Source organism: Astyanax mexicanus, chromosome 1 (assembly GCF_023375975.1).
Source record: "Astyanax mexicanus isolate ESR-SI-001 chromosome 1, AstMex3_surface, whole genome shotgun sequence".
Classification (NCBI taxonomy): domain Eukaryota; kingdom Metazoa; phylum Chordata; class Actinopteri; order Characiformes; family Acestrorhamphidae; genus Astyanax; species Astyanax mexicanus.
Genome location: NC_064408.1, coordinates 18,301,470 through 18,423,365, shown reverse-complemented (window position 1 = coordinate 18,423,365; position 121,896 = coordinate 18,301,470). Strand labels below are relative to the sequence as shown.

Here is a 121,896-nt window from a genome sequence, read left to right as displayed (position 1 = left end):
GGAGGGCCGCTCTGTTTAGGAACCAGTGAGATCTTGTGTCAGTGACAACTGTAAGCCTTCTCCCAACCGGAGTGGCCAGACAAGTATAGACCAAGCAGGCTGGAATGTTTTTGAAAGTGCCTCCCGTGATAGTGTCTATGTAGGCTGGAGTCAGGAAGGCTCTAGTTGCTCAAAGGATACAATTACTTTCACATTTAGAGCAACAAAACCAGCAACCGGTTGACCTTAACAAGGCAATGAATGACATGTGGACAGAACTGAGAGATTGGAGGGAAAGAACATTAGCCCCTGCTCTGCAAATGCATCAGAGAACCAAGACGACAGCAGTTTAAGCAAAGGTAAGAACATGCTTCTGTTGACCCACCTGAGTTAGGTTAGAGATAGTTGTCATCATGAAATTTTATTCCTTCTAAAAAAAAAAAACTTAAACTTTTAATTTATCTAACTTAGAGCCTAACTTCTGATAAGAAGACAAATGAGGCTTTAGTATAATGTATTCTGCTAAATTGAGACAATGACAGTATTCTCCTCAGTTTCTACTCTTTAGTTTAAATACAAATCTGAAAAAAGTCTTACATTTTGCTCAGATTTGGCAAAAAAAATACACGGCACTAATTTACTAAAGTCACGAATCTCAATATGAACTAGGAATCCATAAAAAATATTTAGGCAAAAACATAAAAAAAACCACTTCTGGTTTTCAGATAGTGACTAAGACCAATGATTAAAACTGAACAATAACAATTTTATTTTAAGTCATATTGTTTTCTGTTAGGAATTCTGCTAATATATATTTAAGATGTTCAGTGTTTAATTAATATTTTAAGATTGTATTTTAGTGATTGTTTTTTTGAAAAATAATAGTCTTTTAAAATAAGTAAAAAATATTTTAGGCTAAAAAAACGGTATTCGCCCTGATCTTTAGCATTAGGGTAAATTTTTCATTTTGTTCAGTTCCGATTTTGGCTTCAGGCAAAAATTTTCATTTCAGTTCTGCACCCATAATATAAAATTAACCTTTACAATTTAATTGGGTTTGTATCTGTAACAGAGACAGAAAAGCATACTAACAATATTTCTAATGCAAAAAATCATGTAAAAAATGTAAATACACTTTTAATACAAGACATTTAAAATGTATTGAGCCATAATAGTAATTTGATTGTTGTCAGACAAAAACCTTAAAAATCTCAGTTAATAGAAATGCTGCAAAATTACTTCAAGATTTAAGTTAAAGTTTACAAGTTTTTCTTATCCTGTAAAGTTGATATTTTGGAGATGCGTGACAGTGACAACGTTACAAATATATTTAACAAAATATGGATTATTAACAATTAGCTTGTTTTAGTACCTAGTTGTTTTGTTCTATTAACAAAAATATGTTGTGATATTTTGGAATATACTACATGATATATTTTTCAACACATTTCAATATATTACTATTTCTTGTGTGGGCTGTTCAAAAGATGTCCTGGTTCTTGCAAAAGAGGCAAAAAGGATGAGCATATTTCACAAACACCTGAACCAAAACGATCTTTTATCACGGTATGTACTATCCAGGAAATGAGCAGGGTCAAACATGGAGAGGAGACTGAGGACACTGACGTTTATGGAAAACCGCTCATCAGCTGAGCCATATGGGAATTTATCTAACTTAAGAGCTTTAAGAGTTCCAGTTATAGCAGAAAGTCACACGGCCAAAGTGGGCGTCTGGATCACTGCTGCTGTTTGTGAAAGAACATGAACCTGTTAAACAGCTGTCTGTCCATTGTTTTCTGTAGAGATTAATAAAGCACCTGACAGGGATCTAACTGGAAAGAGCAATGGTTTACAGTTGCAGGAGGTCATGAGATAATGTTTACCTCTGGTTTAGATCCACAGGTTGGAACAGGAGAGATATCCAAGAGAAGAAGGCTTGAGTTCAGTGATCAGGAGGATGAGATCAAAGCAGGTCAGAATTAGATATTACTACAAGCGGGAAGGGGACAAGTGGGAAGGCAAAAGCTAATGCTGCAAAACTGTAAAATCGATATTAAGGAATACATATTAAAATACTGTATACTTTGATATTTAGTTTGAGGCTTAAGTAAAGGATTGTTCTACATAAACGGACATATCATTAGGGTCACGCAAAAACCAAACCATTTCTTTTGGTCCGTTCATCATTGGTCCATCATATATTATATGTTAAATTATATGAAAAGGGGATATAATATATATAATATATATTTTTGTGTGACAGCAACTATATGCTGTATTAATACACTTGGCAAAAAAGAATAATACAATTTATAGAACCTCAAGTGTACTGCATTAGTATGTATATCAGGTCAACACTGACATAATTTTGTAGCTTTTAATTTTTGGTAAATTGCTCAAAATAGTGTATATAATAATTGTATAGAGGAGAAGTCATCATACATAATTCCAATGCTGATTCAAAGTAAAATGCATAAGCTGTTGTTTGATGCATAAATTGTAAGTATGTGACTCTGATTTGGTTAAAAAAACGAAGAGAGTCTTAAATGCTTAATGTACTAAAACAATGAGCTAATCATCTTCATACTCTAAACTACTGTATGGACAAACCTGTACTCCAGTAGAAAGTAATAGATATTAGGTTAAGCTTTTTTCCTCCTGTTAAAACCTATTATAGAGAAAAAGCTTAATGTGGCTTAATGTACTAAAAAATGTACTTTTTCCTTATAATAAATTTCATTGAGAGGACGCTTAAAAATATTTATTACTTTTAAGTTAATCCTTATATCAGTAGATTGTATAGTTGAAGAGTAATAAATCAGTGAAGTTTGGTGTTCATAGCTCCTTATTTTAGTACATTAGAACATTTATGATAAGCTGTTTTCACTAGAGTTTTGTTACAAGCCTATTTACAGCCCTGTTATTTTACCTCAGAATGCTTGTGTGAAAATTTTTAGAATAAGTTCTACCTTTATTACCTAACCTAGCTTGTACTAGTACAACCAACATAGTATAGCATGGTTTGAACACTTTAACACAAAAACACTGTAATTATTTCCAAGTCTAGTTAGCTTTTAGCCTTGCCTCCACTCCCTTCCCCTTGTTTGACTTTTTTAGATTTTACCCAGATAGCAAGGTGATAATTATATGTTACTGATTTTTATATCAGAATTATCATTTTGGTTGAGGTTCAAATGTTGATATTAGTACTATGTTGGATTAAAGGTTAAGGCTGTTATAGCTGATATAGCTGAGCACACGTTTGTGTGACAATCAGACAGTCTCTGAGGTAAAGATAAAATGCCTTTCATAGGTTAGCTAAGTAGAGTAAAAATGTTTGATTTCTGAGTAACTACTGGTAATATATTGAGTCTAATTGAATGTTAATTTATTTAAAGGGTTAACTAAATTAGCTTAACATTACTGTGGCAAAAATCTGGACATGACTGAAATTTACAGCTACATAGGACTAACAACATAGCTAAGCTAACTAACCTAACTAAACAATGTACTTAAAAAGTTTTTTCTGCTAGCTAGCATAGCTACACCTAATGTCACCAGTTTTGAAGAGTTTGCATTACAATCTCATTTTAAAAACGTAAAAGATACACAAAGTCTTTATTAACTGATTAATGCAAATATATTTTTTGTTCAGATATTCGTTTTGTTTTTTAAATTTGTACAAAAAAAAAAACATATTTCAAAAACGAAAAAATGAGACCACTTAAAATGATTAGTTTCTTTGATTTTACCAAATTGAAAACCTCTGGAATATAATCAAGAGGTCTTAAAACTTGTGTCCTTTACATTATTTGAGGTCTGAAAGCTATGCATTTTTTGTGATTTCAGCCTTTTCTCATTTATTGCAAATAAATGCTCTAATTGACAATATTTCTATTTAGAATTGCTGCCCCTAGTTTATAATACTTATAAATAGTAAAATCAACTGATTCAGAGACTAAAGTGGTCTCTTAATTTTTTTTCAGAGCTGTATTTTCCTTATTTTGTTTTTCATAAAAAATTATTCTTGTTGTACATAAAGCAGAGTTGATTTAACACATTTTACTGCAGTCATAGACACTGCTGAAGTAGTGTTGATTTTCTGTTGATTGTGTTGGTTGTTCGGTATATATTAAAGCTGCAAAGTTGATTCATTAAAGTTAATGTTGACAGTTTAATACTGATTTAACATTCAGTGAAATTTTGCTATATGGGTAATTGCTAACTCGAGTTGGAAAGTCTGAGGTAGTCCAGTTTGTTTTCAACAGAACAGAAGATGGTAAAATGACATGCTAAAATATTTGCATTAGCTTTTAGCTTAGCCTGGATTTTCATTTGCATCTGTGGAATTTGCTTTGTCATGTATGGGCTCCCATTCTGCGCAAACTAGTACTGGAAAAGCTGTTGGGATGTTGGCATATGTAACTCTTTCCCATAACTAGCAGAGTTGGGTGGTGATATACTCCTCTCCAGTACCAACAACATCAAATGTTACAGAACATAATATGATGTCACAAACTTCAATGGCAAAAAAAATGACAGTATAAAATTTGGCATTATATTATTGGTAAATTGCTTAAAATAAAAGTATTGTATCTATAGATCTGGAGCAACTTTTGAAAGGACAAATGACATGACTAAGCTGTTATGTAACAGTTTTTTCAAGTGTAAATCGGCTCATTTGCCAGCTATGTTTCAGTTATGCCACATTTCTTAATAAGGAGACATCAGAGTTTTTGGTTTATGCACCGTACTTCCATATACCAAACTCTCCTTAGTATGCCAAGGAAATGTTTCAACACTCTATGGCACCTTAAAGAATTAAACAAGGCAAAAACTAATACTAATAACACATTTATAATGTCCCAAAACTCATTCAAATATTTTTTTTATTTTTGCAGCTGAAGCTGATGTGAGAGAGACCCATACAACTTCAACGCATCCTCTCTATTGCACTGATGTAATCACATCCCCACCACACCCTCACAAGTTACCTGAAAAGGAGGACAGGGAGTCTACTGATGTGTTCCATTTGTTTGACCCACAGACTGAAATCCAGAACATGATCACAGATATCTTGGCTTCAGAAAATCCGGCAGCAAAAACACCCAAAATGAAAGGACCTCCACCACCTGTTCGAAAGAAGCCCAAGAATCCTTTTCGGAATGATGTTGCTGCTGAAAATCCAGATGGTGTAGAGAAGCCTAGACAATATTCTGAGCTTCTTCTGCAAAACATCAAAGTTGCCAGAAGAGATGCAGCATTAGAGTCCCCTACTGAAGACTTTCACAAGCTCTCACCAAATCTCGACATGCTGGATTTCTGTACAGGAAAACCAGTTTCACCGACCTGCATGTGCATATTGAGAGGATACGATCCAGAAGCACTTCCGCCAAGATATCCAGATTCATATGGTGAAAAGGTATCACCTGACCTGGACTTTTGGACTAAAATGGTTGACATTCCCTGTGAAAAAGAACCTGATACATTGGACACATCTAAGATGAGAAAAATGTTACAAAAAAAAGCAAAAAGAAAGGGCCCTCCACCACCTGTCCCAAAGAAGCCTGCAGCTCCATTCACTCCAACAGAGATTGAGAAGGTTCTGCCAATCACAGATACTATCTATCCAGAAGATGTAGTGTCTGATTTAAAATCCGAAAAAGTATATTACAAACCATATTTAGGAAAAAATATGGCTGAGGATGAATTTGAGCAGCCGCTAGTCTCGAACAGAGATGTTCTAGCTGTTGATGATGCTTTGAGCAGTGAGTTGTGTGATGTGGATGGAAATGGCTTCTCCAGGTATAGACCTGTCTCTGAACTCATTAGAGAAACCAACCAGTTGCGAGAAAAAAGGACACACCAAAGCAGCAGAACAAATCCAACAGAATCAATGACAGCAGCTAGAAGACAGCCCATTAAATTACTGCAAAAGACACAAACTGCTGATGACAAAAAACCCTCACCTTCTGACGAGGAAAAGAGACAGTCACAAAAGAAAGGTAAGTTTCATGTTAAATAAGTGATTTAATTCCTAATATTTGACATGATCTGTATTTCCTGATATTGGATGCAGAGAAAGTAGAGAAGTGGGTGTGCTTTAGCTGTGTACTAGGCAAACAGCTAACCATAGAAGACCCTACTAAAATCTTTTCAGCTAGGTAGCTGCACACCATGCCAACTAGACACAGTCAGGACCTAGAAAGGACAGCAACACTATCTGGTGAGACTTGAAATTCATTACAAAAGATGATAAAATGTTCTTCTTACTATGTTAAAAGCTCAGCTAGGCTATGCTGTTCAAGGCTACAGAACAAAAAAATAAATACCAGAAAACCAAAAACATTTATTTCGTATTTTGTAAAGCAGTGAGTATGTAATGTATTTCTTTCTGAAATCAGTAGTGAAAACATCCCTGGGTGCAGCACAAACCCAGGACCTCAGAGGAGTCTGGATCTTAAGCCTTTAGCAGCTCTCTCAGATCTGTAGATAATCTATATCTTTTAGCTGGCATTGACAACAAAGAAAATATATATACTGCAGTTTGTGGGCTGTTTTAGACTTTCATTTATTGACAGGATATATAAAAACATGTATAAAAAAATACTTTGCGTATCTGCTATTGACCGACTAGTTTGTCCAAGCTGTTCATACTGGTGGTCATATGTGCGAAGGCTGGTCATGCTGGTCAACCAGTTTAGAACCTCCACATTAAACAGCTTGTACATGTTATTCAGCCAGCCTGGTCATGATGTTCAAACAGATTGGATCTGTTAGTCAACCAGCTTGGACATGTTGCATGGTCACTTTTGTCAGTGAGCCTGGTCATACTACCCTGCTTAAAAATCTAGCTTGGTCTTTCTGTTGATGCTGGTATTCTGGTGATACAGCTTGGTGATACTGGCAATAATACTTGAAATTGACAACTTGAAATATTCCCATGTCATCAGGAAAGAAAAATCTATGTGGTGGTTCACTATATTCACATAAAGTTGCTGAACCTAAACCTGACCAACTGCAGCAACCCTAGATCATAGCACTGTCCGCACAGACTTGTACAGGTGGCACTAGTCATGATGGGTGCATCAATTCAGCGATGTGCCCACCACTACAGAACAGGATAAATCTAGACTAATTAGACCACATTACCTTCTTCTATTGAGTTGGTTTGTCTTTGGATGACATAAGTACAAACATATACCATTCCAACACCCTATTGGTTTAAACTTGATCCATTGCACTTGCACAGTCATGCCATGGACATCACCCTAGTAATGATGTGGAGAGAGAGAGCACCATCTACTCACCCACAAAGAAAGCAATGGCAGTTGTACTCTCTCATTGCTCTGGCAGCTTATGGCAGGCTGCATGAACGAGATTTGACCCCTCCTTTAAGCATTTACTTGAAAGTAAAAAGCTTCAGTTGATACTTCAACTTCTACATGAGTATTTTTAAATCCTTGTATCTATATATATTACTTCTACTTATAGATGAATATAAATAGTTTTTTGTGTGTGTGTGTGAATACTGTTAAGGTGACCAAAGCATCCATGACCAAAACATGCTTGATGTAAATCAGCTAAACCATCTGCTTGATAGCTAGCTTGAGGGCACCAGGCAGTTTGTTTGTTTGTTTTCTTCAGCAGGGTTAATAAAATAAATTCAGCCTGCATAAAACACAGCTAAAATCAGCAGATTCTGCAAGAAAAGCCCAAAATCCTGAAGATTTGGACATTGTCCAGTCACAGGGTGTAATCCCTACATTATTTGAGTGAACAGGGGGAGGGGAGGGAGATGAGGGAGAAGAGGGCTGGGCTGGAGAAAGGGCGTTGCTGTTGTCGTTCATTCACATAAAGGAAAGGAGGGAAGCTTTTGTGGCTAACAGCAATCGGAGGGGATTTGCTTGGGCCGGAGAAATTAATGCTTTGAGATTCACGCTTCTGGATTAAGTAACATCGCTGGGAAAGGTAGGAGACGTGGTTGGGGTCGGTGCTGGGGTTTGGGTGCTCTGTGTGTGTCTGCAGGAGAGGCTTCTGATGCGGGGCTAGTTCATTTGGACGCTAGCTGGATGAACGTAGCTGTCATGAATGATTCACAGGGATGCGAGAGGGAATAGCATCGCTTACAGGTGAAGGATAGGTTCCCAGGCGTTTCTGTGGATTTCTGCAGTTATGGGCAGAGATATGATTACATAAATCCGGTTTTAGCTGAAAGTTGTGTCTAACGGCCACTTGTGCCGGTGTGGGCAGGTATTAGCTAACCTCGGTTAACAGCCCGGTCTGCTAGCAACCAGCCTTGTGTTAAATCAGTGCAGATTTGTGTGGTTTTGGGTAAAGACTGGTTGTAGAAATTTAATTTAAAGGGTTTACTATAAAAAATATACAAATCTCGCCATATAAACCTATGCATCCATTCATTTGCTCTCCTAACCCACGGCTAGCCGGTTAGCTAGCTAACCTAACCTAACCATCTAACGTTGCTCCCATTTTCCCACAACGGACATCAGTATCAGTTGCGGTCCTCTGGATATTTTACACGTAGCTCAGCTGCACAGCTATATTTTGCAACATTACCTCGGCTATCCTCTATTAAACACCTTAAACACATTCCCACCCATCTCCCATGCGTGTATTCGCCGTGGTTCCCCCAAAATATGCGGTTAAAACCGGATTTCTCTCCCCTTTTTTGAACGGGATGCGCGTCACCGCGTATAGGAGCCATCATGAAGAAAACCAGCTGCAAGCAGCATCTGCTGGTTCACATCACATCCAAACACATCCGTGCCATAATTGACCCATTTCCAGGCTTTATTCGTGCAGAAAAACCGCGATAGGATGGTGGTCAGTGTGGGGGAAGCCGAAATGGACTCAACTAGCTAATAAAAATCTTCAGAAAGCCACACTAGTGGGCCTGTACAGCATGTTCTCTAGCTAACACAGACCAGGCTGCAAGGCTCAAATTGCTACTCAACATGCTGCAGTGTCCAGACTGCAATGCATCTGGTAATACTATGGCAGCATCTGTACTTACATTTCACTGCTATAGGATGCACACACTGCTGTACATTTTGTGATGTGTGCAGGTGTAATATTGGTACACTCTTGAATTAAAGCTGTTTTAAGAATTGGAAGAACATGGATCCTCCATTGAGTTGATTCAGTTCTGCATAAATCTGCATTTGGTAGGTGGGTTAATGGGAACTCTCAAGATGAAGATGGTTCTCTTTAAAAGAGAACATCATACAGCTGAACATATAAAGTAACCATATTGGAAAACCATTTCAATATTATTATAATTTATAAAATAAATTGCAATGCTCCCAGGTAAGGAAAACTGCATGCCTCCTTCGATACACCTGAAGTGAGCCACTGCCTTCTTTCAAGCTGCAGCCAACGTGCTTGGAGGAAAGTGCTACATCCCCAGCTCTAATACATCAGCTAGCAGATGCCTTTGTATGTCCTAGCATCACAATGGAGTTGATGAGGAAAGAGAGACCCATCCATGACCCTAGAGATAGCATGGCTCTTGGCTGTTCACAACAAGGCAGTCAACTTTAACAATTTAAAATACATAATGCACCGGTGAAATGATGAGTTGTGCTACCCTGTCAAACCGTGCTACCCTAGTGTATATTTAAATGTGAAAATGCCAGAAAAAGCAACATATTTGAAAATGCTCCTGGCAGAAGTCTTGGTAGAATATTTTTAAAGAATCAGTATATCAGGGTACAGGCAATTTTTGTATTTTTTTCATTTGTTTGTTTCTTTTATTATTAGATGACTGCCATTTACACATTTGTAAAACTCATATAAAAGACATATATTTACAGGGGGCTCCGGTTGTTTAATGCACCAAAGTAAATCAAAAGTGTTAGGAAGCACATATCAATGGGTAGCACAACCTGACAGAACACTGGCATTGAATATCAAGGAAAACATACTTCGTGGGGATGAAAAGAACCTCATAATATTTTTTTTTCCAAATGAAGAACACTTGGGGAGCTAAGCATATTACAGTTAAAGACTTCAAATAAGTGATGTGTTTTTAAATGTAAAATATTTACATTTAAATTTACTTCAATTTAACATTTGGTAGCACAAGGCCTATCACAATAAGAACTTTGTGTGGACGGTATGTCATCCCCTAAATGTTTGCAATAAAGAACATTGTTGTCATTTTAAGACATCTAAATGCCACTGAAATAACAATAATATAATATCAAAACAAAGCAATTATATTGCCATTTTAAAGACAACAGAAATTACAGATTTAAGTTTGGGAAATTTGCAGTATACTTTTTCTCACCTTTATCACCTACTGCAGTCCAAACTGAGTATGTATAGAGTCACAGTTATTGAAGCCTTTGTCATTGCATGACTGGCTAAAATGCTGTTCACCCTTATGTGTGAACAACTAAACACAACAGATAATTTCAAAATTGCCAAAAGTTGTGTCCAGAGATTGAAGCAATATTAATTTGACTATTGAGAAGGAAAGTATGAGTTTATGATCTTAATAATCTGCTCTCATCTGTCAAACGTAATGGAGCCACTGTTATGGAATGTGTATGAATTACTTCCAACTGAACCAACAATGTTTCCTGATTTAGTGACTTTACAGATGGATAATGGTGCAAAAATACAGCACAAGCAATCCAAGAGCTTCCTAAAGCAAAATAATGTAATGTTCTTAAATGGCTAAATCAGTGACCTGACCTTAGCCCAGTTGAACATCTTATCAATTACAGAAGATAAAACCAAAGGTAGTAAAGCCCAAATACGAGCAACAGCTGAAGACGGCTGAAGATTCCGACCGACGGTTACTGCACATGCAAATCACTTACTGAGTTATTGCAGAGGGAGCAGGCCATATTTGTGCAGGTGTTGCTGCACAGTAAAGTAGTGCACCATCCTTTAAGTGTCTGCTGAATGAAACATACATCTTTAATAAAGAAAAAGTGGCACAAGTGGGTCAAAAGTATCCATATGAAACAGCTCGGCTGAAGTTTGCAGATGAGGCCTTCTGCAGGAAATTGTTTAGGTTAGTTAAGACAATAAGTTGTTTGTATACAATAATCAAAGTTGAGATATTCAACAACAAAAAAACACTAGTGCAACTATTAAGCGTGTTGGTGGTGGTAGCAACAGCCTCTGTAGATTTTGAAACTGGTACTGTCCAGTCAGCTAGACTGAAAATATGCATATACAATTCCAACAAGTTGATGACCCCAAACACACATCAAATATGAGTTGTTCTTAGATGGGTCTGTGGCAGCAAATTTAATTGAAGTCTTAATTTTAGTGGCAGCTTGTTGGTAATTAGATGTGGTCAAAGTGCAAAGATGCGAAGATATTAAATCATATTTTTTGGCAAATATTTGTGTTAATTTCAGAAAATCAAAATAGATGGTCATATATATACAATATTGAACAAATATTAGATAGCTACCTCCATCATCACAGTTGTATCTGATGAAGTGAACCTGGCTAAATACTATTTGCTGGCAAATAATATATTTATCAAATTAAAGCAGCAGGAAGTGTTAAATATGTTTTGTACATATATGACAGTAGAGTAGAGTGATTAGAGCTGATTTTAGGAGTTTTGTGATTTGTTAGATTGGATGGTAGGGGAAAATTTATTTTATTAATCATCAGGCATGGTGGTCCAAAAAGACCTATTCTATTAGCAATACTTTTTCGCAGAAATATACTAGAGAACTTTTAATACAATATTTTAATTTTGGAAAATCAAACAGCATAGACTTATATTGAGTTAATTTTCTGTTTGGGAGTTTGGCACACAGTGTCAGGCTGTGATTTGTTCTTCCAGACTATTTATGAACCAGTATCTAAGCTCACACCAGCATTTTAGGACTATACCACAGGTGTAAATGACGCACTTGCAACAAAACACTGCCGACAGTGTTCTGTTTCAGCCCACGACTGCTTATCAGCCTGCCAATCAGTCTCCCCAGCATTTCTCTTACTGGAGGATTCACACATCAGTTCACAGATGAGAAATACATGCAGACATTTTCATAATATGTGAAAAAGACAAGTGACCAATTAAAACAAAGCTGTGGATAAAAAGGTGGATTATAATATAATAGCAATAAGGCTTGCAGACAGCTAGTATTGCTGGAGCAATGACTCAAGCAATGCAGGAAATCTGTTCACAGATCTGTGGAAGCATAATATAATATGGTTGCAGTGCTCCAACCCATCATTAGAAAAACAAGTGTATGTTGATGAGATGAGTAGTCATTAGTGTATGTCAGAAAAGAAATGGCATTGGCAAAGACCTAGCTGTACGTTATGAATTATGATACATGTGTTTTTATTTAATATCTTGTAATGCTTTAAGATTATTTTTCCATATGTATAAAGCTGTATATGTATAGAACAAAAAGGAAGCACTGTCAACCCTTATTCTTTTATTAATTAACACTGTGTTTGAGAGCCAATACAGTATTGTAATATTATACATATTAAAATCTTTCTTACACCGCTAGAGTATTATCAATAAACATATATGCTGCATTTCATTCTGCTCATGTTTGTTCTTGCTGTTCATTCTGGTCTACTAGCTTGATTCTTCATGCTGCATGAACTGTCAAAAGTGTATGAAGAACACCAAAATATCAGTAATAGGGATGTGCAATATCATATTATTGTATATCAGAGATATCATATTATATATACCAGTATGTGGTGGACCACAAAAAAAAAAAATCTGTTTTTGAAAATTAAGTGTAATGGGATGTGGGATTAAGTGTAATGTACAGACTAGTAGCTCTCCAGCCCAGAGGGTTGTTGAACCCAATTGCAGAACAGTTGAATTCAAAGCAGGTAAAACCCCTGTCATATACAATAATAATAAAATTATGATAATAGCGATATCCATAAAAGTAGGTTGTTTAAGGGTATTTTTTGTATATTTATTTTTGCAGTTTATGTGCATGCACTAAATATACTGCACTTTAGTGTTGTATATATTATCACATTTATATTTATGTAAGATCTTGGTTTGAAACATCTTGGCTAATGCTAAATAAAAATTTACTGTTTTTTTTTTCTTCTTTCTACTCACTTGAAACTTATGTTAAACAGAACTTCCCAATTATTTAGTTTCAGTGATATGTTCCTATTTCAGTGTTTTGTCATATTGCTGAGAATATCACTATTGGCCTATATAGTCATCCGGTTTCCGGTGACTGTTTTGCTGTGGGGGGCATTTTGCAGCCACGGTTTGAGTCCACTTCAGGGAAGGTGTTGTTGCAAATCAATTGTTCTGACTGAGAAAGTTTATCCTGCTGCCATAGGTTCAAATATTATATATCACTGCATCCCACCAATTAAGCCAGGTCATGCCTCTCTCTGGAATCTAGGCATGGTCAGGTTTCAAATCCACCATCTCTCCCACTTTATTTTAAAACTTAAGATTGAGAGCTTCTATTAAACCATTTTTTTTATAAGTTTTTTTTTGTGAGTTTTTTTTTTTTCAGTACAGCTTTAAGGATGGATCTAGCTTTTCAGAGCTGGATATTCTTATGTTATTTTTAACAAATTTTGAAGAGATAATTAAACTGACTGTATTCATGTTGTATAATCTATCAATGACACTACAGCTGGGAGGTGGGAGGAGTAGGGAGCATGATGTGATCCTGCTGAAGTGGGTTGTTGATAGTTGCTGGTTGTTGATGGATTCCTTTTGTTTCTGTTTCTATTTTTCTTTCAGAGATGATCAGACGAGTGGTCCGGCAGAGCAAATTCCGTCATGTATTTGGCCAGGCAGTGAAGAACGATCAGTGCTACGATGACATCAGGGTCTCGCGGGTCACTTGGGACAGCGCATTCTGCGCCGTCAACCCCAAATTTGTCGCCATTATTGTTGAGGCCAGTGGAGGTGGAGCCTTCCTCGTTCTGCCTCTACAAAAGGTAACTAGTCTCACCTAACATCTAAAGTAAACAACAAGGGAAACTCACTGTGTCACATTGTTTTGTAATTACCATATTTTTCACACTATAAGGCGCACCGTATTATTAGGCACACCATCAGTGAACATCTATTTTCAAACACAAGGCACACTGGATTTTAAGACACATTTTAAGAGAGACTATAAGGAACTTCTAATTCAGCTGGTATCACTGCTGGGTGGGGGGGGTGCGATGTGGTAGCTAGCAAAATTAAGTAAAGCTAAGCTAAGTAAACAAAACTGTAATAAAAGTCTTTTAAAGTCAAACGAGGGCTGGATGTTTATCTACACAGATTTCTTTTCTGAAAACTGTTTATATGGGTGAGTAAAACTTTTCCGTTTATTTATACTAAGCTTGGGTTCCCGAATTTCTCCAGCACCAAGACAGACAGTGCTACACTGAGAAACCCTGAGGATTGTTCCGGTAAACCAGGACGATATTAGCTAGCGGTTCGTCCCATGTAGCTTGTTTTAACACGGCAAACACGCAGACTACAGTCCAATATGAATGGTGAAAGTTAGCGGGTAATGCTAATGCTGCTCCAGCAGTGCTAGCGGGGGTTAGGAGCAGGCTACAGGCTTATAATACTCAACTCTGGACAGTAAAATAGCGGGTAATGCTAATACTACTCCAGGCTCGGTTCTGGAGAACAAAACTGAAACCCCTGTATAGCGCTGCACTTCAGCAGAGTGGCTTTACTGCTCCCTACAACCTGACTGGTAAAATTCACTGACGCACTGACGATTTTGGGGAGAGCACCTTATAGTGTGAAAAACACAGTAGAATGTGCTGAGCTCAGCGGTATTGATCCAGTACTGGACACAATAACTGGATTGAGAATTGAATAAAAAAAAAAAGTATAATCTGATATGATCCATTAGCCAGCCTACACTATCATGTAAATGTTCAGCCCCAAGAATGCAAATCTGGTGACAGGCAAGGCCTGAAGAACACTGAACTCTTTGTTGTCTTGTGAATAAAACCAGTTTGAGATAACATGCTGGAAATAGCTCTTAGGTAGAAGATGGGCAAATTGTGGCCTGAAGGGACGCACATGGTCAGTAACAATACTGTGACACTGGAACAAGTCTGTGGCACTAAAGCAACAATTGATTGGTTTTAACAGGCCTAAAGTGTGCCATGAAAGCAATCCACACACCAACCTACACTGTTCACACAAGACAGGTTGGGTGTAAGGCAGCAACAATTGTTCAAAATAATACACAACGAGGTTCATATGATGATAATGTGTGATGGAGCGCACTACACCCCGATATGGAGAACTGAGTGGGAGGGGTAATAGACTCACTGCTTATCAGCTCCTTACACATTAAACATATTCTCAGCGTTTAAATCCCACATTTAGTGGCTACAGCTCCACCACAGACAGTTACTGAGAGCGGGGTTGCCAGATCCAGTAAAAATATCCAGCCCAAAGTCTGTATATTTAAGGTTGCCACAGATAACACGGTACATTTTCATTTTGAATGCACACCATGACCTTTAAATTTTCACCTGTGGCTATATTTTCAGTTTCAGGAGATTGACAGTTGTAAAAATAATAAAATATTTAAATCAGCCCATCTGGCACCAGTTAACATGTCATGCTCAATACCAGAGACTTTTATTCTACATTCTACAAGGTTAGCTTATTATGTTTTAAGGTATAAGATGTTTTTTTGCTAAGATATGTCTAAATATAGCATTGTAAATTCTGTAAGTATTTTAATTAGTTAACTACTGTAAATAAAACTTTTGTTTTGCATATAAAATGCACAAATTTTGTCTAAATGTGATTTTTGCAGACTGGCCGCATCGATAAGGCATACCCTACTGTTTGTGGTCACACGGGCCCAGTACTGGACATTGACTGGTGCCCACACAATGATCACGTCATTGCTAGCGGGTCTGAAGACTGCACTGTAATGGTAGGAGCAGCTATATATATATTCATGATTTACTTGAGTCGAGTACACAGACATGCATCCCCATTGTCACAACCAATGTGGCCTGGATTGTAAGCGTATCTCTTACTGTTTTAGGTTTGGCAGATCCCTGAGAATGGCCTAGTCTCTGCTCTCTCTGAGCCGGTTGTGGTGTTGGAAGGCCACTCTAAGCGGGTGGGCATTGTGACGTGGCACCCAACAGCCCGTAATGTTCTCCTCAGTGCGGGTAGGTACAACCATGTGGACAGTCTTTTTGTTTTATATAGATAGATCCCTGTAGCTTTTCACTCTGCTATACTTTTATATTCTATGACCTGATAAAAAAAAATAATAATCCAAATATATTTTCACACATTATTTTAGTTGCTTTAAATGCTTTGCCCTGTGCTCCTTTCTTACATTGTTCAGGATGTGATAATATGATCATGATCTGGAATGTTGGCACTGGTGAGCCGTTGATCACTCTAGACGACATGCACCCAGACGTCATCTTCAGTGTTTCCTGGAACCGCAATGGTAGCCTCATCTGCACTGCCTGCAAGGACAAGAAAGTGCGCGTTATCGACCCGCGTAAGGGCAAGATTACTGCAGTAAGTAGAGATTTTACAAGACTAGTAAGACTGGACAATTAAATCATTATAAATAACTATAAACACGGATGAAATATGCATCTTGGTTCTTTAATGTCCATTTTAATATATTAGAATAAAATGAATATTGTCATAGTAGTGCTGTATTTCCCACCCCTACTATCAAGAATTTTAGATTCTTTTTTGAAGCTCTCGTTTTTCCAAGCTTCTGACCAATCCATATTTTTCAATATGAATGTGTATTGGTAAAGAGGTGGTAGTTCAATAAGTAGTTTAGTGTAGTCGATAACATCCCTGTGGTAGACCAGGATTTGAGTCCCTGGTTAGGCTAACATGCCACACCACACTTCTACTATTAACTCTAACCCTACCTTCTCCTACCCATGTAACATGATTTAAATGTAGGTCTCTCTGGATAAGAAGAGCATTAGCCAAATGCTGTAAATATAAATGTTAAAATTCTGTATCTGTTTCAGGAAAAGGATAAGGCCCATGAAGGTGCTCGGCCTATGAGAGCCATCTTCCTCGCAGATGGCAATGTCTTTACCACTGGTTTTAGCCGCATGAGTGAGAGACAGCTGGCCTTATGGAACCCGGTAAGTCTCAGTGAGATAGCTTGTGCTCCACATTTTAAGAATTAATTTGTCCCACACCTCTTCCCTGAGAAGTATGACTGATTTCTGATCTTGTACAAGTATTACAAATATGATTTGTAATAGTTAAAATGCTGTATGAAGACATTGTTAAAGTTTTGAAAGGTAATATGAAGTTTCCAGTCCATAAAGACAAGTTAAAGAAAACCTAAGCTTTTAAATTATGGTTGCTGCCATACATATAAATATTTACACTGAAGTAATAACTTCTGAATTGGGATTTATTACTTGCACCTTTCTTTCCAAACATAGTAGCTTGTTTTGTACATTGTAGCCCAGCAGACCATTCAGATTAATTCTGCAAAATTCTCTTTGCTAATTCTAAAAATAGTAATGTATTAAAAAAATATTAAGAATAATACATAATGCAATTAAGCAATACATTAAAGAAGTAAAAAACGAATACAGTAACACTAAATAAGAGGCAACCTTCCTCTGTGAAATATTGTAAAACTTAAATTTATCTTCTCATTCTCAGAAAAGTATGGATGAGCCGATCTCCGTGCATGAGATGGACACCAGCAATGGAGTGCTGCTTCCCTTTTATGACCCTGACACTAATGTTGTCTACCTGTGTGGAAAGGTAAGCATAATATTGGTTTGTTTGTGTATGTTTTTAGACTGCTTATGTATTTTAAAGAACAGAGTGGAAAGCTTTTTTCTTCTGAAGAAGAACTAAGGAGTATTGATTGAAGGTTTTGTGGGTGTACGTTTTCCTCCAGCCAGTTTAGTGAAAGCTGTGTGGGTGTGAATTTGTTTTTATTGTTTTAGTGTCACTGCCACTCTGAACCATGACATACACTCCAGTGCATCCGTATATGCACAGGTAATACAACTATATTAATCGTTTAATGTGCTAAAAACATAGATGAAATGTGGCCTACCCATTAACCTATCTGTGCAGTATACACAAGTGCACACGGTGATATAGTGAGCACACATGCCTGGAGTGGTGGGCAGCCACTAGTGCAGTGCCTGGGCTATGCTCCAGGCCAGAAGGCCCAGTTTAAGTGGCAGACACATACAATGTATGTGTATATACAGCTCTGGAGAAAATTTAAGAGACCACTTTAGTTTCTGAATGAGTTTTTCTGATTTTGCTATTTATAGGTGAAGTTTGAGTAAAATGAACATTGTTGTTTTATTCTATGAACATTTCTCCCAAATTCAAAATAAAATTGTAATTTAGAGCATTTATTTGCAGAAAATGAGAAATGGCTAAAATAACAAAAAAGATGCAGAGCTTTCAGACCTCAAATGATGCAACGTTCATAATTATAAAGTTTTAAAAGTTCAGAAATCAATATTAGGTGGAATAACCCTGTTTGTTAATTACAGTTTTCATTAATCTTGGCATGTTCTTCTCCACCAGTCTTACACACTGCTTTTGGGTAACTTTATGCCACTTCTGGTGCAAAAATTCAAGCAGTTCAGTTTGGTTTGATGGCTTGTGATCATCCATCTTCCTCTTGATTATATTCCAGAGGTTTTCAATTTGGTAAAATCAAGGACTCATAGTTTTTAAGTGGTCTCTTATTTTTTTTCCAGAGCTGTATATATACTCAAAGTATTTAATATATGCAGAGGAGGAGGGCAGTTAAATTCTATTTATGGTTCTATTGTCTAGAACTCTGTTATGATGACTCTCAGTATGATGTAAACCACATTTTTTTCACCTTTCTTCCTTTCTTATTTTACTCAGGGCGACAGCAGCATCCGGTACTTTGAAATCACGGATGAGGCTCCCTACGTCCATTACTTGAATACGTTCTCTAGCAAAGAGCCACAGAGGGGCATGGGCTACATGCCCAAACGGGGCCTGGATGTTAATAAATGTGAGATAGCAAGGTAGGTGTGACTGTGGGCGTTTTCTCGTTTCCCAAGAGCACAAGCACAGGCCCAGCTCTCTCTGGGTGGGCAGATGGTGTCTCTGCTCATCCCTCCTAGTTTGATGTTGGTCAGCACAGGCAACTGTTAGCTGATGTATTAGAGCTGGGCATCTGGCACTTTCCTCTGAGTGTGCTGGATACCCAGTGATGTGCCATCAGCTGCAGTTTGGCGTTTTAAAAAAGGTGGAGTCTGACTTCACATGTATCAAAAGAGGCATGTGCTACTTCACCATCCTAGTGTTGGGGGCATTACTGGTATAGGGGGAGTGATAGGGGGAGTTAATGTAAACAGGGAATAGGTAATTGGCCTATCAATCTGAGAAGAAAATGAGTAGAATTGGAAGCAAAAAAAGAAACTTAGTAAAGTAATTTAATCAGGAAATGTTCTAAATAAAATGTTTTCATATTTAATGTTTTCTATATTAGTATATATTTTAATAACTAGTCTATTCCAAATAGACTAAACATGCAAGGTAATCTTGCATTACTAGGGGGCACTACAGCATTGAGTGCAATGTTTGCCTGCTTGTGAAAAACAGCTTAGAAAAGCAGACCTCCTCTTATTGCTATATGTATTTTAGTTTTTTTAATTATTGTATGTGTTTTGATTAGAAATGAACTTCTGTATTCACAGGTTTTATAAACTTCACGAGAGGAAGTGTGAGCCAATTGTTATGACTGTTCCAAGAAAGGTACTTCTGAAATGATTTACATTATACTGTTATAGTAGCAAGCTTTACATATAATTTAATTATTTTCACTATTATCATTCACTGTAAATTATTATCATATTGATCTGGTCAGCAGTAGAGCTGTATTGTATTCTCTTATGAACAGACATTTGACGTTATATTTACATGGTTTCTGCTCTCGCTCCCTCTCTCTCTCTCTCTCTCTCGATTACAGTCAGACTTGTTCCAGGATGATCTTTATCCAGACACGGCAGGTCCAGACTGCGCTTTGGAAGCAGAGGATTGGTTCGATGGAAAGAATGGCGATCCCATTCTAATCTCCCTCAAACACGGCTATGTGCCAGGCAAGAACCGTGACCTCAAAGTAGTCAAGAAGAATGTTCTGGACAACAAGTCGCCTAAGAAAGTGGAGGAAACAACAACTGTTCAGAAGCCGGCCTCTCCGCAGCACACTAGAGTAAGAACGGTCACACAATATTATGAGGTTTATCATTTCACAATCAAGTTGTACTAAAATTCAAATGTACAGAGGTTTAAGATGAAATGCATTTAGTCCAACCTTGCTACTGTTATTGCATATAATGACTAAACTCAAGTTTAATGTACATGCTGAGAGTTGCCACCAGCATTTTGGACTCCTTTCTGCCTGAATACCAACAAATGGAATTATCTAAAAAAAATATCTATGTTCTTTTCAGTTTATACAGTATAAGTAAACTGTAAAATGAAATTATATTACATTACGTTTCATTTACTACTTACCAGTGGTGTGCAGTGAGGCCCTTCTAACCCTTCAGAGAAGGGGTGACAATAAATGCATGTAAATAATTACATATTTTTTAATCAGAAAATATATATCATAGCTATTGTAAGTGTAAGAATTTATTTTATAAATTAACTAAAATAAAAAACAGCAACTAATTCAAAGCATTAGACTGTGTTTTTTAGTTGGTACAGGACTCTTATCTGACGGACAGCGGTTTTAACCAATCAAAGCTTTTTAAAATGGATTCTGCCCCCACGTGACTGCGTGGCCCTTCTACTGATTTTGAGAAGGATGTAGTAATGAGTCTATTAGCAAAGTCGCAGGACAATCTAACCAATCAGATTCATGATTTTCACTCCAGGGGCAGGGCCATGGCTGTCTAACCCCTTCTCAGCGCTGTGTTGAAGGTGTTCTGTGTTGCTTAGTCATAAACGGCACTCATGCTGGATTAGTTCAATAGTTAGCGAACTGTCATGGAATTGTATGGTATGGGTGGGTGGTTGCAGAAGGGGTACCCACTATATTCACAGCAAGCCACTGCTACTTACAATATTTTTTTTTGAAAGTTTAGAATCTGTGATTTTGACCATTTATATTGTTGACACTTGTAGCAACCAACAGCATAGCAACCACCTAGTAAGAACAGTTGCATTCAGTTGGGCACATACAGTAAAAGCCTAGCAAAAGATTAGAATCAAACAGTTCTATGCACCCATGCTTTTCTTTCCAGTTTTCTGATTTTTTTTCTTTTTTTTTTTTTCTTTTTGCAGAAAAATGAAGTCAAGTTGGAGGAATTGCTTCGAGAGGTCAAATCACTTAGAGACCTCGTGACACTTCAGGACAGACGAATCGCCAAACTGGAAGAGCAGGTGGCCAAAGTGGCTATCTGAGATGCTGCTGGTAGTCCAAGTCGCCATGTCAGTATAGAGTGAAATGTTCAGCCGGGCAGGGGGCCAGTCACTGCCAAAATTGTGCAGTTTGACTTAACCAACCATTCTGCTTGGTTTTTCTTGCAAGGATGACTTCAGGCAACATTCCATGATGAACATCTGCTTTTTTTTTTTTTTGTTCCCCTTCCTTCTTTCATCTTGCCTCCCCTTTGTGCATTCACTAGCAGAAGGAAAAGAGACTGATTTGCTTTGTCCCATGTGTTTTTATCTTTTGGTGGCGTGAACAGACGGACTTTGAATTGATCTGATGACTATTTTAGAATTTTGCCATTTTTTTCTTACTTTTGTTGTTGTATAATTGTGACCATTTTGAATTCTCACTGACTGCCAAGTTACCTAGTGTTTTTATATGTATGCATAAGTATTGCTCTACTTCATTTCTTTGTGATGCCAAATGTGAGGTGACACACACAAACACCTTGCTGTATATCCTTTGAGCTCTTAAGCTTTTATTTTGTATGTCATTTTTTCCATTTTTTTCCTGACTGTACATACAACCATTACTGGAACAATTATGGGCTTTACACTTTGTCAGTTTATTTGAGGCTGAATTAGCCAACTTTGCTGTATATCTTGAGTGTGCCAAGGTTATATGGGTGACTGTGTGACTTTGTGTCTACAATGTTCCACTGACACAGATGCTGATCACAAAAAAGGGTATGCTTTAAAAATGGAGTATGAACCAATGAACTGTCTAGCAGCTACTGACATAAGCAGTATTGAACAAAATTGTTGGGGTGCCTAATACAAGAATTGCAGTAATGCGATTAAAGCAGCCAATTCTACTGTTTTTAATCTACACACGGTTTAGTAGCAGGGTTTACTAGCTATGACCAATGCACTAAAGTGTGGTCATTTTATACATGCGTCACATTTTCCAAAAAGCAATAAAATCAATGAGATTTTTGAAGGAGATTTCAGTCCAGGAGTTTCCTACTGCACAGAATAAGCCAATCTTTACATTTGGTCAGTGATTGCTTGTTAATGCTAAGAAAAAGCCACAACAACTCTCAGAAGAAAATTAAGACTTGAATCATTAAAAAAAATCTATCTGGATCACAATTCACTAGCTTGTTCATAGACTGGCTGACAGTTTTGTTGAGCTGAAATGTAAGTACATAGTAAAAACAAAGCGTGTCGTATGTCCATGTGTTAAACGCCTCTTTTGCATTATTCTAGTCACATTGCAGCAAAGGTTTTGCATCATTTCAAACAGATTCCTCCCATTTAAACTGAGTTGGCATTTGAACTTGGTCTCCAAGTGGCTACCTGCTGTCCCCTCACTGGTGTAAATGTATTAGTGCCTCTTTGTGTATTTACTGGTTTTAGTCTGGCCCCTTCAGCTCAGTCCAGCTGGAGCTTGGGCCGACATGAGGCTGAACACTTACCTGTGTCTTGTGCATGCATTACAGGTTTCACCTAAACAAAAAAAAGTCTAGCCCACAATAAACTCTGTTCATATTTCGTTATGAAATCAGAGGTTGTGTGTTTATTTATTAACTGATTGATTGATTACTGATTGATTGATTGATTGGATGTTCATCCACCTTTTATCTTTTAACAGCACTGTGGATGTAATTTGCTGTAATTTCATCAAGCCCCCTCCTTTCATCATCGTAAAACGGAAACAATCTGTTTAATATGGCAATGAACCAAATATGTGGCAACAGAAAATATTCGCCTGAAAACGGCATCACCGAAAAACATTAGTTCAAAGATAATCCTGCCATACAACTAAAAGAGCAGCATGCTGCTTACATTGTGAGTGGAGGTGGGTCAGTGTGTCAGTGTGCTATTCAGGAAGCCCCATCGATTAGAAAAAACGGCAGTTTTCAGTTCATTTTTACATTCTACTCGCATAAATTAGAATAAAAAGTGTTCAGAATGTATTAGGCTTGATATCAATTCATTACATTTGTTTTTACAGCACAAAGCTGCACAGGGCTAGGACAATAATGCTGCTCTAACTCATCCTTAGTTTCTGTTTGTTTTCCAAAAAAGACTGACAGCCTTTCACTGTGTACATTTTACACAAATATGATTTCAGTAGCACTACTGAGGTACATTTATGAATAACAATGTGCTGCTTACGTACATGCATTGTGCTTTGTTGGTATGTCTGTTGAGATATTAAACCTGTTTCATAAATATTTTAAAACTATAGTTTAATCTACTGAGGTGGATTCAAGAGTAAAGTTGCACTGATAGCTAGCAGCACAGGTTATTTTAATGTATATTTTCCTCAGAAACTGTTGAATTGTTGTACAAAACCAAAGGTAAGGCTTTTTGCTTGGGCTCAAAGAACAAGAAAAGAGCCAAAGCCCAGGAGAAGGCAGGACTGGGGGAGTCAATACCACTGGAGGGAGACAATACTACAGGTGCACATGAAAAAAATAAATTAGCATTCAGCTGCTTAAAGCAGCACTTCTGGATTTCCTTGATTTTTGATCTTTTTAAAGAAGTAAAATTACAGCTTGAAACTCACTGCAGCGCTGCATTGAGGTGTTATAGGAGGAATAGCGGTGCTCTCGTGTCTGTGCCGGAGCTCCTCTGAGCTCAAACCAGACTCTGTAAGTTTTCCGAAGCGGCCTCGACCAACGCTCGCGAGAACTGCAACCTGCTTTCAGACCTTTAGTTCTAATTAAACATTTATTACACTCTGCAACTGTAGGGGGAGCCCACGAGCACAAAATCTCAATCCTACCTAGTGGAGCTTTAAAATTGTACCTACTGCTGACACAAAAGTACAAATGCACAAAATACACAGCTTTTCAAGCATCTGTTTAAAAAATCTGGATAGAATAGGACTGTTTGTAGCTCTCTTTGCACCACGCCTAATGCCAGGCATGTTGAAAAAGGGGTATAAAAACCCCCAGCATTGAGCTGTGGAGCAGTGGTGGTCATTCAATTTCCTGACCTTAATGAAAGGACACAGCAATGCTCCAGAATCTAGCAGAAAGTATTTCTGTACAATGGAGACAGTTACTCCAACAAAAGCAGTATAAACTTTTTAACTCTTTTTAATACTCATGATTTTAGAAGAAAACAAATAAATTAGCAGGTGTTCCAATATTGTTATATATTTGACAGATGTATACATTTATAGTCTGTAAATGGGTGGTCAAATCCTTATGCATTAAATACCACTAAATTAAAAGAATTTTATCTGATTTTACTCAGTTCCAATTTATTTAACTAATTTAGTTTATAAATGTTTTTTGTATTTTCTCTCTTTTACTTTGACTGTTTTAATGTAGACTGTAATGGCCTAAAAAAGAGAAGCATAAAGTTCCTATAATGAGAGACACTGTGCTGAGATGTGTTTGGACCCGATGTTAATGCTTCACTACAATACAGTAAACGTTACACAATAACATTAAATTAATCATAACACAAATATAATCACTGACGTTGTACACTTAACAGTAAAGGCAAACAAACCGCAGCCCTGTATACTGCTCGACTGTTTCCCAGCCCACACTGTTTACTTTACCAGGAATCTTACCCAGCCCGGTCCTGCTCATGTTAACATTTTTCTCATAACTATCACTCAGAATGACCTTAATTGGTAGTCTAACACATTTCTTATTTGCGTTATTTCACATTTCTCATCATTCTTATTGACTTTAACCAGTGCTTGAAGTGAATAGCAGAAATGTTTTTATAAACGTGGAAATGAGAGCTAAAATGGGAGGTCTTGGAGCTCAGCATGGTGTCCTGAACAAAAAGAGCCAATCAGCTTGCCAATCAACGAATGGCCAACAATTAAAGCTGCATCCCTGTGCCGCCTAAAATTTCTTAACATTTCCAAAACAGTTAGTTTACCACTTTAGTCACCATGACTGGTTTGATGCATATTTTAGTGTTTTATGGCAAATCTTACCAAATATATACCACTTCTTGTGTCCCAGGTTCAGACAAAAACTAAGCCCTACAAAAACTAAGGCTACATTTAGAGTATAAGCCACATTTTGTTATTTTTTGCTTAAATTGGATTTGGCTAGCTTGATGGTTCACATTCACAAATGTAAGTGACCTGTATTTGTGTGTAATGTGAACCAATCTGTCCCTAAAACACAGGGGTAAAGATATCTGCAGGTTAGGGATAGCACTTTAAAATAACAGATTATACGGAATGTTACGTTAAAAAAATGTTTAACAGTACTGTGTACGACTAATTTAGCAATACACAAATAGATATACATGCTAATAAACTGCAATACTGATGCTGTGATACTACTGTTGATATATACGGGGCAGCCATCTTGGAGTCTGGAATCTGGGTCGGTGAGGTTCTCCCAACTTTCCTAGTAGAAAAACTGACTTGTGGGGCAGTTCAAATTAAAATGTCTTTATATGGAAAGTTAAAATGAAATGCAGTATATAACAGCATATGTCCTTATTGGCAAGAACGAAATACTATAAACTTGCTGATAAAAAAAGAATAAAAACCTCATGAACAGTTTGGTTCAATAATGCAAAAAAAACAATTTTTACAGCTTGATATGGATATACTGCGCTTGCGAAGATTAGATTCAGATTGGTTTTTTTCCCTTTTAGCTCACTATAGCAAGCATAAGGACCTTTCTATTGGTCTATTCAAAGAACTGCTTTCAAAATGAGTTCTTGGTGATTAATATGCTCACATTATTCATTCTTTACTTGACAATTTGCTCATGTTTTGTGATAATTTTTTTGCTTAAATGTTTTGTCTTTCTGTGTTTCTCCCTATAGGCTGATTTTCCTGCTACTGTTACCCACAGCAGAACTCACTAGGGGCTTGGACTTGCTGGATTTCAGCAAAGCTACTTTGCTAGCAGTACGTAGTTGAAGTATGTGTGCCATCATTTTTCTTTAGCTTGGCTTTAAAAAAAGATGATTACTATCTTTCCTCAAAATAGGCAAAAAAGCAGTAATTTAAATTCAAAGTATGGATTGTTGTATTTGGAGCCATCCCAATTGTCTACTAATTACTAATATTAACTAGTTTTTTATAATATGAAGTATGTACCCTAGATAAAAGTGACAAAGTTGAGTTTAGCCAAAATTTTATGATATTTGAAATTTTATCTCAATAATTATGGATCACGATGCAAGTGCAGAAAGGACAAAGCTGGAGAACTGCAGTGATGTATGTTTGCAAATACCATTATATACTATATATTTTATACAGGGTATCTGAAGATATTTAAACCTTCTTAAAATGTCTTACATTTGTTTATCTAAAAAGGCCTACATTTGCTTTTGTCTTAAATCAATCTCACAACTGTCTTAAAAATGGCACAGACTGTAATTGCATGTTGCCTTTCACAATTTCCAGATTTGATATACAAGTTAGCTTACTGATGTAATGCAAACTGCTCTGATCAGACTATCCATGTTTTTAGCGGGAGGAGACGATACTGTGGGCATAAGAAAAATGTATGCACTGGGATTGGATAACCCCAAGTTTTGCATTGGACCCTATTTTCAAAGTATGAGCCAAATTTTATGTGTGCAAAACTAGTTTAAAATTGGTTTAAAATACTGATTTGTTGGTAACTGGAATGCAGTCTGTCTTCAGAATTATTTTATTAGAACTTTATATATCAACTCTGCAAGAATGTACTCTTTTTGCAACTTCTCCACTGCTGCGCTTTGTTCCTGGTGGCCCTCAGTCCTCCTGCAAAAGTGGAAGCCCCCAGCCCCACCACCACCCCAACACACACACACACACAACCTCCCTTACACCTCTCAGAGAGCTTAACCAAAACAATCTGTCTGTAACTGGCTCAGGCCCACTGTCGGCAGCGAAAGAGAAGGAGGAGGAGGAGGGGAGGATGGGTTTTCAAAGTTTTCCCCCCACTACACACTAGTCCAGCCATTCTTCAACTTGCAGTCTGTGCAGAGGAACCTACTACAACGTGGAGGAGTGGGAAGACACCTTAGAACAGATTCTCTAATCCGTGTGAATCCTTGTAAAACTGGCTTTATTCTGCTGTTTTTAGACATTCGATCCAAACCCATCTGGAGTCAATCAAGTGCCAACAATTCTCATATGTGACTCTTCATGTTGGAAGGTAGGTTACACAGACTTACACTTTTTTTCCCGTTTCAGGTCACGAGTGGAAAGAATACGCAGTTGAGTAGAAAACCAGACACTGGAAAAGTGTATCAGCTCCTCAAAGGTTTAAGCAACAAACCAAGGAGAAACTTCCAGCTTGCTCAGTTCTGAAGATACATTCCTCGCTGGTCAAGAGTTTACTTTGGCTTTAAAGCATGATCATTTGCAAGAAAGGAAATCTCCATGCTGTGAAGTGTTCTTGCCTAAATTTGGGAATGCTTTGATGCATGCTGAACTTGATGCATGGAACAGAAGATGATTACTCTTTCTTTCCTCCACCTTTCTTCTCTTCACATCGCAGTTCCTCCATCCCTCTTTTTTCTTTGAGTTGGAATGGAAGTCTGTGCTCAGTGTCTGGATCCTGTCTACAGAATGAACCTCCAGCTCAGCAATGATTGCAATGTCTAGGTTGTGAACAGTTGGCAGAAAGCTGACGATGGACTTCAGCTCAGGAAACTCAAACCATAATAGGTCACATACAGTTTGTCTGAAGGATTCCAATGAGTCATCTCAGCAGCTGCACGCTCCTGTATTAACCCATAGGACCCTGTGGTGACAAACGTGTCACAAACCCTTTAAAAAGACATGAAAGTTTTTTTTTAGCGCTTTGTCCTTCACTTTAACTCATGATGTTCCTTCTGCCAGGTTCACCCTACTTTCAGCGTCATCAGATGGTTGTACGCTTTACACCACCCAACTTGATTTCATGTAATTGGTACTCTTGTAAGTGTTTGTGGTTTGAAAACTACATGGCTGATCAATTATACAGGGTCATGGAATTATTGTTGTGTGTTACACAGTGTGTAGCATTAGGTTTTTAACCTTACGACTTTTACAAAAGAAGCCATGCGACGTCTTTATCACAATAAGAAAAAAAGCATTAATAAGTTGCTCAACTAATTTAAGTTATTCAATTATTTTGAATATATTTAATACTGGGTTTTGCTCTTATGGTTTAAGGCACCAAGAGAAAGCTAAAATAACATAAATCCAGATGCAATAGCACATTGCTCCTGATTCATTAACATCTTTCTTAGATTTTTCTCAAATTATTTTTCATAGATTTGCATCAAGATAGCATTCTTTCCATCAGTTTTGTTAAATCTTGGAAACACATTCAGATTATTTTCATGTAAATTTGTAAGTATGCACTATATATATATGGTGATCAATGGGTGGTGATGTGTGGTGTGTTAAGTTACTGGTCATGGGGCACCCTAGGGGCATCCTGCGGCCATCCTGGTCACGGGGCACTATAGCTAAAGCTCTAACATTGGGAACCATTGTTTTGAACAAGCAGGTCATTCCTATTTATATAGGCTGCTTCACCTCAATTCAGTTTTACCAAATGTCATTCTTTCTTGAATGCAGGTATCCAGTTGGAGGATGGATCACTCAGTGCTTTGTTGCGTTCTCACCTGGGCTGTTATTCTACAGCAGAATGGAGCCATCTATGCCACCCATATCTTCCCCAATCTATCCATGGAGGGTAGTGGGGACTGGGATGAAGATAAATCTGAACTGATGCCCAGCCCTAGTGTCATCTCTGACACTCCAGAAATTCTCGAGCCTACAGTTTTCATCACTGAAGGAGAAGTTACCCATATGGAGCAATTTCTCTTGACCAGGATGTCGGACTTCTTGAGAGAAAATCTGTTTCTGATCCTGGTCGTGACCTGCCTGATTGTTCTTGTTGTTTTTATTGTTTGCTCTGCAGTTGTGCTGAGCAACAGACGGAAGGTCAGTGCCTACTATCCTTGCTCTTTTCCCTCCAAAATGTATGTTGATGAGACAGATAAAACCGGTGGTGAGCCAGTCTTCACCAGTGTTCCTGAGAAAGTGACCAGCAGCTCTGTTGAAGAACCTGCCAACTCAGTCAAGCAGCTTCATGAAGACATTATGTTAGCTGCCAGAAATCTTCGGAGCCCCACTAAAACGCCATGGAGGGAGGAGAAGGATGAAAAGAAACCTGCTGAAGCAGAAAGCCAACCTCAAAATAATGAGGAGAGCGAAGAAACACCTCGTTCATGTGAGGACAGTAACACACAGGAGGCTGTAAGTGATGAGGCTCAGGAAGAAATTCAGAATTCCAGCATGTCCCAGGACGCAGAGCCTGTTTGCCACATGGAAAAGACTGACCCAGCCAGCCCTGACCTCCCTCCAGAGAGTGAACATCCATCTGGCTCAGACGGCTTGGAGGCACGAGAGGAAACAGACAAACAGGAAGTTACTGCTTCGCCGTCATACATCAGCGAAGAGATGACAGCATTTTAAGCTTTTAAATATTTTTTTATATTTGTATATAATTAAAGAGCAAAGTGCATATTTCTAGATATGCGATATTGGTACGTGTCTTGAAAAGCCTTATAAGTATTATTTTGGGGTGTAAAAGCATATTTATAATTCATATCTACAATATGGATACATAAAAAGGCCTTAAAGAAACATTATATAGCATTTTTACCTCAAATATACAGCTTCATCCTAACCATTAGGATGCTTCCATGACTTGTTATATAGAGAATAGCGGCTCTATCGCTGTTACTCCAGGCTTAGCTTAGCATGCTGCTAACTGCACTGTGCAACTTTGGAGACATGGGGAGGAAAACGCTTGCAGAAATTGTATAACTCTGTGTAATCGAAGTCATATTTTTGTAAAATCTTGTAATATTACTCTACAGCTTCAGTCCATTTGTTTATTTCATATTAAGTAATTGTTCTGTATCTTTTAGCTTGTACAGAAATGCATGTAGGAAGCAGGTCTTTCTAGAGAAGTGGCTCAAAGCACTAATGCTCTCAGAGCATTAACTCCGATGTCTGAGAATCTAAGATGGCTGCACCACAAATCAACAGTTGTAAAAGTAGTAATTTTACACAGTACTGCCCAACTTCTATCTTTAGACAGGTTTCCCTCTGTTTAAACGTGTACAGTATTGTAAAAAGCATTGTAATCAGCTGGTATCGCTAACAGTTCTTACGTGGGACATAAAAAAAGCATATTTTGATTGGATTCACTTTTAAACACAAGTATTTGTATTGTAAAAAAACAGCTGTGATAAACTTCAACTCCAACAATTTATTTGTAAATACTCTAAATGTAAAGTGTAAAATTATCTGTGTATTTAACTGAAACACCATCAAATCGAACACCAACCATCATTCCTAGCTCTGGAGGTAAAAGAAACATAGCACAATTCCTCTTCCTGACTGTAGTGGGACTCCAGTAGCAAGACATGCCCTCTCTCGCATAAAGCAGCTTTAAAATACTTCAGCATACAATAAAAAGACTGAAAAAAGCTGAAGTTGACTTCTTATTTAGCAGCTTCAAAAACCCACTAAACTCCAGGTCAGCTAAGCAATACTTGTTTACATAAATACACCCCCACCTTTGCTTTTGGCAGACCCCCCAGTTTGAATGACACATCTGAAGATACCACAGCCTGCTAGCTCATTTGTGGCCTTCAGAAAGCATTCTGTAATCCATGTCTTGGTTAAGGCTTGTGGGTATTGGTTAGTTTTAATTGTTAGGTCTTTAGAGAGTTGCTTAGATTTGCTCATGGTTACTGAGTGTTAACAGAGTTAACAAGGCCACAATGTAAGAAAAGGAAAGTAACTGTTTACTGTTGTGATAATATATACACTCATGCCTGAAAGTATTAGCACCCCAAAAAGTGTTTTGCTATGCAACAAAAAAGCAGGGAAAAATCTAGAGCTTTTTGGTACAGTACTAAAATGTTTACTAAAAATGGGATAAGGCCTGTTCTGCTGCCTTTGGCACTGGGTGCCTTTACAATGTGCAAGGCATCATGAAATCTGCAGATTACCAAAGTTTTTCTGGTCACAATGTTGGGCCCATTGTCAGTTTTTTGTGTTGTTCCAGTACACACAAAGGAAATAAACACGTGTATTACAAAATGTGTAATTTTACAATAATAATTAATTTTCTGGTATAATTTTAGGGGTGCTAATACTTGCTTTCAGCCATGACTGTATGTCCAGCAAATCATCCAGACTTTTTTTACTTGATCTGGTTTGTGACAACAGCTAAATCTACAATCCAGCTAAAGTTGAGGAACGTTGATATGTAAATACATATGTTATTATGCAAATTTGAGAAGCTGTGGAATTTGATATGTAACAACTGTAGGACTGAATTAGGTGCTTGGAGGGAATTGGTACTTGCTGTGAGTCAGTCAGAACATACAGAGGCAGGATGTAAAGTTAACAGCTGTACTGGAACTCCTCTTCACTACAGCATAGCCACACATAGCATTAGTTGGAATAAGGAATGCACCAATATGAGAACTCTGGGCTTATACCAATATCTAAAAATACATGGGTACCTATCTGCTGGTGCTGATGTCAGTGATGATATACACATTTATAACTTACAGAGAGATGAGACACCCAAGAAACGTTATAACTTTAAAACTCATAAAAAAAAATAAAAATCAACTTAAATCAATACATTTTAAAATAGCACGGCCAGCGCTGACCAATTGAAGTAGTGCGGCCAGTGTTGCTTGGTCCTTTTTGGATATAATATATAGGTCAGTAAATAAAGGTTTAAAATACTGGCCATATTGATGATACTAAAAAAGCAATTATCAATAATTCCCATATCTTTGTGCATCCCTAGTTTGAGTGTGTGGCTAATACACAAAGGGGGAAATAGACTATGTATAAAAATTCAAGGCTGATAAACAATTCACAAATTGTGAAAAAAAACCAAAACATAAACAAGTAGATATAAATCTAGGCAAAACAGCAGCAATAATCCCAACAAACAGAGAGTCAGTAGCACACTAGCATTAAATTAAGGCTTTATGTAGCTGTGCTAATCTGGCTAACAACACAGAGTACTTTTATTTAAGGCTAATAAGAGAATAATAACAGTGTTTTACTTATCCTAAAGGTTATATTAATAGTATAAAGAAAGAAGCTGAGAACTCTTGTGAAGATATGAACTTACTTTACTCTCATGAACACAGCCAAAGCAGGTTTTCACTGCTTTGTTCTCTCTGTGATTAGTACTGGCTAACGCTAGCTAACTGCCCTCAGAAATACAGCACGACTGAGCTCTCTAGTGGTCATTCTAACAATTACACAAATATGAGTAAGAGGTCAAGCCTGAGGCCTAAATTGTGTTTAGAGAGCAGTCTCAAGGATCAGAAACAAAGCCAATTTCAATCCAGTTTAAACCATTCACTGCTATGTTTAATCACTAACTTTTAAAATGCTTGGATGCTTGTGTAAAGAGTAAATTCCACAGCCCAGAAACAAGGTATATCAATTGTTGCATACTGCTGTTTTAATGCCTTTGTTTTAAGACTTGTTGGCAAAGTCTTGTGTTATGATTGCTAGAGTTCTACATATGTTTGTGTTATTTTTATATATGGTTCTGTGTTCTGTACTTTGACTATGGATCTGTCTGTATTACAGTATATCCTGCTTACCTGTGTTTTGACCCCCTCTTGCTATGATTATAAATATTGTATTGCCCAAAATAAAGGTATTCAGCACATCACAGCAGCCTCACTCACACTCACAAATAAATATGCATTCACATTCACACTGTTTTTTTACTTATTTACACTTCTATGTAGGGCTGGACAATATAGACTATATTATTATTTCACAATATACTGATACAATATAATTCTGCACATGAATATAACAGTATAAAAACAGCTGATAGCTGGCAATATGGTAAAATATTACATTACAATATGCAAAGATATTTTCATAATACACAGTGCTTATCGCAGTGTTTTGATTTTCGAAAAAGGCATCAGTAGTGGCAGATTTTTATGAACTGCACAATGCAGGTTAACTGTATTTAATTACATTATCTGTGTGTCAGGGTTCTTTAAGCGCCGATGATATCCCTGATATGCTCATTAAAGCATATTGTAATATTACACATTTTACCAAGAACATTTGACATACATATGCATAAAACTGTAAATAACTGAGTTTGCTTTTCACAGTTATAATAATATATATATATTATAATAATATATATTATAATCAAAATAGGGATTACAATGTGTTGTTACAAAATGACTCAAAATGTTTCCAGTACAGCCAGCAGGTGGCGCAGCTCTGCAGTTTCCCTCCCTATGGTACAGTGTGTGATTTCTGTACGCTGGCTGGAGTTGCCAGGTTTGTGATTTCCACACTTTTTTTCGCTCAACCATGAGTGTATTTTGACCCTGATTTGAACATCTGGGAATCCAAGGACAAACAGGCCAGAACAGTAGACCAGTTGTTCCCATCCCTGTTCCTGGAGGATCAACCTGCCCCGCACCTTTTAGTGTTTACCCTGCTTCTTGATGAGTGTTAGTGTGAAGGTGAGTGCATACCCAGCTGAAAAAAAACATCCTGGTTGTTACTGTTGCAGGAGCTACCACTATGTTCTTACATGCTGACCAGTATGACCAGTTTTATGATACTAATTGACCAACATGACTACCAGTATGATCACCAAATAACAAAATTAGCCAATCAATTTGACCAGCTTGTCGATCAGCTTAGTCAATTTAGTCATGTTTACAGTCCAGCCAGTCCATCAAACTTAAATGAAAGGTACATCATCACTGTCCATTGAAAAACAAGTATCTCCAAAGTGGCTACTTTACAGAAGAAAGATAAAACCTACTTAAATTTCAATGGAAGTCAATGTAAAAATAGCTTATTTCAGGTCATTTTGGAGAATTTCTATTGATCCATTCAAATTCAGAAATGTTGACACGGTGTAAGGGACAGTGTGTGTGTTCAAATTATGTAGTAAACTAGAAATCCACAAAAATGGAGGTATAGGGTATGTTTCAGGTTAAATTACCATCTTTTTAACCAACTTTACAATCAAGGACCAGGTGAAACAAGCTCCAGCAAAAGCAGGGCATACATTATTTCACTGGTGTAAAGTCGAGCAACTAATGTAATCACGAGTAATGTAATTTATGAGTAAATTACTAAAACAAACAGAACCTGTGTGAATAAGTGATTAGTTGAGGAGAGTGAGAGAGAAAGGTAAACTCAAGGTGAAGTTAATGTTAAGTCTATTGGCACTTTTTTCCACTGTGTGGTCCCTGCAGTATTTGACTCTATGACCTGCTTTTTGCTACCTGGTACCCCCGAAATCTCACAATTTAGCTGCTGACATTGCAAAACATTCACTATGTTACCTTTAGAGCAACAACACAGCAACAACAAAGGAACTGCTAAAAGGATTGTGTTTCCAAAGCCTGCAATGTGAGTGGCCAGTCAGAACTTTAAATGTTTCAGTATTACATTTACATCTCTAAAGTAGTGCAAGTACCATGCAGTGGAAAAGCACCATAAAAAAGTGTCATAGGCACAAAATACATTAACTTTGCATCACTGCAAGTTCTCCAGATGCCATTTCTTCTGCACATACTGTATATCCTCGGCCACAATTTGTCTAATATTTGTGACCTTAATAGTGTAAAACATTGTCCATCAAAACCACCCTCAAATATGTATAGTAACTGGTAAAAGTTTGGACACACCTCTTCTTGTCCAATGTGTTTTCTTTCATTTTATATGATTTTTTCTTTGTAAATTTAATATTAAAGACTATATTAAAGCTATATAGGAGCACATACTGAATTATTCTGTACACAAAAAGTGTTAAACAAACCAGAATATGTTTTATACTTTACATTCTTCTAAGATTCTTTTTTTTTCATTCAGTGTATTTTCTTTCCTTTTTATTATTTTTTTTTACATTGTAAATTTAATATTGAATACAATATTAAAGCTTTACAGGAACACATGTGGAATTATTTTGTAAAGAAAAAGTGTTAAATAAATACATGTAAAAAACGAATAATATTTATTTATATGTGCGTTATTTTATTTATACTCATTTTATTTGGGTGGGTTTTTAACTGCTCTTTAGGAGTGGTGGATATTTGTACCGGACCTGGCAACCCTGCCGCTGCTGCGTGTGTTTAACCGACCTCAGATCAGCTTCTCCGGGGAGGGAGGTAGACGCGCTTCCTCTCTGCCCTGCGATGAGCTGTTGTTCTTAAAATGGCGCCGTTAGACTTGGACAAGTATGTTGAAATTGCGAGACAGTGTAAATATCTTCCAGAGAATGACTTAAAGGTAAGTGTCCGCCTGTTATTTGGGGTTTAATTTAAGCTGTAGAGGTGTGGAAGCGCTCCTCGGCCTCGGTTAGAGGTGAAGAGGACTGCTAAGCTAAATGCTAAAGTTGCTAGCGGGGGTTATTTAGGCTAGGCTAGGCTAAGCTAGTTCAGTATTAGAGCTCAGGAAGCTCAACTAGCTTCAGTTAGCTTGATAGTTAGTAACTCTAAAATGTGTTTAACCATCTGTATTTGCTCGGTATCATTACTATTGTATATAGTTAGCTGGTCAAACTCATTTAGACAGCTAAACGACTAACCTGCTAGCTTACATAGGCTAGCTAACATTTACCACGACGTTGCTAGCTAGCTTAGCTTAGCTAACTGTTGGTGCCAAAATAACCAGGTTTAGCGAACCAAACCCAGCAACGATTTCTAACGTTATTCAGTCTCTTTCCACGCCAGCGTATTTGCACTGCAAATGTAGAATCTCTTCACCTTCATAACTCTATGGTCTCATTTTTATTAAGTGTTATTAGCCAGCCTGCAGTCAGGATCGAGCTGCGCTGCTGCTGCTGTTAAACTGCAGTGTAATGAAAACCGAATTAAGCTACAGTTAACCTAGGTTGGCTAGTTGACGGTTTCTGACACACCTTCTTTGGTCGTTTGTCTCATCAAATGGGGATGCAAACTGCAGCAGTCTCTTACTAAACATACAGCTACAGTTTTATTTTACGCCTTTATTTTATCTCTGTCTCCTGTTGATAATATCGCTCATAGACATTAGAGCTAAGTAAATAAGACATTCAGGAGTCCAGCCCTTCCAGTTCTTATGAAGATGCTAAAGTGTCAAATAATGCGGAGTGAGCACTTAATCAATTTACTGTTTTCAACTAATGTGATTTTCAACATTTGCTAATCGAGATTATAGATCTTTACATATAGAACCTGCAAGCGGGAATCTCGGTAGATAGGCCTATGCTTCTGTTAAGAAACATGTAGCTTAATATACATGTATACATTTTTATATACATCTCTTACGTTACCAGTAACTTAATTTTCATTTATTTAATTCATGTTTTCTTTAACTGAAATATTAGAAAGTTGGGTGTAAACCTTGTGTAATATAAAAGCTGTTTTTAAGTTTGCAGGGAGCTGCTTGCTATTCTTAACAAAAATGACTTCCCTTAACATGCATGTTTGCTAATTTCATATAAAGCTCTAAATGCTGCTGTTTGTTTCTCTTTTCTCACATATGTAAAATATTTAATATATTTAATATTTTATATATTTAAGATTTTATTTTACTTTATATTTATTTATTTTTTACAATATCACAGAAAATCTAAATTTTATTTGTTTATCTTTACAATATCTCTCAGCCCTAGTATCAAGGTAGAGAAATACATTTTAGGGTCATAAACAATTTCCCCAGTTCAATAAGTAATTGAATAAATGCACTCATGTTAATAGGTTAAATCTTTCAGCTATTTTAGTAGAACCTTTTAGTAGAAACAGTTCTAATAAAAAAAAATCTATTTTACAGTCCTGTCTCTCATTTTAGTAATTACCTCAATTTAGAGTCTATACTTTACTTACATTAAAAAGTGATTATGATTTATGAAATCAACAAGCAATGTATTACATTAAGGTGAAATTGCTCCACAATGTTAGGGGGAATATATACATTGAATCATATAAAAAATAATAATTATCTTGTCAGTATATCAATAATGTATTACATCTTAGCAATAAATGATATTGAGCAGATACAATCTATATTTGGGAGAGGTTGTGGAAAATGAGATCTGCGAAAAATGTTCCTCTTGCATAAAACAGTTAAACAGTAACTTGCATAAAATTACTCGGCCTGCGATTGTTAATATTACACATGCTTATATTGTGATGACAAATCTGCAGCAATGTTTTGTGCAGCCCTATTTGGGAATGATTTAATAAATGGAGGAAATATTTTAATTCTCAAAACATTTCTCTTCTGTCTTTATACTTTTGCTTTATACTGTACTGTTAGGCTTGCACCTGTTTGTAGCTGTGATGTCTATCTTAATTTATTTAATATTAGTTTGTTTTCTTGTTTGTTTTATATGTGATTTCATGGCGACCTGCCTGAAATACCATAGCAGTCAACATGCCACAATATAGCAGTGTTTACTTAGCAACTCCTTAGCAACCATCAGGGACATCTTAGAAACCACCTGAAATACCATTGTAATAAAATATAAACAGCCTTGCAGAAAGTGAGGAAAAGTATAAGCTGTTGAGGAATTTTGCTTTTCTTTCAGGAAATGCACTTTTCTAGTTAAAGTTTGTACTGCTGCTCTGTCACAGAGACAGGTGCATTAGCATCATGCCTTACAGTGTTTTTCATTATAATTGCAATTATTTGTCACTACTCATTTAACTTATCATAAGAAAAATGTTTTGCTAAAAAGACTGTGACTCCTGAACAGTTTGTAACATTTATCTTTGTTTGCTTTGGCAGAGATTGTGTGACTATGTATGTGACCTGCTACTAGAGGAATCAAATGTACAGCCAGTATCCACTCCAGTCACCGTTTGTGGGGACATACATGGACAGGTAGGTTCTGTTAAGAAACTGTAATAACAGTGTTTTTTGGATTGTCCAGTTTTATAATGTTGTTTTGAGTGCATTCTTAAACACAGTCTTGTTTTCTCTGTTTTATTTTTCTTAGTTTTATGACTTATGTGAACTCTTCAGAACTGGAGGACAAGTTCCAGACACAAACTACATTTTCATGGTATGTTTACATTGGAAATGACGGCAATGATTTGCTTTCAGTTATTTTTTTGGAACCTGAAATAAACTGCAAATAACAAAATTGCTGTTTTAATTGATTTGCATTTTTATTTATTTTTTTATTTTTTTACTCTGCATGTTTTGTAGTGCTACTAGTTTTAGTTTAGCTTTGGAAAAGTACCTTGTACCTATTTTGAAGTTCTTTTTATTTATTTGTATTGATTTTTCCTTGCCCAGGGTGACTTTGTGGACAGAGGTTATTACAGCTTAGAGACGTTCACATACTTGCTTGCACTTAAAGCTAAGTGGCCGGACCGCATCACACTGTTGCGTGGGAATCACGAGAGCAGACAGATCACACAAGTGTATGGCTTTTATGGTAAGTATTACAAAATAAGAAATTAAGTTTTGGTTCAAATTTATTTTAGTATGGCATTAAAAGCTATTTCCTTTTCCTCCTCTTTTCTGTAGATGAGTGCCAAACTAAGTATGGAAATGCCAATGCTTGGCGATACTGCACAAAAGTGTTCGACATGTTGACTGTTGCTGCCGTAAGTCCAAATATACACTTTTACAGCTTAATGTTAGAAATATGGACAGTGTTTATTAAGCTACTGAGCTACTCATTGCTTGGATTTTTGAGATTTTAAGAGAGAAACATTTAGAGTTTTAGTCATGGTAACAAGTGAAAGCACGTCTAGCATATCTTATAAAATTGCAGTCAGAGTTATTGTATAAATAGTATCAACATTTTGCATTTACCTGGCATACCAGATACTAAATGTCTATTGGTGGAAATAAAAGGTTTGGGCGCACCAAAAACTGGAGCTTAAATATTTTAACAAAGATTTTGAATTCTGCAAACATCAAAGCTTGATCTATCAGATGCCACTAATCTTGTCACAACAGTTATCAGCCATGGACTCCTAGTTGGCTGACACCAGGTTGTCTTAAAAAAAATGTGTAATCTGAAGGTCCTGCCATGATTTCCCTTGTTGTGGCATACAAGAATATCCAAGCTTTGAATTTTAGACCAGTTTCTTTTTGGTCATATTGGAACCCTAAAGGATGAAAATAGAAAGCCACCGTTCTTTAAACGTTTAAGCAATGCTTACATTTTTAGAAATCAGTAATTTTCAACTTGTTTAGCTAGTCACAGAAAGCATTTTTTAGCAGCATTGCTATTTATAAGGTCTACATCAGCATCACCAGCTTGCTGTGTTTTTGCCTGCAGATATACTGCCAGGCCTGTGCTGCAGCCTCCTCTTGGTCCTTCTTCTTTTTTTACCAAGTTTTATTTTTAGTAACAGCATAGAAAATGCCCTGAGAGTTACTGTCTTGACTAGTTCCCTTTTGACTCTAAATGACTCTCTTTGTTGGCAAAGCGATGTGCTGCTTCAGGTTTTGGCTTGCTGTGTGATTATTTCTGTCTAGAAATTAGATTTTAAGAAATATGCCTGACTTATTCTATGATTATATTTAGCACATAGAGTACAGTGTTTTTATTTTTATTATTTAAAAATGTTCTGCATTGTAGATTAATACAAAGGTCTTCCAAACTATATATAAAAACAAAACATGGAATCATTAAGTGAAAAATAAAGTGTTTAACCAGAATATGTTTTATATTTTAGATTCTTCAAAGTAGGCACCTCCTACTTTAAATGACAGCGTTGCATGTCTTGGCTTTTTTATAGCCTGCATAATGATTTCTTTTTTGAGGTGTGTGTATAAATTACATTTATTAATGCTGCATATATATTAATACTCATGTACTGCTTTCTCCACAGTTGATAGATGAGCAGATCCTGTGTGTGCATGGTGGCCTTTCACCTGATATCAAAACCCTAGACCAGATCCGCACCATTGAACGTAACCAGGAAATTCCCCACAAAGGGGCATTCTGTGACCTTGTCTGGTCTGATCCAGAGGATGTTGACACCTGGGCTATCAGCCCAAGAGGTGCTGGCTGGCTGTTTGGTGCCAAAGTCACCAATGAGGTAACAATTTTCAGCTTACTTGGCAGTATATCCAGTTAAAAATATTTATGTAAAGATTGATTAGAGTACTTTGATTAGAGCCTTTGCTAAGTATGGGGAGATGCTCAGTGTACTGATACTCCAGTACCAGCCATGTGAAGCCATAATTAAAATTCTAGGACTATAATTGTAAAGCACTAATTTATAGTATACAGTCTGTTGGGATTAAATTAATTTCATAGTACTGTTACGTTTGTACACTGGTGTGCCAAAAAGTATGCGTCAGAAAGTAGTATGTCAAAATTATGCATCAGGAAATAGTATGTACGGTGGAAGTATAGGATCACTGCGCTGACTGGCAGGATTTGCATCTTGAGGCCATATCCACTTGCATTAATATAGGCGTGATTTGGGTTGCTTGTCTCTGTTCCCACAAGCAATTCTAGCCAAACACCATCAGTAATGATCATTGCCGTCCATTGTGGGTGGTAATGCTTTCTATGACATCTTCCTGGTACACACATCACTGTGGATTGAGTAATGTTATTAAGTGGTACGCAATGGCTCCTGCTATCAGGCCTCATCCAAATTTCAGTCTTTTATGTTGTCTTGCTTCACTCACAAGATAACAGCTTATTTTAATGTACAAGCTGCCTCCTGATGTAACACTTTGAGTAATTAACATAAGGCTATTGCATGACTGTTGGCACATCAGTGTATATGACCCTTTTTAACATGTTCTAGTTTCATTTGTTTTTCTGACAGAAAAACAAATGAACTGAAAATTAGACTATGAATATTAATATTGTGTTCTTTCACAATCCATTTTTAAAAATTAGTAGATTTTTTTTGTTTTCGTTCAAATGTTGAAATTTGGCATCGAGTAAATGAATTTGTGATGTTTAAACTCTGACCACTAGATAGCAGTGTTGTATTGTTAAAGTAAACTTTTCTTTTTTTAAAACTTGAGTTGACAATATTTTCTATACTATGAAAGGTTTTTCCTAAGATTTTATTAAAACAATTGCAGTATATCCTTTTTTTTTTTTTAACTCTGTTACAATATAATGATATTTTGAATTGTAACCCCTGTGTTGTGATGCATATCATATGGATAAGTTCTTGCCAATACACAGCTCTAGTTCAAAAAGGTTCTAAAATGTGCATTGTGTGGGGCAGCTTGGGAACCTTTTAAATAAACACAGCAATATAGAAATTATTTAGATACAGTATAAATGGGCATGTGTTGAAATTCACTTGAGGCAACCAAATATAACATGTATAAAGGTAATTTTTTTTTGTTTCTTGTAGTTTGTCCACATCAACAACCTGAGGCTGATCTGTCGCGCACATCAACTGGTTCACGAGGGCTACAAGTTCATGTTTGATGACAGGCTGGTGACCGTGTGGTCAGCCCCTAACTACTGTTACCGCTGTGGCAACATCGCCTCCATCATGGTCTTCAAAGATGTGAACACGAGGGAGCCTAAGCTGTTCCGGGCTGTGCCTGATTCGGAGAGGGTTATACCCCCTAGAACGACAACACCCTACTTCCTCTGAGTCTGCAGTCTTCAGTGCCCACTGTGTCCACCCTCCCCTCTTTCCCATTTTGGTCAAACTCTGTTTTTTTTCTTTATTTTTTAAATCAGATTTCTTTTTTATATATAAGTATTTAAATACATTTCTCAACCCCTCCCCGCCTCCTGATTAGGTCATAATAGACTCCAAGACTTCTACATTTGAGTCAGTCATTCTGATAAGTGTTTTCAGGAACTTGTCATGTAGAAATTGAAGTACAGTTTAGAGTAGAAGTTCTGGGTGCTGTTTTTACTCCCATCAACTCACATTTGACAGTTAAATGAGTTACTGTCAATTCTAGAGTTGATGCTTGTAAAACATCATCATGATGAAACGCAAATTTGTTGCTATGTTCATATTCTTAAATCTGGCCCCGAAGTCCCTAAAACGAAAGTGATGGTATATATGTGTATAGTGGAGACCCTGAGATGGGGTGAGGGGGGAGCCAATGAGACAGAGGAGGCTGTTATTGTTTTGTACGTTTAAATAATTGTATTGATTTTCATCACCTTTTTCTCAGATTTGTTGTATTTTATTATTGTAGAAATGGCAACCCATATACCAGGTAAATATTAAAAATAAACCCCTTTATTATTAACTTAACCATTTCCTGTTTTTCTTAGGGTTGGGGGGGTTTATCATTCATTTCTTTACTTAATCTTCCTTTTTGTGTCTCCTTTTCAATAATTACTTAAACAGCATTTTTATGAGGACATTGCAGAGTGTGTGCTGCTTGGCCATTTGTTCGTTGCTGTTGGCTTTTAACTTCCGACTATCATAGCACTTCTACTCACATATTAAAAAATTTAGCAGGACATTAACTTTAGAAGCAGAAGTATATATTGGTATTCTAACATTGTCTATGAATTGTAATGTGCATATATGACTAGTATTGGGTGATTGGATAGTTGGAAATTTGCCAAAGTAGTCACAAACTGCACCTTTTACATTAAATAAATATGCAAACTACTGTTTTACAATTTTACATTTAGTTCCAACGTTGCAAAAACCTACAATAAAACATAAAAGTAACCTCCCTATATTTCAGTTTAGGAAAAGTGCAAAATTATAAAAATCGTTGTTTAAGGGTTTCTGAGAGAAGCACAAGTCACTCTACCGAGATTCCTTCTGACTGATTCTAAATGTAAAGATGTACAGTCTCAATTTTCCCATTATAAAAATAACATTGAAACACACTATGCACTATGCTTTTTTTTTTTTTTAAATGTTATTCTATTCTATGTACATCTATTAAAAGATATTTAATCTTTAATAGAAAAAAATTTGCACAAAGTTGAATATGCACTGGTTAATTTCTAGCCCTGTCCCATTACTCACACTTGCACCCTCTTCACTTGTTTTCACCTGCCCGCTTAAGTGTTCAATGCTGTAGGGTGTACTATTTTTTTTTTCTCAATGTTGCCAACAAGGTTCCTCATGATCAGATAAATAATTGATACCCTACAGGGAAATAAAAAGCTTTGTTACATTTTAAAAGCTATATAAAAATGTGGAATTATTTTAAAAACACAAAGTGTTAAACAAACCAGAATGTACCACATTTAGCTTTGATGTTAGATTTGCCCACTCTTGGTATGTTCTCAGTGTCTTCATGAGGTAGAATCACCTGGAATAGTTTTCTATATAGTTTCTTTTTTTCCTTTTTACTGTGCTCCATCTCATCCCAAATCACCCATTTTAGTTGGGTTTATGTCAGGGGACCTTTTTGTATACTACATTATTCCATATGTTTCACGTAATTGTACTCATGTCTTTAATATTAATCTAAAATTTAGAAAATAAATTAATGTATTTAAAAAAATGAATGAGAAGGTGTGTTCAAACTGACTGTCACTGTAATAGTACTGCCTAAAAGTGTTAAATTATCTTTTTTCTGTCTTTTCATTTAATATTTTTCAGAACTCTAGGATTAAGGTTTATGGTTCTATGTTCTACTGACTTTCCTCTTAAACTATTTCTCATTTTTTAAATACAAAAAGTAGTTGTTTCCCGAAAAATATCAGTCTTATGAATGTTTACCAAAATGTTTTTTCCTAACAATAGGAATTACGAACTCTGAAATAGCATGCTGTGATGGTACAAGGCAGTTTGTGAGTATGTACAGTTCCTTTCTTTTGCAGCAAGTCATTAAAAGGTAAGTTAAAGTAAACAAACCTGTAGGAAATATTACATTATGAACCTGTAAACACCGTGACAGGATGGTGTCAAATCAATCAAATAATCTTTTTCACTAGTGTTGCATAGCCTACCAAGCGTTTGCAGGTTCAGCTGTGCTGTATACTTGGTACACAGACACTCATAATATTCAGCTCAGTCAATCAATAATAGCGTCCCCTAGTGACGTCCAACCATTTGTGTTTCGCCGCTATCAGAGGCACACTGCTGCTGCTGCAGCTCAGCCAATCAGCTTTCATTTCTGACCTCCCTCCAAACCCATACATAACCCAGTGCCCCTCCCAAACTACCCCTCCTTTTTTAAAGCTTTTTCAAATTTGAGCTGAGGGTTAAGTCAGCAAAAATCAGGGGGTTTAGTGCCCCTTTTAAGTAAACAGAGTGTAGGACTTACATATTACATATTGTACACTGCCTGGCCAAAAAAGAAATGTCACACTCTAATATTTTGTTGGACCACCTTTACCTTAGATTGCAGCACACATTCGCTGTGGCATTGTTTTGATAAGCGTTGTAATGTCACAAGATTTTTAGTGTTGCATTAATTTTTCACCAAGATCTTGCAGCATTGATAATGTCTGACCGCTGCACAAAGTCTTCTCCAGCACATCCCAAAGATTCTCAATGAGGTTAAGATCTGGACTCTGTGGTGAAAAATCCATGTGTGAAAATGATGATCTCATGCTCCCTGAATCACTCTTTCACAATTCCAGCCCCATGAATCCTGGTATTGTCATCTTGGAATACGCCTGTCCCATCGGGGAAGAAAAAAATCCATTGATGGAATAACCTGGTCTATATTCATTATATTCAGGAAGTCAGCTGAATACATACTGTTGCTGAACCTAGACCTGACCAACTGCAGCATCAACCCCACATCAAATTCAGGTTAAGTTCAGGTGGTGACTTTTTTTGGCAGTGTATATATTTAAATAGCTTTAACCACTGTCAGAAACTTAAAAAAAAAGAAGTTTTTCAATCCGGTTATTTAAGGTGTTGATATACAGCTCTGAAAAAAGAGATCACTTAAAAAGATGAGTGTTTTTGATTTTACCAAATTGAAAACCTCTGGAATATTATTTAAGATAGATGGATGGAAGATGGATGATCTCAAGCCATCAAACCAAGCTGAACTGCTTGAATTTTGGCACCAGGAGTGGCATAAAGATATCCAAAAGCAGTGTGTAAGACTGGTGGAGGACATGCCAAGATGCATGAAAACTGTGATTAATTACCAGGCCTATTCCACCAAATATTGATTTCTGAACTCTTATGAATATGATCGTTTTCTTTGTAAATAAATGCTCTAAATGGCAATAGTTTTATTTGCAATTTAAGAAAATTGTTGTCCGTAGTTTATAGAATAAAACAACAATGTTAATTTTACTCAAACATATACCTATAAATAGCAAAATCAGAGAAACTGATTCAGAAACTGAAGTGGTCTCTTATTTTTTTCCAGAGCTGTATTAGTCATTAACACACAGTAGTAGTGCACGAGAACACAGGGCGCGAGTGCGCCTATCAGAACACGGCCATTCATACATGCAGGGCTGGAAGCCCCGCCTCCCTTTCTTGTAAGGCGTGATTGACAGGGCAGGCGGCGAATGGCGTTTCCCGCTTCGACGTCAGCGACGCGGTCCGAGTATCAAGCTAGTTTGTGAGTTTTCCAGTCATCTGGTCAATGAAAATCGGTGCTGTCCATACATAGGCATCGGATCGCTGCGGTCACAAATGCACTGGCGAAAATCCCTGTTTTATCTGCCCCAATGGGAGACGGCTGGGAGTGAATGACGGAGATTCGGACGGGTTTTTAGCTGCAGGAGTGTGTGAGAGTGTAGCTACTGCCTCTTCAGCCTCTAACGGCTTTTTCTGGAGGGAAAGAATAAAAACACTGAGGAGATAACGTTCAATTTACAGGTAGAGAGACGCTAACGCTTTTACTTTACTGGATAGATAACCTACTGTTTGGATAGTAGATAGATAGGTAAGCTAGGTATCAAGATACGTAGCTAGCTGGGTATTTATTTTTATCAGAATATAGCTAGCTAATTAACTAACTAGCTGGATACTAGAGTAACTCAGAGAGCTGGATAGATAGATAACTAGATAGGTTAGGTTAATGTTATAATGTCTATCATTATTAACCATGCTCCTATAGATAGATAGGTTAGGTATGTATCAAGATACGTAGCTAGCTATCTGTTTGTTTATTTTTCATAAGAGTATTGCTAGCTAGTTAATTAACGTTAGCTGGATACTAGAGTAACTCAAGAGAGCTAGATAGATAACCCTGCTTCTATAAGATATACAACGTTAGGTTAGCTAGGCTGTTTGCTGTATATCTAGTCTCCTTAAAACGCCTTGTGCATTATTGCTGTTGGTTACCTAGTTAGCTAGCTAGGTTAGGTTATCTATCATATCGTAACTAGGTGTGTAGGGGTGTAGCTAGGTGTGCTAGCTATAAATATAAATCTATATAGGTACCTACATATACCTACACTACCTATTGCTGTCTATGGGGCAGTTTCTTGCAGAAGAATTAAGCCTAGTCCCACACTGTATTGTCTTTCCAATTGAAAATCTCCCATTCAAAATACTGTTCAGCCCAAGACTAGGCTTAATTACTGCACGAGAAGCTGCCTCTATATGTTTTTTTATTTAGCTAGCTCGTTAGGATACGTTAGTGTAAGCTGTTAAACGAGGTGTTACAGGCAGCCTAGCTATGAGCTGTCAAACCTCTCCCAAATTGAACAAAGCTCACACTTACATTCATTTCAAGCACTTGACTCCTCATTTCAGTCATTGCTAAGCACAAGCCATACTAGCTATATAGACCTTTCTGTAGCTCTCTGTTAGTGTCTCTGTTAAGCCAAACAGCGAAGAAGGGAGTGAGCAGTATTCTCACCCCGAGTTGTAGAGACCCTGCACCGGCTAAACATCCCCATGTTTACACCCTGCGTGTCCCCCTTTGTCTGCCTTTTTTGCACGTCCTTCAGTTTCCATTTCAGTTTTAAGCAAATGAAAGAAACCTGTTTGGTTCATGTGACAGGATTCAGCAAGGAAACAACAGCTGGATTTAAGGAAAAGGCAGGGAAAGGCAGAAGAGCAGCTGCAGCCGCCGCCGTCGGAGGAGGAGAGGTAAGGTTAAAGATTTTACCACTAGCGAGCTGTAACTACAGCCCTCTCTCTCACAGAGCCTCTTTCACACACACACACACACACACACACACACACACACACACACACACACACACACACACACAGATTTCTACAAACACACTGATGCACACTGGTGTTTAGAAGCAGTGCAGATGTGGTGTAGTGTAGATAGCTAGATGAACCTCATTCTAACAACATTTTAGATGTTTTCGACTATTAAAAACGTGTGTGTCTGCTAAAATATTCTGGTGCAGACCATACATCCATCCATGCATGTATGAATGCACATATAAAAAAATGAGTAAACAAATAAATGACATGAAAATGTATATAAAAGTTTAAATATGTATATGTTTGTCTGTGGATCAAGGAAAAAAATATTTGTGCATATACTGTATGTATAGCTATGTTCCACAGTGATGCAATAAAGCACAGTGATTGTAGATGTGTAACACACCGGCTCCTGACCTTGCACGCTGTTCATGAATGCTTTTGCATGAATGAACGGTTCACGGTAAATAAAATGAAATAATCCTATAGATAAAGATGCATCTGTGCAATCATCCTGCACGCAGCAGCTACACCCGTGCAGATTTGCCCTGGAGCAAGGCTTTAAATAGATACATGCTGTTTTGTAAAGGATGGTATGTGTGTGTGTGTGAGTTGTAAAATGTCAATGGTGATATAAGGAGCATGTTGTAGAAAGGTAGGAGCATTGCTCCAGTCTGATGACGTCACCCATTCAGGTTGGCTGTGCGTGATGTCACTAGGCTTACTCCTTATGCAATCTGGTTTTATTCTGGGTTGAAGTCTCTTTTTTTAGGTACATTTGTGGTTGTAGTTTGTCTTAATGATACTACAAACATTGCACATTGCAGTTCTGCAAAAATATAGATAGGGTCTCATGGGATCTTTTTATTTGTTTCTCAGATATTTTTATTTTGCATAGTTTTTTATTTCTCATTTATTGAATTCTAATATTAGGGAATGTTATTAATTTGTGTACGTGATTGTGTAATACATAATACAAAAAAAGGTTCTACACAATTAGCTTTAGTTTAATTTTGGTACAATTAAGACAGTACTTTTTTTTAAGCACACAAGCGTTTATTCAAATATACTTTATTATACTTATACTTTAATTAATGCGTCATTAATCAACCTTTATTAGCTCAGAACAAATAATTAGTTATTTTTCATTTTAATATATATTTTTTTTAAGTGTGAATTCTTATTTTTACTGGTAGAAGTCTATTTGCAACATGCTCTTTCATTAATAACTAATGAACTGTACAGCATCACTACATGTATGCAAATAATTTCTAGCTTGCAGGAAATCACTGAGTTGTGCAATTGTTTAACAGTGGTATGCTTTTTCTTTTATCCAATATATAGTGTACAGAGTTTTCTTTCCAGCAGCGGCAGACGTGCACTTTCCAACCTTTTTTCATGCTGTTCTTAGAGAGTGTTAGTAAATTTCAGGTTCAAGTTCATTCTTAAGCTCTGCTTGAATTAAATTAAACTAAACTGGCTAGCTTTCTCTGTGTAAATTTCATTTACATGTGGTTTTAAAATGGCTTGTAAAAATGCAGTACTGCATGGATCGTTGAAGAAATGCTTGTTGTGCTTGGAGTCATGAAGCAACTGCGTGTGTAAAAACATGCTGCGGACACCAATGTATATGCCACCATTATTAGCAATGGTCTCCAATTTTTGTGCGTGGCACGGCGGGTCTGGTGTTTGACAGGCTTTACTTACACTCTTAAAGGGGCAGTGTACATAATTACTGAATACTGAATACTATGTTTCCCCAGGCTCAGCACCCCCCCCCCCCCCCATTATGAACATATATGCAATACCAAACACTTCCTGAGATTTTTATACTCAGCAAATTAATTTCTAATTCAGAAATTCTTATTACCAAGCTGAGATGTTTACAATAAAGTAAAAAATAAAGTTCCTCTATTAATTTTATCATGCATTATTTATTCCAGCACCCCACTTTGGCTTAATCTTCCCTCAGACATACAAGCATATATTAGTATTTTAATTAACACCACTAATATAAATGTAATTGCATTTTACATTTCTTACATTAATTCTTTTATTTATATTTCAATTTATACCAGAAAAACTTGTCTTAAAAAGAACAAGTTCAGTTAATTGCAGTTAAACAGCTGTTAACAAATCAGTGTTATTTAGTTATAAATCATTTTACAGCAGCTAAAGTAAAGCTGCTACTGTTATATTTTAATAGTTCACCTTTTTTAAAATATGCTTCTCCGCTTTTTGCTGGCACATTACCAGTCACGTAAACCATAATTAGATTTACTATAAACCCAAGGGAGCAGCATGAGGCTAATGCCCGAGCCCTAGGAATGAACCTGAGCCATAAAGAGTGGCATGACTTCTTTACGAGGTCTCTTGGGGCCCGCTGCATATCTGACTGTGCAGTGCTAGACCATGCCTCGTATTTGACCCTGGTAGCGCTCTGACAGCTTGTCACTATTTTAATGTTTTGTCATCTGTTTCTGTTATATAAAACATATATATATATACATATATATATATATATATATATATATATATATATATATATGTATATATATATATATATATATATATATATAATTTAACTATTCTGGAATTAAGTAATTCAGTTTTTGGAATTATTAGACAGGCCTGTTAAAAAATAACAATCTAGGCTGAGTAAAACGTGGAAGCCGAGTGAATACTTTTAGCTAGGATGTAGCAGGAGACCATGACCATTAGTCTTCAATCAGCATCATGTTAAAGAGATGGGCACTTGTTAATTCAGGAAAGGGAAAAGATGGAATTAGTTCTAGCTTAGCTTATGTATGGTATAGAGATCAAGAGCTTTGTCTAGTATGACCTGTGGTTCAGGCAGATCTGACTGCAAGAGGCAGAAGGTAACATAGACATGAGGGCACCTTGAAACATAATTCTTTCACTCCATCGTTCCAAACCTGAGTGATCATGTGCAAGCACAGGGATAACAGACTTAACACTCAGTTTACTGTCTGATGGCAACATGTTGGCTAATCGGCAGGTATCCTTTTTCCTTCATAAACAGATTAATATTCATTTTGCCACAGCTGAATTTTGCTTTTTTGTTTAGTGGGTGATAATAATTTGTCTAAACCTTTGTAATTTGTATGAAAGTCTAATTTCAAAAATTGTTTTTACACTTCAAACGATCCAAAGCTTGGTTAAGTAGGTGTAAAAGAACTCAATAGAAAAAAATAATATTACCAAAATCTAAATTTAACCAGTGAGATTTCAGCCTAGATTGACTTTCATGTCCAATAATATGATTCTGTCAGTCTGTTGAAAGTGTTCTCTTAGTCATTAGACAGTGTGTGGGTGGTGAAAATGCATCCCCCACTGAGATGCAATATTTTGGTGAGTAAACATGGCTAAGAGCTAAATTTGTCCTTCTGGAGTGATCCAGTGCAGTTTTTTTCTCCCACCAGCTCTGCCTTGGTATTAGAGTAAACCACAAAACTGCTCTCAGACAAAATATTATCTTTGCATGCACAGAAATATTAGTAAAAATTGTTGTGGTCTTGTTTACATGCATGCTACTTAACTATGATGTAAAATGTCCTTTTCATATTCCCTCCAAAAAAAAAAAAAAAACATTTCACACTCACATGCACACACCGCCAGGCTCTTTGAAGCAATACAGGATGCCATTCTCACTTTACAGTCTTTACACCTTGCATTACGCTGCAATAGTAATGTAATCAAATACAGTGATCTTTTTATGGATCTACATAAAAATAGATCTCAGGGATTAAAGCTTTGTTTGTTTTGATATTATAAATCTGTGTAAAACTCACAAAATCTTAAAGAGTTTAGCAGGTATTGACTTGAAACATTTATTAATATGTAAGCTTAGCTTATCAATGACAATCAGGCATGTTTGCTTCATTAATACCTTAGTGTAATGCAAAAAGTCAGTGTCCCAGGCATGGATTAAGTCTAGTCTTAGGCTGTTCAGCATTTGGGGGAGATTATCCACTGAAGGAAAAATGTAATCTAGAGCTAGGCTCAAATTCTGGCTAATAAACTGACCAGAGTTTATTTTATATTATTTTTTTATAAGTATTGTTATACTGATACTGACCATACTGCACTTTCATGCATTTACAGTATCTGCAATAGAAATAACTGCTACCATGAAGCACTTTCTGATGCCGTAAATGCCACTAGGTGCTACTTGACTGAAGTCAGCAGCATGTCTGCAGTACAGGATTATTATGCTTGCTTACTTGCTTACATGTTACTGCATTGTGACAGTATTTTTTCGTATCTGAAACTTTTTCAAATGTGCATTAACTCAACTAGTAAATGCTTTTCTTTTAATCATATCTTATTTGAGAAACAGAACACTGCCTATACCAAAATAACACTGTAACAAATATATATATCTGTTTCGGTATTCTGTATTGACCGACACTGGTATCAGTGTGGGAAAGAAAAAGAGTATCAGTGCATCTCTGCTCATAATGAATCATTGGTGTGCATGAAAACACAATTAGTGTAAGGCTAGCTTCTGTCAGGTTAAATAGGACACCTGCCCTAGTTTGGCTTGCCTTTACTCATACCCTACTTCACAATGAAGTCATTTAATGTCAGGGAGCTCCACAGCTTTTTCTCGCTTTTACAGTTATCTGTGTTTCACAATCACTCACAAACAACAGTATAGACAGTCACTTAAACCCTGCAACTAGTAATGTCACGATAACTGTTTTTAATAATTAAAGGATCCCAGGATTTATTGCAAAAAGAGATTTGATCATTTTCAAATATTTTTATACAGCTAATATATGTTTGTATGTAAATGTGTGTGTGTGTGTGTGTGTGTGTGTGTGTGTGTGTGTGTATAGACATATTAAAAGCACTTACTCCCCTAACACCCCTAACAAACTAAATACTTCTAACCTCATTCCCTGCTCCCCCTCCTTTAACCCACCATTTCATATAGGCCCTGTCAAAAATATTTTTGCCTTGGATTTCTTGGATGTCTTCTATGTCTTCTGTTGTTAATGTACATCATTATTTATAATGATGGATAAAAGCGTCCACTAAATGTAATATAATATAATATAATGTAACATACATATTTGCTTTTGGTATGTTCTCAGTGGCTTTATGAGGTAGAGTCCCCTGGAATAGTTTTCTCAGGAGTTCCTGGAGGTGCTGAACTCATCTCAAATCACCATCTTAGTTGGTTTTAGGTCAGGGGACTGTAGAGCTCAAACACTTGGTTCCGATCCATCAGCTCACAGATGCCTTGTGTTGCAGACATCACCTTTCGAAGTGATGTGGGGAGAAAGCACCACCCAGAGAGCAAGGCAAATTGTGCTCTTTTGGGGCTCCAGTAGCCGATGGCAAGCTACATGAACAGGATTCGAACCGGCGATCTCCTGATCATAGTAGCAGTGCCTTAGTCTGCTGGACCACTCGCAGCCCTTTTTATTTCTGTTTACTGTCAGTCAAACTTTTGACTGGTATACATATTAAACACTGTTTTAAAATAAAGTCAACATACCAACTCAATCTGGTTTGCCTTCTCCTCGCAAACTCAGTGTTCAGAAAGAATCTTGGTTTTGGAGTCAAGGAGATAAAGATGGACCAGTGGTCTGCTGTGCTTATGGAGTTAATTGCTGCAGTGATGGACTTGGGGATTTGTTTACTCTGCTTCACCACAATGCTCACGTCAACTCCATGAGCAGCTCCAGTTGAGTTTGACTCAGAAATAGCAAATAGCTAACTGACTGACAGGAGACACCTCAGGAATGGCCACAACTGTAAGAGTTGTGAGGTGTTATCTTGTGAGTGAGTTTAAGCACTGACTAGTGTGCCCATGGCAAGGCAATGTGAATTATCGTTGGAGCAAGGTCTGATCCATTTCGGAAGCTATGTGGGCACTGGGCAGTTAACAGTTCTGATTTACAGTGGGTGGCAATGATCATGGTTGGCAGCATCTGGTTAGATTTGGGAAATGGGATGCAAGATATGGGATGCAAAACTAATTCCTGTCCCATGACATGTGATATGTCATGTACTTGAGTGACTTTATGATAGTTTAAATATAACTGGTTGCCAGTTAGTAGGCTGTATCATATAGATGTTAAATGTCATTTCATTGCTTTGGCATTAAAATCTGTGAGCATCATCATTGTACCTAAAGTTGTGTTCTTTTCAAAGTTGCCTGCAGCGTTACATGTAACCTGACCTAGAAAAAGATGTTAGGCCTAAAATCAGCTTTTTTTCCCCTCATACATTATTGTTAATATTTTGTTTCTAATTTGAGTCTGTCAGAAAGGTTGAATACAGATGTTAAGACCTTTTAGTTTAAAGACACTCTCTCTCTCTTACTCACACACACACACACACTTTTCTGCATCCTACGCTTCCCCTGCTGCGGCACTCATGCATTTTATGGAAGGATATGTGGGTCAGAATCGCTTCTTTGTGCAGCAGCCACTTACCGGTGCTAGCTTTAGAGGAGCAGCCCTGACTCTCTGTGAAATAGTCAACGCCTTTCTTTAGTAGTCCTCCTGAGCCATGTTCTGCTCTCTCCTCATCCGGCCATTTATCGAAGCTGGTACTCACACAGTCACACAGTGAGTGTGTGCGACTTAGGGCATTTCCATGCTTTCATTTTTTTTAGTTTGGTTAAATCAGACCCTGGTTTGTTTCCACCCATAGTGCAGTTCCTTTGAACAGGTGATGATACAGTAATCGTACTCTGATATAAATCAAATTGCACAACTGCACTGAGGCTCTTCAGAGGAGGTGGTCTCTGTCTGGTCCTGAAAGAACGTTTTGTTAATTTTTGGTGGGAAAGTAACCCGAACTCTGCTGTTCAGATGTAGTTTAATCTAGTTTATTGTCCAGATAATTACTAGAGCTATAAATGAATGCCATCTATGCAGATGTATCTATTTAAACTGTACCATCTAATTAAACTGTACCTTCTTCCTGTATTTACTTTCTTGCTCCCACCCCAGACAGCTCTGACCAATAAGTAAAGAGAATGTTCTTATTTTGTTTGTTGTGAAGCTTCTTGGTGCTCTTGAATTTTTCACTTTTTGGATTTATGTGACAATCTTTGACAAACTTTGTGACACAGTTATGAGTGATGATATGTATTTACTGTGGATGTTTAAAACTATTTACTATTGTGGGTTCTGAGTGGTCCAGCAGACTATGGCGCTGCTACTATGATCAGGAGATTGACAGGAGGTTTGAATCCTGTTCATGTAGCTTGCCATCGACTACCAGAGCCCTGAGAGAGCACAATTTGGCTTTGCTCTCTCTGGGTGCATAGGTGGCGCGCTCACTCCCCACATCACTACACAGGGTGGTTATGACTAGCACAAGGCGTCTGTTAGCTGATGTATCGGAACCGAGTCACTGAGTGCGCTGTGATGCTACTCAGCAATGCTGCATTAGTAGCAGTTAGAAAAGAGGTGGTGGCTGACTTCCCGTGTATCGGAGGAGGCATGTGCTAGTCTTCACCCTTCCAACCCAATGTTTGACAATGTTGAAAAGCGTTTACATCACAATTTTGCTGGTTCGTGCTGCATAGACAGTTGAAAATACAAGGTTGTAGGCAGCAGTAATTATTCCAGCTTTTTGGTTCAGGCTGTTTAGATCAATGTTATTAATATATGGAATATGTATTAATTGTTAATTAATAAATGCTATGATGCGCTTCATTAAAGCTAGATGTGAAACCATATCACTTTGTGAGTTACTTTGTGAAGAGACTTATATAACTGCTTTTGATTTGAGCATTCTGCTAGAGGGATGCTGGACTCTGCAGTAGGCCATATGTGACCAGGGCTGATGGGCAGTGCTGCCAGGCCCTTTTCACTCCAACCACCTTGGATGGACAGAAGAGTTTGTCTTACCCATAAGCATAATATTCAGTAGTACATGCATGCATCTGCACACATACACACGCACGCACACACAAATACATGGCATGCATCATCACAGCTTTCAGGCTAGTATGACTTTTAGTTATAGCTACAGACCATGTTGCATATACAAAAAGGATACAATAATAATCACAGTAGTAGCTATGACTGTGGTAATTTGAATGAAAATCATATTTTTATTGTTCTTGCAGTATGGATTTTCACGATAAACACATTGAAAGGCATGTGATAAGACCTTTAATAACAGCAGACTCAAATAGCTTTACCTGGATGTAGCAGTTGAGTGAGCTTTTCAGACTGCAGACTGCTCATGTGTCATAATTAGGCTGAAGGCAGAGCAAGGTAGCACAAAGTAGAGTGAGGTAGAGGTCCACAGTGAATGCACTCGTCAAAACTACTTCTTAGCCTGAGAAAATAAGTACAACCAAGTCAAGAACCAAGAAACCTTAGAGGAGCTTAAACCAATATAATGTATCTTAATGTATTACATTTCAATCATTTAATATTGAGATATCCCAACAGATTTCATTTTTGTCCCCAATCTAATTAAAAGAAGTGGTCTCCATTTGAATCAGATGAACCACATTTCAGTTTATCCGCCCTATGAAAGCAATTTTTTTAAAAGTCTGGTTTATTAGACCAAATACAGGAAGTTAAAGCTGGCTATAGTCACCACTAATTAATAGAAGGTGAAGTTGGACAGCTGGGGTTGTTGTTGAAATTCATCTCCACTGCAGATTGCACTGGTGATTTGTGTATCTACTGTAAATGTAGATTTTTTTATTTTTACAAAAGCTTACCCCATCCCAACCCGGTTTTCTCAACACTGTTTGTTAATCGTTAAGTTGAACTGGCTGTAACAATGTGGGATAAGCCTGTAGCCAGTGTAGTAACAGTGTGGTAAATGTTTACTGTGTAGCAAAAGGGGGTACAATATGCACAAAAAAATGTGATGCTCCACAACACTGTTAGATATTGGAATATTGATGTTAAAATGATCAATAAAGAGCATAATAAAGTCAATCCCCTTAAAGCGTTTTTAACACTTAGCTTGGCTGCACATATTTTGCCCAGGCTAAGAAATACTGAATTTTTCACACTAAAAGGCCTAATAAATCCATTGCACCTTATGTATGAATTTTACCAGTCAGGTACTTAGGAGCAGTAAAGACACTTTGCTGAAGTACAGCGTTATATAGGAGTTTCAGTGAAGTTCCTCCAGCACCGAAACTGAAGCAGTATTAGCATTAGCTGCTAACCATGCTAAGCACTAGCTTTTTCACAGTTCAGAGGTGAGCATATTAGACTGTAGTCTGTGCATTTACTGTGTTAGAAAAAGCTTCATGAGACGAACTGCTAGCTAATACCCTGGCTTAGCAGAACATTTACAGCTAGCGCTAGCGGTTAGCAGCTAATGCTATTGTGGTTCCTGGTGCACCCAGCCTTAGTGGAAATGTGGAAATCTAAGCTTACTGTATGAAAACAGAAGCACTTTACTCACCCAAATAAAGAGTTTTATGTGTGTGTTCACATCTAACTCACTCTACCTTATTGTGTCATGTGAACAAAGTAAGTGCAGTGTAAGATTTGGGTAAAATATGAATTTGCTATTGTGAAAACTCATATCACAAAAACAATACGTTTTACCTTCCAACCCTAGTTTGGACTTTTGTCCAGACTATCAGGTCTGAAAATGCCCAGAATTGCTATTTAAGCTACAATGTCTTTGTTCTAGTAACTGTAGCTTAGAAGTCATATTTGTTGCCACAAAGGTGGCAAACAGAACTAAACCAGTGCTTTGTATTACTAGAAACTGACATAGTAAGCAGACTGGTGAAAATATGCTACCTGCCAAAGCTTAACCTGAACTAATACACATGCAAAATTCATTGCTCCCTGTTAGATGCAGAACATCACAGCATGTTAGAAACCACACGAGGAAGCTTATGGCAAAACTTACAGCAGAGACTTCTTACAATATAAGGGCTTGGACTGGATCTGAGGTTTGAAATGGCTTAAAAGAAGCTGCAGCATCAGGGACAGGATACATGTGGAGGATCTTGGCATATGGTGAACAACCAGTCCCCAAACAGCCAGCCTACAGTCTTCCTGCACCTTCTTCCCTGGAGATAGGAGAGTGAATCCCAACAGCGTGGTCCACTCCCACACAGTTATGACTCTTCCACTAAAATCATACACTCCAGATTGTGCTCGTCACTGGCTGTATTAATGTGTATAGTTTTTCTACTTAGGTTTCTAGCGGTTGTGTGGTCTCCAGCTCTGACTCATGGAGTTATCAGTCAGTGCAGCTCTAAGCTGCCACACTCAGCTGTGCTACGTCTTTTCTGACCGTCTGCTCTGAAATGAAGTTGTTTTTTTTCCTATTTTTGTGTCACAGCTGTCATGACGGGAGTGGGAGCTGAAGATGACATCCCACTTGGTGAGAGGAAAACTGTCACAGACTTTTGCTATCTTCTGGACAAGTCCAAGCAGCTCTTTAACGGCCTGAGGTCAGTCTCCTCTTTACGTCAATGAATAAAGTCTTAGCTTGGTTTTCCACCCAGACATGTGGCTGATGGAACTAAAATAAACTCCTTTAGATGTCTACTCAAACTTCAAACCTAAGGAACTATCATTTATGTTGGCAATTTAAAACTGCCACTAGTTTTTTTACTTACATTTCAAGCAGAAGGAACCATATAAAAAAAAAAACATGATGGTTCTGTACTCAAATGTTACCTATCAAAAACACTCCCAATAGATCTCTACTCAGACGTCTAGCCTGATCAAGTAACTAAAATAGTTTTCTACTAAAACTAAGTAGATAAAAAACAAGCAGTTTTCTACTAAAATGAAAAATAAAAGTCTCAATTGGTGGTACGTTTTTACAAAACATTTTATGCTTTGGCATTCAAAAAAATGTTTTATACTCAAATGTAAGGAAAGGAGCCATCCAAAATGTAGAGAATTTTGTTGAACTGACAGTTTTCTACTGAGTTCTAACTTTTTTAACTTAAGGAACTGTCCAAGATGTTGGCAACTTTATTTTTATGCTCAAATAGTTTTCAACTTAACTTCTGGCCAAAGAAATATCCAAAATATTGGCTATTTAAAACCACTAAAATTTTCTACATATACTTCTTAGCAAATAAGACAATGCCAGTAGTTTGTGTGTTCTACCTAAAAAAATTCTGAAAGTTTTCTACTATCTAGAGTTTTGTCTCCAATAAAAATTCTAATAGTTTTCAATGTAACTTCTGGTATATAGATTAAGCGTAAAGTAGTTGTCTGTTCTGAAAACTAAAATAAAAAGCAAAAAAACTAAATTTAAAAGGTTTATTTTCAATAATGAGTTGTTGTCATATTGATACAAGTGTGTTTGGAAGATGGTAGCTTCTAGAATCTCCAGTATGAAAATATTGGAAAAAATATTTTAAGCAGAAAGATCAGTGATCAATTTTTCCATGTTTTAAGCACAGTATCTTCCCCCCTCACACTCTATAACAGGACTCACGGCAGCCTACACTCAGCTCTGTTTAGCTAATAATTTGTATGTGACTTAGTCATTTTCAACTCTGTCTATTTATAGGACAAGTATGTCAGAGCTGCAGGCTGTTTCTTTCTCTGTCTTTCTCTATTGCTGACATCACCCTCCCCATCCCAGTTTATTGCCCATTATTTGTACTCTGAGAGATGTGTGCAGTTAATATTAATTACATTAATATTATTGTGTTTGCAATAGGGATTGGCCATTAGCAAATAAACATTTAATTTACTGTACAGTTCCATTATAGGTTGTTATCTGTAATGTGAAATATAACTTTTATTAATACTGTTAAAAATATTTAATTTGATTACTCTTCTCAGATAAAATCAGATAGAAGGTGTTCATGCACCCTGCAAAAATCAGGCATTTAGAAACTAGTTTTTCAGCCATGGATATGAATGGAAAATGAGAAAATTGATTAATTTATTAAAATGGTATGAGTAGCAGTAAGTCTTTATCATTATTTAGACTGGATTAAATTTGTATGGTGCTTTAGAATAATCTCCTCTTTCACAGATACTTTTTACAGGTGTGATTTTATCTAATTTAAGATTGGCTAGATAACTCTACACTTGAGAAAATACAGGTGTCCTTTATGTGCTGTGATAAAAAAATTACATTCCACCTTAAGTGGTCCAAACACCCTAATGTGAAGATAGTGCTGTTTAATGGGGAATAGAAAATTTAAATAAGAAGAAGGCAAATAGTAAGCCATATTCAGACAGTAGTTCAGATCAATAGTTGTAATAAAATATTATTATAATTTTTATTATTATTTTTGTTAATTGATTTGTTGTTAAATTTACACCTTCCTTAAAAGCCAGATTTTTAACTATTTTATACATTATACATTGTAAAGCGGCAACACATGAATCAAGCAATGTGGGTAAGTGTATTCCCTGTGGAGCATGTGAACCTACACTTACACTTTGATGACCTTTGTGTGTGATACAGTATATGGACAAAATTATTGGGACACCTGCTCATTCATTGGTTATTTTGAAAAACAGTTTAGTTTGCTGTATCTACTGGCTTTTTACTAGATACTGGACCATTGCTGTGAGGATTTGGTTGCCTTGAGTGACAAGATTGCCAGAGATGTTGGATAATCAACACCCCAACACATCTCAAAAGTATTGTTGGAGCACCATCCATCATTCTAGCCCACAGCTGGCATTAGAAATGGTGCCAGTAGGTTCATGTTTATCATATTCTGCTTGCAATACTTCTATAAAGGGACTTGACAAACTGTTTGGGGTTTGGACGTTGACATAAAAAGTGTATTAACCATCTTTTTATTTTCATTCTGGGGAGTTATGGAAAGGTTGGGATGAGGTAAACAGTGATTCATTTACATTTTGATCAGGCCAGATTAAGATGGGTTGAGAAGGATGCTGTAGAGCTGGACTCTTAAGTTCTTTTGACTAAAGCATGTTGCAGCCTTTTGAAGAAGACCCCACTGTTAACAGTGTTAGTTTAAAATGTGTATTTCAGCTTTAAGGCCTTTTAAGTTTATTATGAAGAATGCTGTGTTGATATTAGTCCTCTCCCCTGTCCCGTTTCTCTGTGCTAATTAGACTGGAGCTGAAGCTTTTGCCCTAGTTCTGCACTGAACTCTAATCAGCACCCTGAAGACATGAGGAATGATACTGCTATTATTATTTGGACTCGTTTCATTATATACTATCTAATTTTAAGTTTTCACATTTTTTTTTTTTTTTTTTAAAGACACAGAGGCCAGGTTGGTCTAAAACTAACTAAAATTAGTATTAATATTTTTATGTCTTGTACGTTTGTACTTTATTTTTACATTATACATGCACAATAGGGCTGCCTTCTATATTGTTTAAGAATCATCATCGCAATGTGCGCATGCGCAATAGTCACATTGTAAACTCACAGGTCCAGCCATTTGGATGGAGGCCATGCGGTAACCTTGCTTCTTGTGGTTGTAAACACACATATTAAAAGCTTGCACCTCAGTCCAGCACAGTTTTGTGCAGATATTACAGCTGAATCCCAGAAACACGCTGTTATTTACCTTTTAAAAAGCCATTTAAATGCCAGATTAAAGGGCTGATTACTGTTGTTTAGTTGTTTTCCTCGGGTTTTGAGTGCTCGGAGCTGACTCAGCTCTTGATTGGTCTGGATGTGAGACAGCATGTGGGTGGGGGCGGGGCTGGTGACATCATGGGCCCTGCATCACGTTATATATCGCTGAAAAAAGAACTTTTGCAATGTAAATTTTCCCAATATCATGCAGCCCTAATGCACAATTCCATATGCTAAAAATTTAATAATACAGTATATCACATGAGGTCCATTGATCAGATATGGTAAAAATGTTAAAAACCGAAGAATAAACTTTTTAATTTGTTTTAAATGTACCATCAAATGCATTTGAGTATTTTAAGCTTTTTCTTTGATGTATACACTGATATGCCATAACATTAGCACCAAATGTCTTACATTATGTGGATCTGAACGTTCGGACGATGGACCCCACAACACCTCTAAGGGTGGAAGACTTTGCTGACCTGTTCTGACCAGTTGCCCATTAATTTACAATGATTGTCAACAACTCACTGGCGTAGTCCATTGTCCCATCCTGCTTTTATAAGCACCACCACGATTCTAGCTCCCCAAAAACCTGTCAGAAGAGGTGATGTGGAAGATTTTGACAACTTTGCCTAATCAGTACATGCCCTAGTTGGCATGGTTCGTTCCTTAGAGGGTGCTCATGACAGTGAGCTGAGGTGCTGGCTCTCGTGGAAGTGTAGCTCTGTAAAGTTTCAGCAGAATAACATGACTGATTTGTGCGGAATTGGTAAGGGATGCCACCAGGATGAACTTTGAGGAAAAAGGCTAGCCGGTCTAAGCGGCATGATGCCCTGGGCAACATTATGCTGGGAAAACAAAACTTGGTTAAAGTCCTATTGTACCCTAAGGTACAACCATCAATTGCAGTAGTATTCCCTATTGGAAATGCATTCTTGCAGTATTGTTTAGGAATGGTTTGAGGAACATGGCAATCATTTACAATGTTGACTTGGTCTTTAAATTGGCAAATTTTATTGTAGGATGTTCTGACCACAATGTCTTGTCTTGGTTCTTCTGAAGACTTATTTTTCTCAGATCTCTGTGTAACTGCTTTATTAGGACTGCCAACGTTAAAAGAGCGATAAAAACTAAACTTAACTTGACAAATAAATAATATTTTTGAATGTATACCGAGACAGCGAGACGCGAGACAGCGCGTTCAGTGAATTATTTAGTATTGTGATATATATTGGGGGAAAAAAAACATTGCAATGTAAAATGTTTCCAATATCGTGCAGCCCTACTCTCAGGAAATAAAAAACAAAACCTCTACTGGTTTTCCAAGCTGGATTATTTGCTGATAGTTATTGACTGTGTTGATGAACCACACATTTATTTAGGGAGTATCCAGAGTAACTCCAAACTGCTGATATTGATACATTTTTTTTAGGGAGGTGAAGGTCCGTTTTACCTCTCTCTACTATTTACTCCGCTGTGTGTGTTTGAATGTGGCGCTGTGTGTGTTTGGTGGAGGTGGAAATGAGATGATTGTAAGATGCTTTGTTCTCATGTCTTTTTGATCCAATACCATTAACAATCAAGCACATCCATGGTTTAATATCCATGCGTTTTCACACTGTAGTGTATAGTGAAGGTGTTTAATGCTGCAACCCTATATCATAAAGAGCCATAAAGTCATTATTAGCTAATCTTAAATACCCTACTGACCACCCCCCCCCCCTTTACTATTCTTATATCTGCTGTCCTTCTCTCCTGCTTTTAAATCACTGCTCCAGCAGGCAGATATATCACCTGAGCATTAATTCTCTCCGTGAGGACGAGAAATTAATGACACATGGAAAGAAATTAAATCCTGCCTGATGATGGCACCTGTCTCTCGCTCAGCATCTTCTCACAGAGCCCACAAGGTCAGCAGGGTGAAGCATAAATCTCTGGCTGTCCTCTCCCGCAGCCTGGGAGTGTGTTTTATGGGAGTTGTGGAGGATTGTAAATGGGCGTCTGTGAGAGATTACGTGAGCGCTGTGGACGGCTCGTAGTGTGCGCAGCGGATCGTGCGCCGTTTGTATTTGGGGTGAATGAATGGAGGTGGGGCTGGGGAATATATCTTCATCATGATGTATGTAATTGAATATGAAGGACTGACACTGTCGAGGAGGATGTTTATACTGAGATATTATCTGTTATAACAGTTGGAAATGTGCCTGTTTATCTGTCATAAATTGCTAGGTGTCTGTGTGCACATTGCAGGGTTGTGTTTTAGACGGAGTGATTCACCCTCAGGTGTGTGTGTGTGTCAGAGAGAGAGGACCAGAGCATCCCCATATCCACCACCCATGTTGTCATAGCAACTCCCTGATGATAACAATGCAGCTTAGAGCTCTTTTTTGCGAGAGAGAGAGAGCGAGAAAGAGAGAGAGAGAGGAAGAACGAGAGAGAGAGAGAGAGAGAGAGAGAGAGCTCATGCTTCAGCTGATGGGCATAACTCATCAAATTCCATCACGTCACCACACTTACGAGTCACCACAGCCCAGCCCAAACCTCCAACACTCTTCTCCTCTCTGCCCTTAATACCCCCCTCTTCTCTGTCTATCTCTGCTTTTCTCTCCCATTTATCCTTTTATCTCTCCCTCTCTCTCTCTCTGTCTCTCTCTCTCTCTTTCTCAGCCCCCTCTCCCTTCTTGCCCCCTCCCCCTTTACTCCCACTCACTTTATCTGTCTTTCTCTTTACTGTCTCAAAAATATGAATAATAACAATGTCAGAATTGTAGTTCATTTATGCAGCACCCATTTATTTGCTCTAGTGCTTACCATGCCACTGGACAGTGAATAATAGGAGGTGCTTCCTATAAAAAGTAAAAAAAAATAAGACAGCAGTATGTGGATGAGCATTGTCCTGTTGTAACAACGTACCAACAGAGCGTGTGCATAGAAAAAGAACCTTTGATAAAAGCTCTTTCATTCCAAGTGGTATGTGGGTCATCACCAGTAAATGCCAGATATGACCCATGCTCATGGATCTCACACATTCCTTGCCGTCACATGATTTGCTATAAGTAGTGATTAGTTATAAGGTTTGTTACAATAATCAAATAATGTGCTCATACAGACATTTCCTTTTCTTTCTTTTTCTTCACTACAGAGATCTCCCTCAGTATGGACACAAGCAGTGGCAGTCTTATTTTGGACGTACCTTTGACGTCTACACAAAGCTGTGGAAGTTTCAGCAACAGCACAGGTCAGTCTTGAGCTTAAATGAATGAATAAATAAATGAATAAACAAACTGACATTGGCTTGAAGAGCTCACCTTTCACTGTGGGTGGTAATGGTTTCTATGATGCTTTCCTGACACACAAACCTATGGAGGTATTAAGAAATGTTGGTTGCCTGCACAAGTTCAGAAATGGATTGTCTCTTCTATCTGGCCCCACTATAAGGGTTCACTTAAAATCTGATCATTTACATTGCCTTGCCATGAGGACTCTGGCCAATGTTTGTTTAGCTACAGTCAGAGGATAACACCTTCCGACTTATACAGGTGTGAGTGTTTTCAAGCTATTTCTCGGGTAAATACAAATCAGACAAAAAATAAGGGACAAACCACTTACAATTGCTTTGAAAACAAGTTGCACATTTTATTGATTTGATGATATTTGTTGAACAAACCCAACAAAAAAGGCCCAAATAAGCTGAATCCTACATTTCAGGTCAAAATAAAGAACGCAGCAGTTTTGCAGTGTAGTAAGTACATTCTTAAAGGCTGATGTCTGTATGTTGGGTTTCCTCCTTACTGGGATTACAGGCAGGTGCTGGACAACCGATATGGCCTCAAGAGGTGGCAGATTGGAGAGGTGGCGTCCAAAATCGGCCAGCTCTACTACCATTACTAGTAAGCCTAGTTTTACCCAAATGCTACTTGTTTTTAAATTTTAAGTAGTGTGTTCTGATGCTTTTCATGTCCTCTCATATGCTCCCTTTCTCTAGCCTCCGTACCTCGGAAACAAGTTACTTAAATGAAGCATTTTCCTTCTACTCGGCCATCCGCCAGCGGTCGTATTACTACCAGGTCAATAAGGAGGACAGGTGAGAGTGGAAAGTTGTTTTGTTTGATCTACTCATATTTGTCAGAGAGAATGAGCACAAAGAAATGAAACTGTGTGCTGTTTTTTTCACTTTTGTCTGCTTACTGTTACTTGCTTTGTTTGTTTGTCTGTGTCTCTTCTAGAGGTGTGACGCGAGATTAAAACGTGACGATATTTCTTGTCAAGCTTAAACCTGTCTCGCGGGAAAAAAAAACAGTATGAGTTCCGCGGTACAGTTAAAAAGCTCTGTGTGACAGTAGGTGACCTCCACGGTACAGTTAAAAAAACTCTGCGGTACAGTTAAAGAGCTCCACGCGACAGTAGGTGAGCTCTGCGGTATAGTTAAAGAGCTCCGCTCGACAGTGCTCTTACTGTCCCAAAGATTCACAACCCTAGTAAATACTGTAAGTAAATGTGACTGTTTAATAGGCAGTTGTACTAATCCCTTAGCTCTGTACTGTATTTAAAAAAAATGTTCTGTCTCTGTTTGCACTTCAAGCATATTCTTAATATGACTGTTATGGTTATGCATAGTTAAATTACAAGAGATTTAGAAGAAAAACTCTAGTTTTCAAGCCATTTTTCATTTTTGACGTTTTCTTTAAAATGTAATCTCGTCTCTTCTCATTCTCGTGAACCCAGTATCGTGTCTCGTCTCTTCTCGTGATATTAATGTCTTGTCACACCCCTCACACAAGTCTCTTCTTCTCACCGACACTTCCCTCTCTGTCTCTCTCTGATCCTGTCCAGACCTGAGTTGGTAGTGAAGAAGCTGAGGTACTATGCTCGATTTATTGTGGTTTGTTTGCTGCTCAACAAGATGGACCTGGTCAAGGTTCTGGTTAAGGTGAGTGAGTAGTTAATTGTGAGACATTTGACTTTAAGTTAAGAAATATGCACAAACCCTCAATGCAAAGAAAACCGTATAGGGATTGTGAGACGTTTGTCTTTTGTGTAGGAACTATCTGAAGAGATTGAGGACTACACCCAGCGCTTCAATACAGAAGACCAGTTGGAGTGGAACTTGGTGCTTCAAGAAGTAGCTGCTTTTGTGGAGGTGAGTTTATGGTGATGTTTATGGGTAATTTATACAGGGTGTTTTTCACACTTGTTCCTAATACGTGAGTCTGCACCCAGTATTGATTCAGGGCTCAAAGTTGTTGGTTTGCTTTAAAACACACAAACTCCATCCGAATTGTGGATTAATCGTGCAATTCCAAGCACCAGTTTACAGTGTGTTGGTGTGCAAATTTTTGGGAATAAACTTTGCAGGCCTCTCTTAGGCTTGAAAACAGATTTTACACTTGACCGAATAGAACCGAACTCGAGGAACAAGATCTTGCAGCTTGTGTGAAAACACACTAAATGAAATAAGGATTATATATATGAAGATTTTGTGTCATGATTTAAAAAAAATCCTAATAAGAGAGTTTGTGTGGTTCCTCAGGCAGACCCTGTTATGATCCTGAATGATGACAACACCGTGGTGGTTAAGTCCAATCGGCTGCAGGAGGGAGGTGTGCCCCAGTTAGAACCTGGCATGGTGGTTGGCCAGCTCACCTTGGCAGATGCCCTGATTATTGGAAACTGCAACAGTCAGGTATATAATGTGGCTCAAAATAAGATCAACCAGATCATACACAAAACAGAAGCATACGGTCTTTGGATGCTATTTTTATTTAATTTATATGTTTTATAATTGCTGAATTGCATACTGGCGCAAATTTTGCTGTAAAAATGGCTTTTTAAGAATGACCATTGAATGTCTTTGTACTGCAAATTGTAAGCTATGTACCACTTTGTTCCAAAGCATTTAGGTGAAAAAACTAAAACAGCAGACAATATTGTTTTTAGGTGCAAAAATAAAAATGATCATCATTATCATTATCAAGACAAGAGTATTGTTGCATTAATTTGTCATCTTACTCTTAGTTATCAATATAGTGTCTCTAACATCTTTGTTCAGCAGCATAACTTTGTTAATTTAACATATAAATGTTAGTACATTATGTATAACACATTTTATGCTACTTTTTCTCTGACCTGTTTGTGCCATTATATTGACATAACGAACGTCATGGAATAGCAGTTTGTAAATTGATCATGAAGATTTTTCTCAGGTGATGATTTGAGAATGCCCACACCTGTGCAAGTTGTGGGGTGACATGAATCATCAGAGCATTGTTGTGTGTGTGCATTTAATATTACTCAAGCCACATTATTACGTTATGTTACCTGGAATATATCATAGGAGGCTTTATTGCTCACAGTGGACAGCAAAGTGCAGTGGATGCTAATGTTTGTGACTGGTGGTGTCTGGCTAGAATTGTCCATACGAACATTTAATGCAGGACGCCACACACACATGTTGTCACATGACAAAATACTAGTACCTATCCCATAGAAATATATAGAAAGTGCTCAAAGTATTTTCTCTGTAGAGGATATGAAATTATTTTACTTAGTGCATCAAAAATATGTTGAAATGTAAAAAACTTTAGTGACAATATATTCATTAATATTTGGTTGTAATTGTGACTTTATACCTGCTTTCCTGTTTCTTTTTCTCAGGTGAAGTTCAGCGAGTTGACCATCGATATGTTCCGCATGCTCCAGGCGCTTGAGAGGGAACCAGTGAACCTGGCCACGCAAACCACCACCAAGCCAGGGACACTTGTAAGAGAAGACTCTTACACCCTCCCTGTCTCTCTTACTGTTGAGTGTTCTTTTTTTCCTCTTTTTCTAATGCATCAATTTTACCCTCTGTGGGTTTCTTAGGTTTTTGTGTTTTCTGTCATTTTGCAGGAGCCCAGTGAAAAGCCAGCTAAGCGGGAGAACCCACACAAATACCTTCTGTACAAACCTACCTTCAGTCAGCTCTACACCTTCCTGTCAGCCTCCTTCAAGGTGAGATCCCACTTCCTTTACAAAATAACAAACTTAGTGTTAAATAGATTGTATTGGAAATATAATAACTATAATTTAGATATTTATGATCAGTGTTTTCTTTAATGCTTCCAGTCACTTTGTGGTAAATTCATTGCTGTTATTATTTGGTTGGTATAAACTTTAAAACAGAATATTTCTACATTAAAGTATTTGTGTTAAAATATAGTTAGTTCAGCAACAAAACTGATTCCCACTGGTTGCTGTGGTATAACAGGAGGTTTCTGTGGTGTTGTTAGTCAATTGCTTTGGTATCCTAGGTATTTGCTATGGTGTTCCTAGCTGATTGCTGTGGTTTTCCAGGATGTTACTCTGGTGCTGCTAAGTAGACACTATTTAGATGCTACAGTGTGGTTAAGTGATGAGTACTATGGGATTTCAGGCAGGGATTTTGCTTAGTGGTTGCTATAATGTTTCTAGGTAGTTGCTATAGTAAATTATGTTTATTGCTCAGGTGTTGCCAAGTGGTTGCTGAGGTACCTCATGTTAATATTTGGATGTTACAAGTGTATTTTTGTCTTTTGCTATATTTGAAGGGTGCCAGAAACCTATTTATTTATTGATATGGAAATAATCCACAAAAACCCATAGCTACATGGAAACCATGTGTCCAATCAAAAAGCTGTATACAAGCCCAGAGTTGGAACAGTGTTGATATCTTGAAACTGTGGGATGAGATATGCAGTGAAATGTGTTAGAAAAATAATAAAAAAGAAGTAAACTAAGGGGGAGGAATAAGGATGAGGAAGAAGAAGGTGATAATGAAGGAGAAAAATATAAACTGGAAATCAGATGGATGCAGTATGCACCAAAAAAAAAATATTTTTTGTTCCTTAAGATTCTACATAATAATTCATTTTAAGGTTAAAAATAATTACAGAGTGGTACTGAGTAAAATGTATTTGAATCAGATTTTGGCCACAGTGCTCAGCTCTAATCTGAGAACAGTCTGGAGACGCTATTGTAGTGTGAAACTATGTTCTCATTTTCAGGCTTGTTGTTTTGCCTGTTGGCTCATTAGCTTTGGCACGTGTGCAGAGTGGCATAGCACACTAGAGAGGTGTTACTATGTTACAGCTTCTCTGTCTTGGAGCGTAGCACCTCCCTGCAATTAGAGAGAGAGTAGCAGAGAGAAGTCCCATGCACATGTGACTAAACTATTTCTTTTCTGGCCTAATCATTATGTGCTACATATTTGCACATATTCTACAGATATCTTGTATCTGACAGCATTTCCCATATTTGTTTCTGTCTCATGATTTATATTAAGCCTCTTCGGTTTTACTGATTTATATTTTTTTGCCCATGCTCATTCATGCAGTTATCTTTTCAGCCAATTTAGTTCAGTTGTGCAGATATGGACCTGTAACATGTCACATTCCACATTCCCTCTGTCAGTCATGAACAGAAAGCTGAGGCTGTAGGCTAAGAAAACTGAAAAATGGTATCCTTGTATAATTAAGCTTTATCTGATGTACATAGATAGTAGGTTATGACTGTAGTTCTCTGAAGTCTGACTGAGAATTTTTGCTTGTATTTTAGGAGCTACCTGCCAATAGCGTGCTGCTGGTGTATCTGTCAGCTACTGGTGTCTTTCCAAGTTCACGTTTGGAATATGAAGGTATGTTCTTCTTAACTTTTGTATGTAATACTGTAAAAGCATATTGCTTTGTGCGGGCTGTGGCCTCCCAATGGACCTAAGTGGTACTGCTAGGGGGCTATTAGCCACAATATACCCTGCCTGGCCAAAAAAAGACACTAATATTTTGTTGAACCTCCTTTAGCTTTGATTGTATTAGCATTCGCTAATTTGAGTAAAATGAACATTTTACGTTTTATTCTATAAACTACGTACAACATTTCTCCCAGATTCCAAATAAAAATATTGTCATTAAGAGCATTTATATTTGCAGAAAGTTAGAAATGGCTGAAATAACAAAAAAAGATGCAGAGCTTTCAGACGTTTTTTTAAGAGTTCAGAAATCAATATTTGATGGAATAACCCTGGTTTTTAATCACAGTTTTCATGCATCTTGGTATGTTCTCCTCCACCAGTCTTACACACTGCTTTAGGATAACTTTGTCACTCCTGGTGCAAACATTTAAGCAGTTCAGCTTGGTTTGATGGCTTCTGATCATCCAGCTTCCTCTTGATTATATTTCAGGTTTTCAATTTGGTAAAATCAAAGAAACTCATAATTTTTAATGGTTTCTTATTTTTTTCCAGAGTCGTATACTTATAAATTCTTTTTAGCTAACACAAAATGGGGATAACAGAACTTTGGCATAATCACAATCACAGTACTCTCATGGTTCTTTATAGCACTCTCTCTTGTGTATTATTGGCTAAATATAGAATAACCTGAATAAGCCATGGTGAAGAGATTCTTCAGATTTTTAAGTCAGTTTTTGTCAGATAATCATTGACACTCATATGTACACATGATCATAACATCTCATTCTTGCTTTTTATGTTCATTTGCTTACTCAGTTTCTTTTATTAAATTTATTCCTTCTTCTGTTTTTTACAAGGTCATTGATTTTTCCTTTCAGTGAAATAATGAGGGACTAGTCTTAATCCTCAGAGACAATCGTCCTTCGCAGAGTGACCCAAAAGCTCAGTTTCTTAAGATGCAGCTCGGAAATGCTTTAAAGAAGAGCTGAGAATTAAAATAGACAGGTAATGTTAAGTGTTGGTTAACTTTCTGTCCACTGTTATTGTCTCCAGGGCCTTATGATGTTGGAGGTGTTCTGACCAATACTAATCGAGATGTTGTAAACGGCGAGACGGTGCAGAAAAGAAACCAGGCACAGAAAGAGATGCATTGGTAAGGACCATGTTTTCTCTTCTTTTTTAGAAAAATTGACATACATGCTAAACTAGTTGAAATAAAAAAATACAGTGATGTTTTTAAGATCATTTGAATGGTATGGTAATGGTCCAAATATTTGGAAAATGACTTGGAGAGCTATACAGTGACAACATGAGTTTTTTTTTCACAGCTAATTGTTTTATCAGCCAGCAAAGGATTATCAAATCAAATCAAATCAAATGTATTTGTATAGCGCTTTTTACAACTGGTGTTGGCACAAAGCAGCTTTACAGAAACATAATTACAGGACAAAGAATCAGGCAAAAACATTAAACATACAAAATACAGAATACAGAACCCCTAGTGAGCGCAGAGGCAATGAAAAACTCCCTCAGAGCTGCAGGAGGAGGAAGAAACCTTGGGAGGACCAAGACTCACATTTAATTAATTAATTAATTACCTAAAACTATCAGAATTAGTTTAATTTCTGTTTGCTATCAGAAACTCTTGTCCTGATATTTACATATGCCAATTTTAATGATGGTACTACATGCAGTGAGTGTAAGAGTAGTAATTGTCTGGAAACCAATTAAAGGTTGAGCAAATGCATCATTGTGCCTTTCTAAGAATCCAGACTTTCAAAAAAAATGAGCTGCTAAAGTTTCTATAATCCAGTGTTCTGAGGATTTCAGTCCAAGCTTTTAATAAATACATAGTATTTAAAAGTTTGTCAAAAATAATTCATAATTTGTCATCAATAAATTGAAATGCTGTCTCTGTTGAACAGTTATTGTAAGTCATTATAATTATAGTGTGTTTGTGTTTATGTTTTGTGTTTATCAGCCTTCACCCAGGAGACCTATTTCCCTTTACCAGGAAACCCCTTTTCATCATCGTAGACTCAACAAACAGCACAGCATACAAGGTTAATACAATTATTTCACATATACAGCTCTCGAAAAAAGAGATCACTTAAAAATGATCAGTTTCTTTGATTTTACCAAATTAAAAACCTCTGGAAAACAATCAAGAGGAAGATGGATGATCACAAGCCATCAAACCAAGCTGAACTGCTTGAGTTTTTGCACCAGGAGTGGCATGAATCAGTGTGTAAAACTGGTGGAGGAGAACATGCCAAGATGCATGAAAACTGTGATTAAAAACAAGGATTATTCCACCAAATATTGATTTCTGAACTTTATGAATATGAACTTGTTTTCTTTGCATTATTTGAGACACGCTGTCTGTAGTTTATAGAATAAAAAAATCAATGTTAATTTTACTCAAACTTATACCTATAAATCACAAAATCAGAGAAACTGATTCAGAAACTAAAGTGGTCTCTTATTTTTTCCAGAGCTCTATATGCATTAACAGCTTAGCCAAATACTGATATTGCAGTTACTGCAGTTTATTTTCTGCTGTATTTTATATTATAAGGTTAACTGATTTACACTTTTCTCTCTATAGAATTTCTCTAATCTGTTTGGCCAGCCGCTGGTGTGCCTCCTCTCTCCTACCGTTTATCCCAAGAGCATGCAAGGTTCAGTTCCTCTCTGTTCATAATAGCTTCATGTTTTATCACTGCTAATATTGAACTTGAATGGATTTCATTGATTACATTTGAAAACATTTAAGGCTTGATAATTTGAAGATACATTTTATAATAACAATTTAATGTAATTAAATTCTCCCATTTTAGACCAATCCCAGCGTGGGAGTCTCTTCACTCTCTTTCTCTACAACCCTCTCATGGGCTTCTTGTCCATCTGTGGGATAACCAGCATGCGACAGGGATTGTGGGAAAAGGCCCAGGAGTTCCTGCGGAAGATTTCCCATGACATTGGCCAGATGCTCACCAGCTCTCGAGCTATCGGTAACTGTAGATGCTAGGAGCTTTTTTTATTGACTTAAAGGAATACTCTAGCATTTTACAGTCCATTTAACAGCCCTAAATGGCTTTGTTCATACCTTCAAGGCAGAAATAAATTTGTTGAAATACCAAAAAATGTTCCTAAAAGCGTGAGTGACTTGTGTGGTCCCCTAGGGCTTGGTGCTTGGCCTACTCTTATTTAATTTATACATTCTTTCTCTTGGCCTTAAATCCTGAAAGATCATAGGTTATCTTATCACAGATATGCAGACAATAGTCTTTGTTTGGCCCTTTTCCCAAATGTCTGTAGTCCCCTTGGACTTGGGTGCTTTAAGAAGAAAATCACTTTCTGTTTGGGACCAAACTTTTTGTAGTTAACACAGAAGTGTAAGGCAAAGGCTATCTGGATTTAAAAGAGCTTAAATCTAAAAACCTACCATGAATTAATAAACTTAATATTTAATCACATATTTCTAACAGAATTTATTACTGTAATGATTAACAGACTCACAGCATCAGTTTATGAAGAGATACAGTTTTTTCAAGTTGATAACCTAGCAAAAAAAGTATATTTTTCTTTTAGTATTACAGTTACAGTTCATTCAATTAATTCATTAAATTGCATTTTTGTTGTGGTTGTTTTCAGACCAGGCCTTCCTGCAGTTCTATGGAGATGAATTTTTAAGGCTGCTAATGATCCGCTTCGTGTTCTGCTCTGCTACTCTCCGACTCCACAAGCTCTTCCGGGTAAGTAAAAGTATTAATTGAAAATCCAGATTTACAGGTAAAAGAAGTGGTCATGTACATGTGACCATCTTTTACACTAGCCCCATGCAACCGTAAAATGTTAAGCCTTCTGGATTTTAAGCGAAAAATGATGCCTTGTTTCAAATATTTAATTTCTATACTAGTGCATCTAAAAAAAACCCCAAAAAAAACATCCCTACTGTGAAGCAAGGGGGTGGAAGCATGATGCTTTGTGGGTGTTTTTCTGCACATGGGACAGGACGACTGCACTGTATTAGGAGAGGATGACCAGGGCCATGTACTGCCAGATTTTGGGGAACAACCTCCTTCCCTCAGTTAGAACATTGAAGATGGGTCTTGGCTGGGTCTTCCAACATGACAATGACCCAAAGCACACAGCCAGGATAACCAAGGAGTGGCTCCATAAGAGGCATATCAAAGTTCTGGAGTGGCCTAGATCTTTGGAGGGAGTTCAAACTCAGTGTTTCTCAGCGACAGCCCAGAAACCTGGCTGATCTGGAGAAGATCTGTGTGGAGGAATGGACCAAAATCCCTGCTGCAGTGTTTGGTGCAAACCTGGTGAAAAACAACAGGAAACGTTTGACCTCTGTAATTGCAAACAAAGGATACTGTATATTAACATTGATTTTCACAGGTGTTCAAATACTTATTTGCAGCAGTAACACACAAATAAATTATCAAAAAAACATAAATTGTGATCAGATTATGTCTCTCACAGTGGACATGCACCTAAGATGAATATTTCAGACCCCTCCATGATTTCTAAGTGGGAGAACTTGCAAAGTCGAAGTGAGAAATAGTTCTTTTCCTCTGCTGACAACTTTTATGGAAATGCTGATTTAATTTTCCAGCAGGACTTGTCACACTACCAAAACTACTAAATGATCTTATATAATAATCTAATTTTCTGAGACACTGATTTTTGGGTTTTCATTGACTCTAAGAAATAACCATCTACTCATATCATATGAGCTCTGAACTGAATTACTGAAATGAAGTAACTTTTTTAATGATATTCTAATATTTTGAGATGCAGTATGTATTTAAATAGGCAAAATGCTACATATGCAGTTGTACAGGCCAGAGTTTACATTCATTTATCACGGACCAGTACTGGTTCTCATATTTTAAGGGCATTCTTGTCTGTTACGGTCTTAGTAAACATACGACCTCCACTGTATAGACCCTCAAGTCACATTGGAAAAAGATCTTTCTCAACACTGAGATAGATGTGTTAAAGAAGTGTCTGTGGCTGAATATCAGGCCAGTTTTACAGTGAGCTTGAGAGACTTCCTGTGATGAGCTCTGCTGTCAGCCTGAGTTCCTTCATGGCTCCTGTAATTCTGACAAGGATGAAACTGAACGATCAGGTGAAGCAATGCTGTTATTTGCATGCACACCAGTTATACAGAGCGAACTGTGCAGAAAAATGTGCAAACAGTTAAAAACATCAATTTTGGTGATAAAATCAGATGTGGCACACTTTTACTTGTTAGTGTTTGAGTGTTTATGTTCTTTGTGTCTATTCTGTGCTACAGGAAGCGCGAAGTGTTCCAGACTCCTACCCTCAGCTGCCCAAACAGGAGATGGTGGAGAACAGCCTTCTGCAGAAACACATACTGGAGCTGGCCTCTATGCTAGATGTGCAGAACCTCTTCAGTGATGGCATGTTGGATAACTATTGACCACATGGTGGCACTCTGGTACTGTGCCATTGTTCACCCTCAGCCGCACGCCTGCATTCACATGCATACGCATTACAGATCTCATAGGTAGGCCCTTCCTTAAACACCTTCTGTATATTTCGGCCCTCTCCGATGAACCTCTATATATTTAGATCTAGATAGTTTTTACCAATTCAACAAGTGAAACGTTTCCATCTTTGTGGTCAGATATTTAGAGGTTTACCATTTTTACATATATTTTGAGATTTTAAAAAGCTATACACTCACCTACAGATAATTGCCTGCAGCATTCACGACTGCACATTGGGTTCTATGTGCATGTTTAATTGTGTAATGCAGTCACACCGAGGCAGACTCGAGTGAGGGCAGATATATCGTGGGTAGGAGAGGTAGATCGGTCTGTAGAGGTCGGTGAAGAAGTGAGAAATGATTTCACTTAAATTTCACAAAACAATACTGCCTGGTAATATAGTAAGATTTTATTAATACATAAGGTTTTTCTTTTTTTTTTTTTTTCTTTTTGCGTTCTCCAATTTAAGCCTTGGCCTCTGTAACGTTTACATAACTTGTCTATAGAGAGTGGAATGCATGTGCAGTTGTTTGCATCGATGTTCAATTTTTTTGGTTGTTGTTTTTGCTATATGTCTCTTTACTACTACTCACATGCATTCGTTTACATTGTGTGTTCTGTGAACTCAAGTCTGGCCTTTTGGACCTCAGAGCATTTTAACCATTCAACAACTTTGTTTTCTACGTTCAAAACGACTACACGCAAACACGGAATCTTGGATTTTACCTTTTTCCACAGGATTCTGTTTTTTTTAGCATGTCTTTCAGTAGTGTGGTCATACCATACCTACAGTACATAGCTGATGTCATAACCTGATGTCTAATTTCATGTGTGTTGTGGACACCTATAGCTGAAACTCATTTTCTTTTTTATAACGTTACTAAGATCTACAAGCTGCTATTCCTAAACATAGGGATGCAGAGTGAATTGTAAATATTTAAATGTATAGTTAATATAAGAACAAAAATGTGATGCAGGGAGGCTATCTGTGTCTATCTCAACTTTTTGTCATAGATGACCTGTGAAAAGCTGACCTTCTGCATGTTAACTGAGACTGTGTCTGTGCAATGTTCATGAGTGGACCAGGATGCTGTCCAATTACGCCCCCTAGAGGTATGTAAGAAAGTGCAGCAAGTGTACATTCCAAGGACAAACTGCAAAAGAATCTTGGAGAACCTTTACCCTTTATTTCCCTCTTTTAGAAACGTCTAAACGTATAGACGAGAAATTGATCGATAGGATGGTTATTTTGTTTATTATATGAATTCATGATGTTGTTGATAATAATAATAACGACTATGACGATGATAATGACGATAATGATGATAGTTTTGCACTTTACTGTATTGAAGTTTGACCTGATGTTGTTGTTTGTTGTGCTGTTGGTAACAGGCATGTCTTGAAATGACCCATTCCATTGTCTGTTACAATCCTCTTGTGTGGAAAAATTCCTTTGAAACTTTTTTTCTATCCAAAAAAAAAAAAAAAAAGCACATTCATTTTGAGCTGTCAGCCATGAGCCATGTTCAGCACAAGTTAAGGCGGGCTTGAGCCGTTCAGATAGAGTTAAACGTCTTTTTACAGACTACAGACTTTCTTTAAATAAGAGTGAATGAGTTTTGGCCATATTTTTTGTGTTTTTAAAGATTGACTTTTCTTCCCCATGCATGCTATAAATCACTGGCCATTTGCAACAGTCGGAGGGTGAAGCTATGTACACAAGTTTTGATGGTGGGCGATCACATAGGACCACCATATTGTTTGTCTAAAGAGCACAATAGTCCTTTTGGTATGGCCTACCATTTACTGTCCTTCAGATAATTCCTATTTAAGAAGCTATTCAGCCAGCGACTTTACCTCTTTTAAACACATCTACACTTAAAACTAAAGGCACTTCAGAAGGTAGTTTGTGCAATGCCAGAGAAGAACCATTTATGTTATTCACCAGCCATTCTTATAAAGAAATCTCTTATTAAAAAGACTTATTTATACTGCCTTTCAGCGTGAAAATGAACACGTCTCTTTCAAATAAAGTAACCTTCTTTGCCCACATACTTTTTTACATTGTTAATGTTGGTATGGATTTTAAGGATCAGCATAAACAAGCCTTTATGCAGTTTTCACAAAGATGTTGCAGTTTAGCCATGCTTTATTTGATATGTATATGGACAATTTACATATCATGATCTGATACTTGATATAGATTTTTTTTGTGAGGACATTACTCAAAAAATAATTTAGGAAAAATCTTAAGACGCTCTTGAATATTTTTTGTGCTAGAAATGTTCAAATGTGAAAAACTGGCATGGTCTCTCGCTACAGTTTAGAAGTGTAAATTCATGCTTTATGCCCCTAAATGGGGACAAACTTTACACATGCCTTTCTACAGAATCAGTATCCCTGCCAGAGTTCTCCTGCCTGCTTCACCAGAGTTACCTAGTGCAGTTAGCTGCATGTCCAAGTCCAGAGAAGCAGTATTTCTTCATATTACAGACCACAGTGGAGCATCACAGTAATTTCGAAGCTGTTATATTAACATTAAATGCTACATAAAGTTTCTTTAAAATGGTTAAATTAACCAGTTTTCTCTTAGTGGTTCTTCTACTGCATTGCTCCAAGCACCAGCTGAAGCCTCTTTCAAGTTTGCTTGATGTATTTACTGTAGTTCTTTATTTACAACAGCATATACTTCCATTGTGCTATCTCTGTCTAACAATCACTGCCAAATATAATCTGCCCCATAGTTTCACTTGAACGTTCTACTGCCCAGTTTAATAAATCGCATGTAAAATTGTCTGAACACAGATATGTTTTGATGCCATATAATCAATGTGGCTGTTTTTTTTTCTACTAGAGGGAAGCAGGTTAGAGAGCAGTGTGGAAGGGAAACAGATGGTAGGCCTTTGTGCTTCCTAACCAGTAAACCTTCAAATGAACTCTGCTTTGTTTCAAATTTCTGTGTCTGCATATTGGTGGAGTTGATTTAGCATGTCAGCAACCAGCATTATATATAATTGAAGAAATTCTTGTAATGATTGTCTGTGTGGTTGTGTCCTGACCACCGTGTAGGACTCCATGTAGCACTTAGGAGAGGGAGAAGCATTCTGGTGTTTTAATCTAATCTTTGTCTGCTACATCTCTGGCATACAGATAGGCCTGTCAGGATATTTTGTTCCAGACATTATTGTGATAAAATGTATTATCATTTTCAGACACATTTATGCCATCCATATAATGGTAATACAACAATACAATTCTACTTTTTTAAAGAGCAATTAACTTTTTAATTATTAAGAATATTTCGACATTGAAATTAGAATATAATGTATAATATCCTAAATAAATAAAATAAAACCCTTGTTATAAACAAAGTTGACATGCTGGCTTATTTAAGTTATCAGGCCTTCCTCACTCACAGGATCAGTAAAACTGATTGCAGTCATGTCTGTATATTTTGTATGATAAATCGATAATGTAAGTATTGTGACAGGCCAACTTACACATGTTTATTACGGACAGATAGAGCAGAAAACCTACTGACTAAAACACACATGATGCTGAGTATATCGACTGTACGACACTGATGTGGCACACAGACTTTAGGTTAAAAAAATATATATTTTTTTTATTTCTTGAAGGAAATGTGGTCAGGGTTGAGTGCTGACTAAAAGCCCATCTTGTGAATATGGAAAACACCTGATTTTTTTTTTTAATGCGTTTTTTCTCTTTTTTTGCCAAACAGCTTGGCCAAATTCAATTCCTGTAATGTGTATTTCACTAAGGATAACTACCTATTAAGCCCTCCTTACGTTAATATTAATGCTGTCAACTGATCAAAAAACAGTAGAACGAAAATATTGTTACGTTTGTTTTTCTTTCTCTGCAAATGTTTTTCTCCGTTTTCTTTTTCAGCGATTCCTACTGTTGTGGGAGGAATGATTTTAAAAGTAATGTAATGGTCAGAATACTCTTTCTTTATAAGTTAAGGGGTTCTAATGTTGCCAGTTGAGCTGAATTGACTTGCATTCTCCAGTTGTCATGTGTGTTTAAATCACGTATGCTTTTATCCCTTTTGTTGCCAAATTATACTTGATGTTATGTTCTGAAAGGAAAAACAAGAAAACAAACTGTAATACCAAAACATGCAAGCTCTTTGTTTTACAGAATTCTATTTAAGAATATTTAAAAAATGATTGTTTTGTTTAATTTCTGTTGTCAGTGACTGTTTTTTTTGCACACAACCTACACCATGCTTAACACCTTGTCGTGAGCACATAGGCCAATGATAAACGTCACTTCATGATCAGTTTACACACTGTTATCCTTAAGCCACAAGCAATGCCAAATATAATTATATAATTTAAGATAACACACAATTCATAAAAATATATTTTAGACTGGAGCTTAAATTGTGAATTAGAGAAGTATGGCAGAGCATTGTGTACTAATATGTAATACTCATATTCTAAGAATATGAATAGGACATATGAATAGGACAGTTGCCATTTATTAGTGTACATATATGATTTAGAAATTATTCTAATTCATTTTGATGACACGCACATCCCAGCTCTCATGCCCTGAATTTCCTTGATTGTTCAAATTTGTGTCTAATAATGTAAAACAATGTGTGGAAAAAAAAAAACTAAAGTGAGTTTGAATCCTGGTTATGTAGCTTGCCATCAACTGGCCTTGCGCTCTCTGGCTGGGTAGATGACACTCTCTTCCTACATCACTCCAAAGGGTGAGTTTGGCATGTGCTAGTCTTCACCCTCCTGGTGTTGGGGCAATACTAGTGGTAAGGGGAGTCCTTATGAGTGGGTTGGGTAATTGGTCATGTAAATTGAGGAGAAAATGGGACAATTTTAATAAAATTATATAAAAAAGCCCCTGGTTCTGCAGTATAACAGCAGCAGCCACCAACCAAATCTGGGAAGTTTTTTACATTAGGTGATTGAACTTTGTTGTGAGGACTTGACTGCATTTAGCCACAAACAGCACTTCAGTTAATCTAGAAAGCATTGATTGCTTCATTACATCTTTAAAGAGTACACTTTCCAGAGTGTCTCAATCAACCTCTATTGCTTTTCTCTGCAGATATGAGCAGTATTTTAACACCAGTGCACTGCAATGTTGCTGACTCCTATTTTTAAGGGACTAAAGGGCATCTGCATAGTTTTATGTATAAGTCACAGCCAATTTATTTATTTGAGCAAGCAGGCACTTTACAGTCGTCATCATCATCGTTCACCTCCTTAAGTATGCATACTCTTTTAAACTGAAGATCACTTAAAATATCAAACAGTTAGTTCTCTCTTTACAAAGAGCGAGAGGACCATGAAGTTAAATATAAGTAATAAATCTGATTTTCATACGACTTTTATGCAGTCCACCCAGCCATACACACACTCAAAAAATCCACTTGCACTTTCAAACCCAGACTCATGTCGTTGGTGCACTCATGAATCAACAGCATGTTTACACAGTGATGTGCCTGCTCATAATATGAGTGCATCATATTGTATTGTTCGGTTTCCCCTCTTAAACTCGGTTCTCCAACCCCAAATATAGCATTTTTAGACATTTCACTTCACCGTTTCCATACATAAAAATGGAAATTTCCATTCAGTAGACTCTTTTTGCTCATCTTTTAGATCATTCACTGGTGTCTTCTCCAGCCAACAAAGAATAAGTGACGAGACTTCCTCTTCACATGTGAGCAAGCATGTTCAGTATATATCCATAGTTGCCTTTATCTGGCAACTCATACAGTTTTTCTGGATGTCATAACTCGAACAATTGAGCCAAGTCCTCCAACAGCAAAGGCCTGGGGGTGACGAAATTGAGAGAGAGAGAGAGAGATAGTTTAGTCTAATTACAATGGCTATACTACACTGTCAGAATGATACCAGCGTAGCTATAGATAAACTGAGTGCTATAAATGACCATGCTCCTAAATAAATAATACGATCACTCTAATAACAATAAACTCACACAAAGCAGGATTACTTTATAAAGTCAATTATTTTTAGGTTTGTATAGTTTTACGTATAAAGGAATTCTTTATTTAATGACAAATCGTAAAAATATAAAACACCAATCATGTGGAGTGTTAAAAAAGAGAATGAGCTGCATTTCGAAGCCTGGGACAGAAGAAAAATGTTACCTTTTCGTGCCACTGCAGCAGAATTGCACTGCTATTCTCACAAGGCTTCTCAAAGCCTTTGTAGATGTACTTCATGAGCAGATCGATGCCATTTCTGTCTATGGATTTTACAGCAGGCTCTATGTCACTGCTCTTGAATGATGTCAGCACCCTCAACACTACTGCCTGAGCTTTTTCCTGAGAGAGACAGAGAGAGAGAGAGAGAGAGAGATATTATGTGGAGGCCAACATGAGGTACACAAAAACAAGAGAAACATGGCTGATGTATGTTTTTATGGATTCAAATAAAAGTCATGGTTTAGGTTGGGACAGGTTTGTAAGTTCTGTGAAATCATTAACAAAATCACCTGTTTGTCAGAACACTCTCTGCAAAGACACAAAATAGCAAATCATTAACTAGTTAACTACCAGTTACCTAGCACCACCTCTTATGCAAATGGTGAATGCTGATTCATAGGTACTGTATATTGCCTAAAACTGATCCTATGATCTGTGTATCTTATGTGCTGTAATGCCGTGTTATACCACAAGCCTAGGATAAAATGTAGCCTAGTATAATGTAGATGCATCACAAACAGCCCTAACCCCAGCCAACAACCCCTGCCTCCCCACCCACCCCGGCTCTCTCTCACCTCTGTTCCAGCGACAGTGAGCAGGAAGGATGTAAAAAGGAGGAAACAAAAGGTGAAAAAAGCTTGAGGATGCTCTGTTCCTCAACCAGCATTCCAGATCCCCCCAAAACAACTGCACTTCCCAGGATGTAATAAATACAGGCCAGTTGCTTTGTGCAGTGTAGTAATGAAAGTCTTTGAATGACTGCTCCTAGCCTACTTGAATTCTGTGACAGACCGTCCGCTTGACCCCCCGCATTTTACGGTACCTGCAACCTGTGTTGTGGACTTTAGCTCAGCTTTTTCTTTCAATTAACAAAAAATAATGTTTGACTCATTTCTCCCAATTTAACTAGGCCAATTGTCCCATCCATTTAGGTGCTATTCAACTGTACATCCCCCATCACAGGTGCCACAACACAAGGAGGGTGAAGACTAGCACATGCCTCCTCCAACACATGTGATGTCAGCCACCACCTCTTTAAACTCCTACTGATGCAGCCTTGCTGAGTAGCATCACAGCACGCTCGGAGGAAAGCGCAGCGACTTGGTTCTGATACATCAGCTCACAGACGCCTTGTGCTGATTGATATCCCCCTAGGAGTGATGAGGGGAAAGAGCACCATCTACTCACCCAGAGAGAGCAAGGCCAACTTGGTCACTCTGTCCAAACTGTCAGGTGTGCTTGTGTGACTAGGAAACCACACCAGACACACCGACCCTCACTACTGAAGTACCACATGGCTGCCTGCTCTCGCTCATTCTCTCTAGTCTCTACACCAATTACTGCATCTCCAAACACCCATCTCTGAAGATCCACAGGAACCCTTGAAAGACTATAGAGATTTGATGGATTTCAGAAACACTACTTTTAATCCCCACCTCAGTATCCATAGCTCTGTGGTTTCCACTGTAAAGTGACTCAGGTTTCTGGACATCACAAGGAAGCACAGCCTCCACAATCAAGAGAGCGCAGTTTTGCAAGATTCACAGTTACAGGCGCAAGTCCTCAACTACCCAGTATTGTTGAGATTGTGTCCACTGCAGCCTCAGCTTTCTGTTCTTAACTGACAAAAGGAAAATCCAATTTAATCTTCTGCTGTTGTAGTTCATCTACCTCAAGATTGTTAGTATGCTGTGTGTTTTTAAATGTTATTCAGCTCACCACAAATCGTTTAGAGTTCTTATACAAGTTGTCATAAATACACTATATTGCCAAATGTATTCAATCGCCTGATTTGCGTTTGATGATGGGAGTCCTGGATATACTGTGCAGAATTTTGGTGACCTCTGTGCACTTTGCACCTCAGCATCCGCTGACTCTGCTCTGTCATTTTACGCTTTTGTTCTCAGTCGCTTCCACTTTGCTACATCACTGACAGTTGGCTGTGGAATATTTAGTAGTGAGGAAATTTCATGACTGGACTTAATGCACAGGGGGCATCCCATATAACTCTGGAATTCACTGAGCTCTTGAAAGCTCTCATTATTTCACTAGTGTTTGTAGAAGCAGTCTGCATGCCAAGCTGTTTGGTTCTATACACTGGTGGCCATGGAAGTTACTGGAACCTGATGAATTCAATGATTTGGATGGGTGAGTGAATACTTTTTGCAATGTCATGTATTTTACTCGTTTTACATATCAGAATTGTAGCTCGTTTGTTAAAAAGCTAAGCTGAAGTTCTTTACCATGTATTCTGGACACATGAATGTAACATGAATGACAAAGTAAAATACACCCCATTTGTTCACTTCATTTGTTTTCCCTCCATTTACAGATAATGCAGCACAGAGACAATATTTTTCTGTAATAATGAAGCTAAATTTATTGACAGCTGTTAGAAAGTTTTGCAGTTATTGCAACAAGATACTTACCTACACACACACGCACGCACACACACACAGACAGAGAAAACAGTACCTTTATTGCTGGGTTCTTGCTGTTGATTGGAGGGTTTCTTAGTGCAACATGAAAGGCTGACATCATGTCTCCTGTACATTATCACTGGTTAAGGAACCACACAACATTGTTTTCCACAATAACTTACTTACTACTAACTGTATTCTTTTAAGCAGCAAATACATTTTAAACTATTTGATTAAAAAACAAGTAAGTACAAAAAAAAAATAGCCAAAATTACTGCACGCATTATAAAACTGTGAAACTGTTTAACTATAGTTTAGTGTAAGCTAAACCACAAAAGAAAACATTGATGCCCACATCATACAAGTGCTTATTTCATAGCTTGAATTAGTGTTTCATGTAATCTTAAATTTGATTACGTTGATCATTTGAGTGATTTTATTAATTTCATTGCATATTGTTTATTTTTATTGTTACAAGCCTGTTGAAGATACATTTTTACTACAGCTCATTTAAAATGCACAATTACACTTTCTCAACATAATTTTTAAAATACAAAAAGATGGACAGAAACTCTATCGTAGCTCTCCATTGAAAAAAAAGTATCTCCATTTTTGTTGAATTTTAAGTTATGACATTAATGGAACAATGTATCCCTTACCCTGTTTTAAAAAAAATCTTGATGAATGGACAATTAGAAATTCCCCAAAATTAACTGAAATCTTTTTTGGCTTTATTGAAAGTTGGAGAAACATGTTTTTATTGGACTGCAACACTATGCATTTAAATTGTATAATGTCCAAATGTTCAGTTTTAGTACTGCATCAAACATTATATTAGGGTTTCTAGAGGAAAAAAATGTATCCACAATAAATTAAATGAATATCAAAAGAATACATTTGTTATCAGCCAACTTGTTTAATAATTCTTTATCTTAGTGTCTCATATCAGCCAACCTTAAATTTGCAAGACTGACCACTATGCTGTTAAAACTATTTATGCTGTGTTGTCAGAGCACCTAATGCTGTGATCCATATAGGAAATTTCAACTAGAATGTCCCCATAGGTCACACTTCCTACCTGAAGGTCAGGTGAGCCTGCACTCTACATCAACAGTAGTAAAAGCAGTAGTATTATACAGTTCATTATTACCTCTGTCTATATGTGTATCATTAAAGCAGCCTGTACATACAGTACTTTCCAACTTCTATCTGTGTACATGGTTTATTTGTGTTGTCATCTATTTGTACTGCTAATAATGACAATCTGGGATATAAACCAGTTGTTGTAAACTCCAAAATATTTAGCTTACTGTATTTTTGGTAGTTTTGCAACAGTGTGAAATATCTGAATGTTTAATTGAGGCGCTGTCTAATTGGATGTGATATCATTCCCTGCTCCAGCATGTGACATCTAAAGTAAGTGTTATGCTGCATACAGTAAATATCAGTGGCGTGCAGTTAATATAGTGGGTACCCCTTCTTTAGCAGAGCGCTGAGAAGGGGTTAGACAGTCATGGCCCCACCCCCGGAGTGAAAATTATGAATCTGATTGGTTATATTGTCCCGCGACTTTGTTAATATACTCATTTCTCAAAATCAGCAGAAGGGTCATGCAGACACACTGGGGCAGAAGCCATTTTAAAAAGCTTTGATTGGTTAGAACATGCTTTGAATTAATTGCTGTTTTTTATTTTAGTTAATTTATAGAATATATGCTTATAGTTTACAATAACTATAATATATATTTCCTGATTAAATATTATGTAATGATTTACATGCACCTATTGTCACCCCTTCTCTGAAGGGTTAGAAGGGCCTGACTGCACACCACTGGTAAATATACAGTCCAGTTCAGAAATATGAATAAAATCTCTCCTAAGTTTTAATAATGTCAACATCCTGAACAGATTTCATATTTAAGGACCAGAGTATACAGGTCAGTTTTTCAGCACATGCCCTTGAGTCCCAAAATATTCCAAACTTCATTTCCCTGGGCCTCCCTTTTCTTATCATGTTCTAGTTTGGATTTTTTCTCTCAGCGGCATACTCACCTCTTCCCTGTTCTAAAAAGGTGAGCTCTGTTTAAAGAGGTTTTAATCTACCCTGGCCTGAACACCACTGTGCTAAATGTAACTTTGGAAAGTTCACAGACTGAGAGATTATTCACACTTCTCAAAACTGATGAATGGGCTGAACACTAAAAAAGGAAGATATGATATTTCGGTTGAGGAAAGTAAATGAAAGAGAGGTGTCTGGTTTCACAGCTATATTTAAGCCAATAGTTTACCAATATATTTTATTTTGATAAATTCACTATGCTATGCAGATCATGCATATGACATATAGTACTGTCTTTAATAAGGTGGCACAAATATAAAAAATATTGATATTTCGTATCGTTTTGGTTTGTGAAACATTATTGATATGTGGCATCAAATACTGATAGGCCCTGTAAACTCCTCAAGCCTTGCACACCCATTTGAAAACCTGACATAGATAAATCCGTAATTCCTGGTATTTGCTTATTTAGGAGTATTTAAGCCTCTTCAGTAACAGAGATGCTGTTATGCATCGTAGAGAACTGTCTTGGGATATATTGAGTATCACAGAATCACGAGTTTCTCTGTAATCTGACAAAGTTTTGAAGATTTGAACTGGTGGCTGGTCAAGTATAATATTACAGTGAGTAATGTATCATTCAGGTCACATTGTAAAGCGTGGTTGTAAAGGGTGGTTGATTACTAACTACGATTACAGAAAAGTATGTGAAAAATGTCTTTATGTGTGGAGTCACATTGTCAAATTCTGTAGCAACAACACCGCATTCAATCAACATTTTCCTCTAAGGGCACACATGAGGAAATGCAAATCCTCTACACAGCATAGAGGAACAAACGAGTTCTGCCGAAATCAAGTACAAGTTGGACAAGTATTTCTATGTTCCATGCCTGCAGTTTTAAACCTTATCCTAAAATAAAACCCACAGCCACACTAACCCTTGGCAGAGGCCTTTAGGGACTTGTGAAGATTTTAGAGTGTTCCATGGTGGCAGATCTCCAGAACCATGAATGAGCACCCCATTCTAAAAGGGAGTGTATACAAAAGGTCTAGAGGTGGCACAAATTGAACTTATATGAGACATATAAGACATATTGCGAGCCTCTGAGACCCTCTGAGAGCCCCAAGAAGATGTCAAACCATGGTGGCATTAAAATGCTTTTTAACGTAGTTTTAAATGTTTGATGACACCTACTTATCTAATGTTTTCCCAACTATACTAAGCTAAAGGAGACGGCATAAAAGACCTAAATAAACTACATTTCACAAGATGGCCTTTTTGCTGGTAAATAGGTAAAAGAAAGGGTAAGAGGAAGAGTTCTGTTTACACAATGACCCCATTTTTTTTTAAAACATGCTAAACTGACTGTCAAATAGTGCTGGGAATCACAGGGCATCTCACAATACAATATTATCATGATACATTGCCCACAATAACAATGAAATTACAATGATATTCTGTGTTCTGCGATACTTGATATATTGCAAGACAATTTTCTCTGACAATTCACAGCATCTATGCTACTTAAGAGGATTAAATACTGCTAAATAATCAAATACCAGGAATTGTAGATTTATTGGTGCCTTTCTAAAGCATTTCTATTGGTTACATCATATTTTTATACAGTACCAGTCAGAAGATAAGACACACTTTCTCACGCAATCTTAATTGCATAAAACATAAATGAAAACTGAAGTCATCCAGACTATAAAGGAACACATAAGGAATGATGTATTAACTTTAAAGTCTTAAACAAACCAAAATACTCTGTGAAGCAGCATTTAAGTGACTCTTATCTGGGGTGCTGTTAACTTAAGGCTGGTAACTCTGATAAACTATGATATGGATTATAACATTACTCAAATAGGGCTATACACCGAATACCAGCTCTACCTCTTCACAACATGACAGCTCCTTGGTTCCTCCTAAGGTTTCTTCCTCTTCTTCCTGTAAGGGAGTTTTCCCCTGCCACTGTTGTCACCACAATAATTGTCATCTCTGTGGTGCTGCTCATTAGAGATGTGGACCTGTTTTTGCTCTGTAAAGCTGCTTCGTGACAATTTTGTTGTAAAAAGCGCTATATAAATAAAAATTTCATTGAACTGATGCTCTCAAACACATTTAGAGGCAAGAAATGCAAGTAATTAACTCTTGACAAGTCCAGCACAGCCTGTAACTGCTACTATGAAGAATCTGAAATATGAAAAATATTCTGTTTTGTTTAACACTTTTTTCCTAAATAATTCCATAATCCAATAATTTTCTTCATAGTTTGGACGACCTTAGTATTAATCTACAAAAAACACTGAATTCATGGTGTTTCATTTTCTGACTGGTACTATTATTTAAAGAATGTTTTTTTTGTCAAACTTTTGTTTGTACACAGTATAAAGTTAAAGTTACACAGGTATTTTAAGTCTTTCTTACCCAAGCCTTACCACAAACATTGCAATGCATAAATGTTCTGATATGTTGTGTAAATGACAAATACACCTAAACTAATGAGAGTAAAAAGTGACCAAAATGTGACCCTTCCTTTGATATGTTTAATATTCTAGCAGAATATCAAGCATATTAATATTCACTATTTTTATTATTATAGGAATGCTTGTTTTATAGACTAAACTCCTGACAAAAGCCTATAAGTTCAGTTCTACACTCTATACTATGTTTACTGTGAAAACTGTCTGCTCATTTAGTATATCAATTTTACCTATTATACTACCAATAGTAAAGTATTATTATATTATACCATTATCTCTTATAATAGCAGTGGTATACTGTTATCTGCCACTGAGGTAAGTCAGGCCACTGCAGAGGTCAGCAGCTCTGTAGCTCATACAAGACCCAACAAATTAAAACAAATCCAGAGCAGAGCAAACACCGCACAAACTACCACACACAGCTGCTGCAGGATATTGCCTGAGGAGGCTGTCCACCTCCGCGGTGTCCGGGCCCTGCAGCTCCGCCGCCTCGTCCTGCTCCTCCACGAACCTGCTGTTCTCCTCTAACCCGTCCACCTCCACCCTCCTGAAGCGGGACCCCAGCGTGTTCCTCGCCATCCCGCGCGGGCCACAGCTGGAGGAGAGCCGGGCACAGAGCTCAGACACACAGGCAGCCTGAACTGCAGCTCAACCTCCGCGCTCACACAGCGGACAGGGGAGATAGACTGGCTGCGCGGCCCCAGAGCAGCAGCAGAGACCGGCTGAGTGCGGAGCAAAGCCTGGGTAAGTAACACCACCTGGTGGCCGGAGCCCATAGGTGTTACGATGTAAATACAGTGCTTGGATGTTTTTAAAGTTTTTTCACATAGAAATATAAATCTGACCCAAAAATTTATATTTTTACACAATAGGTCTCATCCTAAAACTTTTTTCATCTTCTTTTTTTGTTAGAGTGATTAGAGTTGTGTGCCAAGGGTCATTGTCTTGCTGCATGGCCACATTCTCCTAAGATGATTCAGCGTACAGTCAGATGTACAGACTTTTTAAATATATTTAAAAATATATTTATAAATGTTTAATGTTAATAATTCATTATTCAATCAATAATGGTAACTGTTCTGAACTGCTACTAAGCTTATTTATAGGCAACTTATTGTATTTTTATTTTAAAGCATATTAACGTTTACAGTTATATACCCTGATAGATCATTGTAAAAAAAAAACTAATATTACCATTAAATTATTTTTAAATTAGATAATTAATCTTCCAGTAGTTAGTTTTCCTTTTTTAATGTATAAATATAAATTGTACACTGTTCTTTACAGTTCTTAATGTACCAAACTTTTCTTGTTCTTTAGTACTGAAATAAGATAAGATAATCCTTTATTAATCCTACAATGGGGAAATTTGCAATGTTACAGCAGTACAGAGGAAAGGACAGAGAAACAGGTCAGGAAAATAAAAATAAATAAATAAAACTATGCACACAAAACAATTACAGAAAATATATAAAGATACTTAAATAAACATATATAGTAAAGGAAAAAAATATATACATCTAGAGCCGCTAAAAATGGGTAGCCGACACTGTATAGTGTAATCAACATTAAGTAATCATGTTTATATAATATTTGCATATGGTTACAAATCTCAGACCAAAACGTATTCATGTTAATATTAAAAATTTAAATACTGTAACTATTAGGTTTTGTGGGTGTGTGTTTATAAAATGACTCACCAGAGGGCGCTGTTCACTGACTGAGGCGTCTCTTCTGCGCCTGCGCACTAAGGTCTCCATGTTGGTTAGTAAATAAAGGATCGTGCTGCAGCGTTTATGGCTGGCTTTGTCTTTTAGCTAATATTTTAGCTTTTGTAAAAGAAACTCTGGGTTATAGGGGGTTTGTAAGCGATGGGGAAACGGTATTATTGTGATTACTGTGACCGTAGCTTTCAGGATACACTGCACAACAGGAAGAAACACCTAAACGGAGTTCAGCACCAAAGAGCTAAGAAAGCCTGGCTGGATAACTTCAGAGGTAACTTTACATTTAAATCCTTTAAACTGGCTTTATATTCCTCCTGTACCTTATTTAAAATCAATAATACACTGCTTAATTTATTTAAGAACACCTTAACGAGTTTTGCTAAAAACATTTTGCGTGTTTTAAGTCTATAAGTCCATGTCCAGTTGACAAAACGTTTGAATGTTCTGTGACATACGTCACCATTGAGTCCTTCGGGATATTATACTCAAAAAGCTCTTGTAATTTTACTTAAAATTCTGTACTTCAAACCTTTACTCGTGCAATGAAAGAATACAAGTACTTTTATTGCAGTTTATTGCAAATAAAATGGAAACAAATGTCTTTTATGATGGACTTTGATGCTTGTCCCTTACTTTTCACTGCAAAATCCGCTTACATGACTGTTAAATGACTTGAGATTATTCCAAATAAATAAAATGAAGTCGTATACTATTTGCAAGCCTATTGACTTGCAAATTTGTGTCTAACGTTGAATATAAAACCAAATGCATCTTGATTTACAACAGTGTACCTTAAGGCGCAATGAAGAACTTCACAAACCTTTACCTTACACTATCTACTTTACTATTTTATATTAATTAAACTATTGAAGAGACACGTTTCTGGGGCATATCAATGTTAAGAACTAATCTGTTCTGTTTCTGCTTAATGTGTTTTCAGATACTGCTGCAATTCTACAAGATGAGAGAGCAAAGCCACCATGCAGGAAGTTTCTGCAGACAGGTTAGTCTTTCTTTTAGGGAAAGCAAATACTATTAATTTTGTTTTCAGTCAGTGAACAAATGATACAAATGCTATTATCCTGATACCAGTACTATAATATTTATAGTTGTGATTATAAGTTTGCATGCCCTTAATGTGTTTAATGGCAATATTAGTCTTTTTAGTGAGGGGAACTGTCTCAGACTTCAGATGGTCATAATGTGGAATCGGATATTTTTGTCAGGAACGTCACCCCAATTACACAGAAGAGGTACAGTGTTTGTTGAAACCCGCTTAAAGTCCTGATCTCAACCCTATAAAAATATGTGGCTGTGCCTAAACAGAAAACTAATGCTCTACCACAGAAATAGAAGCCATTGAAGGTCTGATATTTACATTTATATCAATGATGTGTGATGCAAACTTATTATCACAGCTATAAATCTTCTAAAACATAAAAAAAATATGAGAATGTATTATTTCTACTGTAAAATCTTTCATTCGGCCTCCCCAATCCCTCCCTTGTTTAGGCGCATGTGTGTTTGGCCATAACTGCCTGTATTCACATTTGTCTGAAATGGACATAAAGGCTTTGGAACAACAGATTGAAGGTAAGATCCCTACATTATTTTTGTTTGCTTGGAACAAACATTTGATGAGAATTTTGAGTAGACTTTTGTTTTTTCACTGTTCACATCCTGTAAAAATCAACGACTATGGTATAGTAATATCTTTATCCAGTAGAATTTTTGTCCATCGTCATTTAACTAAAGGTTATAACGTCATTTAACTTTTTTTCTCACCAGTAAAACTATATTAGTTATATATTTAAACAATATATATTATATTATAAATGGCAAATTTTATTTCTTATAGACTTTGTGAGTTGATAGAGCTTTTAAACCTCAGTAGAAATAAAGAATTTATAATTACGGCAATTTGAAGACTTTCCACAAGGTGGCACTATCAGTTTTAAAATAGCTATCAGTGCTTTGCATCTGACACTGTGTTCTTGTTTTATCATATTGCCACCCTTATTCCAGAATATTTTTGAGTAATTAGGTTGTCTGTGATGCAAAAACCTTGTATCTTGATATATATGAATGTAACAATAAGCAGTGTGTATACAAGTGAATATATAAAAATGTTCCAGAAGCAAATAAGTGGTAAAATGTTGTATTTTAAGAGGAAAAATGGCAGAAGATGATGCCCGGTGATAAACACTCTGAACCTTCAGTGGAGGAGTGGCTTTCCAGAAGAGAAAAGAAAAAGGCTGCCATGACATCAGGAAGGTAATTTTGATGCCATTAACTCTGTTTTAACAATAATAATTGTTGATGGCCTGTGTGTTGGCTTTTGGCACTCACATGGTGCGCAGAGCTTTTAGAGCAGATTGTAATGCATTGAAGGAGGTGAATGGACAAATATGGCTCTTGATGAAGAAAAAGCCAGTGACTCAGACAGAACTTTGAATTATGAAATGTTGTGATTGTGCAGAAACAGACAGTCTAGCATTATTTTATGTTTTTTTGTTTTCCTTGTGGTGTTATTTAATTTTACCAAATTAATTTTGCTACTTTTAAAGTAAAGAGGTTCACTTATTTTTTAAGGATTCTCTTAATTCATTAAGACTTTATAGGTTTTTTTAAGCTTTGCTTAAGTGATTATGACATTTAAAAATAATCATAGGTCATCTTAAAAAAGACAATTGTGACCTAGTAGGTGAATTGCTAATTGAAGTCACGTTATGTTCTCGTCTGATATTGTGGTCTTTCTTTTCAGTGTTTTAAAAATGGAGGAGGAAGAAGCAGCTGAGAATAGTGATGTGCCATTATTTTTGCGATCCATCCCTGATCTGCCACCATCACTTCTTCCTCCACACCCTGGAGGATGGAGAGCGAGCGTCCACAGTGACTGGGGTTGAAATTGAATTTGCACAGATTCTATAAATGTTTGTATAGATTTTTTTCTTTCTTTTTGTTTCCCCTATTTCAGAGTCTTTTTAGATTGTACTTGGAATGTTACCTTAAAATGTAATGATGGCTGGAACCAGATTTAAAAAAAAAGAAAATTAAAAAAGCAAGAGGCAAAAAAGCTGGAGAGTGTTATTTGCAGATGTGGGTAGTAACATTTACTTAACTAGATTTAGAGCCTTTAAACAAGTTTATGGTAACTGAATTGTTCAATGTCAGTCTATTGTTTCATTTGATTAATTCATTTTGACTAGTTCTTTCTTTAATGTATAAAAAAAATTGTAGGAGGCAATATTTAACCATGGTAAAATAGTTATTACAGTGTGAGGCATACAGATATTTTAAATAAAGAAAAGCCACTTTTCAGCTGAACCATGGCCAGTGTATTGTTAGGAACTTTAATTCTATAAATATGTTTATATAGATGTTTAGGGATGTTAGTTGTAGGTTCAGTTTAGTATTGTACAGGCCGTTTATGTAGAAGTGTGTTCATTGTATCACTGTAATTGTCAGTGATTTACAGTATCTACCGGTTATGTTTGTTTTATTAATTTATTTAATAATTAAAAGCAGACCATGAACATCACCAGTTTAATTCAGCTGCTCACATGATACATTTACATGTAACATCAGCACATTTCAGCACATCATTATTTCTCAGGATACTGTTGCTATATTGATGCAGTTCACATACATGAGATGTACATGGTGTTACAACACAGTAATACTATATTACATGTAGTAAAATGAACTAGCTTCGGTGAACAGTATGGGGCTACAGAACATACCACGCCATTCGTGCCATGTAGCATGGATGCTATAAAATTGTTGAAGTGAAATTTTGAAGATATATTACATTTACAACAATCTGTCAAAAATATTGGTTTACAGTTTAAACAAAACAAAGTTGCCATTATTTTTTTTTTTAAATATATTATTCCCTAGAGAGGCATCCAAAAACCCTGCCCCACCCTGAGAAGTGAAAAAATAAGCATGTCTAAATAATATTGCTCATATTGATGAGTAAATAAAACTCTATTAAAATACTACGGTTATAGCTGAACTTTGGGAATTGAACTCGTATGATATGTTTGAGATGTCCTGACATCCTTTCATAAAGTACAGAAATTACAGTTAGATCACAGTAAATTGTCATACAGGTATAGTTTTGCATATTTGGAATACAAACACTGATTCTGACACGGTACATCAAATTGGTCAAAAGATTACAAACGCATGCAGCTGCACACTTTTTTTGCGGCAGAGATTAATTACATCATTATTACTGTATCACCACTCTCCATAAACATTGATTCAGCAATGTAATGCCACCAATTTTTTTTTAATTTTGCAAAAAAATGTACGTTACTTAGGAGCACTGTATAGAAACTTAAGCCTGGAGGTGAACAACTGAATCTTTGCTCAGACTAGCTCAGTGTATGCTACTTTAGCAGAACCCAAATACATACTTTTTTTTTTCATGAAAAAAAAATAGTTGCACCCAGCAGGAAGTGTCAGATTACTATTCACAATGCTTTTTGGATGAACAATAAAAGTTACCAGGAACAATAAATTATTGAAGCTTTTGATCATATTTACTAAGCTACACACACATGGAGCGCAGGGTGGTTCAGCGCTGCCACTATGATCGGGAGATCGCTGGTTTGAATCCCAGTCATGCATCTTACCATCAGCTGCCGGAGCCCTGAGAGAGCTCAATTGGCTTTACTCTCTATGGGAGGGTAGATGGTGCGCTTTCCTATCATCACTCCTAGGGTAATGTCAATCAGCACAAGGTGTCTGTAAGCTGATGTATCAGAACCAAGTCGCTGCGCTTTCCTCCGAGCGTGCTGCCTACTTGGCAATGCTGCATCAGCATCAGGCTGACTTCACATGTGAAGCCCTTTTTGTGTTGTGGCATCACCAGTGATGGAGGAAATAAAGCTGATTAGCAGCTGAATGGGTGGGACAATTAGCCTAGCTAAATTGGGAGGAAATAGAAAAAAAATAGAAATAAATTAATAAAAACAGAGTATAATTTATGTGTAACACAACAGGCCAGAAGTCTCAGCATGGAGTGGTAGAGGTTCCTAATGGTGTCCTACGACAATCCATCCAAGCTGCCTGAAAATCCACACAGTTTCTGCAGATTATGGATGTTAGGTGTTGCGGCTGGCCTTGGCAAAATGCGTCTTCAACCCAAGTCTGTGGACGAGCATTGTCCTGTTGGTATAGTGCACCAGAGTGTGGTAAAGCCACTGGTTTTAGCACTTCTTTAACATAGCATTCCATTATATTCCATGATAGTCTGATTTCTCTTTGGGTGCAACTATTTTGATATTGTTGATGAGTATATTTCTAGCAAATCAACATTCTCATCACACCTCAATGAGCTCTTCCAGCATTAGATATTTAACTGAACATGCATATTTCTGGAAAGGCTGTAACATGTAGCACATTTTGTGATTACATTTTATAGCTGATATATTCATAGTTATCTATGGTCAGCATACTATTTATGATTGTGACAAGGATATTGGAAATTTTTCAATGGAATTTCCAACCTACTCCGAAGTAAATTGCTAAGTGGTCATTCTAGGAAATCCTTTAAAACAAACAAACAAACAACCAAACAAAAAAGCATCTGAAAGTCTAATAACGCTTAAATCACAAGTACTGATATAGAACAGATTTGGTACACAAACTATTAGACAATAGATATTCAGAACAACACTATCTCTCTTGCTCTTGAGGCACTGAGATTACAAAGAGATACATAAATCACCAACAGTTACACAGAGATAACCAGCAGAATTCTGTTTCATAGCCATAATACTGAGATGAGGGTCTGATGCATAGAAACATACACTTACTGAGCACTTTATTAGGAACACTATAGCTACTAATACGGGGCCTCCGTTAGCTCTCACAACAGCCTCAATTCTAAGTGGCATGTGGATAAGATGGCTAAGGATTTACAAGGTAGCAACATGTACATTTATCACTTAATATGACTTAAATGCTCTCAGTCAATGTCTAACAGACATGTACCAATTGTAAGAAAAGAAAGTGAACCCTTTTATGTTTTATGTAACACACAAACAGTAATGATTGGGTTTTTATTGCACACATTGAGTAAACATCCGCAGTGCAGGCTAAAAAAGCAATTAATGCTTTGAATGTATTTAGTATCATGCAGAATTCTAGCTTAAAGTGGAAATAAAAGAATCATTGCATTGCTTTATAACACTTTATATAGGTCTGAGGACATAAACTGCTGTTTACATTCTCCAATAAAATATTTTGATATATATTTTAATTAATCCCCCATGCCAATGATTTCAAATCATCCACTCCCCGATGCTTCCTCCACCATGATTCACAGTTGGTCAGCACACAGACTTTGTGTGCATTCATTTAATGGTCAAAGCATTGTTGAAACTTCTTACAGCTTACAACTTACAAGCTCATCTCCCTAATTATAACACAGTTTGCCTATTAGTTCATGGAGAGTCATTTACACAGTGGTCCACTTACTTTTTCTCCACTGTGGATGCTATTCAATGTGCTTAATTAAATATATAAAGAATATATCTGCTTATGTGTTATTCATTTGGTTAGATTGTGTTGTGTGACTTGGATATAAATCAGACCACATTTTATTAGTAATCAGTGCAACAATCCAGGTATTTAAGACATTTCAAAGGTCTGACTTACTGTTTATTGCAACTGTATCTTCTAAACAGGTACCACAGTGCTCTCTCTCCTCACAGATTTCTCAAAAACCCAGACTATAGCCATAATGTCTTTCAGCTTCTGTCTGTTCCTTCTGTTTGCCTTTGTTTAGTAACACAATGTATTTAATTAAATTCACATTTACAGGAACTGGAAGATTAGATTAATCAGTTCAATCTTTTAGTTTGAACTGGAAAAATCCTCTCATTTAAATGACATTCTGAGCGGCCGCCTCTCCTCATTATTCATCATAATTTCATTATTCAGCGACAGGCCGAACAATTGAGAGATGTTGTGCGTGATCAGCACTATGCACCACTGATATTTATCGCACAACTATTTTACTGCATCACTATCTGTTGCTACTTTTGATGTCAGTCAATGGTTTATAATTCTTTACAGAAATGTGACAGCCAGAAATGTGTAGCCCTGTTCACATTCTCAGTATTTGTGTCACATTAACTTAAAGTAAGCCAGCAAGCAAGTGGATTAAAACAGGGTGAATCACCTATAACTGTCCATAATGAATCTGTGGCCAATTTCTGATACAATAATAATACAGAAGATGACTTACACTTGCACCTGATAACTAAGCTTACACATTTTCTCTATTCTAATTTTCTCACTCCATCTCATTAAGAGTTTGTGATGTAGTAACTAATATGAAAAGGGGTTTTTAAGTATTAGGTGCAGGATTGTTTCATCTTTTCCTGTATTATTTCGGAGGCTATAATTTGCGAAAAATTCATACTGCAGATAGATAAAGTTATTTCACCAGCTGGTGTAAGCACAAAATTAGCTCACAATAATGAGGCCCTTTATATTGTTAGATTATCTCAAACAGCAGCAAAAACATGACCATAAATATTACAAGAAGCTAAAAGCAGAAAATAACAGTGTTGTGGAAATCTTAACCTCAAACTTCTTATTCAAATTTTCCTAATAAAGTGCTCAGTCAGTGCTCTGTAATAACATACGATTTCAGAATACACAAAATATTGCTTTAGTTTACTTTTTAAAGCCAAAATGAATGTACACTTCATTCAGTTAAGCCTATTACTTCTCATTCATTCATTGGTGCTTTTCAGTGGGTGTCAGCTAGTGAGGACCAATGCTACAATCTGTTTTTAAACATGCAGCTCAAATCACTTCAGTTCTTTGTATGAAACAAATAGCTTTGGTAAAAAAGTGGTAGAGTATGAAGAAAAATGTAGATTTACTTGGTAACACAGCAGAATGAAGTTTTTGCACAGTATGAAGAGCATTTTGGAGCAGTTATTTTTGCTTTTCTCCATGTGGTTTATAAATGTAATAGCAGCCTGTTATGCTGCATTTCACAGAAATGCAAAATGAGAAAAGCAACCATCAAACATTATAAGAGCTTCAGTAAGATTTGTCTGCAGTTAAAATGTTATACATTTTTAATGTGCATGCAAAAACCTTTTATTTGCACAATTTGGCAGTTTTTTTGTTGTTCCAATAGAAATGCTTCAAATGTACTTTAAATGAATAGTTTTGAACATAATGAACATAAAATATCTTGTTTGCTCACTTTATTCTATATAATTTGTGGGAATTAGGGATCCTCAATCAAAATAAAGGTGGGATGTCTTGATCTGTCTACATTTTGATTCGTTGCAACAACACAGTTTAACTTTGTAAAAAAAACTGTGTAGCAGTTACATTGGACAATTTCCCATAAGTTTAAATGACATTTCTGCCAACTGTAAAGATTGCCCAACCTTGCAATAGTTGCTAAAAAAAGACACAATTTTGGGTAGAGCGTGAAATAGTTGTTTAAGTTAAAAAATATATTTTGAATGGACAAATTGTGTCATAAATTGTTACTGTATATAATTGTAAAACACAGTACATTCCAACTTAGGGGAACCAATCGTCTCATACATCCTAGTTATGCTGCCATTCTTGCCAGAGTCTTGATTTTGAAATAGTATTTCAGAGTTTATGTTTTTCAGCCTTTTAACAGCTTTCAAGTCCAAATACAAATAACAAAAACTAAATATGTGAATGTTCTACTTGCAATTATGCAGTTAATTTGCATAATGAAGTTCATATTCTGCAAACGGCCACAATGATAGTTCTCAATATCAGCTATGGGCCATTGAAACTGCAAAGAGTGCATCATCAAGGCATTAATAAGACTTTAATTAACTGTGTAATCGTCTCTTCTACTGTTGCGCTGTAATCAGGCCAGACCCTTAGTTGCCTAAAGCACAGATTTCTGTAAGACTGAAAGAAAGTCATCTGGAGAACTAAAAAGAAAAACAGCGAAAATCAATACTGGAAACTTGGAAACACCATTAGCATTAGCACCTGTTCTTGTCAATGAGATTTGCTCAGTGCCTGATATACGCCGATGAGCCAAAACATCACCACCTGCTGTACGATGTTGTCCCTCTGCATTCAATCAAAACAGCTCTGAACCACTGAGGCACTGACTTTATCTCTGAAGGTGACCTGTGAAATCTGGCATCAAATCACTAGCAGCAGAATCATTAGAGCAATATTATGGAGTTATTTTACCTTAAAGTAACATCCTTATAATTATTCTGATGCTCTACTGCCTTGTAATAAGAAGAACTGTAGCTATGTTTTAAAGTTGCCACAGAGATAAACTGCATTTCTTGGCTGACATGAATGCAGGGGATCTCAAAGAACTGTAGGGAGATCAGACTTGTTGTTTTAGCATATTAAATTGATGTAAAGAATTTGGAGATCAGTCTGACAGCTTGTTTCTTAAACCGTGCTTTGATCTTTACCCACACATCTCTTCGTGCAGCTGTGCAGCTATAGCTGTAAGATTTGTTCACATTACACAAAGATACAGGTCACTTAGAGTCATGAACGTGAACTGTCAAGATAGCCAAATCTGATCTGAGCAAAAAATCAGATTTGAGCAATGTGAACCTAGCCTTAGTCTGGAAAAAAGGGGAAAGTCTACCAAATTCAAATTTCAAATTTCAAATTTCAAATTCAGCAATGTGGTGGACAATTTTGGCTTCATTTCTGTAGAACGGAAAAGAATGGAACCACAGTGTCCAGATTTTCAAGTTTCTTTCTGGTCCTATAGGCTGCACTCTAAACTCAATGAATGCATTCTGAGATACACTTAGTCTGGAAGAAGGGGGCAAATCTACCAAATTACACTGGTTTCAGCAATGTGACAGAAAATATGGGCTTCATTTCTACAGAACGGAAAGGAAAGAAACCACAGTGTCCAGATTTTCTAGTTTTCCACAGTCACTGGTTTGAACAAATGCCAGGCTCCCAGCAGAACATTGCCCAGGGCATCACATTAGCTCTACTGGTTTGTTTACTTCTCACAGTGTATCCTCCTGCAGTTCATTAACTATCCATTTAATGTAAAATAAAGACCACGTGACCTTCAAGTTCTGATGCTCACATTCTCATTATGATTGTGGATCGTGAGAATAGCGTGGACAATCTGACTGAACTGCACAGCCCATAAACCATCAATGTCTGTGGCCTGTGCAGAACTAGGGCCTCTCTAAGCTCAGAGCAGATGGGATGGCCTTCACTGCCCTTGTGGTCTGGCTCTTGTCAAAGTGACTTTAGGTCTTCATGACTGCCCATTTCTCCAGTATCCAACACATCAACTATGAGAAGCAACTGTCTCATCATGATCATGATCATCTAATACAGACCATGGCCTAATTTTAGACCTTAACAATTACTGTTCCTATTCTATTTGCTTTTTCTGTGGTCATGGTGTTTTGACTCATTAGTACACGTGTTTTGGGTGCTACTATACTATATTTGCTTCATGGAGGTTTTTCTTCAGCAAGTTTGAGCCACTGATTAAGTCCAATACTTCAGGTCATGAGCATCTTAGATATGCAGAGAAATGTTTGTGTTAATGCTGATTGGCTGATGGCACAAATTTCTTAATGCTCAATGCTCTGTGCTCTGTGCCTGTCAATCATATAAAAACATTCAATCCTAAACTGCTCTTTTTATTATAATAAATAAATTAGAATTAATAAATAAACTAAATAAATAAATGAATGAGACTTGAATGTAGTTTTTAGTTCTAGCCAAAACTCTACAAAACTAAACCAGAATAACTGTTTGTCTGAAAAGTAGGTGGTTATTTTTCAGAAAGCAAATAATCTAACTGAATGGATCTTTTTATAGAACAAAATATATAAATAAAAAAATAGCTTCTGTGATTGGCCCAAACATGTATTCTTATTATAAACACATATATCTTAAGGTATATTTTATGATATTGTTTTGTAAAGTAGAAAATATATGGAATCTAATTTAATTTCTAATACTTTTTAGATATTTTTTTGACTAATGAATCTTTTAGCAGCCTTACTTTCCCAGTATAAATCATTCTCAAATTATACAAACAAGTAATCTTATTATGAAGCTATGTTTTATATGCCCGCTGCTTGATGTTCTTTTAAATCAAAAATATAGAAGTGCTTGATTTAACTTTGATGAAATTATTTTTTTATATCCATCATTAGAACTTTCTTTGCATTACGCTGTTTACATATACTGTTGCAAAAGCCATTATATGTTTTTTTTATTATTTTAAATAAATTATGAGTTAATTTTGAGTTAAGTGACAATAATCTAAATCAGTTTGTGTCTCTCACATTCATAATGTCTGTATGCTTTACAAACTGGAAAAGTGATACATTGAATATCTGTTATTAAATATCCATAAAATGATAACTGTACATAATTGAAACAGATTACAACACAAATCAACACAATTATTGACAAAAGACAAAACTGTGTAATGGAATATATGACAGAATTCAGTGCGTCACTTCTTTGGACATGTGATGTTTGTGATTTTTGTTCAATTATTTGCAAAATATATAACTGAAATCTGCTGTGTCACATATTTATACCACACAATGGAACTGACTTCCAAGCCATATAAAGATGGCCATATAAGCATGAATGTTGGCATGGATGCAGTCATGAATTCCGAATGCCCTGGACTTTTCTGAAACAAAAGTGAGGTAACATCCTTTATAGAAAAGAAAACAGAACGACCAAAGTTATCCTGTTCTTCTATGTATTGCTTTACGCTACTGTGTCAGTAAATCAGCTGCAAGGCGTTTGAAAGGGGACGGGAACATGCATCTTCCACCATATTCGTTCATCTGATAGTAATGTTTCAAGTTTGTCCCAAAGGGTTAGAATGTGTCCTTTAAATGTAAAGACGCTGAGGAACGTACGTGGACGAGAGCCGGTCTGATCTGGGCTGTTCACTTCATCCCCCGTCGGAGCATCTGATTGGCAGCGATAAGCATGACACTGATGATGAATGCAATGGCGAAGGCACAAATCAAACTCTTTCGCACACACGTGTGCTTGACTTGTTGCATGGGGCTTGCTTTAAGAAGAGAAATGGAGAAAAGGAGGGAGAGTTAGTTTTAATATCAATAGTAATCCAGCATAACCCTATAGGCTTTGCCAAATCTATGCCAGGCATTAAATAAGCACTGAAACTGCATCATAGATCTTTTTTGAATTTTAGACTGCTAAAATAAAAAAATAATAAAATAGCAATAGCCAGCTTTGTCTGTTTGACCTTATTCTCCTCACTGAATAGAGTTTGTAAAGGTAAGTATATCCACTGAGTAACAATGCAATAAAATTATTATTACTGTATCAAAACTGAAAAACAACAAACAAAAAAAAAAAAAAAAGAGAATTGTGGCTTTTTAGACATTTAGTACAAGCTAGACAGATAGTTAACATATGGGAAAAATACAATACTATGTTCTTCATCTCTAAAATCATTGTTAAATGGCAGAAATGTGAATAAATGTATATCTATGTTACCCCTAAAAGTGAGTATGACCACTCAGTGTAGTCGGCCAGTTAAATTAAACAGATACACAGAATTAGTTCCATTAGCTCAACACAAACACTACACAAGATCACATGGTCAGTTTCCTACTAGACTGGGCCTAGTTTTCCATAAGCATCTTGGCACTAAGAACATCTTAACATGGATACTGATATACATTCAAGTACACAAGTCATTTACATAAGATATCAGCCTGTAATTCTCTTTCTGTAATTCCTGCCCACATCATATACAAGCCTCACTACAAACATTAAACGTGTAGCTATATTTATATCTAAAAAACCCTGAAACATTGTAAATAATGATCCATAAACACAATAAATGGTGCCCTGGAAAGGAAAACTGTTCTTATCCTGGTGCAGCTGACAAATGAGAGTTGTAGTGGTACAGGGAGTAACATGCTGAGAATCTCAAACACTGTTGTGTCCTCATTCACATCATAACCTACATAAGAAAACAGAGCTTTAAAATGGGCCAAGCAATTGTGTTGGAAGCTGGAGGAGTGGTTAAGTGTCTAAAAGCTAATGCTAAACTGACCATTTGGTACAATTTTGAGAGGACTCATAACAATTATCGGACTATTGATATATTTTTTGCTAAAGATGCAAAAATCAGGTAAAAAAATAAATTTCAACAGTTTTTCCCTCAAAAACGTTAGCAAAGGAGCTGCAGCTGAAATTACTAAATATTTTGTAAGATGTTTAATCTGTCTCTTCTCCCCCTGATCACTTTGTTTAATGTTTTATTGTGTCTGCAGATTAGAATACCCTTTTTCATGTTTCAATTCCAGACAGGGAGGCTTTATGAACTTTAAGCCCTTGCTGGAGTTTGAACTCTTTTTCTCCTCCTCACACTTGTTGACTAGCAGTTAGACTGTTGTGCCACTCTAGAGCTGTGGAATTACACTGCATAAAAACAGCGCAGTCAATTTATCTTTCTGAACTTTCTTGGAGTAAGAAACTAACTGCCTACCTGTGAAGAAGTTCACACCACAGCATCAAAAGAAACTAAACAAAAAAAATAAAAACTTAGTCTGCTTTTAGTAAAATCAATTTTACAGACATTTACAGTTTCTATGGATGCTGCTGAGCAGGACAAGTAGTTGTCTACCTAACGATAAACATAAACCTCTGTCCCATCCTGACAATCCAGCAAATATCTGAGAGCACAAACACCCCAGACAGTTCAGCTTCAAATTCAGCAAATTCAGCATGTCTGACACAACCTTTAGAAAGCTGTGTGTCGAGATCTGACCATCTGTAGTTGTTTCCAGTCATCGGATACCCATGCCAACCGATAAGCCATTGCTTAATACATGCTGGACACTTCCATGGGGAATAGGTTAGTATAGGTAGTATAGAGTAGTGGGGAAACGTTAGATGTTTGTGTAACAACAGTAATTGTTATGAATACACTGTATTTCAGGAAATATAAATAAAACTACATTTCAAAATGCACAAAACACTTGGTGAATAGAAAGCCCACTATAAATGGAGGAGAAGGATACAGACTACAAATCATACAACATTTTAAACCATTTCAGCTGCAGCTTGTTTACTAAGCTTTACTAAGCTCAAATTGTTTTGTTAAACAAACTGAGATGCAGATTCAGATGCAGATTTTTGACTTTTGAAGTTGAAACTCGAAACTTGAGAACTGAATTTATTCAACTCAGTTTATCTACACTCAATTAAATAATGCTTATTCAAAGCATTTTAACTGAGCTGAATATACCCAGTTACATTTCTTACTACCACATTAAGTTTTTAATGTTGTTTTTTAAGGTTGAATGGATAAAATCCTTTCTTCAGTGTCATTGTTGTGAGCAGAAAAACAGCCCCTTATCACTATAGAGCTTTTCTTTCTCTCTCTCGTAAACAATAATAATACTGTTAGCAGCTCAGCAGAGTGCTAAAGGCCAATAGCCTGAGGCTTATGCTCTCATCAAATAAATAAGCTTTGCCTGCAGTCTCAACAGCTGTATTCATAAATAACAATCTGCAGGGTCTATAAAGCTAGTTTAAGAACCCCTGTTTTGAGGAACAGAACAGGTTTCTGTAGAAAATCATTCCCAAAATAATGACTGATGCACCACACACCCCTCCGTCTTTTGAAAAGTCTTGAGCTCCACAATTTCTCGAGGTCAAATAATAAAACAGGATCGTCCTGGAAATAGAATCTCGTGGAACTCAAAACTGCTGATTGAAATACAGCCTGAAATTGCCGCGGGGGGTTGACTTGACAGCTCAATTTGATTGACATGATAATTTTGTGGCACTCCTCTCTGTAATGATATAGGCGATATGAGGCGAGCATGTAAACACACCCACAGTGAATTTAATAGAAATGAGCCAAGGTCAGCGGGTTATTACTGCTGCGACGCTGTTGACTAATTTTATTACAATATTGACTAGTTTGATGTGTGGAGTCTTACTGTCAATATCAACTTGGCACTCTGGGCTGTTCATATGGCTCTCCTCGGTCATGATGATGTTCTCAATGTCCTTCATTGTCAAGTGGTCACAGAAGGTGTCGTACAGCAGCCTCTTCAGTTCATCCACTGTCAGTTTCTGCATATCACACTAATAAAAGTAAAGTGATGTGAAACAAGAGGGAAGAAATATAATACAGATAACAGGTCAGGCTCCAGCGTGAGGGTTTATGTGATAAATGACCAAATAAATGTGCTACTTAAGACTTAGTGCAGCTATCTCAGTGTTATTATGGTGGCAGTAATGCCAGCGTTCTAACTGCAGTGTGTGAATAATGCATGAATAGCTGGCAGTTTCTTAAAGACTTTTGATAACAGTATAAATTGGAATGCTGCTGGTGCCGCACAGTAATAGAAATGATGTTGAACGCTGTTGATAATTTGTGTACCTTCCAGAATATGGAGTCAAAATCCGCTCCGTGAAATTTATCAGGCATGGTGGACGCAGTGAGTTTAGGACCGAGCAGTGTTACAAATTCCTCAAAGCCCACCTGACCATCACCTGTAGATAGAAGAATAGGCCGGCTTCACCACAGTGTTTCAAAATATTTTTAAAGTGCTAAACATAACAGGACTAAAGGAATCAGATGTGCGCTTCCCAAACAATGATTAATCTCCGCAATTTATGAACAATTTATAACTTTAGCTTGGAGAAAGCAAATTTTGTGAGTGTTCCCCGAAACAATCAATCTTAGCAATTTATGTACATCATTAAACAAGACATGACTTTAAAAATGTGAGTGTTTTCCAAAAACAGTTAATCTTGCCAATTAAAGAACAATGTTGAGAACTACATAACGTCAAAACCACTATTTTTCCGAAATGTATAAATCTGAGCAATTTAAAGAACTACACAGTTTACTACAACTTTATTTCATTTAAATATGTAGATCAGCAAATAATCTCCTGTACTTCAGTCACGTTTAATGATATGTTGTACATGAATGAAATGACACAAGTCTATGCAATGCTAGGAACATACCAGTCACACCAATCAAACGACTACATTTGACTTGTTTTGATGATGCAATTTCATGTGCAATTACAGATTATGTGTGAGGTACTGCACACAAACTTCAAGTTAAGAAGTGTTGAGTGAATCACAAATGGATCAGCATATATTTTTACATTTATTAATGAGTTTAGGTACTATGTTACATACCATAAGTATTTGAGAAACACTAGTAACTTTAAAAATGTGCATAAAGTATGAGGTTATGGCGTAATTAGCATTACGAACATTTTGGGAAACCCACCCTAGGTTCGTAATTTGTAGCCCGCTCTTAAATACCTTAAATACCCTAAATAAATTGAACATTTTAGTAACATGGAGATTGCAGGTAACAACACAACATATAATATAATACTGATGGCACCTTTTAAACATGAGGTTGGGGGATCTTTGATAGAGGAAATGTTTTGATATACACAATGACAACTCAAAATACTATTTGAGTGTTCTTTGCCTGGATCAATATTTTTTTTTTGTAATGGACAACATCATACCTACCATCACACCTATCAGCCATAACATTAAAATCAATGATAGGTGTACTATGATGATACACTATGATGAAGATGAAGAGCTGGAAGCATAAAGACTGAGAAGTGTCAGGATTTGAGCCATTTTGCAACAACCAAACTGTGATGCTAGATGACAAAACAAACAGTCAGAAGATTTCTTAAACATTAGGCTTCCAACAGGGTGATGGACACCTGAGGCTCATTAAAATGATCTATGGTAGTCTCTCACCTCATAACTTACAGGACTTAAAGTTTTTTTTGCTTTACTTTACTTTATTGTTCTAGATTCCACACCTTTAGACATCTAGAGGAGTCCATGTATTTTATGTATTGATCAGATCAGGATTTTAATGTTATGGCTGATCTGTTTATGTTTCTTTAAAGAATAATTTAAAAATGTTTATATTTGTAATCTCAGCGTGCAATATCATGAGCTCTAGGCACATTACGTGTTCTCTCAGCCAGGAATGTTATCACGTATTAAAATGAGTTTGTAACAAATGCTTTATAGCTCCGAGGCATACAGTCTGAACAATTTATTGCAACAATTAATGTTGGACCATTTCTATTGGTCAATTTTATATAAAATATGCACTCATTGCTAAACATGGTCACGAAAGTGTAAAAGGTGTGATACAAAAACAGGCTATAAAACTGCAGATTTAATGTGATGGTGATGAAATGCAGGATGGGCTGGGTTCCTGAACTTACTATATATTTTTGCTCAAACACACCTGATTTAACTTATTACTTAATTGCCACGTGCTGTGTAAAACAAGGAAGACACTGATCTATACTGGAATACATAGTTCTTTACCTCTGTGTTTTTTCATGCTATATTTATGAACTGTCAAAAGTCAATAGATAGCAATGTGTAAACTGATCATGAAGTATACCTTAGTTAAGAGTGGGTTTAGCAAGTCCAGCATAATTGGCTGATTTTTTTTGCTCTAACCAATTGACCAAACCTGTCAATTAAAGGATAATTAAACACCCTGTTTTTAGCTGATTTGAAAAATGCTAAAACAAATAGAAGGAGAAGTTTGGGAGAGGCACTGGGTGATGTATGGGTTTAGAGGCAGGGCAGAAGGAAAAGCAAATTGGGCTGAGCAGTGTGCCTCTGATAGCGCTGAGCCACAGATTGACTGATTTGCACATAGTGTCAACGTACCACACAGAATCTGCAAATGCGCTGCAGAGGTGGAAATGACCACAATAAAAGTGTTTTTTAAAGGTTAGGAAAGGTTTGATGGTTGGAATGTTTCATTTCTGAAGTTGTGTGGGTATTTAACCTTACTCTATCCACAGAGTCACAAGTGTACTGGGAATACATCATAAATCATCCACAGTGGACACCCAGCAATGTCTGAATCATGTATCATGTTGGTAAGACTTTGTAAACACTTTCATTCCAGATTTTCTGTGGACGTTTTTTTTTTTCGACGTGTCTTTGCTCATTGGGTGATAAAGATTGTGACCAGGGATATTTGTCTAGAACTTCCCATCCAAACAGACAAGCGACTTTCGCATACATCACATCCATATACAGTATATCCCCCAAGGATATCATGGGTCACTAGTAATGGATTAATGAAATAATGTCATAAAAACACTGCAGTTACTAAGCCCTGAAAACTCCAAGGTTATTTATTTTTCTGTATGAAAAATATCTTTTAGTTTTGATATGATATACAACATATTGCCTAATGTATTAGACCAGATGTACCGTCCATGTCCAGTCTTTTGATGATGACCTCCAGCTCCACCTCATTGGGCATATAGCCCAGAGACCGCATGGCCACGCCCAGCTCCTGCTTTGAGATGAAGCCATTTCCATCACGGTCAAACACTTTGAAGGCCTCTCGGATCTCTGCAGAGGCAACATAGACAGGAATATAAAATTAACTCAGCTCTGATTTATCAGTCCTAGAAGCAGATCCAAGTGGACTTCCTGTAAAAGATGGTAGGTACTGATGTAGAGGAGTACTCCACTGTTTTGCAACATAATATACATTATTTGTTCATTTATTTGTGTACAGTCATTTATCACCTAATTTTCAAAAAGCATGTTTTAAAGCAGGGTTTTCATTGGTGGTCTGGAGATCTGCCACCCTGAAGGCACACCTGATTATAGAAAGTTCACATGTTCATGAAATAGGGGTCAACATATTGGTATCACAATATATTGTATAATTTTCTTATGTCAAATATTTTATTAATTCATGCTGTCAAATATTAGTATTTTTATTGAAACATAGCCACTCTAAACACCCTAAGACTCGCCCCCTTATTTGACTTACTAAAGTGAACTGACGCCAATAAATACATAGTTTCTAAAGTATCATAGAGAATTGTCTTGTAAAATATCAAGTATCGCAGAATCACAGTATCATAATATCATTGTTATTGTGGGCAATGTATGGGAATTATATCACGCACAGGAGTGAGCACCCCTATTATCAAGTTTAAATAGTTTTAAATAGGAAAAAGCCCTGAAGCAAAGGTTTGGGCATTTTGCATGGTGAATACTTTCTTACTTTGGCAAGTATTACAGCTTGTAAATGCCTTTCAAGCATTTTTAGGCCTATTCGTCCTTGCAGAAAGCTTCTAGTTTTGTGAGGTTCCTGATACATCCTGCACATACTGCTCTTCTAAAACCTATACACGAATCTCATTGATGTTTTGTTTCAGAGACTGAAATTTAATTGATGTTTGTGGCAGTGGGGGCTCAGTGGTTAGAGCACAGTGTTATTAATGACAGGGTTGTGGGATTGATATCTGAGTTTGTCAAGCTGCCACCCTTTACCCTCAACCCTCATATGGATGCTCAAATTCCATCTGTGTCCATCATAAATAATAAATATGTTTGTCAAAAAAGGGACTTTGGAGGGCTCCGACTGGTCCAGCTACTAATTCACTGCTATTATGAACGGAAGTTGCTGGTTCGAATTCCGGTCATGCAGCTTGCCATCAGCTGCTGGAGCCCTGAGAGAGCACAATTGGCTTTGCTCTTTCTGGGCAGAAAGCGCTCTTTTTCCACATCACATCAAAGGGTAATGTTGATCAGCACAGGGCGTCTGTGAGCTGATGTATCAGAACCAAGTCGCTGTGCTTTCCGCCGAGCGCGCTGTGATGCTACTTGGTAATGCTGCATCAGCAGCAGTCAGAAAAGAGGCAGTGGCTGACTTCACAATAATCAGAGGAGGCGTGTGCTAGTCTTCACCCTCTTGTGTCACTAGTGATAGGGGGAGTCCTAATGAGTGGGTTGGGTAATTGGCCGTGTAAATTGTGGAGAAAAATGAAAAAAAAAAAAAGTGACTGTGACGGTGTCTGTTTTGGAACATTATCCTTGAAGAAGCCATTCAATTGAATCTTTATGATGAATTTTAAGTTTTCTTGGTCCTTCACAACTCAGCTTGGCCTCAACAGTTTGAATTGAACTGTGAACTAAAAAACAGTAAACATCTACCTGGAAACACTAATATCTGCTCAGTCTTCTCCCACTTTGTTGACATCAATTATTTTAACTTCAGCTGTTTAGAGGAGTCAGTGGCTGCTGATTATTAGGACAAAGTTTGAAAAGCTGCATTCCTAAGCCTAGGCTGCAGTCGAGGTAGGGCATCTCTTTTGAAAAGACATTTCTAGTAGCATACTGGAACAGTCTACCGAAGCTTCATGGTGACATGTTTGCAAATACAGCATAAAACACATGAAATCCTTTATATAAATTAATTATAACTCTGGGTAACCAAGAGTCAGGAAGGATACAATAGCTGTGTCCTTGTAATCACTCCAAGTATTTCCAGCTTAATTTCTTCGCTGTATATGTAGGGTCCTTTTCTTTAAAACAGACTTCTTTGACAAAGCAAATGAGAAATGCAGCCTACCTTGGATTTGGGATGCTACTAGAATACCTATGTAGCTTTAAAATTTGCACAATGTAAAATGTATGATTTTAAAAATGTAATTTGCACAAAATATTGCACATTCTATGATGTAACTATTGCACATGTGTACGTTGCGATATCAATGATAAAACGATATATTGTGCAGCCCTATTGTCTATGTCTATCTATGGATGTCTGTGCTACACTATACCATATGATCCTATACTGAACCCATACTCTTACTCTCCAAACAAAGTGTGTATTATCTGGTAAAATGATATTCCACTCCATTATGTGCAGAGATTCAATTAAATTCAAACACACACTGGGTCTGCTGTCAGATCAAGCAGCAGGCTGCCTTTTCAGAGCTGGAGAATCCCTTCTGTATCTTCTCCTGCAACTTTAATGTCCTCCTAATTATTATAATATGTATAGGCAGTAGCCTTAGCACACATTTCAGTGCTTTATTTGAACCAGTGGTCTTTTCTTAGACTCAGAGTGCATGAGCTCTATTACTGCTCTGTACAAGAGTGTGCCGGTGTGTGTGCTAAAAATGTTATTTAAGAGAAGCAAGGTTAATTTCTGGCACCATGGCAAATGTTCAGTCAAATCAATCACTTCATATAGTCTCTGACCTTTTCAGGAGAAATACTCATAATGATGAAAAATAAACAGCAGCCAGAAGATCCCTGAACCGCACTAATTTTGGAGCAGGTGGAAAACAGGCTGAAGAGCGTCTTGCAGCTGTCACATGCTGTCATCTACACGGATGAAAATCAATGGCTAATTAGATTTGTCCCTGATATTATCCTCTGTTTTCCACCACAAGACAGCTCTAGTCTGTAAATGCAACAATTCTGAAATTCCCCAAACAGTGTGACAGTGACAGTCGTCTTTACAATTGCCAAAGATATTACACCCAGACAGCAGTCCGGGGGGGACTGTTCTGAAATGTCAACTTTTGTTCTTCTGCAAAGATTTTTTACCCAGACGTCAGTTTAATGGGTATGCCCCAGGGTGCTGAGATTTTAGTTCCTTTATTTCAGCAAAATTACACCAAGCCACCATGGAACAGCTTCCTGGGATCCTAAAATATTCCAATAATGCACATATGTAACTATTTCAGGGTGCTGAGATTTTACTATGGTATTTTTTTACCAATTTCTCTCTATACACTGTTATGATTACAACATTCTTAAAAAAAATGTTTGGATTTTTTTTTCAATTTGAAACCATTTTTTTTAATCTTTTAAGGTGCTTTAAAGAACCTTTAGGAAACTTTTTTTCTAACGACTTTCCTTAATGGTTTCTTAACCATTTTAAACTGAAGAACCCACAAAAGTCCCACAAGAAGATAATACTTTCAATAGTGTAGAAATTCCCAAGCAGGTTGAAATTCTAAAATTGCATGTTAGCACCCATGTATTTTAGGAATTTTTAGAATACTTAATTTCCTCACCTGTATATAAGCACACATTTTTCATTATATGAATTATCCAGTGTGTTTTTATTTGCATATTGACAACATTATATTTTCCTACCACAATATATCTTCTTAGTGCTAAAATTTCTGTTTTGCATTTAAGCATCCCTTTCTCAATATGGGAGATCTCCCGGGTGCTGAAATACCTGTCCTATATTTTAGTAAAGCATTTTACACTCAGACAGCATTCCCGTGAGGAATAAACCAGTGTGCTTAAACCATTCTTTATTTCAGCTCCAGTTTCACTCTGGCTTCATACTCAGCTCCTGCTTTATACTAAGTTACACCATGAAACAGAGATATCTCTCACTGTTTCCATATTAGGGCCCATTTTCCCACTTATGGGAATTCTCATAGTACTGAAGCTTCACTGCTGCATTTAAGCATCAATTTCTCATTATAAGAATTCACCTGGGTGCTGACATTTCACTAGTGCATATTTGCATTAATTTCTCTTTATACACTGTAAAATACAATGACAAAATCACTACATGACGTTCTGGAGGTTCTTCATTTTTAAAATTATGGAGGAACTTTTAAAGGGTGTTCTCTGGGGTGCTGGATTTCAGTCTGTAATTTGTAGTAAAAATGTACATTCCAGACATAATTTCCACAAGTGTGCCGATACAATACAATGCAAGTTCTGTATTTCTGCTTGGCTTATTTTTTTTAGATATTTGAAATCAATTTGAAATCTTGATCCAGAGTGCTGAAATTTCACTGCTGCATATCTGCACCCATTTCTTGCTTACGGGAATTCTCCAGGGTGCTGAAATCTCTGGTAAATATTTACACCCTAAGCAGCATTCCCAGAACAACCCAGCATGCTTAAAGGACGAGTTCTGTATTTCAGCTTAGCTTTATGCTTAGGTACGACATGTTGTTCTTGCTTATCTCCTGACATCTGTTGCTTATTGCATATTAGTGTTATCATTGTCTTACTGTGGGCATTCTCCAAGGTGCTTAATTGTTTTTCAGTACTTTCCAAGTTTCTCCTTTTCCAGTAAATTTCCAGAATTCTGATTTATTTTTTCTTACAATTGCATATGGATGCTGTCCAATTAAAAACCATGTAACTCCAAAACAGCAACTTTACAGGAGAGAGACAAAACCTTCTTCACTTTCAATGGAAATCAATGTAAAGAGAGTTTATTTTAGTCCATTTTGGATAATTTCTATTGGTCCATTTCGACATGGTGTAAATTTGTATGTTCAAATTATGTAGTAGACCAAAAATCGACAAAAACAGAGATACTTGTTTTTCATTGGACAGTGACTATATTATCATCTATTTCTCATTGTGAGATCTTTTACAGGGTGCTGGATATCTTGTTCTGCAATTTTAGCAAACACTTATTCACACGCCAGACAGCATTCCAGCATTCCTATAGAATATTATATTCCAAGTTCTGTATTTCAGATAAGCTTTACACAAATATATTTGTGTGGAAATCTGCAGAAATATCTGTTGCTTCACACGAGTGAAATACGAGTGAAATACGAGTGGAATCCGGGCTTTTGAAATGACTACCAATGTCAGTATATCAGTTCATATTTCGATATTTAATACATTTTTTTTCTTTTTTAAAAGGAAAAATGATAAGAAAGCACTCACCCTCCACTTCGTCCTCGGGGAGTGTGACAGGAGTCCTGTAGGAGAGGATTTCTGGAATAGAGCAAAGTCCCCTGTACATGAACCTGGAGGTCACGGCACGCACTGGCATTGCTGCGAGGGCTGACCAACAATAGGACGGCGATCTTCATTCAGTTGTGGGATTTTTTTGGAGGTGGTGGTACTGCAACTTTTGCTTTACATGGCTGTGGTTTGTGGGCTCACTCAGAGGAATAGAGGCGAGAGCGATGCTGGTGCTGGAGAAGATCCCACTCATTGGAGGTGGCGGTCACTCCATTGCTTTGCATGGGACTCAGCGAAATTCTTGAGTTAGGGATAAAACATGGCGAAGGGATGCATCAAGACAAGACATTTAGTAGAGATGCTGAGGATGAGACTGGGCGATGTGATGGGTAATCGGTGCGTCGGTTAGCGTTCTGTTTGATGATTTTGGTTTAGTGGTCGGTGGAGAAGCGTTTCATTCATGAAATAAAAAAATATATTTTTTAATGTCTGATCAAAATTTTCGGATTAAAAACAGCGGTTGCAGCGGTTGAAGGCTGGATGCGAATCTCAATTACAGAGCTTTCCTTTTCTGCTGGGTTAATGCCATCCCCCTAGTCTACTCACAACGATGCAATCCTACAGGTTGTTAGGATAAATGACCTCCAGTTTCACGCAGTTTCCCGAGTGCCTTTAACTGGTCCCAGTCCACCTTGGATCAGACATCTCCGGTCAAGTTATTTTCCCCCACCAATCTCGAAGACAATATGGTTACAACGATGCTCATCAGCTCACAGCTTTGCTGCAAGGATAAACCCAGTATCAGCTCAATCCTCCGCAAAGGATGCTACAAAAATAAATAATAAAAAATAAAAATGCTCGTATCGTCTCCCCGACGATCGCGTAAAATGTAGCGTTAAAAAAACCCCGAACGTCCGTCGCGTTGCACGAAATTCACCGCCGTTGCATTAACGGTACCGCTTGCAGGTTTCCCTCAGCGTGCGCGCGCGCGCCTGATGTATGTCCCACCTCTTTAGCTCCACAGGTCTGCTCGTGATACGCGCCCACGCGCCCACTCGCGCGCACACACACACACACACACACACACACACACACACACATTACACACACACGCGCGCGCGCACAGTATGAGACAGGCCTTAAGCAGCTGCAGCCTACTTTTTTCGCAGAATTAAATATGCATTATTTTTTCCCCGACAGATGCAAAACAGCACAGTCATTTCTCCTTAATGAGTTCAGAGCAGTTGGGATGCCAAATAACATGTGTCTGTGTGTGTGCGCGCGCACCTGACAGACAGGGAGAAGAATCTCTTAAGCAAGTGTCTGTTTCTCAGACTCAAACAAGTAATCAGATAAAGGAGAGATAAAAAGAGAGAGAGAAAGAGACAGTTTCTGTGTTTGTCATGATGTTTTTGTTTGTGAACAATTGCAAAATAATAAAAAAAACATAATATTTGCATTAGTAATCTGCTTTGATTACTGTAAATTATAAATTTAGGTAGTATCCTCTTATCATAATCACAACTATGGACACAATCTAACTAAACATATACAAATACAACACCAACAGTTGTACTGTTGCTGTATTCTTTTGAGCATATTGAGTAAATATTTAAGTAAGCCAGGCATGTGGACCACAATATCACTGTGTGACCGCTGAGTATACTCATTGTATCTGTGTATGTGTGTGTGTTCACTCCATGGATGGGTTAAAATAAGAGATTATGGCTTGAAAAAGTAAATGAAAGTTTACGTGAGCTTTGGCTATAAAATAAAGGCAAAACAAACCTGACCACTGATTTATTATCAGTTATTAATTATTTATTTATTAGTTTTAGGCACCAAAGCAAATTACACTAATCCATTTATCTCAGCAAAATTAGTGTTTTTGCCTGAAAAAAAAACACCACATATGATTTGAACAGATGCAAATAAACATACATACAGTAAAATGTGACAAGGAATTCCCATTTCTAACTAAGTATATGTTATATCCTGTGAGCCAAGCTGAAGAATAAAGTGTAGTTCAAGATTTCTCCTGAATGCCCTCAGTCAGCATGTGTATATGTTCAGTTCCATCAGCAGCTCACCTGATTTACCAAAGTATCACATTTATCTTTGAGGACAGATCTGCACACTCTTGGTATTTTAATCTCAGTGTCTTCATGAGGAAAAGTCACCTGGAATAGTTTTCTCAGCGTTTTTAAGGAGTTCCTGGAGGTGCTGAACAATAGATGCTGCTTTTCCTTCACGCTCTGACGCTTCAGATCATCCAAAATGACCTCAAATCACCATCTCAGTTGATCAGATTTAGATCAGGGGATTGTGGAGGTCAAACATTCTTTTGTTTACTATGTAATTCCATATGTGATATGTTTTCCAAATTTGATGTGTTTAAAATGTTCTGTATGCCTGATAGAAAAGATGATATGTGTGTGTGTGTGTTTAAATGAGAGAGTGTGTGTATCAGAGAGTGTGTGTTTTTGCTTGTGTGCCTCAGTGGAGTCTGTACTCTTCCTCAGACATTTCCAGTTGTTTACATGCCTGCAGATGTGCGAGTGTAAGTGCGCTCCTATGTGGGCACCTGTCAGAACCTTCAGCACACCCACAGTGGGAACTGCACACAGCACTGGCTGTCAACCATTTACACACACACACACACACACACACACACACACACATACTGACTCTTTCAGTCTCCCACAGTCTGGTTCCCCCATCTGAATACGCTCACGTGCTGCGGTTCCGCTCTTCCATCTGTCTTCATGATTGATGGTACACTGAAACTGAAATGTGGAAAAAGCAGAATTCTGAAACTACTGGTATTGCTGGCATTGCTGGTATTATTGACACTTTGACAGCCACTCTGTGAGGGTGCAGAACATGCAACCAGTTTCTATGGTTAGTTAGCAATTCTAAAAAAGTTTGCTGTTAAGCCCTATGTATTCCACATATAAATTGAGCTACTTTAAAGTATGTTGCACCTATCCTTGACACAGATATCCAAATGCACATACAGCTTGTTTAGTCTCAGTAGAAACAAATTTCCTACTTGAATAGAGCTCTCTGGAGCAGATAAATATGAACTACTTGGTACCACTTGCCTTTTAGTACTAGGCTTGGGCTGGATGGTTACGAAGACCCCCAGTATTGAGCTGTGGAGCAGTGCAGCTCTGCTCTTTGTAATGGTGATGCTCCAGCCAGTACTTTTTGGGATGAGTTAAGGGAGAGGTGAAGCTCAATAAGCTTTTGCCACTGAATGCAATCAAATCCTAATAGCAATGCTCCAAAATCAAGTAGAAAGCCTTCTTTTGGTCCTCCAACAAAAAAACAAAATGAGCAGATTTGATACTCCTGATTTGGGTAAGCAATGACTGTGTCCAAACAGTGTCCAAATGCTTTTGTCCAAACCATTTATGTCATGTAGTAATTCTCTTTAACATCTAGTAGAAAGCGCTCACTGGACAGTAAAGACAATCACTCGAGACAAAAACTCCTTTTTAATACTCTTTGTTTCAGGATAAATGCGCAGGTGTTGTTTTGTGAAATCCATCCTTACCTCCAGCCAAGCAATATAACTAATCCCACTGGTGGCAACACAACCCCAAAGCATGATAGATATTGGTGCTGTCATTCTGCTGCATGTGTGTGATCATTTTTCTTTCTGTATGATGGAACAAGTCAATGCAAGTGTCTATGTTACCTTCTGGCTCTCTCCTGTTAGTTAACTTAAACTGCTGGAATGGCCAGCCACACTCATCATCTGTCCACACACATTCTGAATACTCCAAAATTATTTAGACAACACTAATTCTATTTCTTAATGCTTTTCCACTTAATAAATGCTGCTCTGTCCCATTTGACATTGATAGAAGACTCTCCTGCTGCCTCCTGCTTCTGACCAGCTGCCCAATATGCAGTTATTGCTACCTGCTCCCTGTTGCCCAACATCCATTATTGATAACAGTGGAGTTTACATGAATTCTGTCTAATCTGTCTACTAACCATTATCATGTTAATCATTCTTACCTGGTTCTGGTTCCTCCGAAAGTTTGTTTCCCCAAATTTAAAGGGGTTTCATTTTTTATGTTTTATGTATTGTTGATTTTTGTCTTATTACCAGAAGCTGCTTAGCAACATCAGCTGTGAAAAATCCATATTCAAATACATTTGATTGATTTGACAAATTCATTTACATTACATTACATTAGCAGTTTTAATTTAACACTAAATATCTACAACACCTTTTTTTCAAATCGCATGCTCTAGATGGACCATGGATGTGATTGACCTTCGTACTTCCCCTGAATATTTTAATAATATATCTTATTTATGACATATTTGGCCAAGGGCACTAAGAAAAAAATTCCCCTGCAGATTTAAACACCTATAGTAAAAATGTACCCATTGTTAAAACCAAGCCATGGTAAATTAATCCAACCAGCAAGTTAAAAAAAACTTTACCAGCGGTCTAAAGCACTGCCACTATAATTGTTAGATTGCTGTTTTGAATCCTGGTCATGCAGATTGCCCTCAGCTGCTGGAGACCTGAGAGAGCACAATTGGCCTTGCTCTCTCTGGGTGGGTAGATGGTGTTCTTTCTCCTCATCACTCCAAAGGGTGATGCCGATCAGCACAAGTTGTCTGTGAGCTGATGTATCAGAACCGAGTCTCAGTAATCTCAGATGCTCTCAGTAATGCTGCACCAGCAACAGTTTGGGGAAAAAAGAGGTGATGGCTCACTTCACATGTGTCAGAGGAGGCATGTGCTAGTCTTCACCTTCCTGGTGTTGTGCCATCACTAGTGATGGGGGATTTACAGCTAAGTAGCAGATGAATGGGTGAGACAATTGGTCCAGCTGAATTGGGACAAAAATAGGAAAAAAATAGAAATAAATAAATAAAAAAACAAACTTTACCAAGTAGTCCAGGTTAAGTTGCCTTTAACAAAGCGCTTTTAAAGTGGATTTAAACATAGATGCTTTTTTTAATTTATACACAGTATAGGAGGCACCCCAAATACTGCAGCTTTCAGTACTTTGTATGAATGACACAGACATTCCCCCAACTCTCAGATTTCTCAGGGGATTGAAAACAAAAGACCGCCAGGGCAAGATAACAATCTTCTCAAGCAATTTATCTTCTGAGTACCATTAATGCATTATAAAATCAATCGCTTGTAGCCCCGTTTAAGATAATGCACTTTGTTATTCCCTATGAATTTAAAATATTAACTATTTATGCTTCTAAAAGCTTAGTTAAAGATAAGTAATAGGTGAACTACACATGTGCCAACTTTTCCATTTTGGGCAACATAAAAAGTCCTAAAAGGAAAGTAAGTAGGAAGAGCTAAATTATAAATAAGTAAACCTCACCAGCGGACTCCACTGACAGCTGTGTGAGATCGTCCTTCTGAGATCTACACAGACTCTTCCTAAAGCCATTACTACTAACATTAACAATTTTCATGAATTTTTATATATGGGTAAAAGACCCAATTCTCTTTCTCCAAAGGAAGACAATAATAAGTAAATTTTAATGATAATAATGAGAGCTACAGTGTAGTTTTGAACACGCTTCTCTTTTTATTTAGCTGCTGCTCATTACTGTGTTTTCAGTTTTTCATGCTTTTGCTTTCGCTTGTTTTTCTGTACAGTGTCAGGCAGTGTTTAATATTCCCTGGGAAAGCAGAATAGTTTATCTTTGGCCTCATTTGAGTAAAATCTGTATTTTTGGGATTTGAATCTCAGCAGCTTGGACCTAGATCTCTATAAAGTTACTTTTTGAAAACATTCTGTGTGAAAATGTTTAAATATTTTTTTCATTAAATTGATTTGAGATATGCATTTTTAACTATTTTTACCCTACAGAAAAGTAAAAATAAAATGTATTAATGTTTTAGGTAATAAGTACAGATTTATTCAAAGAGTGTCACCATAAACGGATAATGAGACTGGATGCAAGTGCAGACAGAAGTTTATTTCACAAAACACAATCCAAAAGGCAGACAAGGGCCGATTCACAGGACGAGATTGAGATGTGGTAAAAAAATAATTCAAAGGGTCAAAATACCAAAATACACACTAGAAAGATAAAGCTCCGAGCTTAGAGTTCAATAGAAATTATAAAACTTTGTAAAGAGTCTCTTGGCTGGGGCTCCTTTATAGAACATGTTAATAGCATTCAGACGGGCAGGGTGGGGCAGTGATCAGAATTCCGGTGATGCCGAGAGCTGTTGAGAAGCAGAGGGTGGAGTCGGTGCGCTGAAACAAGGATGAATGAAAAAACACATGGGGAATTGACGCTTGGGTGTCCACATATTTTAGGCCATTTAGACCGGAGATGTGACATTAATATGTAAGCAGTTCTTTCATTTAAAAACTTAAAATAGTATGGTCTAAAAAAGAGCATTTTCTGCTTAGCAAATAAAAAAATTGCTAAGCATTTTCATGTAGTGATTTTCACACCTCATAATTTAATTAAGACCTAGTAGTTAACAGAAACACCAAAAGTCTTAAGCTCTTAAGAGTTTCAACAGAGCAAGAAAACTTTCAGAGACCTCTGGGAAGATTTGGTGGACTCTGGACTGATGGTGCACTGTGATACAGCAGTGTCACAGGACATGAAACTAGTTGCTGTCCCATGACATACGGCAGGGCCATATCTTAGCCTAGCATTGAACTAATATGAATCCACTGGGGTTCATGTAAATGTAGTGACTTCATTAAACGACTGATCTGTCATCTTCTCTGCATTTGAAGGTGATGATAAGACTCCCTGGTCACTTACTCTCCTCACTCATTAGCTCACAAATTCTTTGAAATCGGTGGCAGCAGTAGAACTCATCACTGTAAACTGCCACAGGATCACAGACTGCCAGCGCTTCAATTATTCAACAATGCCACTCCTTCAGCTGCAGATGAAAGTGAACCTACTGCATGTCCAAGTTTCAGATGCTTTAACTGAGTGCAATAACCTGAGCTGTCAGACTGCAGCACACTCCTCTTAAAGTTTGTTCAGTTTTTAGTATTAAACCAAAGACTGCACCTACACTTTTACATCATAAACTGATGTAAAAACAATAAAAACTTCACATACGAAAGGAAAGATCTTCTGTGGAGGAAATAGATATTATTTAAAGTTTAAAATGGTTATTCATTCACATTTCTCATTTACTTAAGCATCTACATATTAAAATATGTAAGATCAAATAGTGCTTGATCTATAAGCTATGAGCCTACTCCAATAAGCGCTCTCTCTCTCTCTCTCTCTCTGTCTCTCTCTCAGTTACCAAGCTGGCTAAAGATAAATTTAGCCCATTTTTTATATACTGTAATTTCTACAACCCAGTTCAAGTTGGGGCAGTGTGTAAAATCTAGAGAAAGATAAATAAAAAAAAACAGAATCTGATGATTTTTATTTATCAAAGACAATAGAACACAATAGAACATACTGTAGAACACGTATCAGATTTTGAAACAGCAACACATCTTTGTGAGTAGTCAACAAAATGCTGGAATAATTAATGGTACTGACAAAAAAACAGCTGCAATAGAATCAATTTACATCTATCTGACATGACTGGATATTTTAAAAAATGTGGAGCGTATTTATATAATGGACAAAAGCAATATTCACCCTATTAATCAAAATTTAATTGGGTTTGACACAGAGATGCACAGTACTGTTTCTGGGTGGTGTTGACTTCTTTGCACAAAAAAGCTCATGCAGTGATTTTAAGCACAGAATCAGTACAACCTGTTTTAATGCTGTCTGTGTCATGTTCTTGTGTGGTTTTGCGTCTCTCTGTCTGTTCCAGTGTTTATTTACCTTCCTCTGCACGTGCCCTGTGTTTATCCCATGTCTCCGCCCCTCTGCTCACCTGTTCGTTTGTAGGTCCGCCAACTTGTTATCTGGTTCCAGGTGTTTCCCATTTCCTGTCCCCTTCTGTATGTTTAAATAGTCCCCCTTGTTCTTCTGTTATTCCATGGTTGCACGTTGTTAATGTCAGTCAGGTGTTTTTATGTATTCTGTGTTTCCTTTTGTTTCAGTTCTTCAGTTCTTTGGTTCTTTTTTTTTTATTTTGTGTTTTTTCAATAAATGCTCACTCCTACCTGACAGTCCGCGGGCCCAAAGATCACCAGAATCCAATACTGATCGTCAACCTTTTTCTTTACACACAGGGATTTCTCTAGATTCTCTGAATCTTTTGAT

General features: G+C 37.1%; 7 protein-coding genes across 12 annotated transcripts; 5 read left to right on the top strand and 2 right to left on the bottom strand.

The window, feature by feature from the left end:
• The first annotated feature begins 242 nt into the window (after window positions 1–242).
• On the top strand, window positions 243–22,922 carry coro1cb (coronin, actin binding protein, 1Cb). 3 transcript variants are annotated; one of them, XM_049473806.1, is made up of 12 exons: window positions 243–338; window positions 4,881–5,984; window positions 13,724–13,923; window positions 15,768–15,890; window positions 16,005–16,134; window positions 16,317–16,498; window positions 16,975–17,094; window positions 17,630–17,734; window positions 18,854–18,999; window positions 19,675–19,732; window positions 19,947–20,189; window positions 21,269–22,922. In XM_049473806.1, exons 2-12 carry the CDS (start codon window positions 5,042–5,044, stop codon window positions 21,386–21,388), a joined length of 2,370 nt encoding a protein of 789 aa, XP_049329763.1. In that variant the 5' UTR covers window positions 243–338; window positions 4,881–5,041; the 3' UTR covers window positions 21,389–22,922. The 3 variants fall into 3 exon arrangements, with proteins under 3 accessions (XP_049329763.1, XP_049329765.1, XP_049329766.1); XM_049473808.1 differs by lacking the exon at window positions 243–338 and adding an exon at window positions 1,874–1,951; XM_049473809.1 differs by lacking the exons at window positions 243–338; window positions 4,881–5,984 and adding an exon at window positions 7,793–7,950.
• Window positions 22,923–27,181: 4,259 nt separating this feature from the next.
• On the top strand, window positions 27,182–33,123 carry tmem119b (transmembrane protein 119b). Its single transcript, XM_007231403.4, has 2 exons — window positions 27,182–27,507; window positions 28,923–33,123. Exon 2 carries the CDS (start codon window positions 28,938–28,940, stop codon window positions 29,823–29,825), a length of 888 nt encoding a protein of 295 aa, XP_007231465.3. The 5' UTR covers window positions 27,182–27,507; window positions 28,923–28,937; the 3' UTR covers window positions 29,826–33,123.
• A 2,404-nt stretch (window positions 33,124–35,527) lies between these two features.
• Window positions 35,528–42,604, top strand: ppp6c (protein phosphatase 6, catalytic subunit). Its single transcript, XM_007231402.4, has 7 exons — window positions 35,528–35,687; window positions 38,169–38,264; window positions 38,380–38,445; window positions 38,682–38,823; window positions 38,916–38,995; window positions 40,235–40,444; window positions 41,735–42,604. Exons 1-7 carry the CDS (start codon window positions 35,613–35,615, stop codon window positions 41,981–41,983), a joined length of 918 nt encoding a protein of 305 aa, XP_007231464.1. The 5' UTR covers window positions 35,528–35,612; the 3' UTR covers window positions 41,984–42,604.
• Window positions 42,605–45,825: 3,221 nt separating this feature from the next.
• Window positions 45,826–79,384, top strand: scai (suppressor of cancer cell invasion). Of its 4 annotated transcripts, none has more exons than XR_007433874.1 (19): window positions 45,826–46,114; window positions 47,247–47,335; window positions 57,734–57,845; window positions 64,083–64,178; window positions 64,744–64,830; window positions 64,926–65,024; window positions 65,774–65,870; window positions 65,982–66,080; window positions 66,471–66,623; window positions 67,595–67,738; window positions 67,829–67,930; window positions 69,512–69,590; window positions 70,698–70,797; window positions 71,626–71,707; window positions 72,253–72,325; window positions 72,485–72,658; window positions 73,302–73,402; window positions 74,962–75,195; window positions 76,193–79,384. XR_007433874.1 is itself a non-coding variant. In XM_022667760.2 (19 exons), the coding sequence occupies exons 3-18, from the start codon at window positions 57,739–57,741 to the stop codon at window positions 75,106–75,108; spliced, it is 1,740 nt and encodes a 579-aa protein (XP_022523481.2). In that variant the 5' UTR covers window positions 45,826–46,114; window positions 47,247–47,335; window positions 57,734–57,738; the 3' UTR covers window positions 75,109–75,126; window positions 76,193–79,384. The 4 variants fall into 4 exon arrangements, 3 of the variants coding, with proteins under 3 accessions (XP_022523481.2, XP_022523480.2, XP_022523482.2); XM_022667760.2 differs by having other exon boundaries at window positions 74,962–75,126; XM_022667759.2 differs by having other exon boundaries at window positions 74,962–79,384.
• Window positions 79,385–80,354: 970 nt separating this feature from the next.
• Window positions 80,355–89,066, bottom strand: arpc5lb (actin related protein 2/3 complex, subunit 5-like, b). Its single transcript, XM_007231400.4, has 4 exons — window positions 88,800–89,066; window positions 83,877–83,949; window positions 81,345–81,521; window positions 80,355–81,005 (listed from the first exon to the last, which is right to left on the bottom strand). Exons 1-4 carry the CDS (start codon window positions 88,940–88,942, stop codon window positions 80,943–80,945), a joined length of 456 nt encoding a protein of 151 aa, XP_007231462.3. The 5' UTR covers window positions 88,943–89,066; the 3' UTR covers window positions 80,355–80,942.
• Window positions 89,067–90,083: 1,017 nt separating this feature from the next.
• zmat5 (zinc finger, matrin-type 5) lies at window positions 90,084–94,134 on the top strand. The gene is made up of 5 exons (XM_015600774.3): window positions 90,084–90,361; window positions 91,031–91,093; window positions 91,603–91,683; window positions 92,259–92,364; window positions 92,855–94,134. The coding sequence occupies exons 1-5, from the start codon at window positions 90,235–90,237 to the stop codon at window positions 92,994–92,996; spliced, it is 519 nt and encodes a 172-aa protein (XP_015456260.2). The 5' UTR covers window positions 90,084–90,234; the 3' UTR covers window positions 92,997–94,134.
• A 5,622-nt stretch (window positions 94,135–99,756) lies between these two features.
• Window positions 99,757–114,674, bottom strand: cabp7b (calcium binding protein 7b). Its single transcript, XM_007231398.4, has 5 exons — window positions 113,662–114,674; window positions 108,403–108,546; window positions 105,542–105,654; window positions 105,096–105,243; window positions 99,757–102,181 (listed from the first exon to the last, which is right to left on the bottom strand). Exons 1-5 carry the CDS (start codon window positions 113,768–113,770, stop codon window positions 102,054–102,056), a joined length of 642 nt encoding a protein of 213 aa, XP_007231460.1. The 5' UTR covers window positions 113,771–114,674; the 3' UTR covers window positions 99,757–102,053.
• Window positions 114,675–121,896: the final 7,222 nt, after the last annotated feature.

What these genes read in the sequence shown, in the direction of transcription:
- ppp6c (XM_007231402.4), top strand. Translation starts at nt 35,613, where the DNA reads ATGGCGCCGTTAGACTTGGACAAGTATGTTGAAATTGCGAGACAGTGT. An exon ending in GTGGGGACATACATGGACAG is followed by an intron (nt 38,265 to 38,379) that starts GTAGGTTCTGTT and finishes TATTTTTCTTAG; the next exon opens with TTTTATGACTTATGTGAACT. An exon ending in ACATGTTGACTGTTGCTGCC is followed by an intron (nt 38,996 to 40,234) that starts GTAAGTCCAAAT and finishes CTTTCTCCACAG; the next exon opens with TTGATAGATGAGCAGATCCT.
- arpc5lb (XM_007231400.4), bottom strand. Translation starts at nt 88,942, where the DNA reads ATGGCGAGGAACACGCTGGGGTCCCGCTTCAGGAGGGTGGAGGTGGAC. An exon ending in GCAAGAACCCAGCAATAAAG is followed by an intron (nt 81,522 to 83,876) that starts GTACTGTTTTCT and finishes TGTCTCTCTCAG; the next exon opens with GAAAAAGCTCAGGCAGTAGT. An exon ending in TGCTGCAGTGGCACGAAAAG is followed by an intron (nt 81,006 to 81,344) that starts GTAACATTTTTC and finishes CGTCACCCCCAG; the next exon opens with GCCTTTGCTGTTGGAGGACT.
- cabp7b (XM_007231398.4), bottom strand. Translation starts at nt 113,770, where the DNA reads ATGCCAGTGCGTGCCGTGACCTCCAGGTTCATGTACAGGGGACTTTGC. An exon ending in CCCCGAGGACGAAGTGGAGG is followed by an intron (nt 108,547 to 113,661) that starts GTGAGTGCTTTC and finishes TTGCCTCTGCAG; the next exon opens with AGATCCGAGAGGCCTTCAAA. An exon ending in GTGCCAAGTTGATATTGACA is followed by an intron (nt 102,182 to 105,095) that starts GTAAGACTCCAC and finishes CTCTTCTTAAAG; the next exon opens with CAAGCCCCATGCAACAAGTC.
- coro1cb (XM_049473806.1), top strand. Translation starts at nt 5,042, where the DNA reads ATGATCACAGATATCTTGGCTTCAGAAAATCCGGCAGCAAAAACACCC. An exon ending in GTAAGGGCAAGATTACTGCA is followed by an intron (nt 16,499 to 16,974) that starts GTAAGTAGAGAT and finishes TATCTGTTTCAG; the next exon opens with GAAAAGGATAAGGCCCATGA. An exon ending in AGCTGGCCTTATGGAACCCG is followed by an intron (nt 17,095 to 17,629) that starts GTAAGTCTCAGT and finishes TCTCATTCTCAG; the next exon opens with AAAAGTATGGATGAGCCGAT.
- tmem119b (XM_007231403.4), top strand. Translation starts at nt 28,938, where the DNA reads ATGGATCACTCAGTGCTTTGTTGCGTTCTCACCTGGGCTGTTATTCTA.
- scai (XM_022667760.2), top strand. Translation starts at nt 57,739, where the DNA reads ATGACGGGAGTGGGAGCTGAAGATGACATCCCACTTGGTGAGAGGAAA. An exon ending in CAGCTCTACTACCATTACTA is followed by an intron (nt 64,831 to 64,925) that starts GTAAGCCTAGTT and finishes CCCTTTCTCTAG; the next exon opens with CCTCCGTACCTCGGAAACAA. An exon ending in TTCACGTTTGGAATATGAAG is followed by an intron (nt 69,591 to 70,697) that starts GTATGTTCTTCT and finishes TATTGTCTCCAG; the next exon opens with GGCCTTATGATGTTGGAGGT.
- zmat5 (XM_015600774.3), top strand. Translation starts at nt 90,235, where the DNA reads ATGGGGAAACGGTATTATTGTGATTACTGTGACCGTAGCTTTCAGGAT. An exon ending in CTGGCTGGATAACTTCAGAG is followed by an intron (nt 90,362 to 91,030) that starts GTAACTTTACAT and finishes ATGTGTTTTCAG; the next exon opens with ATACTGCTGCAATTCTACAA. An exon ending in GCTGCCATGACATCAGGAAG is followed by an intron (nt 92,365 to 92,854) that starts GTAATTTTGATG and finishes CTTTCTTTTCAG; the next exon opens with TGTTTTAAAAATGGAGGAGG.